The sequence below is a fragment of the Gavia stellata genome, chromosome 17 (assembly GCF_030936135.1).
Source record: "Gavia stellata isolate bGavSte3 chromosome 17, bGavSte3.hap2, whole genome shotgun sequence".
NCBI classification, from domain to species: Eukaryota; Metazoa; Chordata; class Aves; order Gaviiformes; family Gaviidae; genus Gavia; species Gavia stellata.
Genome location: NC_082610.1, coordinates 9,756,256 through 9,896,894, shown reverse-complemented (window position 1 = coordinate 9,896,894; position 140,639 = coordinate 9,756,256). Strand labels below are relative to the sequence as shown.

Genomic DNA, 140,639 nt, shown 5'->3' with positions numbered 1-140,639 from the left:
ATGTCTGACCAAGACATCTTCCCATTATACGTCAGGTACATATCTTTTCATAACCTTCAGCATACTGAAGACAGGATTTCAATTTTGAAATTAATTTGCTTTAGTTATTAATTTCTGAAACAAAAAAATGACTAAAAATAATTCACAACTGCTATTAACTATTGAAAAGGCTAAAGTTTAATAATACAATAGTATCTGCATAGAGTAACTATAGCATCTAAAGCACAGCGGAAATCCAAACATTAAATTCCATAAGCAGTCTGGATTTTATACAGGTCTAAATCAATCAGCCCTAAAGCAAAGTGATTCCTAAGATCACTTTAAACAAAACCACCACCCCCCCAAAAAAAACAAAAATCCAAGTAGCTTGTCAGAAACAGTTACTTACAAACATACATAAAATAACAGTCTACTTAGAAGATAAGCACTGTTGATAGAGACCGTTTGCTACTTTACCCCAGTCTACCCAGTAATAGATAGCACTATCCTAGGGCTGCACCACCTCTTAAAAACAATGCCACTGTTACAAGAAAAATGAATTATTTTTTCCTTCTCACAAATATGAAGTTTCCTGTTTATTATTGTTTCATCATGAGTGACTGGGTGATCAAAGGTCAGATGTGACTGATATGGGATATGATAGGGAAATAAACAGAAAAAGAATCCCTGCTACACCAGTGGAAAAAGGCACCACCCTACCCAAAAGGTTATACAATTTACTTCTGCTGTTGAAGGATATTAAGCCTCCACAGTATGATGTTAGTATCAACATGCATGTTATCTGAGCCACTTCAGAGTTTCCCAAAATGTGTCTTTTCTTATTCCTTAAGAGTTTACAATTGGAAAAATGGCATAAGGATGCCAATTTCACAGGTCAAAGGATATGCAATATGCTACCAATAAAAGACAGAAATACTCAGCAAAGTGTTTATAAAAATATCTATGTTGCATATCAAAGTTTTACTGTTGCTCACTGTGCAGAATGGTAAAACTTAATTACGCCTTCATACTATCTGTTATTCCAGCCTTACACTGATGAAATTATTACATCACAACCTATGCAGCCCATACATCTCACCATTGGCACCATTCCACAAAGATATTTGCAGCTTAATTTCACACCTTTTGCTTAACATTTAAGCTGTCACTTCTAGCCATGTCAAAAAGCCCTCCTACAAATACACGCCCTGAGCCCTGATGCACACGCAGCGAGCCAAGCCTGTTTCGGCGGTTAATGTGGTTTGGGTGGGCACGCAGAGGAACCTGCCCAGAGGGATCGCCAGGCTCAGTCAATGCACTGGAAGGGAGAGCACACCAATACATGCATTTTTGGCAGCTGCCAACCCACAGCTACTACGGCAGGAATAGATGGTGGAGAGGTGGAGAAAGCTGCTTCCTTGGGATTGCGCTAACTTCCTCAAAAGAGCAAAGGTAAATAAACCAGCAAAATAAATCCTGTTGTGCGACCTCCTTAATAGCAATTTCTTTCTGCAGGTTTGGGAAAAGTTTACAGTAATTCAATAGACTGATTCTCACATTTGTTCCAGTTGTAACTTTTCCCAAATTCTATATTGACCTTCCAAAACCAAAATTCTGACCAGGAGGATTAAAACACAGGCCTTCTTACCAGCACCTGAGGTTGTCCACATCCTAGCCTCTATTTACCTGTAATAGTCAACAGCACCATCTCCCATCAAAAAAGCCCTCTTCCCAATGATCTTAGAAAATGATATCTGAAAACTATTATTAAGGTTTTTTTGACAATCAGGAAAAATATTTTGTCCCCATACCACTAGAATTCTGTTTAAATGAAACAGGTTTTCAGTGAGAAAAACTGTGTGAGGAGGTACCATATTGCACAAAGTTTTCTTCTCAACAAAAAAGGTTGAACTTTATGATGAATAACAAAAAAATGTTTGGACACAGTATTAGATCATCTCAATTGCACAGCCATATTTTTGCTCATAGGAAAAGTCAAAGCAGCAATCTTTTTAGTTAGGAACGTTTGTGCACCTTCCTCTCTTCCACACACAGGTTTCCCTTTGGGTGCCAAAGGAAATGCACCAGCAGCAAAGCTTTGCATCAAAGGCAACCTTTTAGCTATAAAATGAGAATATAGGGCTGCAATGAAAACGTGCTTCTCTCCCGCTTTCAACACGTCCTGCCTTCATTGCTCACACAGCCCAAATATAAGCTGGCTGGGATTCGGGAGAGCAGAGTCTGTGCAAATGCTTCACGGCTGTCATCACTGCTGCTTCAGGAACCGATAGACTGGTGTGACTTGTACCAAGTGCCAGCCTCGCCTGGGGGAGAAACCTGTCTCCTTGGCCACGGGGACAGCTCTGCCGGGATGCTTTAATCGCGTTCAGCGAGCAGGGATGGAGGTGAAGAGCAGTACAAGAGACAATAGATCAGCCAGGCTAAAATAACATGCTCCTGTCGTTGGGGAAACAATTCTGCCACCGGCAATTCCAGCTGCATCATCTGCATGTTGTATTCGCAGGGCAGATGTTCAGCCGGATCATTGGGAAATGGGGGAAAGAAGAGCGTGGCAAAGGAGGATTTCATCGCCATGCAGTGCTGCCAGATGATTGCACATAATTATATAGAAACCAGAATGTGCTATAGGGGCTAGTGTCCTTGCTCCCGCTGAATGTACCTGTTACCATTTCTGCTTCAGTTTATCAGATTATTCACAGAATTTAAGTGAATGAATGACATATGGGGGCTTTTTTAAATTTTATTGCTTATTCAGCAACACTTTTCGGATCATTGCTTTTGTGAGCCTGACAGCCTGCTTTAGCACACTGTTTATCTATTTATTTCTAAAAAAACATTTATATAAACTTTTGTAAACAAATTGTGTTTATTTGGGGAAGTTTATATAGACACCACTAGTATCAGCATAATAAGTGATTTAGTGAACAATATAGCAAAAAAATTCAAGGTCATTTGGCAATGTGCAATACCAAAGCTGTCAGTTCTCATGATTTTACCTTAAGTCTGACAAAATTTAAGGGGCTCTTTTTCTTTTTTTTTTGGGGGGGGGGGGCGCAGGGGGAGGGACAGGGACATAAAAAACATGCCTTAAGTGAAACAGACTATTACTATTTCATCTTTCATTCTTTACATGAAAATTCTGAATTCTTGTGGTTGTGTGACAAAAGAAAATTAAAACATTTTAAAATCCCGTGATTTTTAAGTAAATCACATTTTCACAGGAATAACTTTTTTCAAAAAAAAAATTAAACTCTGGTCTGCTTAGACTCTGGGAGTTAAGCAGCAAAGTACAGGAAACGTGGACTCAGCTTAGTTTTTCCACTAGTAGCTACCAGTCAGTGATAGTACAGCTTTCTCATCATAGCCAATAAAATTGCGTTTCCTTAACTACAAGCTACTCCTTTAATAAACCTTTCAGAGTTTAAACTCCTCCTGCAAAAATCAAGTACAAGAGGAGACTGAAGAGAATCCCTGCTAAAATTCATGTAGATTGTTCTACAAAGCAAAAAAAAAAAGTAAATTATCATCTCCAGAACTTTAAAGAAACGATACTGCTTTCAAAAGGTTGAGCTGCGTGCCAAATTACATAATACTATATATTTTGACAAGCTGGTTGGGCAATTGTGAATGTTCCCTTGAGCCAAAAAGCTTTCTGCTCACCAAAGCAAGCCCATCTTCAAGGAAATCTTTTTTGCACATAACTTTTGAGGCTGTAAGCCGTGAGTGGAGAAGACCCTCTGGACGACGCTCTACCAGCGCTAGGATGGCCACTCACTTAATCCACTGCAGCGGCGGCAGCTTTGCCACCCTGCCTGAAACTCCGCTGCCCCGCTGGCGGGGAGACACCCGCGTCGGGGCTTCAGCAGAAGTCTAAGGCACCAAAACGCCAGCGTGCAGGTGCGTATTCCTCTGGTGCTGCAGCTGCAAGAGCCTCCAGCAGAGAGACGGTAACAAGCAGATTGGCAGCCTGAGCATCTCTAGCCACTGGTACTGTTAACTGAGCGCGCGAGTGGTACTCCTTTGAGTGCTGCTCATTTTACAGATGAGCAAGCCTAGGAGCAGGGAGCACATGGATTACTCCACGTTACAGACTAAAACAGTTTCAGAGAAGAAAACTAAATCCAAGACTTGCTGATTATCACAGCATCAGCTCTACCTGACGCGTATAAGTGCTAGAAGCATCAGCTGTGGAAGGGTACATTATGTGGCCGTAGATAAGCAGTGTACAACCCAAATGCCTGACACCATGTCCAGACAACCCTAAAACCGCTTAATTTCAACTTACTTCATCCATTTCAGAGCTTTGAAGTTACAGTTGCTAGATGCAACACACATGCCAGCGCCAAGGACAGGGAGGATGAGCTCTCTGTTTTCCGGTGACTATTTTAGGCCAAGACATGAAGGGCCGACAGGGAGGCTGCACCCTGGGTAGCCCCGTGCTTGCCCCGGAGGACATGGAGGCAGACCCTCTTTGGAGTCTATCCCAGCAAGATAACCAGGAGAAAAGTTAACCCTCTCTAAAGAGAGATACAGTCTCAGAGGTGCTACATATACAGGATCAATACAGAGGTTTCCACAATGTCTTTTGCTACTCTCAAGCTCTTTCCACTGCCTGTGGCCTCTGACTGTAATGAAGGATAAAGAAGTGAAGACCAGGAGAGATGTAGGTCACGCACAGAAGCATCCTGCTTTCTCTATCTGCACAGTGTTCAGTACTGCCCCACTGATAATGCTTTCAAAGTATGAAAGTCACTGCTCTTAAAGTTTTTTTTTTTTTTAAATCAATATCTTACTGATTTTTAGATTTAAAAAATTCCTGGTCACACTGAAGAGAGTATCTGAAAAGACCACTTGACATTTGAAGTGGAATACATAACATACCTTTCTTTAGAAATGCAACAAAACAATAATCAAGTCCAAATTCTATTCTTTCTTCAAGATTTGCACAAAATAACCAGCGTTTATCCATCCTGGTATACAATGCAATTTCTGAATCCGAAAAAAATCAAAGTCTATTACTTGGCCCCAGAATGCACAAAGGTTAAATCAGTGAATGTGTAAGATCTACTACCATGAATAAGCTAATAGACAAATATTGAGGTGAAATGTGGCACATCCTTCTTTGGAGGGGACTCCTCTATGTCAATGAATGAGACTACAAACAAACAAACTACAAACTCTTGCTGAGAACAAGTCCACGTAAAATGGATGTTTTTTTCTTAGATTAGAAAAATTCATTTCCTGAGCAGGCTTGACAGCACTGAAGGTAAGGGACAGCACAGAGAGATGCTTTTTAAGTTTTTGGGGTTTTTTTCCTCTCTCTGTACTTAAAAAAAGGACAGAAACTAGGAAGAAAGCCTTATACACATAATCTTAATTTGTTCTTTCTTATGTACTGACTTTTCAGAAATTACCAATTTAAAGGCAATCCCTTTTAAAAAAAAAACTGATTTCTTCTTTTATTCAATATTGCGCCTTCATTCCTACTTTTTACAAATGTAGGAAGGGCCCTCTCTCAAGAGAAGGGAAATCACTTCCCTATGAAGGAAACTTTCAGCTTCCAGAGAGCTGTCAAAGGGCTTTCTGAGGTCAAGTCAGGATGACGGAGCAGTGACTAAATTCTTCTGAACAGCAAATCAACCTGCAACTTTGCTATGACCTGCAGCGGATATTCAACATGAAGTGTAATATACATTACAATTAAAAATTGTATCTTAATGAACTATGCTTATCAACTAGGTCATTAATTCTTAAGCTCCTTGTCTGTTCTACAGTAGATGAGAACTCGGCTCAGGCTAGAAACTATCATGCAAATGTTTTAAAATTATTTCCATTTTCTATGACTTTCACTGTGCTTTGCACAGGTCATTAGCCTTTAGTTTCAGGATCTTTTCTTTGCTGCATGAAAGTGGCAATAGCTCAAGTTTATAGCAATATGTCACCTCATTTCACTTTTTCACCTCTTGGAAATTGCTGCAAATTCTTGTCTGACAGGACACCATCACTGTCAGTAACCAAAAAAATCAGCCACCCCCATTGACAGAGTACAAGCGGCTAAAAGCACAAAGGGGGAGTCCAGTCCCTGCTGGTAAAAAGGTTAAATAACTGCCCGGTCAAATCTAACTTTTCAGTCGCGAATTAAAATCCAGAAGAAGTGTTATACAAATAGGTTACATCTGCTTCTGAATCTGAAAAATAAACGGTAACATTGGCAGACTGGGGGGTTCCCAAGAATGCTGGAGAAATACCTTAGCTCCCAGCCCAGCTCCAGGCCCCCCCATGAGGGACGCACCCTCGGGACACCACCAGGATGCAGGTGCCTGCGTCTGCTCCTCACCTATTTCTCTGCAGAAGCAATGGACCTCTCTGCCTCATTCGGGAAGCCCCATCCCTCATACGGGGAGCTCGGTCCTATACAGGCTGTACCCCTGCGCTTCTGAAACATTCAGATTCAAGTTTATATTCTACAGTGGTTCGGTATTTAATTTACAGGCATCAAAATACAAGTACAGGCATCAAATGTAGCAAACCCAAAGCTCACAAAGACACAAACGCAGGGATAAAGCGGGTAGACGTACTTACAGACTGTAGCTCTGCCTAAACATGACTGCTGCCTAAACATGAAAAATGTCAGTACTAATCACTGGTGTGGTATTAAAAAGTTCATTCTTTTCCCTAAGACAAAGTTATTGGCATTGTCTGTCTGTCAAGTAATTAGACAACAACGTCTTCCCTGTGAAATCACAGGAGCCTTAAAAAAAAAATCATACAAAAAAGCAGGATCACTGCTATAGGCACAATCATTTTTTAGTAATAGCTGAAGTCACTTTTGATTGTAAAACCACTAAATAGTTAATGGTTACCAAAGTGAGCAGCTGATTCTCAAAAATGAGCCGCACTGCCTGGAACAAAGGGCATTATTAGAAAGAAAAGATGCTGCTGTTTCCAGATGGTACACGAACAGCACTGCAGAAGTTGGTGGACCTCCTTATTTAAATCTCCAAAGTCCCATGGAAAGGTTTGGGGCTCATGATAGAAAATTATTAAAATACTCCCTCTGAAAAATTTCAAATGAGCCAAATAAGATATATTTTCTTCTCCACAGCAGTATGGTTTGCTTGGCTGTCTTCTGTTGTGCTTTAGTTCATGGGACTCATGTGCTCCATCAACATTACAACTTACAGAATGGTAAAAATGGCTCTGGTAGAAAAGCGATTGAAAATGCTTTCCCCTTGCATCCCACAACTGAAATCCGTCTTCTAACTTTTAATTTAACTCAGAACTAAACCCAAAAAAGTGTCTGGCTCTGTGACCCACTTTGGGTACCGCCACGATACTTCTTGTCACTTGATTGCTGCTCTTTTTGCTGAAGTTTCATAAGATTTTGTTCTCTAAAAATTTCTGGAAGCTATTTCCAAAAACAGCCTCTAACCAAACCAGACCCTAATTTCTTTCCAACCTCTCAGTTAATCTTGAGAGACGTGTGTAGTCACTTCTAACAAAAAGAAAAGACGATGCCCTACTCAGGCTTTTCCTTGGTACATACACCACGCAAACATTTTGCATTTATGTAAGCATAACTGAGTATCTGGATTTTAAAGCTCTCAGGCTAACCAGGATTTTAGGAGCATTACTACTACACTGTCAAGCCTGTGCATTATATAGCATTTAACAAGGTTTTCCATTAACCTGCTCTATGTTGGTATTGCTATTGAAATGAGATAATTCAAATGAAATAGATAGGGATAACCGGGGGAAACTGATGAATACAGAGTATTTTTTTTTAAATGACAGAAATATACATGAAGAGAAAAGGCATGAAGGAAGAAGCTGCTAAAACTGCCAGGTCATGCAGCCATTCATTACTCTTCTTATCAATTAACAGTTGCTCAGGTGTCAAATAATACCTGAGACCCTGATGCTACCAAAAAGAAATCCTGACCATCCGAGGCTTTGCTCCAGGTAAGAGCAGAAGCATAATTTGAAAGTTTCTTCCTGCAACCTTCCTGACAGGTGACTTATTGCACAGATCAGGGCAGTGCTTCAGCAAATGCCTTAAGTCAGATTTATGCCACTTCCAGGTACTTTTTCAATACATGTTCTTCCTCACTGTCAAGATTTACTGGCCTGGATGCCAGGAAAAGGGGAACCGTGCGCACAAACATAGCCACAGCGGTGACAACGTCACACTTATGAGACGTAATTTTCGTTCAAAGACTGATGCCCTTCTTTCATCGATCAGGACACCATGACAGTAAACTGGTGACTTCATGGATGAACCACCATTAAGTAGAACTAAAATTGCAAGTACAGTAAAGAGTTAAAGTGCGGATGCTGAGTGTACAAAAAGAAATCAGAAGACGCTCATGACACTTGCACAAGTGGAAAAAAGTCTGTAAATTATTTTTTTCAAATAGCCATTTGGCTCAGATACATCTACCTTGTGATTTTTAAAATTCTCTCAACGAATAGTGCTGCTTTGCCACCTTCTCCTCCAGCGTCTGTCCTTCTCTGCAAGCCCCAGGAGGAACACTAGTGCAACCTGCTCCCCAGCAGCTCTCACGCTGCATCTACTGCAGCTCCGTCTGCTTTCCTGCCCCTTTGTAAAGTTCTAATAGTCACAGGTAGGAGCTTGGACCGTCTGCAGAGCAAAGGCAAGCCAGCACGAACTATTAATACAGAATTAGAGCTTCATTAGCCAATAGTTAGCCAAGGAGAAAGTCTTTTTTGCACAATGCCCAACAGGCTACCTTGAAAGAGCAAAGAAAAGCAGGTGGGGAGAAAAAAGTTAAAAAAAGAAATCAACACAAGTTCTGGTTTCACGATTATCTATGCCCAACACCAGTTCAGACCTGAGCGGCAGCAATGGATCCCCAAGGAACACCCAAAACGCCCCTTGGCACCTGTGTAACAAGACCACGACAAGGTGAACACCACTCTCGAGGCAGTCCTTCAACCTGCCGGAGGCTCCGCCGGCCTCACGAGGAGAGGGACACGCGAGACCCCTGCCTTGGCGTCTGGGCTAAGAGGCAGGTGCTATTTTGAGTTACCTTAAACTGAAGGCAAATGCTTTATTTGCAGCAGAGGGCAGAAATGAGATTGTAAATTCTGGTCACAGTCTAAAGGTTTGTGTTGTTGACTTTCACATTAATTTCTTTTTCATGGTTTCACTAAAACTGATTTGAATCTTAAATAAAGACTAATAATTCATTTCATTCTTCACTGACTGCTGCTTTTTCATTAACAGGTGATACTTAAAATAGTACAAGGAATGTATCTGGAATGCCAATTAAAAATCTGAATTATAACAATTTTCTGCATGAATCAAAGATCTGTCATCTCAGAAATTGTAGTTTCAAAGTGATAAATATGCTTCAGTCACATTCCCTTTCTGCAAACCACCAGGCACTATGTTTCTCATCCAAAAGCTTCTTTTATTGCAGCAATTATTTAAAACTCTGCTTAGGCATATTAAAATGTTGATAATAACAAAAATAAATTTTGACAACAGAACGCGGTATATTACTTGACTTAATAGCATCAATCACAGGATCTCAGTTTGCAACTATCACAGTGAGGCTGCATTGCTATGAAATAAGATGGTTTGCTGGCAGTGCAAAACTTAGCTAAAAAATTAATACCACACCTTTATCCCCTTGATAAAGAAATAACACTATAGCATGGCGGTGGATTAAAAAGGGAGCCTACACTACAGGGTGAGCCAGGATGCGTTTAAGCTCTGTCTCCCTGTGTGTGACTAGTTGTGTTCTATCATGAAAGCACAATTTTCTTATCATCTGAGTAAGGTTTTGCACAGCAGGAGAGGGGAAAAAAAACATGAGTTGATCCAAGCTGTCAATTCAATTTGTTTATGAGAACTATTTCAATCGAAATATGGCCTGCTTTCTTCTTACTCAACTTTTTAATTAATTACATAAATACATTCCAAGCTGTTGTAAGCATAGTAAATCTAATCCCCACTGCCCTGAACCTGCTGTTATCACTTGCATTTTTGTAAAGTAAGCATAAAGCTCGTTTAAACTCATGTCACTTAATACCATCTTGTCACAGGAGAGACTGAAAGTGTATCTTGACTCCTGTTTTAAAGCCCATCCTTTCTACAACAGTTGTATAAATCAGCCTTAAGGCAAATAAGAATAAATACTTGTATTTTGATCCAACAGCATTTTGAACTTGCTTTGCACAGCTGCAAACAACCACAAGAGCAGCAAGGCAGGGATGAGCCAGGGCCGCTGCAACCGCACATGCTTCAGCAGTTCACTGCATCTCACATCCAGCGAGCGAGTGGCAGGACCTGCTCTTGAAGATTTGTGGTATTTTTTTAAAACCCCATTAAAATACCCCAGAAATCATCAACCATTTTTACTTAGTTCATTATTTTTACTTTTTTCTTTTTTTCCTTTTGGTCACCAGCTTTCCCAGGGACTCGAGGCCAATGAGAATCAGAAAGTCTAAATGAGAAATCTGAGGAATCACCTAGCAGTAGATCCAGTCGGGCCAGGTGTAAAAGCAATAGAAAGCAGTACATGGATACCACTATAGGCAAGTTATACATTCTGGATTCCAACAAGAAATACATTAATTTTTATTTATTAAGTTCCTGGCTGTAGCTTTTTTTTTTTCCTGTAAGCTATTGTGTTAATCACCTTTATTCTCTAGGTATCACCATTATATGGAAAGAGATACGTTAAGAGTCAGTAACAAAGTGTACTCTATATATATATAAGTAATCTAGGCAGAAAAAAATCCCCACCTTAAATTTGATACTCAGTAGATCAAAATAGAGTACGTAGAAGAAGTATTGAGTAGATTGGAGACAGCAGTTAAAATGGGAGACGCTGCACCTCTGCTCAGGCCAGGTCAGAAAATCTAATTTACCAAAAACAACATAATGATGCAGCATAATTACTGTAATTGTCAACAAAGCCTTTGAAATCTCTTGGCACTATCACATGAGAAAAGAAATCTTCAGGAACTTTATTTAATTGTAGATGTGCATTAGTCATGCTGTCACACTGCGCCTGGTATCACACCTAGAGGTATGCATTTCAGTTACTCGAGAAATACCATAGCATAGCGAGCTGAGCGTAAACAACATTTGGGAGGCAACAAATATCATTCAGTGGGTTCCCTCAGTGTGGCAAAGGGCTTTAAGGTTAAAAATAAATAAGTATGTTCAGTCTTCCATAAGAGTTCAGGCATTCTGCGCTGATTCAACCTCCGAGCCAACCTGCAGCCAAGCCATGTTTGCTGTGGGGATTTAGAGGAACAGTCACCGGTGATCTAATTACAACTTTCCTCAGACTCCAGCAAAATTAGTCCTTGATGGCCTATGGTTTCTTCAGGAAGATGTGGTCTCTTTAAACAAAGACAAAGATGTGATGGGGTAAGGTTTGCACTGATGCCGAGAATAACATTGCTCCCTACTTACAAGACAGAATGCCAAAAAAAAAAAAGCACAGCATTTAGACAAATATCCGGAAGATAATACCGTTCCTTAGAAGAACAGGCAGAGGAGGAATCAGTGTTCAGCAATCAATGACCTCTGGTAAATGACCTGCTGCTTGGCTACCGGCTAGCTCACAATTCAACAAGCAGGCTTGCCTGCAGACAAGCCGTTTCTTTAAATAAATAAATAAATAAAACCCACCACTGCATTTTTAGGTAGATAATAAAATCTAGAAAGAAACATTATCAATTATATATTGAATTATATAAATATATATATAATTGTTTAGGTAAACTGAAATACAACAACCACTTCAACATCCAGGTGAGTCATAAAGCATCATCAAGAAAGTTTCTATCCAAAATATTGAATATCTACTTTACCAGAGCACCAATTTTTTTTTATTTTTTAATAAGAAATAAGCATTTTAAGTCAGTTACCCAAACTCTACTTCCCTGTGGCATGCTGATTTCCCTACTTTATCTTCTCTGTTGCCTCTAGAAGGGTTTCAGACCCAGCCTCGCGTGCCAAGCATCCTAGTCAAACTGCCATTAACCACAAAGCGCACAGAGGCACCAACTGCAGCGGTGGCTCGGACCCTGCGGGCAGCCCGCCCTTACCAAATCCACTTCTGCTGCGAATCAGTTCCCTACTGGGGCAAATCCCTCTCCACGCTCATCCACGATTACTGGCTCGTGAATCCTTTCCTTAGGAAGGACGTGCTGAGCACAGACACGGAGATCTCTCCTGGCCAGTATTTTCCATGAAGACATTTATCCTCTCCATGGAAAAAAAAAGGTTATACAAAAGCATGACTGAATTCTGTGCTCACTCAGCCTCCCCTCTGTATTTCTAATGCATGTAGGGACCAGCCTGGAAAACAGAGTGACGGTGTCGCGTGACGTGTCAAACTAAAACTGCCCAAAGTCTGCCGAGCCAGCAATATTATTTAGTTAGTTATGGCAACATTTACAAACTCCATGGACTAAATTCCAGACTCAGTCACTGAAACAGGAGCGACCTGATTTCCCGAGCTGCTTATCCTTAGCAATGTCCGCTGATTACGCAGTGGCCTGGGGATGCTCAACACTTGAAAATAAGCAGTTTCTACAAAGGTAGCTAACTGTGGAATTCGTGTCCCAAAAGTAAGACCCCAAATACATGCCTTTCAGCTATTTGCCCTAAAGTATATTTGTTGCTGAACACCTATTAGTTTCTAAGAAAATAAAAATATAAATGCAGGAACCCAGAATTAAGAATATTGCATTACTGTAGAATTTCTTCTCACCATCCCTCTACAAAGAGGTCACTAAACAGTAATTTAAATTTTATGCATGTGCATAACATTAAAGATTAATATGGTAGCTTGGTCTCCAATTTCTGAAATATGTAAATACATTAACACAATATGAAGGATTCTCAGAGATTTATCATAGTTCTAGGGGCTTTGAAAGCAGTTTTTGGTTTTTTCCCCCTCCCACCAGCCTCACAATACCCAGATGAAGAGCTGCAAATCCCAGTTACTACCAAGGGGGCTGAAGCCCTCGGGTGCTTCAGAGGGAGGGAGCAGCCAAACTCCCAAGGAAAATGCCACCACACCACGATTAAAGGCCAGGCAAGAAATATTGAATTACAGAATCTGTGGAAGAGGGCTGAGGTGATGACAGCTGGAAGGCAACGAGGAGCAAAGTGATGGCATGGGAAAGGCAGCACCCCGTGGTGTGAGCAGGGGATGGAGCACGTCAGGCAACGCACGCCCATCATCCAAAGAAAGGGCAAAGTGCCAGGGGGCTTCTGGTGGCATAAAACTAGAAAGCTTTGCTAATTGTTTCAGACTACCTCAACTCACTCAAGTCGATCTTGGTGTCTTGAAACCTGGCTCACTAATTTTGAAAGTGCAGGAATAGAAGTTATGCCTATATACATCACAGATTCTTCAAAAGAGAAGCTCAGTTTGCAAGCTACTCATCAGCTGGAGTGCCTGAAAATAATTTTATAAACATCTACTAAGCACTTGGCATTTACAAGCTGCCAGGCACAGAGCAATCAACATTTTCATGCAGAGTATGGACATTTGCCCTCTGTGATCTGCCCTTTCAAAAATAATAATATTAAAAATAAATTTTAAAAATCAAAATTTACATATTGTGCTATTCTCTTCAAGGTTTAATTTTTTTTTAACCATAAAAAAAAAGTCCTGAGTATATTGCTGCTTTGAGTAGATAACTGAGTATTTTTGAGAAAGGTGAAACAATGCTGAAGTAATACCAGTTTGTGGAAATAAATACACCTGATTGCCAAGCATATGCTGGTCTAAATGGTGCTAGAATTAAAATAAGGGCAGGAAAAACCAGGGTGTGATTCCAAACCAGCTGAAGACAATGGGGAAGAATTTTACTTCAAATAAGTAAAACCTGCCTTTTTAATGGAACTATTTAATCTATTGAAGCATTTTGATACAAAAAAACTCACAAAGAAATATTTCTGAAAATAAAGTGTTTCAAATTTTCATTTTTAAATAAAACATTCTTTTCTTAGACATGCTTAGAGATTGAGTAATCTGAAGGTAAATAATATGAAGATTCAGATAAATATTTTGCTGCATGTCAATCTGAAACACTTGTGAGAGGGCTGATTGACTCAAAACAGAGATGTTGAGGAAGTTAATCTGAAGCAAAATACTTTTTTCTGGTTTGGCTGGAGTGAAAATGAAAGGGCCCATTACTCTTCTAAGGCACTTTGATTAGATTGTTTGCTGTCTTACAAAGTGTTGTATATTTCTCATTAGGTAAAGACAATTAAAATAATAAATTTCTGAGTGCAGAACTGCATTTTGCTGTAAATAGTATTATTGAAAAGGTCGGACACTGGACCGTTGTTGCTGTAGGCTTTCATCTGTAGCATCAGGAATATGGAAGAGAAGTACCAGCCAGGGAATAAAAGGCCATATGCACCAGTCACACCTGCAACCACACTTTCAAAATGTCCTAGGTTAAAAACACTCGGCATTCATTACCAAAGCCTTGTTCTGCCCTTGGCTCAGACCCCAGCACCTTCCCTGTGGTCCAGGCACCGGCACAGCAACATCTCCTGGAAGACTTCCCACTCCTGCCCTCAGCCAAGGGGATGCATGGCTCCCCTGAGAGCCTGGCCCTTAAAGCACTCTCTGTCCTACAACACCTTACGAAGTAGTTCTACTTTTCCAGAACATTCATCTCCCACAGCGAGGGAAGATAAGGGCTTGCAATTGGTGTCTCCAGTCAGCCCGCAGACCCAACACAGAAGAAACCAGACCATGTCCTATGTAAATTTAAACTGCAGTGCCAGATGCTAAACACGGTAGTGAATTTGAAACAGTGGTAAGAAAAAGTACTAAATATCATTAATTAATATCATTATGCAGTTAATAGACCATTAGGTTAACTCCCTATTAAATGTGAAGGTTGTGAGCATAATCTTTTCAAACACAACAAAAAGCATCAGTCCAAGTTAAATGAACGACTAGAGCCGCTACCACTGCTGGGGCCATAATTAAACCGCAGACTCCCAAAGACATGACATACGTACGGCTGCGTAACTACCACGTAACATAGTGCAGGAGGCACAGCTCTGGGACCATCCACTTCAAATCCCCAAGCAGCATTCGGTGCCCGTGGCCAAGCACCCTCCAGCCGCTGCTGCTGACTCCCCAGCCTCCCGGTTAACGAAAACACCAACGGCGAGTGCTCTCCTGCCCCTCCATCGGAGACGGTACTCGCTACCCTTGGCCACGCTCATTAACTGCAACACAAACAAGCCCAGCCTTTGATGCTCTCATGGCGACAGCTTCTAGCAAACAATGTGCAAATCGCCTAATTGCTACCAATGGAGTTTATAAGCAGTTTGTTGACACCTAAATAGACTCACAGAAGGGCAGTTACGTATTTCTGTATATAATCTCTCTGACTTGGATGCTCATTTCGGATACAATTTATTTAAAAAACCACAAATTATTAAAACAGATGTCTTTGCACACCAGAAGTAAAACCAGATCATTCTTAGAAAAGGGTGAGGCTGAGAGAAAACAAGTATTTTCTTCTGACAGTAACGGAACAAAGTCGCTACATTTCCAATGAGACCGAGAACAACCTTTCCCTCACACAGTACTTTTACAAAGTACCCACCCAAAACTAATGTCAGAGTACTAATTCCCAGTGGCTGCTCATTAAAATATCATAGCATTAGAAGACAGGGCATAAAATACACTTTTTCCTAAATTCTTCAAATGCCAGCAGGTGAAGAAATGCCTCTCAGGATCTCACTCAAGAGAAAAAGTTACAGCTAGAAGACAAACAGGACAGCCTTTCTTCTCAAATTGCTGAGCCCATACCAGTTTGCATCGTACTGGCTCTTTAGACTGAATTTGGTGACTGCACCGAGTCCTGAGCTGGATGAAGCGGTCATGGACAAGCCTGCTGACCGTGCAGCAGGGGAAGGGGGACAATTGCCCTGCTTGTCTACTCCTGCACCTATTTTTTCTAATTTAACTAGGTAATTATTTTACCCAGAACCACAAGAAAAAAACAGTATCTTCTTTACATGACAAGGACAAAGTCCTGCACGCTTGCCCAGTCTTCTGAACTCTTCCCGCGAAAGACCCCGAAGAGAGCAGGCACACACGCCTTTTTACACAGCACCGCACTCCTCCAGCAATCAGCTCCATAAATTCTGCCCAGGGTTTAACAAAGTTTATGCTGGTTTTCTGTGGCATGCTCTCATCCATCTGCTCTCCCGTGCGTATTTCCATTAGTGTTAAAGCCAATACTGCGCCATGAGTGAAATCACGGCCGGACGAGTTGCATGGCTCAGGAGAGGAATGTTTTGGTATTCTTTCTCTCTGTCCCTCTCTAAGCAAGCCAGCCTCCTCACAGCAGCAGCTTCACACTGTGATGACCATTTTTCTCCTGCTAGTTCATGCTGCAGAACAAATTTCTCCTCTAGGACAAATACTTTTCCAGCCTGAAATGCTACATATGTTCCCAAAGAACCAACATAAGCCCTTTAGTGAGCTGTCAGATTGGCCAAAACCTATAGGTCCAACACCCCCAGCAGGCATAATCAGCCAGGAGCCTGAAGTGAAAAAAGGGAGGAAAATCAGGTCACAGCAATAAAACCAATACTTACCTTTATTTCAGATCTGGTCTATACAACCTGCTGTCTTCAGTCTAGCAGAAAATTCAGCCTTCACTAAAAACAGGTCATTTCTTTCGGGGGTAGAAGTGGCAAGTGTGGCACTGGGTAACTACACAGAGAGGGGTTTCTTTTCAGACCACCACTGTGATGGTCCCTGAGACCAGGCAGCCATGAGCAGTGCTGCTGTAACCTTGAAACGAGCATTTGCAAACCACAGCACCTGCTTCTCCTGATTAATAACCCTGCCCTCAACTACTCAGTGGCAAACATTTACGAGAAGCAAGCTAATTATGGGAGTGGTGGAAGAGGAGGCAAATCACCCTCAGGGGGCAACTGACCTTCTTGCCTTGATGAAGCTTACTAATAGGTTTAGTAGGTTATTATTAAAAAGATTTTCTATGTGAACGGTTTTCTTTATAATCCACAGTCCCGGGACACATAGAAAACACACTTTTCTGATTAGTTAATAACCACCACACACCTGCTTCTACAGAACAGCCCACAGCAGAGTCCTACAGAATCAGTACACCAAAATGACATGAAAGGGAACTTCAGGAGACAGAAGCCCAATTTCACTCTGATTCCAGACAAAGAAAATTTACAGCTCAAACCTCTAGGCACTTAGAAGGGCAAGTACATTTATATTTATCACCTCCCATGCCCTGTTTACTCACTGAAAGCTAGGTGTTGCTTTTATCGGTCCAAGAGCAAAGTGACAAAATATGTGCTTACCGTATTTTCTTCTAAATGAAAGTACAATTTTTTGTAACTTACTTCAAAAGAATATATAATGCACATACTTCTTGCATGTATCGTTGCTATGAATCCACTGACGACTGCAGATTGATAGGTCCTGAGAAAAACACCTCAAATTCCTCAAAAAAAACCCCAGAAACCATAATGTGGAAGAAGAAAGAGTAAAGAATACAACAAATGAAAAACTCAAAAAATGATTCAAATTTTCTTCTTTCTTTTCAGTTTACCAGGCATAATGCTTGCCAATTCATTAGGCAGAAGTAGGCTTGTTTTCCCATTATCATTAATACACCTGCATGATTCCTTAGCAAATTAAAGGTAATTAAAAAAAATTACCTGCCACTTGTATTGGCAAAACAATATAAGAAAGTAGCAAATACTTAGAAACTATTTTTCTAGAGATAAGCAGTTTCATTTTGGACACACTGATTGACTGTTGTGCATACGCAGGCCTAAGCACATTCCTCTGCGAAGCACAAAGTACATGTTGATAATGTTTTACATTTTTGTTTTTCTTAAAATCTGCAGAAAGTTAAGGACAAACTAATCCACACAACTCTGAGGTGAAGTGGTTATACAAACCAGAACGGTCAGCATCACAAGACCACCCCCTCTGCCTATTGCTTCTACTATCAGTTCATCCATGCGACTCTGCAGCGGGGCACATTTTTTTTACACCACCAGGTAGAGTTTTCACTATACTACTAATTCAAACAAATAATGGGAAATTTGAATCTTTTCTGTCCTTAGACCAAAGACCCAGAGATGCTCAAATGTCATTAGTTCAAAGCGTAGTAGTATCACCCACATTTCAGGCAGACAACCTGAAGCCCTCGGTCATGGCATTAAACACACCTTGGCACAGAGATGGTACATTTAATGCTTAACTGACTAAATGTAAAAAAACGTGTTTTATTCTTTTAAATACTATTTCTTTACCTGTTTGATTAGTAGTCGTATCAATATATAAAAACTTTAGAAATAAGATCTGAGATGGAATGGTGATTTGACTTGCAGGAAAACCATGTGTTCCCTTTTATTCCCTAACTGCTAGTCACATGGAACAGGTGTGACTAGCTACAGAGGAAAGGCTCCCCGTCAGCTACAGAGGAAAGGAGTAAAAGCCATAAAATGTCTATAATGGTAAAATCCTGGAGTTTGCCATGATTCTTCTCCCTCCAAAAGAGCCACAAGAGATGTATGGATCTCAGCAGCTCTTTGCATGCACTCCAGCCCGCTCCTCCAGCCTGACTCTCAGGAGCATGGAGAAACCAGAGCTTCATCTCTCAGTGGTGGCATCTCACATTTCCATTTAATGGTTGGAGAGAGAAGGGAAAAATCGCAAAGGGCTTTCTGAGCAGGAGCGAGAAACTGAACATCTGTGGGGCTAATAAGTGGTCACTGCCCTTCTCCACCAAACACAGAGACCAGGCAGATCCCCCTCCCAAGACCACCAACGCTCCACAACAGCTTGAAGAAGATGACCGGTGCTACTGAGGTGCACACAGGGTTCGTATTTATTTATCATAAAATGAGAAAAGATACAGCATAAGGAGTAAAGGCTGAAAATACGTACCATGCCGGAAATGTGACTCATGCCCACCCCTGGTCTCCTGCCAAACATTTTAAATACTCCTTCTCCCCTCACATAGCTGACCGACTCTCATTAATTCTTTTCAGACAGCTGCTTCTACAGGGCACAGCCCCAAATGTGAAAAATGCTGTGCTTTCTCAGCCGTGCTACGCTGTCACCTTACAGACACTGCAAGGTCACAGCATAGCAAATACATCTGCCATGCTGTAGCTACAGTTTAACATAGCGCAACATGAGGCTTCGGGGCGGGGTGATTTCAAGGGGATTTTATTTTAAAAACAAAGCTGATTTCACTCGCTCACCCCCTCCAACCCATGCCCTCCTGCGCACCGGCTCGAGCGCGCGCAGGCACGCTGCCCCGCGGTCGGGCACCGAGGACCACAGCTGCAGCCCCGCCGCCCGGACCAGGCCTCCCCGCAGCACCGCTGGAGAAAAGCTCCGTCACACCCCGGCTGCCTTCCCAGGCTTGCGGCCCGCTGCTGGGTTTGGGCGTGCTTTCTGTACCACACCGAGCTGACACGGGGCTGGTTCCTGCCTCCCCATGGGCTCCAGCCTTGCTCCTCCTCTTCCTGCAATTACCTCTCGATGAAGAGCTCAGTGATTCCCCATTTGCAGTTTGTCCTTCATTTTAGTCTGGGTGCAGACCCCTCCTGATAAGGACGTCCTGAGATGTGTTTCGATCCTACACCCCTTTTCTGCCGTCTCTTCTATTCCTCCTGCGCGCAGACACCCCGCTCACTCTCTGTGCTCACCACTCTCACCATTCCCACCAATCCTCTCTGCAACGGAGTACCATGGAAATGTGTTCTCCGCGTTTTACAGTTTTGACTGTGACATCCATTACACAAAAGTCCATAACACGTTGTGCTTGAGGTCGCTTAATACTTTTTCCAACATAAATCCTAAAAAGCAAGGAAATGCCAAACAAATGGAAGCTTTCTTGTAGGTCTCTCACCTACAACAGTGATTTCTCTATCATTGTAAAGAACTTCTTTTTACGCCCCACATGACATGAACACGCACGTTATACAATAGACCATCTTTGCTAATAGTATGACATACTTTACTAATTACCCAGTCAGCAAGATCAGCATGAACAAGGACTGATAGCGTAACTCAAGCAAACAACTTGTTGGAGAAGGATGAAGTGATAATAGTCTTATAAATGGATTGCCAATTAGGTCAAAACAAAATGGACTTTACAGATTTTCCTCAATTATCACTCACTTAAAGGCCTGACAGACTTACAGGCCATACAAAGGCAGGTTTACTGTGAAAAGATGCTGCCTTGGAGAATGGCCTTAGAGTATTCCTGGAGAGAATAACCAGCCGTCGCGAAGAGGCTGCCATCCTGCCTCCCAAGACTCTGCAACACAACAACAGAGAGCTTAACAGCGTTCTCCTCACTGAGAGAAAAAGGATCTTGAATCTCATCTGGGAGCTTCCAGAAAATTATAAATTAAGAAAACAGATACTTTGATTAAAGTAAAATTAATGGCAATATAAAGTAAAAGTGTTAGTAAGTCCAATTAGCTTCTCTCAAAGATACAGCTGATGTTATCTGACAATGATTTTAATATACACGAAGCCCAAAGGAAAGCAAACCAGCCATTCAGTGGCAAAACTGAATGGCTCCCAGTCAAGCACTAAACTTTTAATCCCAGCTTTACTATACATATTATAAAGCAATAAATTTAGTTTAAACATCCAAAAATATTTTTCTCTGATAAACATGATGAAAATATACTGTGATCTTCATACAAACCAAAAAACTGAATAGTGATATTTAAGGTAGGTGTGAAATTGAATGAAACTTCAATATCCTAATAGAAACGGTTCCATAATTAGTATCTAAGTGTTCTTTTATTTTTTACATATCCTGTAATGATATTTCACAAAGAAAAACAAGAAGCAGTGAATTCAATAATTATGTTGTGTGCAAAATGAAGCAGAGGTTAATCTAATAAAGTATTCATCTATATGTAATACAAAGCTGATAATTTAATAAACTGATATTTGCAAATATAAACTACCATTACAAAATCCTGTTATTTACTGATGCATTATCTGCCTTATTTTACAAAGACACCTGCCTCAGGGAAGCTGAGGCACAGCTGGTAGGGTGACTTCTCAAGGGTCTCACAGCAAGCCAGAGGACACGTGCAACACCAAAGTCAGAAGCCGTCACTCAGAGTCCTGGAATTGAGAAGCTCAACACCATGTTCTCCCTTTCTATTATTTTTACTGACATAACATAAAGATTTTGCACAACAGTGCTGAATATCCCATTTAATCAAAAAGCTGAAACCTGATGGTATAAATGTTACTCAAATTGGAAAGTCAAGTATTCCAAAATTAGAAAACGTTCCTCTACAACAGCCTTTGATTGTACACAGACATGCCACCCTTTCCTCCGAATCTTTGCCTTATTCAGCAGAGGGACTGGATAGCAATCAGGAATTAAGATGTCTGTTCACTTTCTGTTTAATCATCCTCTTCATACCGTATATTTCCCATATTTGCTGCATGCACCAGATTTTAGTCATGAGTTCTTGTTTCATGTTTATCACTCACTGTCTCAGCCACTCCCCAAATAAAAAACAGAGGAGTTTCAGCATCAGGAATCTGAGGTACAGGAAAATTAACACCAAACTTTGTGAACTCCTCACTGCTTTTGGATATAAACTTGAAATCCTAAGAACCTGATTTTTCCAAGTATATTGCACTTGGGATGTCGGAGTGCAAAACAGATACTAATTACTTCATTTTCCATACTGTCTTTTGAGGGAAGCAAGTATATCCTCACAGACAGAAAAACATAAGTAGAAAGATAACTGACGTATCTGTAAGCACATGGTATCAGGAAACTAAAAGGACTCAAACTCTGTACTAGTCATACATTTTTCACGTCCTTACAAAGCAATCTACCTCTTTCTCTCGCTTCTCTGGTAACGTCCCCAAAGACACTTTAATTCATACTTCTCTAACTATGCTCTGAGCACCTGTATTCATGCATTTAGCTTTGAAAGCTGCTGCTTTTCTTTCAGATTTGAAAGATGATGAAAGGCTTGTGCACCTAAAAATGCAGTTTTGCCAACTCTGCAAGTTGTTGCTAATAAAACAACTCATCTCCTCCTATAAGCGTTGTCCTGTTTATATCCCTAGACCATCCCAGTTACAGCAGTGCTGTTAACAAGGTGAGCTGAAAAAGTACTAAGCTCCTTACACAGAAAAAATATGAATCTTGAATTCACTTCTCTGCTGATGATCTTCTCTGTGAGGTGATCTTTCCTCATCCACCCCCATCAGAGATTTTGTATATGTGGTATGCACCAAAGCATAAGCAGAACATGTACAAACACTAAACCTTAATAAGCCAAAGACACAGGGAGGGGTTTACATTTATCCAGATCTATATAGAAAGCAAAGCCATAGACTTTTCACACTGGGTCTGTAAATTACAAAACATCAAAGTCCTATTGCAAATAATCCTAGGATTTGCATTCTTTTAAAAAAGTCTTAAAATTGTCAAGATGGAGAGCAATATGCTCTATAGCTATTTCCAGTGGAGTTGGTGCTAGATGGGAAGATGTAATCATTTCTGCTGAATTAGGAAAAAATAAGATATTGATTGCAAGGGGTTAAAAATAGCTGAATCAAGTCATTAAAACATCATTAGGATTTGTATTTTCCTTTGTTCCTGTTGAATGTAACAAATATCTCATTTAGCAGAAATATTCATGGTTGAGAGATGATTTCTCTGCAGAAGAAAATAAGACAAATGGCATATTTTTAACAAATGCTTTTAATTTACAGTGCTGGTTTTGAAGTGCCTCCGATTATCTGTATTTCTGGCTTGCCCCTAGTTACAGGGAGATCAGTGCTTTTCTAGAGGAGGTTGACTTGGTAAGTATGCATGCTCCATTTTTTATGCCATTCAGCATGAAATCAGGAGGCATGATTGTTATCCTTCTCTTCAAAAGACTTGCTCATGTCCAAGCAATACTTTAATTTAAATAATGCTACAAAGTGTTTGTCAATTAGTTTGCTTATAATGAATGCCAACAGCATATTTGGTACCACTAAATGAAATGTAGTTACGTCTGAGTCACGCACTGAAACCAAGAGAGTCAGGAGCGGGGTCAATGTTGCTCTGAAATATGTATTAATCATTTCCACTATGTCAAATTGGTCAGATGTTTATCTGTTATAAATCAATGTAAATCCACTGATGTAACAGTCATATCACACCAAGGAAAGGTCTGTCCACTTCAATATTGTTTCATAATCACTTAAGTACATATTCTTAATGGAAGCAAGTGCATGATGTTCTCTTGCAATTGTTTAGCATTTTAATGATTTTGTTGTTTGTGATCAGCTTCCTTGGAAAGTATTATTTTTAAGAGACAATTTGTGATTTCTCTTTGGAATACATTTAAATGCTTGGGAAAAGAATAGCGATCCCTTTGGAGTAAATGCTGACTGTAGTACTTGAGCAGCACCAGCGTCATGCCCAGTGTGGTCATGGTCCCTTTCCACTCACAGAACAGAAAAGAAAAGAAGTCTTCCACAAAAAGCAGGCAGAGGCTGTGCCCAGCCGAAAGGAGCTTTCGTGAGCCAGAGCAGGGGGAAGGTGGGTAGGACAGGCAGGCCAGAAGGGGATGGGTAGGGCGTAGGTGGTGTGCGCCAGCAGGAAAAGCGTGAGAAAAGAACTGACGCGGTGGGATCATAAAAGTGAAAATTATGCATCCACACATTTTATACAAATTGCTTCCAAGTACAAGTTGAAGTAATGCTTTGCATATGCAATGTGATAGTAGAGCCCTCAAACCGATCTTACTGGGTGGACGACGATGAAATACGAAGAAATTTTTAGACTTAAATTGGCAAGCTGAAAAAGGACTGTAGTGCTCTCTGACATCGGACGCTAGATTTATTATTAACTGAAAGGATCAACTGAATGCAAGATGAAAAAGCAGCTGACAGAGCACGTGAGAAAGGCTAGGATATTTTTTTAAGACTATCTCAGAGGGAAGTAGATGTTTTCACCAAATGTATAGACAAAATAATACAAAATATACATAACTATTAAATATTCATTATAGAAATATATCACCAACAGGCTAAATCAGAATGTGAAGAGACAGCATTTTCTCTAAAAATGAGGCTGTAAGATGAAGGGTTTCAGGGCAGCAGCTTGGGTTGCATTTTGACAGTTGGAGCAAGCAGATATTCACCTGAATGTTACCAGCTAAAAACGCATGTGCTGCAATTATATTTCATTTAGAAAGGTGTTTTTTAAATGGGTGTCTTACAAACTCACTTACCTGCATCAAAGTCACAGAATGCTTCAGTACTGCAACAGCCTCTGCAAATATATAACCTTGCCACATTGTCATATCAGCTCCTCAAACCCGAGACTCATAAATCAAAATTCTGAAATCTTTTCTGCAAATTACAAATAGTCTTTAATTAAGGACGTAGTAGTTAAATCAGAGATCAAAGATACTTGCCTTTTGTGCATCCTGTATATTCAGCACCCAAGGGAGTGTGTGAGGGATTTCTGCAACTCTGAAATGGATTCAGGAATCCAGGGCTCAGCTTTTGACAGTAATTCATTGTGTGAGCCTCTGCAAGGTGTTTAATCTCTGTGCTTTTCTGCCCCGCTTGCAGCATGTGTAAAAAGTGATCATTTGAGAGGCAGTGGTCTCATCTGAATTAACATAATGTTTACAGATGTTCAGTGAAATTCTTGAATAAAAGGATGACAAGTAGAATCGGAAATGCTATCACTATTTCCCTTCCTAAGAAAACAGTAAGGGGGATAACATACATCCTTGTAGAAGAGCGTTACCTGAATAAGTAGAAGAGGGAGGTATTTCAGACATGAGAAGAGTGGGGTTTTATTAGGATGCTGAGCCTGCCAGCTAGGCTAACTGCCTTGTGAATTACAGACCTTTCCAACAAGGGCTGTGATAGTGCAACACACCAAATGAGAAAGAGGTAAAAGAAAATCCTAAATCTGTAGAATAATTAGGTTTCCATGTTACTGTAGAAAACACTGATGTGTAAAAATTCACCAGCACGAAACTCAGATCATGATTCAGTTATTCTGGAGGGTTTCTATTTACCAGAACAGCCCAGATGATCAGTTAGTATAGCAAACACGTCCGTGCAGTTCCCTGGAAAACAGCTCACGGTAATAAATAAGACACAAGATAAACATATCTTGCAGGAAATTCATTCGCATCAAACATGGTTTTAGAGCTGCTATTATAAATTCATTGCAAACAGTCAAAGCTTCCATCAGCCAAAAAGAATCTGCCCAAAGCATATGGAGTTTGCAGGAGGCTATAGGAGGTCTACCATAATGGGATTAACAATCTGGGTCTTTTCTCTGGGATTTGTTGCTCAGAACATTTGTATCGTCAAAAAAATGTAAATTGGGTCTTTGAAGTGGTCTTCCTATAATGAATCTCACTGTTTTTTAACCAAAGGGTATAGAAACTGCAACACAAAAAAAATTAAAAATCAGTGTTTAGGTGGACCCTACTGTGACTGAGGCAATGGTATTCATTGCTCCGGATAAAAGAAAGTAATGATTTGTTATTGGAAAGCATGGAAGGACTCGTTTTACAGCATGCAGGATCTAAGCAAAACCGCGATGATTTTTTTTATGGCCTTAAATAATTACATATTGACTAACTAAAGAAATGAACAGGTTTTAGATTTCATTTTCAAAGCAGCTCTGAAATGGGTATTCTTTAGATTTGCTGTAATGTAATTGTTTCTGAATGAGAATTGCTGTTGCTACTGACAAGAGATGGAGTCAAGTTCACTGTCAAGAAGATGCAGATCTTCATGTTTCCCTCCAGTCCGATGGCTAAGAAAATATTCTTATCGAGTAAGCTGTTCTGCGAAAAGAGCTCTGAAGCTTCTCCCCTTCCAGCACAAGCAACCCTTACAGATGGCAATTAAAAAAAATCAGTTATGAGTCTGGACCCCATCAACCATAAGCTCAGTTGTGCAGCGGGATTCACCCGTTTGAACAGAGAAGGAACCCTAATTTATCCATACTTTCAACCATTCAGTCACAATGCACATAAGACGTTATTTCAAAGTGGTAAGAAAGGAAGTGAAGCCAATGGTTCCTTTCAAGTCTCTCGTAACTTAAATCTTGTACAAAAATAGTCCACGGATTAATGGACCTTTTACAATATCACTGAACTTTTTTTGGCTGCCTTTCTATTCATGAGGTCTCACTATTGGGAAATATTGTCTGAAAATCACTGATTGTATGTACATCACAAAACAATACTAAGTATGGTAATTGATAGATTAAATTTGTATTTACCTATTCTGTGGAGGAAAAAAATCTACAGAAGTAAAAGGCATTAAAGACAAAAAGGTGTGCTAACATAGGCTTACTACTTCCCAAGAGCACAGATCACCAATGAGGGCAGCTGGTGAGTGGGAGGTTACCTAACAGGCAACAGCAAGCGAGTTGGTAGATGGGAAGGGAGAACTAGAGCTACATCAGCAACTCTACAGTGAAAAGATTAGGTATTGGTTACATTTTATCAGTATTTCCTAAAGGCCTTGTAACTCCTTTTCTGTCCTCAGGCTAGTACATCATCATCATCCTGTCCGAAAACCTGCGTTCTGGGGTGCACCGGCATGTATCCACAGTGGGATGGAGAAACCTGGGTTAGTCATACCACAGAAAATGCATCTGTAAGATAAAAGTAAGTTGTGAAAGGACTCATGAGTTAGGAGCAATAAATAAAATGGTCGTTCTGGTACCTAACACTGATTCATTCTTCTAAACCTCTCTACATTATCAAAATTACTATTACGGCAACAAATGCAGAAGCAGCATTAGGTAATACCCTCTCAGGCACTACAGTAAGGTACCTTTCTCATCACAAGTTGGTGGCAGGAGAAGCTCTGAGGTTTTTTTGTCCAGAGCAGTGTATTTGTTGGGCTATCCAAACAGAAATGTATCAGCAACTCCATGTTTTTCTTTACAGCCCAGCTTTCTTACACCAGTTCCTTGTGCTCCCTTACCATTACATTCAAATATATATATTTTTTTTTTTTTCCCCACACACACCATCTTTATTCTTCTCCTGTTGTGCAGTGTTTGCAGGACTGATTTCATGGGCTGTGCCTGCCACAGTCAGATGTGCTTTCCAGAAGACTTCTGGGTTAGCCTCCAGAAGGCACACTGCTTCTCTCCCTTCACAAGGTATGAGAATGGCTAGTCTAGGAGACAGTTCTTCAGATGGCAAATGAGTTTTAGTAAAGCTAATTCCCAAAAAAAAGCAGTAGATAGGACACAGTAATATTTTTTTCTACCTAGACAAAGCTTAGGACTCAGAAAGTGCTTTGAATGGACGTGCTCAGTGTTTCCACTGACTCGGACACCCTTAGCATGATCGCACTGGAAACAAATACAAATACGGTTAAAATAAAATACAGAATGAGGACAAGAAATTTAATAGCTAAGCTATTCTGTAGTACAATGAGTATTTCAATAGAAGCAAAAAGCCTATGCTAAGACTATTGCAGACTATTCTTATAACCTGGTTTAATGGGATTACTAAACACAGTTCAGCTTAACTGTGAAGGTCCAGGTTGTATACATTTTTTCTGCCCCATTTCCAGCACTGGATTTTATAAATTTCACATAAAGCACTCGCAACCCAGAATTTCTTAGGAGTTTCTTGCTCTTCCACAACAGCACCATCATTTATGTGCCATATTGTTCCATTTCTCACTTAAATGCATCAGATTTTCTTGCTATTTATTTTATTTATAACAGAATCTGAAAATATTTGACAGAGTGTAAATGTAGCTATACTAACTGGGAAGGATTCTCCGTAGTTGTTATGAGTGGCGTCAAATGATCAAATTAGGATTTCCTTTGTCAATAAGCATTTTCCAGTAGTATTTGCTACATCCCCTATGATGCTCTGACAGTAACTGACACTGAATCAGACTATAGGGTACAGGACATTTCACAAAACCAAAGTGAGAATCAATTACCACTTCTTGCATACGCTGGAGAAGGAAGTTTGAGGTTCTGTACTGATTCACTCCCAGTAGATGCCAACTCATATTCACAACTGCGGTTAAAAAAGGTTTTCCACCACTAGGGAAGCACAGTCAAGTACTGTCAAGGATTTCTCGAGCTCTAAGCAAGCTATAAAATGTATGCCCCTTATCTCCACCCTCACACTAAACAGTCAGCAAATATTGTGGAAAAGTAAATTACCTGGCTAAAATGTAATTTTGGGTTGAGTGAAACAGTTAACAAGTTCAATCAGAGAACATTTTGTTAAGTGTATTGAAAGTTTCCATGTTTCTCCCCACAAGCGCGTTAGTTGAATTTTCCTGCTGCTAGCAGTTCATCTAAGAAGCGCTGTTTTGGAACGAGTAAATAACAAGTGACAGGCGTGACTCAGCCAACTCTGACTCAAACTGAAGCATTACAGTAGCTATTGACAGATTGAGGGGGAAATGGGAGAAAGTAGACTTACGGTGACGGTCCCCACTTAGAGTCCTAGGGATATTTATGCAGTCAGCAGATGGACTGATACAGTCAGGTCTAATTCACAGTAGGACTATAGAAGCAAAGGAGTATGTTTGTAAGAGACAGGGAATGACAAGGCTATGTCAAGATTTTTGCGCTGTGCTTGACTGCTGTATAATCAGTCCTGGCCAGTGATAATACCATCAGCTGTCACAGGGAAATAGCCGTATTTTATTTCTGCTGTGAAATTCGAACCTTTCAGATGTAGGCAATGAAAAACCCTGATGAATCTTAAGTATGAATGGACTCCACAGTATTATGATGTCCTTTCAAAAGAAGTCTAGATGGCGAAATTCTTGGTGGAGCTTGAAAAAGACATCCCTGGTTAGGCTCTAGGATCACACATGCATGGTCAGCATCATCTCATGTTTTCTCTGTTCGCTACTGGAGTTCTTCTGATAATTCATGTAATTTTGTTCCTGTATACCAACTGATCCAATATTTCAGTTGATTTAAGAATTACAACCTATGTATTTTATCTTCTCAAAGACCACTTGCCTCTTGAGGAAAGCCAAAACTGGAAGCAAGGTAGCAGAGGGAGATTACTTCAGTGGCCCTGGAGCAGGGAGGCGGTCAGGGTGCAAAGCCCTTGATATCACTGGACATCCTAAGGACAAGAGCAGGAGAGAAAGAGATATGGAAGCCATGAAAAATGACAATAAAAGTGTAGACCTTCAAACCAGTCCAGTGTGTTGTATCGATAAAGAACAGATTTTGACGAAGGAGGCCACTGCTCTGCAGCGGAGCAGAGCTAAGCTACCAGAGCAGGAGTAAGAGTTTGTGGCAGTGACAAACCATGTAAGATATCACTCAGTACTGCCACTGGAAATAGTGGCTTCAGAAAACTGCAATACAACAAAAAACTCAAAACCAAAAATACACAGATGCTTTACCTCCTGAGAAGATTACTCACATTAGCAACACAATTCTGCCTTGTTTTTACAACCAAAACTTTGGACGTCTTTCAGAGCAGGAGCCTGGAAGCAGCTGTCAGCTGAATCGTGCGAGCAGCATCACAAAATACCTGAGCTGTGCAGTGCCAATTTACCGCAAAGCATTTTGCTGCAGGCAGCAATAACGTCTACCTTCCTCCCTCCCCTCTCAGTTTTGTTGATAGCAGCTTTTATGCGCTACTGGACCACTCCATGTAATGACCCATGTTGAAATCATTAGGAAACAGTTCAGGTTTTTCTACATTAATGACTGACACAATAAACTGTGTGTTATTTAACTGCTCCACTGTCAGAGCTTATAAATATAACTTTCCAGATTTGCCTTTATTTTTCACCACCTTTATTTAGCCAAATCACAAGGGGATACTTCCAGTGTGAATTAGAAATCTACTTAATTATTCCGTGGAATAATCCTGAGATGCATATGGATGGTGAAACTGAAGCTACAAGGCCAAATTTTACCTCCGTGTACCCGCATAGGCTGCAAGGTGACTTGATGTAAACCACCAGGAGTGGTGTTGGAGGGCTGAATTTTAATGCATCCACTTACTGGTTTTGGAGTTGTTCTACAAAACGCTACCTTTCTTTGGGCTAATCACATATAACAGCTGAGTCCATAATCATATAATCACGTATGTCCGGTCTCAGACCTCTGTTTCACTCTAGCAGTCCTAATAACATACCTCCAACCTGCTCCACATTCGAAATACCCGTCAGGGAACCCTGGATTTCAAGCTCAGATCCTGTACTCTTCCCTTTGTCCCCACGCATGAAGAAGCGTGTTGGAAGAAGGATGGGGTCAAGCGCTCACAGGGACAGCACTAATGACAACCACCAGTGCTATCCTTTCCAAAACAAAACACACAGAAGAAAGAGCCAACAGCCTCCCGGGCTGTGTTAGGCGGCACATTGCCAGCAGGACGAGGGAGGTGACCCTTCCCCTCTGCGGTACCTTGTTCGGGGGTGAAGAAGATGGAGCCAGGCCCTTCTCAGTGGTGCCCAGTGACAGGACGAGAGGCAATGGGCACAAACTGAAATACAGGAAATTCCATTTAAACATAAGAAAAAACCTTTTTTACTGACAGAATGGTCAAACAGCTTACCCAGAGAGGCTTTGGAGTCTTCGTCAGTAAAGCTAGCTGTCCAACCTGGTGCACTAATACTTCAAGTATTTCCACTGTATTTCATTACTAGAAGTGCAGGTGCCAACTTGTACACTGAGGAGGAAGGCAGTTGGCCTCAAGGAGTCATGCAAACGGAATAAACCTTCGCAAAAATGCATGTTCTCTATTTGGCCACAGGCTGCTGTCCCTGTCCATGCCTTCCAGCAAAAGTCACCACAGGAATGGCATGCTACAAAACTGCTGGCTAGAGAGTGGGCTGACTCGATGGAGATTGTGGTTATTATTGTTATTCGACAGGTGAAGAGAAGCAAATGCCCTTCTGAAGTTATTGACATGCAAAGGTTTGCCTATCTCACGTATGTCCCCTCACAAAGTTGGCCAGACCCTGGAACCCTGCACAGAGACCGCCTGAGCCAGGCTTGCGATGCCTGGTTAAACACGCCACGACGTCCACCCGCCCGTAGCTGTGCCTCCATCCGTACCACCGACATGACTCGCCTCATTGCAGGGAAGGGGCATGGGCAGCTTAGCCTCAAAAGCGTCCTTTCAGATTGCAGAAGTGGAGGGGACCCTGAGGTATAGAGTTTCGGCTAGAAAATAACGCTGGTTAAGACGAACAGGTTTTCTTGCTGCTACACACTCATCGCAGGTAGTGAAGGAAGGCCAGGTTGGCAGGACGTAACGGCTGCCAGGTTAGCTGGGGGACCGGCTTCATCGTGCTGGTTTGTTTGCAGCCTCCTTGTTCAGGGATTTCAAACCCCGCACTGAGATTAAGCACCATGCAAGCAGCTCTTAAATTCTCTTCTCCGATCTAGGACTTGAAAATTTCCTTCTGGGAACGAATCAAACTATAAACAGACATGTTAAAAATAATTTTGCTAATAATTTTACAAACTGCTAAGGAGGGATTCTTGTCTTTGCAGCAATTCAGTGATTTTAAGTTTTGTATACTGTGTCATTTTATTTTGTGGGTGACCTCCAATACCGCAAAGGCTTTTAGGTGTATTGTTATAAATCTAAGTCTGAAATGAGCTGACCTGCTTAATGAGGATGTCTATAGAGTTTAATGGAACAATTTAGTGTTTCTTTTTTTTCCCTGTAAAAGGACCCTGATTTCTCACAGCTACAACAGAGACATCTAAAAACAAATTGCAATTTATAATGCTGTTAAAAAAAAAAAATTCTGCACAATTTGGCCACATCTACAAAGGCTATTTCCCACAGTTTCATTCCTTTAGTGGAAACCTTGCTTTATTTTTTCCCTGACATCTTCCTGGATAGAAGTCACGTCTGTCACAGCTGAGAACAGCTCCCGGTACCCCTCGGGGTGTTTATGGCTGAGACCATCGCTGATTGCATGATCAAGTTTCTCCTTCCTGAAGGGGTTTTGTAAATCCCTGCCTCAGATTCTGTGCGAGGTTGCAGCATGGAGTTATAGTGCAGGTTTGTTATCCTTGGCAATGGGAATGAAATAGGAAAGAGTACAGCTCGTTTTCTTTTCAGTGCCTTTTAAAAAAAGAAGTGTTAAAAGGTCATTATTAGCATGGTGAAGGGCTCCTCTGAAGTCACACACAGACACAGTATTAACTGTGCCACTGCACATATAGGAATTATGACGCAGGGGACACTCTGCTCTACCTGTTGCTCAATAACCAGAATATTGACGCTCTGCCAGATCATGTCTATGAGACCTGTGAGCAGTGGGTCACCTTCCATGCATGGGTCTCGCACATTGGAGCATGGTACGCTGCGATCCTGCTCTGTACGATGGAGTGCCTTGCAGGAGTAGGCTGGTAAGGGGAACAGGCAGTCCTTGGCTCTGCACGGACAAGACCTGGAAACTGCAGATCAATGTAATGACTCCATAGATTATCTTTAGAAAATAAATGAGTTATTATTTAAGTACTGGTATTCATTCTTTGGCTCCCTTGAGAGAGGGGATTGTTGTTCAGGATAATAAGGTCATGGACCAGATCTGTCCTGACAGACATAGAGTTGTTATGAAGGCATTTGGGTCTGAGAGTAACCACAGGTCCCTGCAGATCCTATAGACCAGACCCTGGCACTTTATTCCCTTACTATGGTTCCAGTTGTGTACCTGTGGAGTAGCTGGAAGAGGAACACCTTACAGAAAGTCATACAGAATGGATGAGGCCGGCAGGCACCTCCCGGAGGTCACCGAGTCCAGCACCCCCCATTAAAGCAGCGTCAACCAGAGCACGTTGCTCAGGGCCATGTCCAGTCAGGTTTCAAACATCTCCAAGGATGGAGATTCCATAGCTTCCGTGGGCAAAGTTGGAGTGTTTGACCACCCTTACAGTAAAAAAGGTTTTTCTGCCAGAGAGAATGATCCTTTGGCACAATGAATAAGCTGAGGTTATAAACTGTTCTTTTATGGTAAGATATGACGAAATTCAACAGATAATGATCTGTTTTTTATTGAACTCTTAAATGACCCTGTAGGAATCCACAGAGTGCTCTCTGCTAATTCGTAGAGGTCTTTAAAAGAAGTTTAACTTCTGTAAAACCCACCAATTCCACCTTTCTAAAACTCTACAGGACTATTCTCCTGGGGTTCGTTATCCCAGAAATCCAGGTCAAAAGCGGTGTTCATCTATCGCTCACTCCAAATCTCAAAACTAACTGGAATAGGTACTACATAATGTCTGCAAATTGCACGCTTCTCCACAGCATATTCTGGAGTTGAACAGATACCCTGATCAGCGTTAGTGTTACCGCTGCAAGCACCGCAGGTGATATTCCGATTTTTGTTTGAATAACGAACCAAAACAATCTAATCTGAGCATAGCAAACTGCCACTATAGAACTGTTCACTGCAACTAGACATTTTCCAAATAGACATAAAGCTAAATACTTACTTAATTTTTGTTGCATATTAATAGACTTACAAAAATGGTTGATGCAAGCTTTTGATGCACCGGGAAGCTCTATCAGTCAGGGGCAGCCAAAATCACAGCTGCATTTGTGGTGCTAACTCTAGTCACTCGTGCCACAAAAACCACAGGAGGAGCATTTTCCAGGCAGGGAAGGACACTGTTTCTGTTCCTCTGTTTATTGCACCAGTGGCTGAGTCATCACAGTCTCCACAAATACTATGTAATTGGAGTTGTTCATTTTAACAATACTAAAATGCTCCGCTGAAATAGCTGTAAATATTTATTACCATTTCAAGATTGAAATACTTTTGCCACACTGCATCCTGCCAGGTAGCCTCCTTGGAATGAAAATTTCCCTCTAAAAGGAGAGCTAACACTGTGAAGCCCTTTTGATAAAGCATCATTAATTGTAACCAATTGAGGACTTAAAATGAAAGAAAGGTGGGAAATACCCCACAGTTGACATACCGGACTGGGACTCAGGACATCTGAGTTCAACCCCCAGATCTCATCTACAGCTTTGATCTTGACACAATCAATGGGACAGACAGTGCCATATCAGATGCATCACTGGTGGCGACTCCTGTAGCTGAGGTTGCCGAATTCTTTCCATAACGCCCGATTTTCACTTCCTTGTATGTTTGATAAAGTGGAATATTCGAGAGGAGGTTTATATACATGGGTGATTCTTAAATCTAATTTGGAGATGTAGGGATGTGGCGTTTCAATAAAACATTAAGTCTTTTAAGAAAACAAAATTAGGGAGCAAATGTGCTATTCTGTGCTCTCAGAAATTACTGCATATTGTAATGCAGAAATACTGCATTACAAGCATACAGATGCTTTGGAGCAGGGGTGTGAAATACAGAAATGGAGCTATCTTACTGTCACAAACGTGTCATTTACCATCCCTGTGACTATCCAGCCAAATCTACTCATTACAAGACTCAAAAATGGCAGTTGGCTCATTCTAAAGACCTGTTAGAATTTGGCAGTGTTGTCAAAACTCCCTCTTCTCCACAAGTACTCAAAATTAGGCCTTAGATTTCTCGAACTAGACGCTCAGAAAAGAGAAGCCCCAAATTTTCTTTAAATTATTTGCATTAGCATCTCAAACAAACTCTCTTGTGTTCACTCTTTACGTTCAAAAGCACAAAGCCTGTCTCAGCTGCCTTGTCCCGAGAGACCTTTCCTTTTCTACAGTTCATTGTCCACAGCAGAAATCATCTTCCAAATCCTAAACCTGAGACAATAGTCTTGCAGATAACAACCTTTGCTTCACAAACCTGGTTCATACCTAGTGCTGGATCCATTCTTTACTGAAATAGATAAAAATCTTCAAAGGCTTAAAAAATAAATAAGAATAGAGACGATGAAATTAAAGATTATTCCGTAACATATAAGCATTCAAAAGACAACCTTAGCCTACCTATTTCTGGACTTCTGCATCCTCTTTGCAGCCTCATTGCTATTTCAGTGCCATTACTCTGGTTATACGCTAATAAAACAACAGCAACAACAGGTTCTCAAATCTAACTCTTGTGCATTAAGGTAACAGCATTTGTTCTTTCCAAATATATGACCATAAAGGGGCAGGTGACTCATACAAGGGTAAAAATTAATAGTACAGATGTAATGCATTAATACATCACTTTACATTTTACAACCCTGCTGGTCAGGCCACTATAAATTTCATAGGAAATACACATAATAAAAAAATAAACCTATTTTAAACTACTAACTATAGAATGATCCTTATTTACTTCCACACATAACACATCAAATAAAACACTAATTTCACATTAAATAAAATAGTAATTTTTAGGAGGCAAGAAATTAAAACCTTTAAGAGAGATCTGGTTAAATTATTTTACACCACAATTTGAAATGCTGTCTGGTAATACCATGCAAGCAAGAAAAAAATGAGTTATCCAAGCAACTATTAAAAATTCCTCACTTTGGCTATAATTAGTGCAATTTACTGCGAGCTGCAAATTGTACCGGTTACATTTGCAACTTAAAATCCAGTCACCTCACCACTCAATTATCAACATATATAGTTCAATAATAGTTCACCTGTTTAATTTCTATAACGGGGAATTCTGCTTAATATGTAAAGACAACAATAGTTAGTAAATCGTGTAGTGCTAGGATGAAACTGGAGTGCTGTCACCAGAAATCCAATAAGAACAGTAACACAGAGGCATCTCCTGTCTTGATCAGCAATATTTAGCAGTTTCAGTAAAATAACAGGAAATTAATTAAACACCATTACAGCATACTTATTTCATCTGTGGCACCCAAGGCATAGCACGTTTGGTACAAAGCCCAAACGCTGAAATAGAATAATCTGATCCTGCTTGTGATGCAGGATCGCTCCACGCTGGGCACGCTTCAGCTGGTGAGAAGTCGCGCGGAAGGCACTTCACGTGCCTCACCCCCCTGCTCGCTCCAGCCACCGAGCCCGTCCGCGCTGCCGCGGGAAACGAGCTGCCTGGCAGGTTCAAGGAAGCCGGGCAAACCCAGGTATCAGATGTTAAGACAAAAAATTACCAGGTGTGTATGAAGTTCAGATTTCCTAATGCAATAAACCATTAAAAATAGTGACACTACCAACATACACCTGGAGGCATTAGTGTAAACAACTTGTATCATAAATGACACTAATAACACAGTGAGTACACGGAAGGTGAGAGAAATCAACACTGCAAGGGAATTAGTAAGAGATTTCATAGCTGTATTTAGAAATGAACTCATTAAAGATGCAAAAAAATTAATGATTAGTGCTACACTACATATGATTTTTCATTTTGATATGGATATGAGCTATTACACTGCACTTACAGTCCAAATATCTGCCATAGCAATTTGATATCATTGTTTTTTCTGTTAATTTCATTGAATTACCTTCAGTGCCATACGTAATGAAATGCTGACTCCATTTCACTGCTGACTGACAGACACTGCTCAATGTATCTTGTTCACTACCAAGATTTAAACTATGCTTATAGAGTTTAAAAGCTCTGAAAGCCCAAATCCAGCAGAATTGCATATGTTTCCCGAGAATGAGTAGGAGCCTACCTTCATCTCATGTTTTACAGTATCTATTCAGAATTCAGGAGCCTCCCAAGAATTAGGAATGCTGGAAAAATAGAGTTTACGGAATAAATCAGAAGAGGTTTGATTAAAAAAATATTAGCTTGGCAGATCAGAAGGCGTTTTTAGAGAACTTTCCTGTACTAGCTCTCCTTTATGTTTGCACAATGATAATTGGAGAACACAAAGCCACTGAGTTTAGTTACCACGATCTCAATCATGTGATGCTATTTCAACATTTATGGAAAAGATTAATTAAAAAATGTCCCATGCAGTTCCCTAAAATAAATTGGCTGTACTTCCAGCTACAAAAAGTGGAAGACAGACATCTTCTCACTTGCAAATGCTGTCATCACCAAAGAAACCATCACTGGGGAAAGGGAGCAAAAATCAGTTTCGTGGTGCCAGAAGTAAGATGTTCAGATTTTATTTCTGAACACCTGATTTAGGAAATATGTTAGCTGGATGGCACAAAATACCCATAGAGTCATTTGGGAATCTGAGCTGAAGAGAAGAGGAAAACTACTCCAGATGAAACCCAGAGCAGGGAGAAGGCTTTGCACCATCAGCAGCAGACTGAACAGGGCACAGAAGCATTATTAGCGGTTGGGGAAGGACTACCTTTTAGTCTGGTATTTGTACAGCAATTAGTGGTAAGAAGCCCAGGTTTAGAGAGATATGTAATAAATAAGTACAAATAAATGAATATAGTCAGTAGTGATTCTCTATTCACTATCATGATTGCTTCCACAAATGATAATTCACGATTTCAAAAATGTCCCTTCGCTCACCTTTTTTCAGGCTGAAGAATTTTAATACCTTTCTTCCTCGTGAAGCCAAGTCCGTCACCCAAGGATGATGACGGTGAGAGAGTTCAGCAGACGGGATAAACAGAAGTGTTCGTCTATCTATCTCCTCTAACAAACGTGTTGCTGTCCCCATGTTCCTGTCACATTAATTCCATTACTGAGCACCAAGGAAAGAGGTATTAGGAGGCACAGGGAACTACCGGGTAAATGCACACATCCCTTCTATGGCAATGCACTGGTTAAAGCACACATGCAAAGCGCGCGTGACACCTTTGGTATGAAATACTGCAGCGTCTGCAGTACGCTGCTACTTATTCCATACACAGGAGCACCCCACCCTTGGAGCAACACCAGCTCTGGCTGCGTGTCCGTGTGTGTGTGCAACGCGTGCTGCAGCCGGTGTGCAGGGAGCCAGCCGCTGCAGCTGGAACGCTTCCTTCACTCTTTCAAGTTTTGCAAAATATTTTTGTTAAAGGGCAAACCAGTGTGATTATTTCCAGGTATTCTGCCCAGTTGTCACTGGGCAGATGCCTAATGCGGTTGTGCATGGAGGAAATAAAGGGTAGTTTGGAAAGAAGACAAAGTCTGGAAAAGTAAAGGAGCAGTGTGAGGTTAAATAACCCGATAACATGAAGAAATCCTACAGACAGTTCAATTTAATATCCTGAATCGGTGTCTTGCAGAGGTGTAACCCTTTTGGCATCCGCTGGCCAACCTGGGAGAACAGCCTTGCTTCCCATTGCCGGGTGAAAGGCAAACGTGCATCCATGCACAGCGATCAAGGAGGAAGCACTGCTCCATGCACAGCTGCTGCGCAGTCACCCGCAGTTACAGTAGCAATCTCGGTATAACCGACCTGTGTGAAGCAGTGTGGGTGGCTCTGAAGTCAAATGCAAATCATGAGTGAATACAAATTTGAGGAAATAAAGACAGGGAAAGAGCTAGTTTCCATTTCTTTCATATATTCAGAAATTGCAGTGATTGTTAATCCATTAACATATAAATCACAGAGCCGGGCACCTTATATCAGATCAAATATTCACGAAAACAACAACTTTACAGCTATCACCTTCAGAAAAACAGACGCTGGCCTTACAGAAACACAGGGAAAAAAGGAGGGACAGAGAGAAATACGTACAATTGCATACAAGCAATACATTTACATACAAACAAATACGTGCATTTACTTAATATGTCAGCCCATCATAGCTACCAAAACATTCATTGCCATATGAAAGAGCAAGAAATGCGTATGGGCACATGCATAGGGCAAAGATTCTTCTCACCTACAAAAGGGCATTTGTGTGCCATCTCGAGAGCCGTAGGTCAGAGTCAGAGAAGTAAGCAGCAGTCTTTGCTCACAGGCAGTACTGAATAACCCAAGCATATTGTATCAACACGGCTTAACTACTGCAAAATGAATGTCGTTTTGTGCCAACTATTTTTGATTCTTTAGTATTAGCAACATGAAGGGCTGGTGCTTTTGGTATTTAACACTAAAGGCAGATATAGATACTTCGAGCTGAACAAGAACTACTTAAAGAATAACCTGCAATACATAACCTTGCAAACAAGATCAGAGAAGCCAGTGCCTGCATGGATGACAAAAGAAACACAAAACTAATACAGCGCTGGGAACAATTCATCACGAGTGCCTCATGGGCAGATTTACAAATGATGCGTGTAAGTGCCTCATAAGACTTGCAGGAGCTGCCAGCTATGAGAGCTGCCTAACACCTTCTCACGTGAGAAGCCACCAGCCCCTTGAAAAGGCAGGAAAATTTCTGTGCCTAATTTACTCCAGTGATCTTGCAGGCTCCCATCTGCAACTGTAGGCACCTAAATGACTTTGTAACTCTCAGCAGTCGGTGCTCTGGTACCTACTGTCTCGCTGCAAATTACTGAGCACTGCTGTCTGAAGTACCTATGGTACTTTTAAAACTGAGCCTTAGAGATCCTCAGATACTTTTGAGTATCTTTTTCTTTGGCAAAAGACCAAAAAGGACAAATGTGAGAAGAAACAAGGTCTTGTAAAGCCTCAGTTTATTGCCCATGAAAGCCTGGATGTAAATCTTAGTGGCAATATTATGCCCACTAACGAGTAGCATTACTCCAATATCTAAAACATCTAATATCAGGACATAGGGAGTAACACTACGGGTTGCCGCATCAGTTTGTCATGTCAAGAGAATTACAGGGACATTTCAGCAAATTCAAAAAAGGAGTGAGTTCTCACTGGCATCCTCCCTCTTCTCTTTTGTAGCCATGGGCGCACCTTCACAAGCCCTGGCCCAGCTGCCAGGCGGTGATGAGCAGGTCTTAATCTCATTCCAGGAGACAGCACCTGGGATGAGCGAGGGACAGAAGCTTCCAAGAGCCTGACTTGCTATTTACTTTTAAAGGAATTTCTACAAGCTCCAACTGCAACGTATTGCTCTGTTTGCCCCAAAGTTTATGTTCATTTCATCTTGTTTTATTATAAAATCTTAAATCATACTTGTTTTCAGAAAGATGTTGAGTGTTTGACAGTTGATATCTTGACTGCAAGATATCTTGGAAGACAATATAATTTTGCATCTTCTCTAGAAATGTGCACTGAGGGTTTTTTTTGTGGGTTTTTCTCTCTTTTTAATAGAACGTCAATAGCATTGTGGAAAACTGCTGAAAAGTTCCAATTACTGCCACAGGGATAAATACAGGACCTAGAGCTGCAAGTGAGTACTCAGCAGGACAATGCACATGGAATAAAAGAGGACTGTTGCATGTGTATACATGTTTCTATAAACAAGACCACGTGCTGACAGGATTTTTGTTTCAAATAAGAAAAGCCTTGAGATATAGGCCAGACCTTTTAAGAGCTAATTTGTATTTCTTGGTACCTTCTGTTGACTGAATGAATCAACAACTGTGCCGCTGGTTCCATGGAAGCGATGGCAGCTGTGTGTCATCACTTTCTGTCCCTGAGCCCCGAAGCGGCCCCCCACCCTCAGAAGCCCCATCCCCTCTTCTCGGCTCTCCCGTGCTGCCAGCTCCCACCGCCCGTGCCTCCGAGCCCCACAGCGTAGCCCAGAAACCCCAACCTTTCCCATGTGTTGGGACGTGGCTCCCCACCTGCCCCCCCAGACAGCTGGATCCAACCCACACTTCTGCTGGTTGGGAGCATCGGGAAATGGCCGATAACAGCAGAGCGTTTGTTATCGGCTCCCTTCCATCTTTGCAGTCACAGGTTTCTATGAAAGCAGGAGGAACCAGAGGCAGCAGACATCTCTATCTCTGACAGACCTGACAGAAACTGGCCAAAGGATGAAAAAGTTACCGGGGAGGGTTGTATGTTTGTCGGTGTTTCAAACGAACTGAGAAAAGAAAGGAAGGGAAAATCTATTGCTTTCGTTTTGCTTCCCTAGGAAAGCAAGAAAAATATTACCACGTGTTAGCTAGTGTTTCTTGCATGTTACCTTTCAAATTGTATTGAAAATGGATGCATTTACAAAATGCCATAGAAGTCAGTAATATTTTTGTTAAAGATTTCTGCCAGCACCATCACTTAGTGAACTGACTAAGGGAAGCTAAGCGTGTGTCAGAGGGCTTTAGGCAGGTTCTGCAATACATCCCCGGTGGTTTGGGTACACCAAACTTTGGGGTCAGCGCTCCCACCCCTTTTCAATGGGTTTTATGCCAACAGCTAAGCAGTAGAATCCAAATGTAACTCAAGAACAAAACGCTACATTTGTTTTGATCACATTAAAGTCAGAAGGAGCTATTAAAAGAAGTTGTAGCAGATGACTGGGTTCCGAAGAACCACAGGCAATACATTCACATGGCAGTTCTGTTTTATAACTTAAGTCCTACTTATTCTTTCTTTGTCTATTCTAATTACTCCCTCATATGGAATTAATGTAGAAATAAAATTAAACGCTCAGGAAAGTGTACAAATCAGCTGGCCTGAAAAAACAACTACCAAACACAATTAGGTAAATATGTCCATTTAGAAATGTGTAACGTGTCTCTGCCTGAGTGAATGTGCAAACACAAAGCCGAAACGGAGACTCGTGGTGCCAAGAAAGGAGCAGCCTCTCTGGGTCTTACAGAGGTGTTTGATATTACCGTGCTGGTGGCCGGGTCTCGGTGGCCCGCTGCCTTCAGAGAGCAGGACTGCTTGCGTGGCGCTGAGGAGAAATACATATATTGCTTCTTTTCTGCAAGACCTCCCAAAAAAGTGCTACTACACCGAGATGGCTAACACTGTAAACTTGTAGTGGGGATACAGCACTGGGACTACGCAGATTGTCTAAACTGAGTCGACCAAAATTAATATAGAGTGGAGATGAAAAATTGATGGTTTACACTGAGGTTAACTCAAAAAAAAGCAGCTGCGGGTAGAGAAATAAGTCACAGTAAAATGGATAGGTGCCTTCTCTCTCCTCTGGATTGACAGTGAGAGAACTATCCCATGGTAACTGTTTCACAGTAAATACACAAAGAAAAGAAATGGTTTTCAATACAGCAAGATCTATGAGTGTATTACTAACTCAGCATTGGTGACGCTCCTACAGTTAATGAAAATTTGGAAGGAAAATGTACAATAACATGGATTTTAAAAGCCTGAGTTCATTGAATGTAAATACTGGTGTCAATGCAGCGAACACAAATGCTGGTTAAAGTAAATTAATTCTTTAAAGCTGATGATATGAATAAGTGTACATAATATTATCTCTTAGAGTCTCTATAATCAGGAGCCAGGCAACAAAGCCCAAGCAGACAACAGCAGCAGTGTAACTAATACCTTTCAGACCCTCGCACACTCCAGTAAAGACCATAAAGTATTTGACATGTGCCGAAACAGTACTTGAGGAACAGTGAGCAGGCAGAAAGTACTTACTGTACAGAAGCCCCACAAAACTAAATGCATAGCACGTGCGGCACAATTTCCAACATGGAAACAGCACAGAAGAGTTGAAAAACTCCAGACGAATCAACAAATCGCTGCGCCACAGACACTGCCTATTTCTGGGTTGCAGACGGGCTCTGGGCGCTGCCCGTACGCCCTCCGGCACATGGGCGCTGAGCCCAGCGGGCAGGGGACACGCTCAGCGCGGACTGGAGGCGGGGAACCCTCCCGCGGAGAGTGTCTGCATCTGCTGGTGCTTCACCTGGGACCTGCTGGTGCTTTAGCTGGGAGTCGCTCGTTGGCCCCAGCTCTCGCCTCGGAGGGTTGCTCCTGCAGCAGGGAGGCTGACCTACACTCTGTGTTAGTACCACACAAAGGCAATCGGAGAATGGAGGTGAGAACTGCAGGTTTAAACATGAGGTCCAGTGTAAAAAAAGAGATGCCACCCTCCAAATTCTGCTTACGTTAATCTCTTTTATTCCAAGATATTGGAAGAATATTTACTATTTCTTCAAGAAGCTGAAGAACCCCCTGGTTTCCCAGCTGAGAGAATACAAACTCCCTACTAGTGCCGGGACAAAACATAGTGTTTAAGTCACTTCACTGCCTCTTTTTCTTAAATATTACTATGTTTTCTCTAGTAAAGACCGCTTAACCAGTGAGCCTAAAAATACTCCTAAGAACAATTTTTACCACACAATGGGATACGTACACATTAGTGAGTACTTAAAAATAATCCCTATTATACCCTACTGACAAAAACATGCACCAGAAACCTCATCTAAATGGCACTCTATCAACACTGTCAGTATATATTTTAAGAACAAAAAATAAACTCGTGCGTAAAACTCCATTTAATCTAAGTTTTCCAAATCACATTGTCACCTCAGTTATAAGAATCCACTTGTATTAAATGGAAAGCAAATAAAGTACATTCTTTGCTCCAAAGTGAGATTATGTTTCCCTTTTAGACATGGAAATTATCAAAGGTGCAGTGGTAATGTTCGTAAAAAATAGTTTCCCTAAGGAGACTGTAGCATCAGCTAAAATGGCAATCCTTCAATTGTTTACAAGAATAAATGCAAATGTTATCACTGAGAGGAGTACTGATATAACAAAAGGGTTATAAGTGTTACTCTGATGGGAATAAGTCTAACTTCATACAGGAATAGAGTAATAAAAGAGCATTACTTTTCATTATATAATTGCTATCAGTTTTTTTTTAACTTTTCATACGATTAAATTGCATTGAAGAGAAAGAATTACATTCTTCTGATATTAAAAAGACTGTAAAAGAGTGCTCTGTAATTAATAAATCTTTGTTTGCAGAAGTACACATTCAGTGCTTAAAAGGCAAACCCATGATATTTCTACCAAGATATGCTGGAACACAGAGATACACGCACAGATACCGAAAAGGTGGAATTTGTTGCTGGCAGCAGCTTTCACACACACTACTTATCATTTTAAGAACCTGCTAGTTTACTAGTGGATGAAGTGAGGTAAGAAGTATTCATTTTTGAAGTTAATTACTCCCAAACTATTTTCCTATGAAAGCAAAGGAACCAAGAGAGACCACAGAGAGACCAATCTTTTTATAAAAAGAGAAGCATGAATCGATATACTTGATTGTCTTCACTCTCAACCAAAGCGTATTTGGATTTAAAAACAAAAAAAGCATGAGTGAGAAGACTTAAAACACAGATATCGCTGTATTTTTCTCTTTCTTCTAGAAAGAGAAGTCAGCAATATCAAAACAGCAATTACATGCCACTCTGAACTGAAATTCACAGTATTCCTGAAAATGTCATATCCCTACAGAGCAGAGGCACAGATGTCTCAGCACCACATCAGTTTAACTAACACAGGTAACTTTGTTGTCTGTGTCTGGCTAACAATTGTATCTACTGAAACAACCTACCATTTATTTAAGGGGGAAAACCAATTTTAAGAAGGCATAGATAACTCAAATATCACACTACAGTTATTTAGCTTCCAGATTATTCCTTACTGTGTTTTATTTGCGTTGTCCTAGTCACTGAAGGGCTCAACAGATTAGCAGTACAACTTGATGGGCACCTTAAAATGGCAACTTCAATGTGTTCAAGCATGCGCTTTAGGAGAGCATCAGTGTCATCCTATGTATGTAATGCCCTCTGTAACAGTTTCGCCTTTTTCCTTGGTCATTATTGTAGTACAAACAAGAAAAATTCCCCCTTCCGAAAACACCTCTGCCAGGTGTATCTCTATAAATGTAGTGGTATTTCGCAGAAGAAAGAGCCCATACTTCAGACCCAGCTCACAGGTCAGAGACTCAGTCCACACCCACTGAGGTCTCTGGGATTCCTCCTATTGCTTCCCATGCGATCAGGACCAGGCCAGCTCGGAAAGCTGAGATACCCGTGGCTAGACCTAATTAGTCATGGAAATACCCAAATAGTTTAAACAATTCAACATCAGTACAGTGAATTTAGGCTGGCTACAATGATGTTAAGAATTTTTCTGCGTGTGCACAAGTAGATAGCATTGATTTCAGCAATAATTGCCTAGAAAGACAATTTTAGAATCAAATAAGCAGTTCAATAATTGCAGAAATTATACAGAGAGATTTCTTTGATTGGACAGTTGTAATAATAGCTACAGAAATCTATCCTACATATACTCTGCATAATACGCTACATTATTGTAGCCTACAGTTAATATTGTTGAAAACAAATTGCATTCCAAGAATATGTTCCTGTAAGATTATCTCTTTGGGGTGATTTTAATTATCTGCATTACACTGAAAATATTGGGTATTTTAAAATATCTGATAAACTTTGAATATTCCATACTTTATTATCTCAGTCCTGTTCCCATTATCTATTACTTTTAATTCATCACTGATTTTTCAAATGAGCTGTTGGCTTTTCAACAAAATACACAGCGCCCAGCCAGTTCATCTAACAGGGCTCAGTGTTCTACAGCGTGTTGGAGGACTGTAGTCTAATTTCAGATAAGCATTATATGTGCTTCCCTTTGAGCATTCGAAGAGTTTCATTAGTTGCAGTGGCTGGCTTGGGGCCTTTTAGAGGACAAAGAGGAGATTAATATTAAAACGCCATTCCAGTCTCCCACCTAGGACACTGAGACCCACGCTGCAAAAAGAAGGAAGCCAAAGTCGTCACGAAAGGAAAACAAACCAACTGAAATACTCCCCACATGAAAACCAGAAGTAGAGTTTCCATGGGCCCCACCTGGGCCAGGATTTTCACCAGTGTATTTCCAGCTCCCAAAGAAATTATAGCAAGAAGAACAAGTCGAGCTCTACCTAGTACAACCCTAATACCCCAACTCTTTAAATGCATTCGAGGAATAAAGGCTTAACAGTGTTCACCTAGCATCCCATTACCTCTGCCTGAAATACCTACAAATCAAAGAACACCAGACAGTTTGCAACTGGAAAGACTATTCAACCCTGTATGCTTTCTCCTCTTCTCCTTACCTAACCCCTGATCCCCTCCTCTCTTAAACTCATTCCTATGCCCAACTCTCAGCACTCGGCTTGATAAATTGGTCTCAAGTTTCAGCTGCACTGGCACTGCCGGGAAGGCAGCACAGCCCTGGGCGCTGGTTGTGTACAGAGACACCAGGGACACACGGACACACCTTGACTTGCAGGTGTCCCCAGGGTTGTCCATGAAACAGAAGTAAGGCATGAAGCCCTCAGGACAAATGTCCCCTACACCCAAGTAGTGTTTGGTTTTCCAGGAGCTTATTTTCCATGCATCTTCTTGTAGTTTATATTCTTCTAGTGCTAATTATTCAAATTTTGGATATTCTGTTTGTCCATACAAGACCTTAGGAAATGCCATCCTGAACCAAACAGGATCCATTCAGTCTCCATCAGTCAGTGCAGCCAGGCACTACCAGAGATTGCACCAGACCTACATTTTGGGGGTTCTTAAAGTACCCATTTTTGCAGCAGCGAGTCCTACAGCTAAAGGGAGTGTGAAGCAGCATTGACTGGTTTTGAAACAGACTTCTTCTTTTTCTCAGCTGCTGGTTGTCCCCTTATTCCTAGAGCTAGGAGACAAAGCAAACCAAGAACAGTATTTATCTTTGTTCTATAATATTGTGACATTTAAACAGGGTGAATGGGAACTGTCAAATAGAGATTTTGATATTGATGATGATGATGGACTGGATTAGCAGAGAAAGAATTTGATTAATGATGAACAAAAAGAGGATGGAATAATTAATGCCCAAGAACAAATTTTTATGGACAATGAATCACTTTAATTTTATATTTCTATCAGACTACAAATTTGATCTAATGTTCTTAGACTTCAATGAGGCATTTGACTTGATATCTCACATTTTGATTAATAAAATATAAAATTAATATGGTGCATATGCAATAGATTTTAAATTATTAAATTGAGCAATGCTTCTAATAGACTCTCATGGGGACTGATTCTGAGCCTTGCACTTAACATTTTTATCAGTAACCTGGAGGAAGTCAAAACTATCTCTGATAAAAGTACTCAGATGACGACTGGGAAGGTGATGAACAATAAAGCAGGCAGGCAGATGCAGCCAAGTATCAGACCGCACATCTGGAAATAAAGACTATAGACCAATTTCATGGGATAAGAGGGTCTACGGAGGGGAACAATGATGAAGGGTTATGTCTACCGAGCAGACTGCAGCTTCCACAAGTAGGAGAAGCATTGTAGCTTCAGGGGTTGTTAATCTTGCTTCTCTCCATTATACCAAAGCCTGCAGAGTAGACTTACTCTAAAAAAAAAAAAAAAGTCTTGGAAGCAGAGGTGAATAACCAGATCAATGGGAACTCCTACAGGAGTAACTTTAATTCAATTCTTAAATATGGGGAGATCAGCACTACAACAAAAAATTATATTACATAGGATTTGGACTTTCAGAGTTGGTGAGCATCAAGAAATTCAGACAAACCTAGCTGAGAATACTGAACTGCTAGAACAATCAAGCCCGTATTGGTGTTAAAAACATTTGGCCAAGATGTTTTACTATGAGATCAGAGAAGCATTTTTAAAATTACAGTATCATGGAAGGCCAGACCAGAATATGCTAAATAAAACCAAAACCATCAGTTTTAAGGAATTCTTAAAACTACCCCTAAAAATTTCAGCTTAAAGACCTTGCATCAAAGACATACTACAATGATAGAAAAGTGTAACAATGCATTCCTTTTCTTAACTAGCCATGACCCCCTACAAAAATCCAATTTTTCGTCACTGATACATTCATCTGCCAAAGCTACTCATCAGATTAAAAGAAAACTGCAAAAAAAAAGAACTAAGCAAGTCTGTAATGGTTTCTTTTAAATCAGCTTTTCAGAACTTCAGTGACGAACAACATCACATAATCTAAGTCATTTTTATTATCTTCAAAACAAAGAACAACTATTTGGTAACAAACTGTTCCCAAGGATAATCTTTCATTTCTCAACTCTTTTCCTACCATTTTTACATTGGTTGCCAACATACTTTGCTGGCCTCTGTTATTTCATTGTTTAAGAAATACCACGGAAAACTAACACATCTTTGTTTCCCATTCCTTTGGGATCTGTTTTTTGACATTTTAATTTCCCTGCCTTTAAATGTTTAGCCTTTCTTTTGACTTACTAACACTTAAAAAATCTGTCTCTTAGCATTGTGAGTTACACGTATTTATGTAACTATCTTCTTGTGTTATCCTAGCTAGTAACTATACAAGGTTTAATTTACAAAATCCATACCTCTCAAACACAGGGCAACAATTTATTTAAAGACTTTTTACTTATTTTCAGCTAAAGACACTGCAGCAAGATCATTGTATCACTAAACAGTAGAGTGATGCAGGATAGTTCTGCTGCTTTTTTATTACCTGGTATACAGATGGATTTTAATTTATATTGGCTTGCTTCAGGAATTTTTTATCACCACCCATCTGCATGAGCACTTAGGAAAACACACAATCAGTAGGTATATTGTGTACAAAGACTTTCCTAGAGAGCAACCAAAATCACTACATTCAAAATAGAGGCTTTTTAGTCATAATAAGGAAAACACATACACATGAAGGCAATTCAGGAGACATTTCAAAAGAAGAGCTACTGCTGCTTCCCCAGCTGATGCATCAAACCTGATGATAATACCTGAAAATTGGAGAATATGCCCAGAACACTTGAGTTCTGTGTTTACAGTCTTGCATAGTTTTTCTTCTAATTTCTCCCATGTATTCTTCCTATTCAAAGTCAGTAGGAATCAACTGGGGTATTTCCCTTAAAAGACACACGCTGCTATATTGCTAACAGGTGATAAAATGATAGACAAGGTATTGTAGATAGTTTCAAATCTACAGCAATGTGTGGTGGATAAAATGTGGAAACAGGCACTGACTTCTAAGTCTGGATTTTTATTTTTTCCATCTTGAAATGTTCTTTCTTTTTTCCTTCCTTCCTCCTGCTCCCAGAAACTGGAAAATAATTTTCCCTGATTTAACCTCAAGATCAGCTACAAATATTATGTGTGTTACATTTTGCTATACACTCTGTATATACCTCATACCTGCAAAAGTGATTGTTATTTAAATATTAATAACATAATCATTTCTTTTCACTCAAAAGGGGCCCATAGTACTTACATCTTCAGACTCTCCATTTTCTGCAAAAACTCCTCTTTTTAAAAGGGAGTAGTCAAACTGAGTCAGTTACAGATGCTGTTGAGAGGCCCTTAAAAGCATCATCTCTGTTCAAAGATGCACTTCAGTCACCTATCGGCATCGTTTATCTCTATTTCAGACTTTAAGAACTTTACTGGTTTTTCTTCTTGTGACAACAATTATGAGATGCAGATGTTCCCTTTACATCCTTCTGTATGTATGTAGGACCGCCACTAAAACGTCAGTTCAAAGCCTGGACTTTGCTCTTATTCGTGTCTTTTTCAATTCCGGATCTTTTGTCATAGACCTTTTCAAATCTGAAACTATTGAAAGTCACGTTTAAGGAAAGAGAAGGGAAGACCCTGGTGGCTTTTTCAAAACATTATTTCATTACTGTCTTGATAAATTCTGAGGATTAATTTACAGAATCTAAAAATCTTTGCCATGGATCCCTCTTTTTTGTGTATTTGGGTTTTAGACAGGACAGGAAGAGAATAAGCAAGGTATTACTAAGCAATTCATGGGTGTGAGGGTTTAGGCTTCACTAACATTTGAAAGAGAGAAAGTTCACAGCAGTTGCCCATCTTCTGCTCAACTCCTCTGGGAGCTGCCAACCCAGCCTCAAACCGTGAACGAAGACGACAGCACGAGAGCGATCACAGGCAAGACCATTAACTATAAAAATAAGGCAAAGTCCTCCCTATCTTATATGTATGTGATCCAGCAACAACTACAGAAGTCTCGAACGCTCTGGTGACAAGGGCCACAAAATGAAGCCGTTTGTCTGAACGGTGGATAAAGGATAATTTAGCCGAGCGCCAGCCCAGCGACAGCAGGACCCCACAGTCTCAGCGGAGGCGGCAGAGAAAGGAGATGTATCACCCAGGCTACAGTGGTGGAAGTTCCTCATCCCCGGTCCTGTCTACAGCTGTGCTCTCACCTTCCCGAAGGCAGTCTCTGCACAAGCACCACTCTCACTCGGGCAGGTACAGATCTATCTGCCATGCTCTGTCCCAATCTGTTTTACCTGGATTTTTTTTCTGGTTTTTTTTTTTTTTTTTCCTTTCGGTAGGAAAACTCCTGCACACCTTCAACTCAATTTTTCAAACTCAATTTTTCAACTCCATTTTTTAAAACTCATTTCTAGAAGACATGTTGTTTTTTTCTTCACAAACCTGACCCTTAATATTCGAGAGGCAATCTCAGGCACAAAGACCAGCTGTGCCAAGACTACTACAACTACTTCAGCAGCAAACTGCTCTGTGTGAGGTGTACAGAAATTGTTTTTCCTGTATCCTGTACTTCCTCTAACTAAATACCTCATTGGGAATGTTTTTCTGTGGGGCGTTTTAGCTGAGAAATGCCCTATGCCCAAAGCCCACCAGTGCCATCCCACCTTGCTGGTAGGAAGGCAGTGTCTTACCCATGGGCCTCAGGATTAGCAGTAGAATGCAGGTAAGTTCAGCAAGTGCAGTAGTTCCTTCCTTGAATTCGGCAGAAGGGACTTAAAACAGTAAATAACCACTGAAATACTGATTTTCTTTTAATGAAATGTTGACATGTTTGGACACTGAAGCCTAAATTCATATGCAAATATCATCAGCATTTACTTCAGCAGAAACAACCATTCCCACATGACTAAGAAAATGCCATAAACAGAAAATTACTCACAGTCCCCTTCCTCTTGTTCATCAACCTGACCTTAAGCAAGTGTAAAAGATTGCAGAAAATAGTGCAGTGAACGTTAGAAGGATGCAACATATCCAATACACTACTGTATGACTGAATATGACTGAAAATAAGATTTAAAAGCTCTTCTCTAACCATAGTTCTCAAACAGCCAGTCAGCATTCCTTACAGGCAAAACATGGACACCCTTCAACCTCATCTGAGATGCCAGTTGCTTATCTTAATCTACAGAGAACAGTTTCATCAAAGTTGTTTCAGTATATATGAATTTAAAGTATCCTGTATCTATATGAATACTAAACCCAGATTATTTATTATCAGCTAATGTGGGGAATAGCTCAGATCCAGGAATGTAGTAGAAGAAGATAACTCGTGACTGGTGGATCTATACCAAGCGTACCCATCAAATCTTCAAATCCTCCCAAAGAAGCATCTTTTTGCATGCTCCTGGTGGCCTAATCTTTCAGCCCATGCTAGATTCCTGTTTTGCTTTGAATAAAATGAGTCAGAATTTGAACTCTTCACTATTCTTTCACAGGGTATCTGAGATATCTGCACGTATTTTGTTCTGTTGAGATAATCAGACAGAACATTAAAAGAGCAATGTGACCAACCTGAAACTATTGATTTCCTAAAATGCTGGATAGGTAATTCTGGAGAGCAACCACAGGAGATGTAGAGTGCCTTTTGCTACGTCCTCACCAATTTCCTCAACGTGGACCTGGATCCAGGGAAGGACTCACACCCCAATATGCTCACAGCCCTCGCCTCTGCGGCAGCTCCTTTGGCAATGGGAACACCAACCCGTAGGCTTCCAGATGTGCCAATTCTGGTGCTTTTTGTGGAGTTTCAGGAGCTGAGAGGCATTGAGTCAGTGCTCAGGTAGCTGCCATCCATCGAGAGCCCCGGTCCGTAGGAGGTGGGGCTGGCAATTTAACAGCTGGCACAGAGCACTCTCCGAGTTGTTCAGTAAAAGCTCCAGCTGCGAGAAGCAGCCACCGCGCTGGAGGTGTCGTTATTGTTTTTGAAATCATTGTTAATTAAGGTGAGATCTCACTGTGCTAGTGTTGAGCAAACGCAGGAAGGAATGTACCTTTCCCTGGCAAGTTTATCATTTAAACAGGCTACTCAAACAAGCATAAAGGATGGTGGAAAATGTAAAAGGTGTATTTTAACATTTCTTAAAACTTCATTTCCCCAGGCCCCCCACTGCAGCCCCTCTGATCAGTTGCTTAAGCTCATGGGCAACGTAACTGTGAGCAAGGTGTCTTTTCCTCCCTTTTACTCAAACAATAGTGCCATGTGTATTTCCCGGCTGAGAGGTGGTCCACCAAGACCAGATCAGCTTCCAACAGCTGCCTTTCAAAGTTACACCCATTTCAGAAACTGCCTCTCTCTTCTTCCTCCAAGGACAATGGTTGCCCATGTTTCATGCCCCTGGGTCATGCGGGAGTTTTACCTGGCTGCAACATGGTAGGAGTCAACCCAAAGCAGCACATTCCCTCATTCGTTTTCTGGCTCATTACTTTTTCCTTTCTTGACAGATATATTCAGTTTGACTGAATTTTTGCATTCGTTATTCTATAGTCCATCAGAAATCACAGTTATGTACTTCTGATTATGGTGGACAATGTAATTTTATTTTCAACCTGAACTCAAGCAGTGGTCCTGGGGATGACACACTGTGGAAATTAATGATTAACTCTGCATGTCGCTGAGCAGTTTTGTGTGTATCCAGCTAAAGAAGCATAAAATACTTCTAAGATTAAAAAGAAAGCTTCTCATCTGCTGTTTGAAACCTAATCACTCTGTACACGATGGTGAAAGTGTCCCGAGGCACTGGCCAACACTGAGGTCTGGTTCTGAGCCCCCAACACAGAGATAACCTGTGCTTTCTGCTCCCAGCACCTGGTAGCCCAGCGCCTCATCCTGTCAGGACCTCTTTTTAGGGACATACTTTCCCTTTGTGTTGAAATTTTATTGCGGTCAAAGGAAATATTGTTACCACAGCTCTTTAAAATCATCTCAGGGATCAGGAAACTTTTGAGTTGTCTTCCGAAGCACTAGCACCAGAGTAGAACTTCTGTCTTTGCCCTCCATGCCCCAAGTTCCCTGCTTCATCTTCACACACAGCAATGCCGCGTGTTACATATAAACCAAACAGAAGAACCAAGCATTCATCTGTGAGTGCATGTGTATGTACAGACATTATTTCCCCACAGGTGCAAATATTCCCCAGTAGAGAAAGCTGTAGTAAAAACTGCGCATGACAAATGGTCTTCCCAGGGTCTAATACATCACGTAACGCCACTTGGACTTCATGGCAGCAAACCTGCTCTATGAAGCATATACATTACAGTAATAATCACAGAATTTGGTAAAAACATGTCTGCTTAACATTTCTGCTTAACAGAAATCCAGAATTACATGTAAACTGCTCTATGTAAACATATAGCAGTTAACCTTCTTAGACAAAACTAATGTTCTTGATTGAAAATCTGGCTCTGGTACGTGTTTCACCCCTGACTTCAACAGGAGACAGCATTTCATGTGCTCTATCTCACTGGAAGACAGAGCTTTTTAGGCTGATCGACACCCAATTTATGCACCTTAGCAATCGCAACTACTGATAAACCCTGCATGGGACTAATAAAGTTTTACTTGCAATCTCAGCTGTAATGCTCAAAGCCTTTAACTACAACAGATTACGTTAAGTACCTTCACGTAACTACCTGATTGTCCAAAATTCCGAGGTAATGCCTATCAGTGACAGTATTTTCCACTGTGTGTGCTATGCATACTACCAGTACGTACTTCGGCTTGGCACTATTGTAGCTTCTCACCTCTTTTTTTTCCAAGCTGTAGGCTATGAGTTACCTATAAATACATTTTTAACTCTGTTGGATTTCCTCACTTAAAAGTGAGATAATGGCTGTGTCATAAAGACATACAGACCACAAAGGAAGAAACAGAATATTAATACTTTTCATTCTGCTCTTGAATCAAGTGTGAGGAGGTGTCTTGTTGCATTGCCAGAAATACCTCAGCTTTTAAAATTCAGCTGTGCGAGGCTGGCTACCTCCGGGTGAAAATACATTTCATAATTTAGATGTGGCAGGAGAGTTCATGTGAAATCCAGACTGAATTGACAAGCACTGGTCAAAAATTAGCCATTCCTCTGATCACAGGTCAATTAATCTTATAGAGATAAACCAAACTGCAGTATTTACATGTTCAGAGCAAGTAATGAATTACAAGGCACTGTTCCACCAACCTACAACCTGCAAACGAGAAACCTGATTATATTATGGCTGTAAAACTGACATCAATTATATATGATTGCTGTACATTCACGTTAACAGCTTTAAAATGTGGATCCACATCCCTACTCTTTTCTTAAATCCACGGGATTAATCCAGCAATGTATCAGTTTTAGCTGCTTTCTATTATTTTAGCATAGCCTTAGAGTGATATTTGGCTTCTGTATCTGGCACATACAATAACTACTAGCAACAGTAATCATTTCTGCATTGAGGTCACTGAGTATATCGTCTGCTGTAAGAAGTCGGGAGAGCGCAGAATACTGCCTGACTCAAAAAGTCAAGGGAAACAGGGAGAATATAACCCAGAAATCGTTGGAGCTCTCAGCCGCATTTGAGATGTAGCGCTCAGCAGAGCTTGCCCTCTCCTAACCCCTCCTTACCTTCCCCTCCTCCCCGCCACGCACGTACGGAATCACTAGAGATGATCCTTCGGTGTAACAAAAGCCTCTGCCCGTCCCTCTTTGCAAGGAACCAGAGCTAATCCAGCCAGCCTGTCCCATAGGAAAAGCTGCTGTTCGTGCCTTAGCCAGGAAGACCAGGGAGATGATTGCGGCGCAGGCTGCCTGCGGGGAAAGGCAGACAGCCCGAGCATCCCCTTTTCAGAGACGAGCCTCTGTTGGAAGAGCGGGTGAGAAAGGATGGGGAGGACAATGAGGAAAAGCCTGGATTTTTTCCCCGCCTGCGGTAGCTCAGGGCGCAGGGCAGATGTCACGTTTTCGGCCTCTCGCCTTTGAAAGCGCGGCTTAGGCAGGCGGGAGCCCCTCTGCCACCGCAGCAGGTGAGGCGGCTCTGCAGCCGGCGGCAACTTCCGCGCAGGGAAGCCCGAGCCCCCCCGCAGAGCCGCCCTTTCCACGCCAGCGGCGCTTCCTCCGCGGGCCGGGCGGTGACACCGGCGCTCCGTGGCAGCGGCGCTCCCCGCCGCCGCGCCGCCCGCCCCCGCGCCCGCGCCCCCGCGCCGCGCTGCTTACCCGGCTCGGCCCGGGCGCTCGGCAGGAGGGCGGCCATCACCCCCAGCAGCACGACGGCCCCGGCCAGGCCCGCTCCGCCGCCCGACGGCGGGGCGCTGCGCGGGGGCGCGGGGCCGGGCGCTCCGCCGGGCCCCGCGGGGCGAGCCCCGCTGCGCCCGCCGCCCGCCGCCCGCGGCCACATCCCCGCGCCTCGCACGGCCCCGCCGCGGCTCAGCGGGCAGCGCTGCCCATCGCCCCGCCGCGCCGGGCTCTAGAGCAGCGGCTGTGCAGGGAGGCGGCGGCGGCGGCGGAGGAGGAGGAGCGGGCGGCACCGCATGCTGCCGGCGGCTCTGCCCGGGCGCCCGCCGCGGCCGGAGGACGCGGTGCCGGTGCGCCTCAGCGGCGGCGGCGGCGGCGGCAGCGCGGCCCCTCCGGCTCCGGCGCGGAGAGCGCCGCGGAAGGGCGCTTCATCGACAAAGGGCTCACGTCGCCGCCAGTCCCGGCCCCGCTCCCCGCCCTCCGCGCGCGGGGAGGCGGGGAGCGGAGGCGGCGCTGCCGGGGCCCGCGGGGACCCCCTCCGCCGCCCCGCGGGGCGCCCGGCCCCCCGCACCCGCCCGCTCCGCCCCGGCGGCGGAGCCGGGGCCGCTCCCGCGCGGCCGGCGGGGTACGCGGGGAGAGGCCGCGGGCGCGCGGGGAGGGCGCTGTCCAGCGCGGGCCGCTCCCCGCACCAGCGGCCGCAGCAGCCGCGGGAGGCGGGAGCTGGGGGAAAGCCTCCCCCTCTACGCCTGCCGGGGCACGCTGCAGGCGGGGTCAGCGCTTGGCCCCGATTCCCTCCCGAATCGTTTGAAGCGGTTGTGCCCAGCGCTACCTTGTAGGGGTAAACGAAGCTGCGCCCACTCAGCGGTCCTGGGGCCCGGCGAGGCTGAAAGTCCTTCCCTGCTCCCCTCGGGAGCCGCTTATTGCCAGCCGCTGTACCTGTGCGTCTCCGGGCCAGGACATCTCCAGAGATGGTCCTCATTATCCGAGGTGCCAGCGAGCACCTCTTCTTGGGAAGCAGCCCAAGCCCTGCCCCAGCCCAGTGCACCACAGCAGCATTTCTGCAAGAGCAGAAAACAGCTCCGAGAATAAAGAAGCTGGAGCATACCGCAGGGGTTGAGCAAAGGGGCAGCTACGTCCTCAGCCATCCAGCGTGCAAACACAGGAAAGGTCTTCTCTTGTCACCCCTCTTCTGCACTCACTCACTTGGTCACTCCCTCCCCACCCATGACCACGCTTAGAACTCCAGGCTGAAAAGGGAGCTTCAAAGGACAGAGTTTTGCCTCTGCGACGCTGAAAGGTGCACCAGGAGACCAAACGGTACATAAAATATGTTATGGAGACCAGGGAAGGTGAGCCCCAGCAAGAGGCAGAAGCTGCCTCAGTCGCACTCTTGGCAACTCATTTAGTGTTTTCCATAATGAGTATTTTCAGCAGAGGTAATGTGAATTCTTTATTCTAATATCATTTGTTTCCTGGCACTGCTTCCCCGAGTTCTTTTTGTTCCCAGATCATGTCTGTGGGCAACAGTGGCGGTGGGGAGGAGGAGCAAAGCGAAGGTGGGCTCGCGCAGAACGTGCTGCAGGACCCCAAGAGCTGATTCTGAAAGGGCGCAGCGTCACTTAGGCGTGGGAAAGCTGCCCCGGCCTCCCCGCAATTCCAGCAGAAAGGAAGAAGTCGTTTTTCTGATAAATTCTTGAAAGTCAGGTTTGAGGTAGAGCAAGCCCCAGCACAAGCTAGCCACAGCTTTACATCCTGCTACCCAGCTACTCACAGCATCCCCAAAGTCCTGATGACCCATAATTACATACTTATCTGAGCAGTTTAGTACACTCCAAATGTCACCAGTACAATCACTCGGCCACTAATACATCCCATTTGTGCCGTTTTTCTCACTTTTTCCTCAAATCACTAATTCATTCTATGCAAAATTAGCTGCCGCATGATGACTACTAATGACTATCTACAGAGAAAAGATGGCAGTTGTATGATTATTGTAGTAAAATGGATAGCTTACTCACCACTCCGGTTTATTTAGGGCCGACGTAATTAGTGCAGGGCCCTCTGGTGGTACCTTTCATTATCTTTAGGGAGTCCTGTGTAAAACCCATTTCATCCTTTTCATATTTTTCTAGGTTTTGTCATAACACAATCTTTGCAATAGATCCATCATTAACTTAATTTTGACAGTGCTTTTTCCTGATCTAGCTCTCAACCATTACAGTCATCTCAATTTTCCACTATACGGTATATATGTGTGTGTATGTATTTTGTATATAATACATTTATTTTTTTTCCTAGAAAATTTAGTTATTATTTCAAAGGATTTTTTAAATGCATGTTTTCCAGAATGATGACTGGATAGGATCTCTTACAGCTAGTGAAAAAAATCACTAAAGTTTACCTAAGTAATTGTGGTTAGCTACTTCCTAAACTTACCTTTCCCAACTCTATTTGTCTTCATTGTCCAGAAAGATAATTTCAATCACTGCGGAGTACCTGCGCATCCATAATTGGTGCCGAGATTTGCTTTCCTGCATACACGTTCTCCTGGAGTGTGCCCATGCTCTGTATACTTGATATCAGGCACTTTTATTTTTTGCAGGCAGCACATTGCGTGTTACTCATGTATTCCCTTCTGTGATCACGGTTGTGGGACAGGGAGGTGGAGCATACATACTTGTAACCTGGTTTCCTCTCAGCTGTGAAATCCTTAATGCTAGAAAGTAGTCCAGATTCTAGAAGAGATGTCTTACCATGGGTAAAGAATAAAGATGCTCCATGCCAGTGAAGATCTACTCTAGCTGGCTGAGATGTATCGAGTATTTCTCCATAGGACCTGTACGTATCTTGCCAGGGAAGAGTACTACTCTACCATGCTATGTAACGATACACCGTCTACAGAGAGACGAAAATTCGTGTTTCTGTGGATTTTCCAACCTCTGCCCCAGAGCAATAGGCTGACATCATCTGTATGACCTCGGTTGGAATGATGAGTAAAACCTAGATCTAAAATTGCTTGCTTGCAGTAGACCTACCACAACCATTCTGAGTCTCGCTTGTCTTTATGAAGGAACCCATAGATGAGAATCTCATTCATAGATGAGAAGAGACTGGTGGCCATGCAGCGACCTCTCCATGAAGTAGGCAGCAGGCCCAGGTCTCTATCTTTGCAACAGAACAGTTAGCATTTTCCATTTTGATGAACAGGCCAAATTTATGAACATCTCACTCCACGGATACAACCACAGAATGGAGTCCAGTCTCCAGGCACCTCTACCAACAGGGTGTAAATGGTCCCAACCTGCTACTTCAGGATTTAAGGAGAAGAATCCATTCAAATGTGTATTTCAGCCTCTCAGCATGAAGCTTCACTGTTCTAGCAAGGAATAGTCAGTGCTGTTCCCCAAGACAGGGGCACACAGAATTACCTGAATCTACTTAGAGCACGTATCCAACTCTCTTCAGAGACAAAATGCACCTTCTCACAGGTGAAAGGTAGGAAAATATAATTAACATCAATCACCATCAAATCTTATCCATGATTTAATATGCCTTCCTGCCCAGCACGATCTCATTGGTGTCAGACTGACCATTTCACTCATGGTGTCATTCCATGTGGGAAGAGAGGCAGGAAGGGCTACGGCATTTCTCTGGCATTCCCCAGAGCTCTGCACCACACAAGACATGCATGCCGAACATTATAGGCTTGTAAGGAAGCTACAGCTCTTTAAGCGGAGAGCAGTAATATTTCACAGCCCTTCTGAAACTTTGACTCCTGCTGCCTCCATTCATTACAGCTGAAGTCACCGTATCTGCGAGACGCAGTGATTAATGAGAATCTACCATGATCGTCAGGACTGTACTGCTTTGCGAGTGACACCAAACAGTAGCTTCTCTGTGCCTCCCAGAGCCTGATCATCTCTCCAGCTGAAAACCTAAGCTAATTCATTGAGAAAACATAGCATCACCCTTGAACCAGTTTGTCCCACTACCGATCTGTAGCGTGTGACAGCTCCATTGACTCTGAAAGCTTTTCCTTGAATGAATGTGCTATCGCAACTGCAGTATAAGTTTGTCCTTTGCACTTAGTGACAGGGAAAATACCAAATTGTAAAACAGTATTAGTCATTCTAAAGACAGCCGAGAGGAAAATTACTTACTCTGTCCCAGTCCTATCCTTCCACAAGATGGGAAAGAGCATGGGGACAGCTGGACATTATTACTAATAGAAAGCAAGAACAGAGAGGACTTCAGAGATGGTGTATTCCCTCTGAAAGGCTCAGGCAGCCTTTCCTTGTTTGCTAGATGTTTCCAAAATCAAGAGTGTAAAATACACCAAGGCAGTGGCCCTATTTTCTATGGGAAATGGTGGTTATAGATACCAACACCAATGCACATCTAAAGGTCAACAACACACAAGTCTAACTGTAAAGAATGAAAATGAAGCAGCTTTCATAGCAACAGAGGTGTCCAGAGAATTTGGACAGATAGCCTGTAGCCTAAGGTGTCGTGCTGCAGGACAAGCTTTGCAGACAGCATGACCAACTTGCATTGAAGAGCAAGCAAAAAAGATCACTACAGCAGCACCTCGTATTCAGCAAAATAACGCTGTCAATTCTGAAATAGTTTGGTATCAAAGATACACTGCAGTGTCATTTCAGTCTTTTGCATTTCATTTATGACAGCACCTTAAATGCGACGTTAAGCACAGAAACCATGCTACTTCATAAATATGCATACCCAATAGCCTGCTTTGCGACAGCTTCCAAACCACTACATTTCAGTAAGGACTCTGACCCCATGGCAAAATGAGCACATTTGGCTGGCAACAGCACCGGCAACTGTGCCTTCCACGGACGTCTGGTCCATACCAGGCTGGCCATCTGGAGCCACTGACTGCGTGGGGCCACCTGCGGCAGCGGGAGCACTTTCCTGCTGGCCAAGCAGCAGTTGCCACAGGCTTGGTACCAACTTCGGCAGCAGCGATGTATCTTCTGTACCTGGGCCAGATAACCTTTTTCTAAGGTTGTAAATCTGGGATATCCAGAACGAAAAACCTTCAAGGTTTGGCTACACTAAAGGCAGATTCTCAAGATCCTCCTAAGCAAACCTTGAAAGTTAATAAAATTTAAGATTTCAGAAAGAAGAGCAGCTTAGTCAAATGATTATACCAGAATTTTAGAGCCCTCCCTGTGAATTTTCATCACCTTTACCTTAATCCAGCCTTGATGTAACACAGCAAAAAATGAAAGCCACCGCAAGTCATCTGCTGCAATATATATTTTAATTCAAAGTGAATCTCGACAGTAATACACCATAAATTCTTATTTTGACACTCACCAAAATAGTCACCTGGAAAACCCGCTTTTTGTGACAAAGTACAGAAGGCTTGGTCACATTTAAATCACTGAGAACTAGAAAGAAATACTATCGCAAACTGTAAGAGACATTACATCCATAAAAAATTTTCCCAGTCCTCATATTGTAATATTGCACAGTGCAATTGCTACATGGCGAACTAGTGTAGCATAGAAATCCAAAGCAAAAAAAAAGCCACAAGTCTACAAATTGTTAAACAGTAACAGTTCAAACTTATTAATCAAGTCTCTATCACTGGGTATTTCTAGAACAAGTCTTCCTACAGCTTGCAGTGTGATTTAACTTTTACTTAACACAAACCAAGTTAATTAGCAGTAAAAACAGAAAATTTAAAAATTAAAACCAAAAAAGTTAATACAGTAGCATATTTGACCAATAAAACACCCTGAAGTTAAAAACTGAACACAAGAAATTCATATAAAATCTTGCAAATTAAAGTAATATGCAGATATGCAATTCTGTAGTCATGCAGTGTTTTATTTAAAAAAGGCATTAAAACGGTAACGTATATAAACGCTTCTCAGAGGATGACTTTTTTCACAGAAAAGGCCCTCGCCCTGAAAGCTTTTTTTTCTGCTGATGGGCCCCGGACACTTGCAGTGACAAGAGTCCGTTCTCTCAGAGTGTATTGCAGGATGGGGGAAAAGTCACCCGGAACATACTGAATTTAAGCAGTGGCAGGATTCCAAATATTTCGTTCTTTGAAATGCAGACGTTTCTAAAATGACAACGCATAGAAAGAGCAGCAGATCTAATTTGGGGCGCATTACAGCAACTTTTTCCTGCATACAATAGGATACTGTTGTGATATACAGACAACTGTGTCAATTTAACAAGCACGTTAGCTTAAAACCTTAAGCACAGTAAAAAGAAAGTACAGTAAATACATTAGACCAATGACGATCCCCATGGCCCCAGAAAAAAATGCACTATTTTTTGTTATCACAATACAAAATTCATTTACTCCATTTGCATTGGTGATTCTTGGTGTGTCCATTGCCTGCAATGGAGTAAGCACCAAAAAAAGGTCGCTTCCCAACACAAGGGAGTGAACAGAAAACTATCTGCTGGACCATATAGCACAAGTTTGAAGTGGTAAAGTAGATATCCAATTTGAGCATTTTCTTGACTCCCTATATTTAGGCTTTATGTATGTGTTGATAAGATTTCAAATTCATCAGGATACTCCTAGTTTCTAATGTATACTTTATATACACACACTTGTACAAAATGCATAGAGTTGATTACTAAAAACACTGAAACTTTAGGGAAAGTTAGGTTTCTTAATTTTCAGTGTGATTAAAAATGTACTGCTGGTATTTTTATTATTTTTTAATGATCTAATACTGTTGTATTTTATTTATTACTTAAAAAATAAATCAAATGTAGGCACATTTATTTCATTCAGACATTCATTAAATAAAACACTGCTTGTGTTAGTGGAGTAAAGAAAAAGATTACCAGTTATTAGCTTATTGACAGAGTTAAACTCAAATGCTTTGCACTCTTATTCCAGTCAACATTGCAAGGATTGTATTCCAGATTTTGTTTTAAAAAAAAGTTAAGTCAAGCCTGCAAGATGCAGCTTCTTAAGTGTCTACACAATGCCAATATGAAAACATAAAAAAATTAAGTTACATCAATACATCCACTTATATGCAGTGATGAGCTCAAAGTTAATGAAGATAAAATACTGATGCAAATAACACACCCCAAAAAAACATATGCAATCATCTTCCATCATTTACAGTATAGTAGTTACGACACTTCAAACATGAAAACAAAATTTAAAAAAAAAAAAAACAAACAACCAAACCCAAAACCCGGCTTCTATTTCATGTAATTAGACTTGTACAGAAATTAGAAGGCTAAGAAAGAACTAGTTAATCACCTAATTTCACAGCTATCTGAAGTGGCAATCATTATATAGCAGCTTATCTATGATACATTCAAGATAAATGATACAATTTATTACTTGCCCGTAAGCTAAAACACAGCCTCAGCTTAATACCTTCTGTAAATCCCATCTCTACACTACAGTATACTTGAGGTCTATGAAAAAGTAGCTACCTTTTATAGGAAATGGATGATTAAGTCTTTGGTGCTGCAAAAGCAACTTCATTTGAACAAAACAGAAAACGAAAAAGACACACTTCCTAAGGAAAAAAAATAATGCAAAAAGCATGTAATTTACGTCCCTGACGGAATGTATTAAATAAGCAAACACCCACAACAGGCTAAAACAAATACTATAATGTAAAAAGACTAAAATCTCTCCCATGCATAAATGAAAGATTGCACACAAAGAACTCACATCTTTTCAAGCTTCAATAGTAAATATTTTGCTACTAGTTATTAAATACTGCATGGTTTGCTCAAGCTAAGATGAAACCACATCATGGATCAACGAGCACTTGGCTTTTTCTTCCATTAGCTAGTCAGTCATGCCTACCGCACCTCTAAACATTTTATTATATCCAATTAGACAAACACTTTTAAAATAAACTACTTAGGTTGTATTGCAGTTCCATTTACCAGTATGAAATACCGTGTTGTGTGTCACTACTCAATAGCTACTGAATCAACTTTTCTTAAGCACTACTAAAGTCTTGTCTTGAAGCTAGATCATTCTGGGGGAAAAAAAGACAGCAAAATTCGGCTACAGCAAAACATGCTGCCTTCTTGATAAGGAAAACACACCCGATACTAAAATCATACCACACAAAACCCAAAATGAGCATTACGCTATCAAAAAATCAGCAGATCTGAATTTTTAAGTGCTGCAGTCCTCAACATTTATATATAAGTAATAACATTAACAACCTCAAATATTTAAGGCACTATGTGTGGGAACAGTTTACAATGCAGCTGAGATTATTAGGACAACAACATTTAAGAGCAATGTTTAGGCTTTTCTTTTTTTGCCCATGCAAAAGACACATGCAATGTGAAGAACAACAGCTCAACTTTTAGATAAGTGACTCAACATTTAAACACCAAGATACGCAATACAAACAAGTTACTTCTACACTGTACTGCTGACATATGTGCATCTGTTGCTCTAGTTCTGTACACTGAATGGCTTCCCAAATGTAGACGTGTCTTGCACTAGTTAGAAGGCAATTTTATAAAAAATAGCAGGAGCAAAACCAGATTTCTGCTCCCATAAGTCACCTGTCTAAAGTTACTATATAAGAAGGTAACATGACCAAAGACAAGTTATACCAAATGTGCAAAACACATTAAAAGTGAGTTTTTTTAAAGCTCAGAGTTGTTTAAATTGCACCCAAGTCTACATGACTCAAAAAAATAATTTTCCTGTTGTGCCATGGCTAATATTTAATAAATACCATGTTTCTTCTTAAATCAAACTTCTGTATCATTGAGCTTCCTCAATATACTGTGTTTGAGTTCTCACATAAATGGATACTGGCTGAGTTTTGTTGGACTCAATGGAAATCCTGTGTAAGCAGGTGATGCTGCGATGTACGAATGCGGTGGGAAAATTGGTTTGTATTGAGTCTGATGAATGGTTGGGGAAGGTAAGAGACGGGGATTTATGCCAACTGGAAGTTGGTGTATTATACCACTGGGATGAGATATATTGTACGTTGGATGTTGTAACAAGGGTCTTGAGGTACATGGCGAGGCAAGGAGGTGGGCAACAGGTGCAGCAGTACTAAGGGGTGCCGACGACGGGTACGGAAGGATAGCAGGCTGTCCTCCAAGGTGGGTACTTCCAGAGAGATGCGCGTGCACGGTAGTGTGATTTGGACTTCCTTGTGGAAGGGAGAAAGCATGACTGGCAACACTGGCTGGGACGTAAGCCTGCTGCCTCCGATGAGCATAGTTTCCATTCCATTCCTGTGGCCCAGATCCAAAGTGCTGAACCTGTCCACACACAGAAATGGGCAGGTCTTAATATTTCTAAGTATAAAGAGAGTTTGAAAAATTGAATAATGCACTAAAACTAGTCAACTTAAAATCAAGAGAACTATAGAGACAGGAATAATTAAATGCTTAAACAAAAAAAAATTAGCTATTCAGATACTAGCACAAACAGGAAATCTGACAATAAGAGATGGTAAACAGAACACAAGTTATTTTAATGCTCTTGCAAAAAAAAAAAGATAAAATGCCATGCTGGGCTGTTTTAACAGAAATACCATGTATCACATGAGCAAGGTGCTTATTCCACTCTACTCAGCACTGGCTTGGCATCAATTGGAAGTGCTGCATTCAGATTGGGCACCATAATGAGGCACAAAGAGGACAAATAGGAGAGAAATTTTAGAGGAGAGCAGAAAAAATAATAAACGGATTGAAAGTATCTGAGACAACTAGGCAAACAGAAGTCTAGGGCTATGATCACAGGAAGATGTGGCAATCATTAACAGTTATAAAGAGAAAGACTAAAAATCAATTACTCCCATTAAATGATGCAGACTTCAAACTACATAGGGCATCTACCAAAGAAGGAAGGATCAGCATGAATTTTTGTAATGAAAGTAACGTTCTACACTTCCTGCCAAGAGGCCGAGGAGCTGCAGTCATTGAAGAGATTAAAAATTAATACTATGCTGATCATATTGAGGTTTGCTTAGAATTAATTAAACCAATCCTTCTGCATAATCATGCAGAAGGGGACATTGTGTCACCCACCCAAATGTTTCTTTCAATCTAAACTCTTCAAGTTATTATTTCTAAATCCTCTTATCTACATATAGCATGCTTGCATTTAGTATTTAACTCACAATTTAATATTCACAGTTACTCTGCAAGACTCAGACAAACAGGTACTGCTCTTATATTAAATGTACCTCCAGTATCTAACAAAAACCTCGATGCAGCTACAGCTCAAAATTAATTCATTAAAAGGGGCTTAAACTTAATGTCATGTGTCAACTTCAGTTCTCAGCCACAGTAGACACATTTACGACTTTGTTGGGTAATGATAAAAGTAGCTTTTAAATTAACTTTAGGTATCTTCCAACATTGGATTGAACTACAATCACAACCTCTTCCCGCCCCAGCTTCACTACCTGGCAGCAAAAGTAAGAAACAGTTGGGTTTGCCAAGCTCTATCTCATCTCTAGATACTCAAACTACAAGCATTTTCATGCACACTACTAACAGAACAAGACTGAAATAGAGCCCCAGTTTTTAACTGCACACTATGAGCATTTTCGCATTTGGATGTAGGAAAAAAAAAAAAATATGTTAACATATTTTTCATTTTGTCTCGTGCTTTGATTTGTGTAGGCGTTGATAATTTTCCCTGTATGGCTTTTCTATTATTTTTAAAGATAAAGTCAGCTGCTTTAAAGAAAATTACCAAAAGTGAAAGATACTTATGACTTGCCCAGTAAGTTGAAATCCATTTTCAAGATTTGAACACTTCTGCAATCAAGCTGTGGAAAACCTGCAGCTGACATTTACAGCAACTGAAATTGTGAACATTCAGCATGTTTGGAACCTCAAGACAGAAAAAATACTTCTTAGATGTGAGTAAGTACACATACCTGACTGAAGTTTATATGTTGCTGATGGAATGCTGATGTCAGTTTTTGCTGACGGTTTCCTACAACAGAAGACTGGTTTATCCTTCCCAGGACAGACCGACCCTTTTTCAGTGGCTGGCATGTAGCATCTTCCAAAATATAAATGAAAAATGTTATGTTTTTGTTGTCACTGTTCTCTTCTAACAAAAGTTAGACAAAGTTTCATTTGCTTCAGCATACAGGGAGAAATAATAAAATAATAGACTAATTGAAGTCTTAAAAACCAACACAATTTAGAAGTGTTTATTACAGATTAGCAGATATATGAGTAGGTCAAAATCTTCGTATGTATGGATATTGAATAAATATTCAAATTTCTATTCTTATCTACTGGTATAGAAAGAAAAAAACACCTGAACAAACTTACCTGCATTCACCATCTGTTCATCAAGATGTAACCTGTTTTCAAGTCTCATTGGTGGTACCACTACCGTGCAAACAGCTGATTTGGTTTCAGGATTAACCGATGCTCTTGCTTCCTTATTTTTATTGGTATTAGCTACAAAGCCATTTTCCACAAATGGGCTGTCATGTCCTGAAGAGTCTGAAGTTGGGGAACCATCCACCGTATCACACCCACTTTCCTGTTCGTCATCTGACATACTATCAAAAAATAGAAGTATTGCATCGAAACAAATACATTTGCATAATATAGGTGCATTTTATTAAATTACCACAAAATTTAATGGAAGTGAAACTACTTAAAGGTGGATAAAAATGTTACATTTTAATTATACAAGCACAGACATTCACATGGCAGTTCAATGTTCAGACTCATTCTACCCATAAGTTGCGAGGCTCAGAGAAAGGAGATAACTTCTACATAAAGACTTAGATGTGTAACCCAACTTGCACCCACTTTGTAATTTATTTTTTAAATAATCTTGTACTTATAAACCGCTTGAAATTTAGATTTTTAGGTCAAATAAAAGGTTGAAGAAAATAATTTTGTTTCTTCCTGAATCACAACAAAGGTCTCCTGATGGTTATTACACTAGCAAAAGAGAACGTACTGATCTAATTTTCTTCTAGAAATCAGCCACATCCCAGAGTCTGCGAAAAGCTGTCCCTGGGGCCCGTGAGAGTCAGCACAGGATAGAGAGCACTGAGGAAGCAATCTGCACAGTGGCACGCAGCTCCCTCTCATCTGCATATCAACCACCAGCAGCTACACTAGACCTTATCTACTGAAAAATTAGGTCTCTCTGAAGGTCCTCCGGAGAGCACTGCCTATGCGTCACTGATAGATTCTTTTTCACAGATTTAGATTAAGGAGACAAATGCAACCCTCTATTTACACGGCAGTTATTTTGGCACTTATGGTCTGTGAAATCCATGCTAGTCAAGTGGCACAAACTCACTCATTCAACCACTGCTTTTACCAAAGCAGCTGGAAGGGGAAAGAGGTGGAGAAACCAACTCACAATAATAGCCTTTGCTAACATTTATTGAAGCTCCGTGCTTGTATCAGAAAAAGAAAGGGCTAAGAAGATGGTAAATGCCAGCTGCCAGAAGCAAGACCACAGTCCAATCAGTGGAACCTGAACAAAATACCTTTTAGGCAGCAAGTAGTAAGCAACCTGGGAAAGGAAACTAATTTACAATGAGGTATATTGCCAGAAAATATATTAATCTCATTTATGTATTATTTATTACACAAGCAAAAGGTATATATCACAGACCCATCACTAACTACAACAAAATAGAAATTCAACTAGTTTCAGCTGGGACTGTGGCAGGCATGGACTACATAAGATAGCAAGAGACATCCTTCACTTAACGGACCCAAAATCACAGAATCACTACAGTTGGAAAAGACCAGTAAGATCATCAAGTCCAACCATCAACCCAACACCACCATGTCCATTAAACCATGTCCCACAATGCCACGTCCACACGTTCCCTGAACGCCTCCAGTGCCATGTCCCACAATGCCACGTCCACACGTTCCCTGAACGCCTCCAGTGATGGTGACTCCACCACCTCCCTGGGCAGCCTGGTCCAGTGTTTCACCACTCTCTCAGGAAAGACATTTTTCCTAATATCCAGCCTGAACCTCCCCTGGCGCAACTTGAGGCCATTTCCTTTAGTCCTGTCACTAGTCACTTGGGAGAAGAGACCAACACCCACCTCTCTGCAACCCCCTTTCAGGTAATTGTAGAGAGTGATGAGGTCTCCCCTCAGCCTCCTCTTCTCCAGACTGAACAACCCCAGCTCCCTCAGCCGCTCCTCATCAGACTTGTGCTCCAGACCCCTCACCAGCTTCGTCATCCTTCTCTGGACACGCTCCAGCACCTCAATGTCCTTCTTGTAGTGAGGGGCCCAAAACCGAACACAGTATTCGAGGTGCGGCCTCACCAGCAGCGAGTACAGGGGCATGATCACCTCCCTACTCCTGCTGCCCACACCATTTCTGATAGAGGCCAGGATGCCATTGGCCTTCTTGGCCACCTGGGCACACTGCTGGCTCATATTCAGCTGGCTGTCAACCAACACCCCCAGGTCCTTTTCTGCCGGGCAGCTTTCCAGCCACTCATCCCCAAGCCTGTAGCGTTGCATGGGGTTGTTGTGACCAAAGTGCAGGACCCGACACTTGGCCTTGTTGAACCTCATACAATTGCCCTCAGCCCATCAATCCAGCCTGTCCTGATCCCTCTGCAGAGCCTTCCTACCCTCAAGCAGATCAACACTCCCACCCAACTTGGAGTCGTCTGCAAACTTACTGAGGGTGCACTCGATCCCCTCATCCAGATCATCGATAAATGTTATTAAACAAGTCCGGCCTCAAAACAGAGCCCTGGGGGACGCTGCTTGTGACCGGCTGCCAGCGGTCTGGATTTCGCTCCGTTCACCACGACTCTCTGGGCTCGGCCGTCCAGCCAGTTTTTTTATCCAGTGAAGAGTGCACCTGTCTAAGCCATGAGCCGCCATTTTCTTGAGGAGAATACTGTGGGAGACAGTGCCAAAGGTTTTGCTAAAATTCACGTAGACAACATCCACAGCCTTCCCCTCATCCCCTAGGTGGGTCACCTGGTCATAGAAGGAGATCAGGTTGGTCAAGCAGGACCTGCCTTTCCTGAACCCGTGCCGGCTGGGCCTGATCCCTTGGTTGTCCTGCATGTGCCCTGTGAGCGCCCTCAAAATGAACAGTATGAGGCAATGAATAAGGAAGTGTAGATGCTAGCAAAGTTCCTGGTTAGACAGGATAGGCATGAGAATTAAGAATGTCTATAAACTAGAAAAACATGAAAACACCAGTTTATATTAAAAATTGGTGGAATACAAGCTTAACTTAAATCATGCAAGTAACAGCCCTGAATTCACTAACCCCATAACATATGGTTAAGTCCCTTTGGTGATTTTATAGCTAATGTAACAGGTCCTTATAGCATGGTGATTAAATTAAGACAATAAATAAAACCATTTATAAAATTTAATTTTTTTTTTTTTTTTAAAGTACTTTGACACTATGAGGGCCAGCACAAAAACCTGAAGTCGTAGTCAACAGAGCTAGGTAACTCTGAATAGTTTTTTTAAGTAACAAATAGTGATACTGTGACAACCACTGAGCAATTAATTATATTTCTATATTCTTAACATTTGATTCAAGTTACTAATTATATGACTTAATATAAGTCGGATGCTAATGAAACCAGAATCTGACACACTCCTCTGCTATTGACACAAAGTTGAATTACAGAAGGGAAGTGAATTACAGGTCAGTTCCTTGCAATTCAAAGAAAACACTGTAAAATCAAGCAGGTCTTTATAAAAACTTGTCTGAAGTTTTCAATGTTTTGTTATTAAAGGATATCATAAGGAGGACTGACAATGTTAACTATCAACCAGTAAGACTGCCTGACACCTCCTAGTATACAACATGTCTTGTTACCTAAATCTTTGCTAGCATTTAACCATTAGAAGAATGGAGATTCTTCAAATGCTTCTAGTTACTCTCTTGTTTCACAGTCAGAAATGACAAGTGCTTGAAAACAAGACCATGGAAATATAACTGGTTTAGTCCATCTATATAACTCTGGCAACTTTTTATTTTAAGATCTCCAAAGTCCAGAAACGGCAGAAATTTGTCTGGGATTATCTTCTCTATCAAGTCATGCTGAAAAAACGAAAAATCTATCCATGTGTTGGATCTAAGAAATGTGTCTGCAGAATGAGTTAGATCAGTTTAGTAACCTAACAGAAAACTAATCCACCCAAAATCTCACATGACTGGATTAAGTGTAACACAAAGCTGTATCTTGAGTAAACTTAAAACCTTCCTCTAGTCCTAGAACTCACCAGAGTATACATGTCACCTCCTTAGAATACGCCTTCCCAGTGCTGGACAGTAGAGAGAATAACAACCCACTACACCTTTTAGTGTATTCAGTGTCCAGTACTGCAGATATTTGTTCACTGAATCCAAAGATTTCAGGCCTTACAGAATACCAATTGGATGTCCAAGCTGTTCATGCACAAGTCTTTTTTTAGACCCCCACCCTTTTTTTTTTTTTAGGGGAGAGGGTTGTGTTTATGTAAACAGAATCATGTCCAAAATTTAAAATAAATAAAACTGCCTCTACAGACTAGCAGTTCCATTTCCTTGTCAATACATGCTGTGACAGAATCTTTAATTCCTTTAAACAAACGTTTTTTTCATTAAGACTCCAATCTTATTCATTTTGCACAATGAAACTGCTCCGAGTTTGAATCACTCTTTTTTACATACCAAACTATTCTACAGAAAATAAGTAGTGAACTGTAGAATAAAATTAAAAGAATTGGTCATGTTTATAGCAGCCACAGGTTGCTTGAAAAAAAATTAATTGTAACCCTAGGTCACAGAATTTCTATGGGATATTGAGTAAATCACATTAAATCAAACTTTTCGTCAATACCAGTAACCAAACTCATATCTAGGAATCTGATTGGTAGAAGTGCCAAGTATTCATAGCCACAACTAAAGTTTCAACACATTAGCACCTGAAGGGCAGGGACCGAAATAAGAGGGAAAGCCCCAACAAGAACATCTCAAGTCAGTGGGAACTTCTGACTGCGTCACAGGTCCACGTCTTAGGAGTATCACACAGATAGGTGCTTTAGTGTTAAGCTATCAGGTACTGTAGCAAAAATGCCATTCGTTTTCAGAGTTACGTTGAATGTTTTCCTAAGAATGAATTTTGAATAATGTGCAAAAAAGAAGCCTTAAGTAGACATCAAGCAGTGAAGATAAAAATATTTAAAAACTGCTCATATGAACACTGTTCACATAAGTGAAGCTTACATTTGGTAGAAGAAAAAAGGCATCAATGTCATTAAAGATTACAATACAGATACACAATGGGAGAACAAGAGGGTGCAAAAATTAAAGATGTTCTAGTAGCTTCAAATCTGTCACATCCTACTTTGGCTTGCTTAATTTTGCAACCTTAGAAAATTTTTGTTCTAAAGGAAGTTGCATGCGACATGTTTATATTTTCTGTGTAAGCACCACTCATTCAGTATTCTGAAAACTTCCAGCGTAGGAAGACAGATCTGTTAAGAACGATGAAAGAACAGTCTATGCTGTGCAACTGTAGGCCAATAAATTAATTTTTAAATACATCATTTAGCCTCACCAGATGGCAACATAATAAAATTTCTGCTTTTTTTTATTATAAACCACATCTGCTGTGTACCAGGATCTTCACTGAAAGGAGCACAGATTTTTACCTGTTGGATCTCTTGCAAGGAGATGGACTGGACTGTCCCGAGGAGCTAGTACTCAGAGTGCTATCAGGACTGCTGAGAGAACACACGCGGTCAATGTTCAGGGTGTTCTGGCAGGCTTCACAGTCAAGGCTACCCTTACACCTACCACACAAAAAGAAAGTGAGCAAACATACCATCTCTCATTCATTCTTTCCATACACCACTGACTTAGGTGTTATTATGGAATAAAAAGGGGTCAAATATTAGAAAAGGCCCCTTAAATGTAAATCAACATTGCTTCTTTTACATCCAAAACAGATTTTAAATCTTTTCAGAGTTCTAATGGAAATTCTAGACTAAACATGCATTTTTTGAAACCTACTAATTAAATACATTTTTTACTGAATCAATACTAAAACAAGTAGATAAAAGAGTTTACTACAACGGTTCAGAACCTTGAAACATTTGACTAAGTTTAGATTTAAAATACAAGTTCCTCCAGTTCAGAATCATTACAAGCAAAAACAAAGTCGAACAAACATTAAACTTTTAAGCCCTCTTTTTAAATGATACATGCTTTTTTGATAGCTTTGTGAAATAAAACTCCTTTGGGGGACCACACTCAGCATCTGCTTTTATACCCAAATGCACACCTTTTCGTACTGTTAGAGAAGTATTTTTTACCTATATGTATGTACCATTATCTACTGGATGCTGCTGCTAGAATGATAACATTGATTATACAAAGCCAGAAGACTAATACTCAACAAATAAATAGGATATGACCATATTAAGAAAAAAAGTATGCTGGACCTAAAAGTATTCTGTTTTGACCCAGTCCGTTACAAAAGAATAATAAATTATTTGCTTCCTGTTGCCAATGCCTAACGTACATAGAGTAACGAGGTGGACTTTTGAAAGTATTTTTCACTTTCAAATAATATACTGCTACAGTTAACTTCTTAGTGACATTTGATTACAGGTGCAATGTTTGCCTTTTTCTAACTCAGATTCATTAAATACAGTAGCTATGCTAAGACAGCTGTATTTAACTAACACCTTAATGAAAGTAAATATTGATTCTTACTCTCTCGGTGAATGTGTTCGTCCTATGTCATCTTCATCTGTGTCACTGCTGATGGTGATCACGCTGACTGCTGGGCTGGGGGAACCGGCAATGAAGATAGCCTGGCGCTGTTTGGTTGAAAGAGATGAATCAGGGTCCAGCCTGACCGATGCTTCACAACAGTTACTTTCCTGTCCTTCTGAGTTATGATTGTCCTGTGCTTCTATACAACTTATTCTCTTTACAGCCTTCAGGTTAAGTATCTTTGGAGATATAAAGGCTGAATTTTGAATATTGGTATTTTGTAACACGTTGCTCCTGCGAAGAAAACACACCATTTGACATTTAGTGAATCTCTGCCAACAGACCTGAAAACTGTACTATTTTTAACAAAAACGAAGCAAGCAATGTAGGCTAAAACACCAATTTTCTAAACTAACACAAAGAAAAATATAAACTGGGAAACACAGTCGTAAATACTCAGCATATATGATTTCAGACATTAAAAAAGAAAAAAATCCAGAAACATGCTAATAAGAAGCTATGTTGCCGCATCCAACCTAAGTAATATTGAAGACTGAAATTTGCAACAACACTCAATACAATACAATACATTGAAAATCCCATTTTCTTATAAACAAAAAAAGAAACTAAAATCCCATTTGGGTGAAAAACAACCAAACAAAACCTGGCCAGATTTCCTGCAAAGATTCTCCCTGCAAACAAAAAGCTGGCAGCCTCTGGATGAAATCCTTGCTTAAAACAAGACTGCTGAAATTGCCCTTTGTAACCCATGCTTTCCCCTTTACTGAGCGTCCCACCCCCTTGCAAATACTTTGTATGGCAGCGGGGCATATTTTTGTCAAGAAGCAGCTGAAGTATTTTTGGCCATCAGTGAAAGACAGACTATTCTTAAGATGACCGTAAGGCATACTGCAACCCTGTTGTACAGTATCTCTTTATTTTTAGTTTTCTAAAGCTGATATATCCTCATGCACATAAGCTTAGGAATATCTTATTAGAGCTACCTCAATATATTCTTATACCTTCCCAAAGGCTATAAAGACAACTTTGCTATCATGACAGGCACATACTAATCAACAGGAACTAAAACCTCTTAACTGCTGTAAGTATTTTTCCATCTAGTCTGTATTACCAAAATAAGACTGAAAACTTAGGGCAGAAAGAACAAATTTTCTCAAAAGACCATTTAAGTACAATCGTCGCTAACAAATATGCCACTTTTACAAGCTATTCCCCTGCCCACTGAACAGCAACTACAGGTACACTATCTCTGAATGTTAGAAATATTCTACCAACCTGTTCTGACACAGTTTGTTCCTCTTGGTAGCTGCAGGCTGAGGCCAGACAACGTGTGCAATGCCCACACTAAGTGGCTGAGGGGCAGACAAGGTTATCTGATGTGTTAAAAGAGGCTGCGGTATCATTGAATTGTAATGAGTGCCCTGGGTAATCATCTTCCTGAGGAAAAATAAAGGAAGTTTTAAACTGCAAGTCATTTGCATTGCATCCGTAGATCTCGTTAAACCCAAGCCATTAAGGTATCACACAAAAACATGTGGACTTACCCCCAGTCTCCAAGCCTCTGTGGGCCAGCCACAGGATCAGAGGCCAGAGATGTAGCAGGAGCTGCCACTGGCGCTACTTGCTGCCATGCAGGAACCAGTACTTGCTGGGTCTGATTCGACCATGTCTGTTGTGAAGCAGGGAAGATTTCATGATGCAAAGAACGACTGAATTTATATTAGGTGCTTGTATTTCAGCACAAAACAGAAGAGGGACTGCAACGGAACTCTACAGGGCAAAAATATTTACCAACTAATAATAAAACAGTAAGATTTTTACTTTGAAGTAAGCCAACCTGAGAAAGAATTCCTGCTCGAATCTGTAGTGGCTGAATTGCATGGGCTTGGGTCACCAACGGAACTGCATTATCCACCCTCAGGGAGAAACTGGTGGGTTTACTATGGTTTGTAGGAATTCCTGTCAGGGAGAAAAAACACATACCCAAGCTTTAAGCAAAACACCAGTCTTGCATATATTTTCTGAGCAGAATGCAAACATAAAGGATAATTTCACAACATTTTACTATTTTTTCTTGATGTGTTTACAATCTAATTCCATAATTTAGACTTTAAAACCAAATAAATCAACATCTATAAGATTTTTGTGCCATTACGTATCTGCACAAATATTTGATGCTGTAATTTCCAGAAAGAACTGCCAATAGCTACTATTTGGAAACAGACTACTAGAAAGCAGAACGACTTTGGCAGAAAGTTCTGCAAAGCTAAGCATTTTACCCTTTATCACAAATTACATTAAAAGTATTTGAAAGGAAGCAGACAAAAGTAACAGAACTGAATTTCAAAGCTTCTCACAGCTGACTCCTGCACATCTCACGCTCTCTATTTCCAGCTAGCTGAAACCCATTCCTGTTGGCTCTTACGGCTCGCAACGCCACATGTATAATGCCCCTATTTGTTACCAAGTCTTTTGTGGGAAACAACATAAAATTTTCTGTGTATGCCATCGAATATTTGCAGTAGAATTCATAATCCTATTCCTCCCTTTATCAAAATAATGCAAACCATAGCAGTGTTGGAATATTACCACAAGAAAATAATAGGAAAAAGATGCATCTCATGCTCTGTATAGATTTCACTATTGTCACAGGAAGCTAACAGACGTATAGGAATGCTGCAATGTTTACTACTACTAATATTTTTTTATATTATACTGTTAAACCGAAATGAAAGAAGAATTTCTTTTCAACAGATATTGCAACAGAACAGCTATGCTAGAAGAAAATACTGGCTAGGCAAATATACTAATTTCATCTTCTAACTGCACTTTGTGTCTTGTGCTTTAGTCAAAGACTAAGCAATGCATAATCAGAGATAACTACTAAAGAACTACTAAACTAAAGATTAAAAGCATTTTGTGTTTTTTTTTAAATCTTTACAATAAAGGATGAAAGAAAATAATCTGATGTAATTCTCTCGTGTCACAACACAATACTAAGTTATAGCAGTGCAGTCCAAAGCTTTTAATTTTGAAATGCTGTTGACTAATTTTTTCCACACAGCCATCTAGAACAGCAACATCTTAACTCTGCCAGAAGTAGCAAGCTTTAGCACTTCAGATATTCAACAGAGCAGCCAAGCAGGGAAACCTTGAAGCAGTGCCAGATACCATTAATATCCTTTTCCCTCCGTGTCAGCAACTCAACTTGTCACCTATGTGATGAAAACAATATATTCCCTTCATTCAAGCTGTAGCAGAATTTAAATTTGGAAATTTATCATCATACTAAGAATACAGTATACAGATCACAGATAAAAGTATTTGCCTGTACCGTTTCCTTTCCTATAATAACTTTATTCATCTGAGTATAATGAAAACAGTAGGGTTTTTATATTATGGAATACATCATTGTGTAAAACATATATGCAATTTAAATAAGAAATTACTTAGCCATACTGAGCGATCAGAAGGAAACCTACATGAAGCTGTGCATTTAGCTCATACAGCCTCTAACACCCTGCACAGTGAATATTCAGAGCTTTCATGAGTTTCTGGAACTCAACATAGATGCAGCAGCCACAAATAACATCACTGATAAACTCTGCCTTATCTGTCTTTAGATAAAGGGATAAAGACTTCCTGGGCTCTAAGTTTAGGTTAAAAGTCGTTTGGAGGGTTTTTTTGAGTGACTCTAGTGTGATTTCTAGAACTTCAAACAGCAGAGGGAGAACTAAGGAGCAGTTTGAAAGTGAAAAAAACCTACTTCCTATAAACTCCATCATTTCAAGATCTGATCTTAAAATAAAACTGAACCATCACCAAGTCAGATAAATTGCATCTTTGGGAATGAAGACTATAATCAAGCTAACTTAATAAGAAACCAATATAAACTGCCTTTCCCTCTCCATAAATGACTATTACTAGGATAAGAAATGCTGTTTTTCATCAGCTCCTCTCTGATCAGCCCATTATAAACAGAAAAAACAAGTTTTGCTTGATATGTTATGAGATCTAAATGAGGTTTTAAAGATTCCTCCAAAAAATAAGATCTACTTTTGCATGACACAAATGCATTTGTTTAGGGAAACAGAGGTCAGCTGCATTATCATATCTCCTTCTAGAGATGCGTATCCTTATTCAGTCGTTTGCTACACTGCGGAAACACTTCTGTGCTAGCATTTCCACCTCGCAGTCTTCCAAATGTTTCTGATAAATGAACCCTCAGCCAATTACTTCTTTTCATAAATACAAAATTGTATGCTTAACACAATTTTATCCGTTGTAATACAGAAGAGTTCAGCCAAGTTGCCCTTTCGTCCTCACAGCACAATGCAACAGCCATCAGAAAGCTGCGGCAGTTCTATCTAGCATTATAACCATAGGATAGTAAATGTGCCACTGTTTACGTAGGGCAGCTATGTCCTTAAATGAAGCCCCAAGTTTCCAGATGTTTTATTAAACATTCACTTGGAAGTCCAATAGAAAACCCCAACTTTATTATCCAGACAGATTTATCACAAGAACTGTTACATTTTTCTTATCCTTATCCCTAGGATACCCTAGGGATTTAGGGGGGGGGGGAACCCACCAAAAAAACCCTGAACAAATGAAAAAACCCAAGAAAACCACAACTGAACCAACAAACAAAAAAAATCCAACACACACAACCACCAAAAAAGAAACAAAAAATCTACACCACCAAAAAACCCACCATAACACTGATATTCCCCTCATCTTTCTTGTTTCCTCTCAAATTTTATTTCAGAATACCCTCCCCTTTCTTGCTTCAGCTTCCCCATTATGTCCCTCTATTTTATCAAAGAGAGAGATATATATGTATACATATGTATGCATTTGTGTGGTATATGAAGATGGGCTCTGGATTTTCTGCAGATGCTGATTTGCTATTTCTTTCAGAAAGGTGCAATGTATCCGGATCTAACTCACATGCTATTTTTTTATGACATAATTAAGTTCTTTTAAATATATAGCTTAAGCGAATATCACAGAAAACTCAAATACTGTTAATGGACAGACAGTAACGCTCGTATTTCAGGAATTGTAACAATTACACTTAAACATACCTTGAATAGTCGGAGGACATATAATCAATGCCTGTTGGAAAACATCACCGCAACCAAACTGAGCAGTTCCTGCCTGCAGTGGTATCCCTTGGTGCAAAACTGAATGGGCAGATGCAGTTAATGCCTATGGGAACAGATTCAACACAGGCAACATTATAACCGTGACTCCAAATCTCTCACACACTTGTCCCACTCCCACCAACTTATATCATAATCAACTAAAATAACTTATAAAAATTAAACTTTCAAATACGTTTCACGGGCAGCAGTCCTGATTGGCCACCGGAGGGCACTGTAACACAGCACTGCTTTGCTATGGCAATCCCAGCTTGGAACTTAATTTGGAAACGCACTGAATTCTAAACGGTTGGCTTGTTTGTTTGTTTAAGAAAACATTAGGAAAAAATGAGAGTAAAAGACAGAAGATTTTCTCACTTACTAGATGTACTTTTTCAATTATGAAATTAATTAGAGAAACTGCATTAACAGAATTTGTAATTAAAAAAAAGGTTTTTACCTGACTTCTTACTGGACCAATTTTGGTAAAGCTCGCAGTCAGATTAGCTGCAGTGCCTGAGGCAACTGGTCTCATAAGTGATGTTTTATTGCAATTATTTAAGTCATACAAATTTGATCTGCATTTGCAAACATCCATGATATGAAAACAGGACTTCACTCTATCAAAACCAGAAAATAAGTTGCTTTAATTAAATTTCATGTTGTTAAATGTATAAAAACAATTCCCCAGAACAAGGAAAAAAAAAAAGAGTTCAAAGCCCACAGTTCCACAGAATGGCATCATACACAGATGTTCATGTTAAATCTTTGTAATGCGCATTTTAAAATAAAGAAAAATACTGCTATTTCCTGCTCCTTGTATCTAACACCATTTTCTAATAACTGCGTACAAGGAGGAAGGACAGTTAACCAAATGGATGGAAAGCTCTTTTTTTCAGTGAAATGCTTGCACCTTAGGAAATCCACAGTGAAATACACAATTCCAGAACTGCAAGAAAACTTTCAAAATATTCCATATTAATCAATGCATAAAAGAAGGTATCTGAGACATTCATCTCAAGAGGAAATGCCTACCCTAGTTCTCAGTGTGTAACAGGAACTAAGGCTCTTCATACTTCCAAAAATCAAGCCCAAGTTTCTACAGTGTTGGAGTTTTATCAACCAGGCATATAAATGATAACTCACAATTCTATTGCTCTAAATGTTACTTTTCAGAAAAAAACACAGTTATTCAAACAGTTTCCTTGACCAGGTAGATGTGTCTAATATTGCAAGCACTTGAAAGAATTCTCTAAGACGTAATAACAATGACAAAAGATTTTCCTCTCCGACAGCAGATGAAACAACACCATGATACACATGAATCACTACAACGGAGATTTAAAAAAATAATTTTTGTGTGTTACATACTGGTTGCTATGAGGAAAATCAAGGAGGTGCTTCATGGTAACAAAAGAATGGTTCAGGGTCTCAGCTGGAGTGATTCTTAGATCAGCGTCGATCAGCAACATTTTCTTCAACAGACTGACAAATTCCCTCCTATCTGCCTTCTCTGCCAACAGGTCACTTCCTTCCAAATCCATCACCATGTTCACCTGGCATTGAACGAAACAGTCAGATAAAAGACATGCATATTGGTTTAACTCTTTCTGTTATTGCTTTCTACTATAAAATACTAATATTCAATTTTATCATGTGGAGCATGGTGAATTTGCTAGCTTATCCCAGTACAGTTGGCTTGGAATTGGTGACCTTTTTTCTGCACACACATTACTCCACTTGCACCTTCCCCAGCTAAAAAACCCTGAAGGCTTTATTCCGTTCTGGGACTTGCAATTTAAAAAGTAAGATTTGGGATAAAGATCTTTATATGGTCTAACTTAAACTACAGGAGTAGTCTTCAAAAAAGAATTTCAAACGTTTAAGCCAATCTTGTGAAAAGATTCGATTCTCTTTTCAGGAGGTGGAAGAGAATGAAAAATTTCCTTTTTTTATTGACTAGAGAGTTATAAAGCTAAAGAAAAGTGTGGAAACAGGTTTTTTTAAAAAAGAAAAAATATATGGAGAATTATATTGTTAAGATAGCAGAATTATACTGGAAATTATATAGTTAAGATAGCAGGATCCAGATGCATTTTTTTTTTACCCAGAATGTCAGATAAGGTAGAAGAGAAAGTATACATTATAAGTAAAATTAAAGGTTTCCCCCCAACACAAGGACAAGTACCATTGTTTAACGCAAGCAACGACCAAGGAAGATCTTTATAAAAAGCCCGAAGGACTGACATAGCTAGACACTTTTCTCAGAGCAACATACACAGAGAATAATGGATATGACTGATATACAATAAATAATATTCTAAAAGGTGTTTATTTCAAACTACTAAAATGTTTTAAAATCGCACATTCCTTTTACAAAGGAAGAATGCTTTAATACTTACATGCACTATATCATCCAAACTGTTGAAAATATACTTTCTGGCCTCTTTAGACTTCATACCTGTCTCTGCCTCGTGCTCTTCCAATGTCTCAAAAAAAGAAAAGGAAAGCTGAGTTTAGAAGTTGACAGTGAAGGACACTTATAGCTACAAAAGTAACCTTACATATTTATTGGCCTAATAAACCTGTTTTTCAAAAAAATAATTAATATTTCAATTGTATATTTGTACGCTGCTTTGCTGACTACTTTCATTTTCTAAATCGAAATCCAAAACCTACTGAATTTCACGTCTGAGTGATCACAGTACTGGATTACAAGAGATGGTTTGTAAATCACACAGGAAGTGCTGAAAGCCTAGCAAAACATTGTTTAATGAAACTCTCTCCTGTGCTTATGTTTTTATATATCACAGGTTTTCTATTACTCATATTTTACACATTTCCTCAAACTCAGACTTTTAACTCCAAGCAGCAGCAACATCATATTATCGTCAAAAAAAACCAAAACCCAAACAAACAAAACCAAAAAAACCAACCAGGTTCTGTTCAATTTCTCTTTGCTTTCTCTTTTGTTACTTTTATACTTCTGTTCCTTTGCATACACAACAGTTGGTATAAGTATTTTAAATACTGCAGTATGAAACAAACAATTAAATCCCAGAGAATGAATGCGATCACCTATCAGTGATTTATGAGCTGGAATACCACCTTCTGTTACAATTTTCCTCCTTCAACACAGACAGCACCAAGAGGCAAGTTTTGTTTTAACAGTCCATGTTGCAGGAGGCAAGGCAGGACCGCAGGGAAAAATTTTTTTAGCAAACTACAGAAAAGTTTTCAAAATTAACTTTGACAAAAACTGCGACCAATGACCAATGGTCCGTACCAAAACTCCTTTCTTCCCCCAAAACAGCATTTAGTTGGATGCAAGAGAATTAGCCTCTGCAAGGTACCAGCTTCGGAAAATGGGGAGGGCTGTTTGCATCAAGAACTCATTTAGGTTCTCCAACATGGAAAAGCCAGATGTAAACTGTCACCTAATGATCAACCGCCCAAAAAACTGGAATAATCAGGATGGTGTAATCGGAGAATCTTTACATAACCCGACCCGGCAGCATTACGGCAGGGCAGCACCGGCCCCAGCCACTCGGCCCAACACCTCGGGGGATTTACTAAGTTACTGTGGAGAGTTATGCAACTTGTGCTTTGAGCTCCTCAGCTGTTTGTTACTGCAGAATCTTTATGCCAACTGTAACCGTCTCCTGACTCCTCCATAAATTTGGTGAAGCAGCACCATGAAGTAGTACAATTTAAAAAAAAAAATAAATATTTGCATAGGAAGTTAAACCTCTGCTTATGGCCAGTGTGCAATAATGTTGCTTAGAGAGAAGAAAGGTGTGCAGACCATAAAAGTACATGTTTTTAATTTCATCTGCTTTCATTGTATTGCAGCTTCTAGCCAACAGAGACTGTTTTAGCATGAGATCTGAAGGAAATGATCTGTACACAGTCAAGTTGTTTCTTAATCCCCCTTCTCCTTGGAACTTCTGGTCCTGAAGCCAGTTTTGAACAATTTTTGACAGAGCAGTTTGGGCATCAGAGACAAATTCTTTAAAGTGAAGTGAAAAGCATTGACCGAGCAAGAGAAAAAAAACCAAAACTTTATTTAGTACCTCTGGAGATACAAGGGTTCATTTGAATTCAATGCTCTCTCTCCACCTGGCACCGGTGCACTGGCCGCCCAGCCACCACACAGGCGGGCAGCTGCACCAGACCTGCCCCTGGGCCAGCCGGCGGGGAGGAAACGTGGGCATGAGCTCGGAGCACCGGTTTTAAGTAATGGGAAAAATGGCAGGGATACAGAGCTCGGACTGATAAAAATCACAGGGTATGTGGAAGGGAGCCAACAATATCATAGTAAATCTTGGCCTCTCTGGCTTCTCTGCTCACAAAATAATACACTGTTTTCTACTATATTATACTGTTTACCTTTAATCTCCAACTAGAATATGGTGCATCCGTTTCTCTACAGAAAAATCTTGCAGTTTTCGTACCCATGCTTAACAACTGCTCTCCTGGCAAACCTTGAGTCTGTGAAATGTAACGAATCTGAGGAAGGAAAAACAAAGAAAAACATGGGAAATAATTTACCTCTGATTTCCAAAATCTGATCCACACAGTTAGAAACTTGTCATTTCATTTAAAAAACGGCAAAATGAACCACCCTCTTAGCACCCTAGTTCGACAACTACACCTTACATAGGGGAGAAACCTAACACTGAGCGCTTGATACTGCTTTCTCCATCTCTCAGAGAAAGCCATACATAAACAAACTTCTGAAGTGACCTATATAAGCAAGCTTTTAAAGTTCGGTCACAGAAATGAGGAGCTGGGGAGAGTGGCTGTCATTACTTCCTCAACCCATGCAAATACTAAATGTGGTATTTTCATTCTAAACAGGAAAATTAGTAGGAGTGCTTTGCTTGCATACGTAAGTTTGATGATTTTTTTTTTTTATGATATACTCTCACTATACAATGCTATAAAAATCCTTCCCATTTGCTGTTTCCAGTGTATCAGTCTTTTACGTGTCTGACACAATTGCATTTCAAACCAATGTTTCACTTGGAAAGGGAGTGCGCATACAACCTCTAGGCATCCAGCAAATGATACTGTTCTCATCTCAGAAAATCTGCTACTGAATGTGATGGGAATGGACTAGTTTGATTCACGAAATGCTCAGATGTTCTTTTCCACTGAAATGATTAACACGCATTTATTTTAGAAGATCATTTACTATACATTTTTCATTACCTTTCTTATCGTTGATGATAGAAAGTATTACCTAAAATAGTTACGATTCAAAGCTTCAACAGAATTCTGTTGAAACAACATGTTATGATGTGGTTTTAATTACTGTGCATGCAATGCTAACTCACTGCACAACGGGGGGGGGGGGGTTATCCCAGAAGTAATACTACTTTAAAAATTAAAAAAACCCACCACCTTCAGAAAGACAAAGTGGAAGAATAATTGGCAATAATTGAAAACTAAGTTTGTTACAGGTCAGGGTGGAGGGAGTACAGATTCCAACAGTCAGGGCTGAAGGTCCAAGGGGAGCGAGGGCTGAAGGGTGTTGGGCAGGGTCCCACACCACACACCTCCACAGAGGGGCTGCTGGTGTGGGCCAGCCCCTGGAAAAGGTGGAGTAGCTGGAGAATAAGAAAGAATGGAAGAAAGGAAAAAATCAAAAGGAGGGAGCGGTGAAATACACCAAACCAGAAACTGGGAGATAAGATGAATTCAGTGGAAGACAGAGGACTTGAGAGCTAGGAGCACCTGAGAAGAGAAAAACTGATGGGCAGTAGAGAGGAAAGGTACGCACAAGGTTTCTGCTGGTAAATGATAGACCAAAGCGGGAGGAACTAAGCACAATGCTGCCAAGTTTTGGTATTTGGTATCCTCCGTAATTCCCTCCATAATCCCACTCCGACCAGGAATCTTTCTAGATCATTTGGTTGTTTTCTAAGCATATTATAAAGCCTTAGAAATTAGGGGGGGAAAGACAATGCATTTATTCAAAAATTTAGCAGTTAAGCACCTGTGCCCGTTTTTAATGAGTATTAAAGCTCATGAAGACATGGCTATTTTCCACTGAGAAGTACAGCTGTTACTGGATATAATCACAAATGAATATAATAACTAAGAGCTTCCTTTCAAGGGCTAGTGTGTTGGTTGCCACATGCCAGGGGGACAGGGGGAAATGCAGCATAAAGCCCTTGCCTGTTCCTTTACTTGGTGACACACACCACATAGCTGGAAGAAAGGAATTTCCTTGGGAGCCATTTCCTATGACTGCTGTGCTTGTGTACATGGAGGAAAACCCTGAATCAAATTTCTCTGAAGCAAGCTTCGCAGACCTGCTTGAGCACAATGCCAAGGTAATTCCTGCTGGTACGGAAGAGGTTACAGCTCCTCTTCCACCACAACTTCTCCAACATGAAGATCAGACAAGTTGCAAGACAAATTATTAACTGATGCTTCCAGCAAACTTGAATGATATGTCTGTCTTTAACTAGATGTCTTTGAAACTCAGTATTCATTTGTGAAGCAAGCAGAAAATCTTATGGGGATCAGGATTAACCCCTAATCCATGTAGTCCTTTGCATGAAGTACAGCATCTTGGAAGGTGGCTGTCACTGGTGACAATGCTGTTTACTTGCATTGTCCGGCAGTATCTAGAGGTCGAGCCATGTTTTTCCTGGGCCTACAACAGCAAGAAACAAATGACAGGAATACACTGTCATAAGGACCTGGCTGTCCGAAACTGAGAAAAGACGAGCCAATGAGCACTAAGAAGGTAGGTATTCTGTGCACTGTGCTAAACTGCCTTCATCTGCCTGGGTTTCATACACGACAAGATGGCTGTGGTGCAGCGGGGGAAAGAAGGTCTTTTCTTTGCAAATGAGACTCCGTATTATTCTGAAAAAACATCCTCATAATTATGAGATTGAGCTTTACACTGTTACTGCTCTCCGTATGGAAGTCAGAGGCTCACAGCTATGTAAGCCTGTTGGCACACATTAACAGTCTGGGCTGCTGCCGTCATGATAAATCACAAGTTAATTTGAGGAAAGAATCAGGACATGGGCAGCATTCTCCACCATTCAAATCCCTACTGCATCCTAAGTGACTGAAGATGTGGTCCAAAGCCATGTTCCACATCCAGAAGCAGCATCTGCCTATATGTGAGATCATGATCAGAAGATGATGAACTGGGCTTACAAGTCCTTCTTCACCCACAGCAGCATCCCTTTTAACAGCTACTTAACAGCAGTACAGGGTCAAAAGTGAAAGTAATTCTGGAAATTACATGTTTTGGCACTTTTTTTGAAAGTCCAGATCTGCTCCTGCAGTTTCTTCCAAAATAAGAGGTAAATAAATTTGCTAAGTTCTTGGAAATTTTTGAGACAGTATTACAGATTCTTTCCAAAAACAAATGCCTTCACTTTTTCCTTAAAGAACATAATGAATTCTACGCTTGTTAGTTGTTATGTTCTTCATTTTAACAGCAATACCTTGCACAAAAGTCTTCTAAATGCACCAAGGCCTCAACCCATGTTCCACTCGTAGCTTACTTCCCACCCATGAAACACTGAATTTTGTGTAAATGAAGGAAAATGAAATATGAAATGTTACCAAAATCAACACAAAAATCAATATATCCCCTGACAGTGGTTTTACCAAAAGGATTTTTAGAAAAGAAGGTCTGATCTGTAAGCACAGGGAGCCAAAAGCCCAATATATGAAGACCAGGTTTTGAATAACCTAAACAACATGCTGGAGGAACTGCCCCTGAACTGAACGCTGAATTAAAGATGTAGGAGTTAGTAACAAGCCAGTGCTGTTACATCTGGGATTTTCAGGAGATTTCTTCACTTTCAAAGTTCAAAACCAGGCAGCGATAGTCACAATGCTGATTACATTCCTTCCAAATTTCTACACTGTGCTAGAAAATTAAAGACTTCTCTCTCTTAAGTGTTTTCAATAGAAAAGGTTCTACATCGTTTATTAGAAACAACTGGTTTTTTTCAGCTCACTAATGCCAATGGTGTCAGTAGTTGAAAACTCCAACAAAGCAAAGGCATGGCTTCAACAGCTTCAAGCTTTACCATTGCATATATACAGTATTATTGCAACAGTTGATTCTCATTCCTCGTGAAGTGTAGCGTCTCAAATCTTTGAGCTATGCTGGATTTCCAGAAAGCGTCAGGAAGTATTCAGAAGGCAACTAATACTGACATCGGAACAGATGTTCCAGAGTCAACCCTGTTCACAGCAAGTGAAAGAGAGATTACAATGCAATGATAGTGGCCACAAACATTGGCTTTCATCAGAAAAAGCAGCTTCAATACTAACATTTATTTTGCAAGATAGAAAAAAAAAAAACCAACAAATTGAACTTTAATTCAGAAAAGCAGCACAATATACAGTTTGGTCTAGAAACAGGATTTATGTTTCTAGGACCATCAGTAAGACTAAATTAAAAGCATCGAACAGACTTGAAGAAATACTACTTAATAGGGGATGATATTAAGATTTGAAATCCTGGCTTTAATGATCTGAAATTCTTAAGTTGCAGAAAGTGTGCATATGCTTGTGAAATTTATTCTACTACCTGGTCATATTCCAGTGCTCCTGGGTACAGTGGCCATCCAAGAAACAGCTCTGCAATCACACACCCTAAAGACCACATGTCTATGGCTTCACAAAACGGCAATCCCAGTATGATCTCTGGTGCTCTGCAAATTAAACATGGTTACTGAATTTTTTTCTTAGGGAAAAAAGATAATTCAACAATCCAACATAACAAAAAACCCCCAAAATCTGTTATTTGAAAACAGAAGCTAATTATATCAATAAAATCATAACATCAGAAATCGCATTTTTCTTTACCTAGATAAACCGTGGTAAAATTTTGAAGCTCTGAGATTTTTTTTCCTATAAATATCAGTTTGCTACATACATCAAAGTAATTGATATGCCTGAAAAACAGAATGTCACTGATTCAACATTTTTGCCTTTCCTCCAGTATGCCCCAAATGATTCGTCCACTCAATGTCATATGCCTGTAACCACATTCTAAACACAATACAGTCATCTATCTCAAAAACAAACAAAAAGTTCCATCTGAAAATACACTTGCACACTTCCCAACTGGACAGTACACTTAAAGCTATTTAAAATACCAATTTAATTACATAACTGCAAATCCCTTAATGCACTCAAATCAGTTCAGTGTGATCAATTTTTAAATCACTTAAATGAAACTACTGCACTTGCTGAAGAGATACGGTCTGATTTTTCACCTAAAAACCCCCTGAATTATTTAACTAACAGCATTTGAATTTATTTCTGTACTCAAGAACCAGAAAAATTGGTATTGACACAGCTGCTAAAGGAGCTTTTAACATTTCTGTTCACGTGGAACAAAACTCAAGTATTTCACAGATATCCATTTTAATTGCATTTATTCTTTTTAAACCTTCCCTCCCAGTTCATTCAAGCTATTAACAAAAGGAAGAAGAATTAAAATATATCTGCATGCCAATATAGAAAGAGGACTGGAGACATAAAGTATTATTTAAAGCATCACACTATAAAGTGATTTAATTTTAAAACAGACAATCTGCTATTAGTTTAATGTGCCACAGAACAATAGGAAGGTGGTTAAAACTAACAGAGTAATTCCCACTGCAGCTGGGCAGAGGAGTAGCATTCAACTGACCAGGTAACATGCCAGTAGGGAAAATCGTGATTTCTCACCTATGTAAAAGCTTAAAAATCTTACACTTCAGCACATGCTGGTGTATCATATTGACACTCCACATACAAAACAGAATCCCTGACCATAGTAAATTCCTACATATCTCATTTATCTTCTCCTCTGACATTAGCTTTATCAAAATATTCTTTAATTCACCAAAATGTACTGGGTTGGGAAAAAATTCCTATTTTCATGCTACACTGGGACAGAGAAACTATTTTGTAGTATACAGCAGACCAAGAGCTGAAGCATCTCCATCCCTTTTCACAATCAGTAGTTGGCAGAAGCTGTACGTAGACACACTCCAAGGATGCACGTTCACCACTGGCGAGGGAATCCCAATGCTCTGCCCCATCCCTGACCAGTGAAACCACACAGGCTTCTGCTACGGGGAAAAATCTGAGACTTTCCAGAGATAAGAAAGTCTACAGGACAGGATATTCTGTTAAATATTTATGCACTTTCCATTCATGCCAGCGCTTCAGTTCTTCCCATCCTTGTCACAAACCATTTCGGATGCGATTATACGAAGGATAAATCTTGCCACACTGGCAGTGAAACTGGAGAGGCTGTTTTCCACTGCCCTCAAAGATTTGATTACAATAAACTTCTAGGGATCAAACATAACATATTTTTGTAATGCAGGATCACGACACTGCAGTAAGTATTAGCTAGTTTCGTTATCCAAGAAATAAATTTGATCTATCTAGATGCCGCAGGACTAGAAATAGCCATAAGAAACGTCTGCCTTCAGCCTGGCTGGGTGCCAGCCTGCGTATGGTTGTTAGAGATCTCTGTTAAAATACGCTTCCTTTTGTTGTATTATGTTACAGCCCTGAATAGTTAATGAATATACACACAGCCTATGGATGTGGGGCTTTAACAAATGCTTCTGCTAAAATAAGCTCTTTAAAACCTCTTACATTTACTGAACAGTTAATACGTGCACCATATAAAAATAGCCACAGTCAGTCAGTCTGTCGCTCGTCTCTTTTGAGGGATAGGACTGCAAATAGAAGGAGGACAAGGGTAGATATGATGACAAAAAAAAAAAAAAGGTTTACTGTATTTCACAATATAGTAATGTGTTAGCTTTTCAAGGGTACCAAGTAGTTCTGTGATACCAATAAAAGTGCTAACAAGTCTAAGGAAAAGGGACGTATCTAAGGAGAGGCAGGACCGATGCTCCTCACTTCCCAAAACCTGACCTACCATCCAAAAAGGAGGAGGAAATAAATGTGCTCCCAAACAGGGCTACCCACATCTCACTACCGTACAGTGAACAAAAATCACTTTCAGGCTAGCTTGAAGTGAGGAAGATAAAGAGCTGCTGCTCCACAGAAATTTCAAATTGGCTGTTTTTCAGGTTCAACGTCTCCTACCATGGCCTCATGCTGGTCCCTAAAACCGAGCAAGTCTCCCACAGCAGACAAACTTAAGAAGAACTTGTACTGGGTTTGATTAGGTTTAGATTGGTTTTAACCAGCTCAAATGTTTTAACCAGCTCAAATATTTTTGATAAAGGAAAACAGTTTGTTAATGGTATGCTCAAAAGCACAATTTTTTTTCCTCCCTCTTCTTTTAAACATCCAGTTAAAATCTATTTGAACAACTGGGGAGCAAATGGTTAAAGAGAAGGGAATCATTCTTCAATTTTTCTTTTTTTGAGATTATCCACAGCTCTTTTTTCATGCAAGAAATATTTTTACATAAATTCCCTTTCCTAACTGCAACCAAAGACATTAAATTAAGTGGTAGGAAATCCAGATGTCCCAACACAGTCACTTTAACATCAGATTACTGAAAGAAGACTGTAACTTAGTACTTCTCTCTCTCAAAACAAGACCACACACACTATTGCTTGGTATCTACTGCAGATGACAAGATGCTCAGTATACCAAAAGCTACTGTAGTCCCCAATCTAGTAAACAGCATCTCTTTTCACATACCGAGACATCAACAAGGAGAACACCAGAATTTTCTAAACTTAAGGATACCAAATCTTACTTAAATGTACTTAAATGAAATTAAAAGCAAGATTTTACAGAAAGTGCATGTATTTCTCCTTCTTATCAATGTTAATTGCTTATCAATGTTAATTAAACATTAATTAAAGACTTTAACAGAAAACTTCATTTATAATTTGAAATGCAATGTTACTACACTGGAAAGAGTCACTTTATTAAGCAATAATTCCTAGACTAACACATCTGAAATCCTTCTTTCTCACTTGACACAGCACAGCTCAATTCAACTCTCTTGAAGCAGACTTTTCAATTGGAAATATTTATAAAGATGAAAGATGCAAATGAATATTTGTTTCACCTGCTTGTTTGGATAGTCACATTTCTATTTATTACATCACAGACCATGAATATACATAGTATTCTATAGGGTTTTGTAAGCTTATGAGGAAAGAAACTACACAATTTGTTCTGTTAACTTGCTTAAAGACCAGAACATTTCATAAAATCATTTAGCTTCAGCATGTTAGCCAGCTTAGAAAGAAGCAACAAAATAAGCACATTTGAAGAAAAGTGAAATAATTCCTCGAGGGAGGGTTAAAAAAAAACAACCAAACAAGCAAAAACTACACATAAATCAAAATCTTAGCAGAGTAACAGAAAAATTCTTCCAACCTTTACACTGGGGGAGCAAAGACCAATGAGCAAGAATTAGCCATAATAAAAAAGTAAGTCATGACAAAAACTGTAAGAAATCAAGCCATTTCAAATGATCACTACCTAGAAGTCCCCAGACAGAAATCCAATTTAGAACAAAAGTTCAATGAAAAAGATAAAAACCAACAGTTAATGTAACATAGTAACAACTGAAGAACAGCATAAAACAATAAAACCAGCAGCTTCCTGGAACTGCTAACTTTATGAAAAATTCTGTTGAATGCACAAATAATTTCTCAAATATGTTTCCACTGAAGGTCCTCTAACAATTATACGTACACCCCTCACATATCAAGGAAATTAGATTAAAGACTGAGCAATTTTTATTTCTATTTCTCTTCTGGCAGTATGAAAGGGTCAATGTATCTACTGTCTACCACATGCCATTGTTTTATTTATTGACCACCAGGTTGCCACTCTCCAGATGAGAGAAGACTGTATAAATAGCCTTCCTACCCTCATGCCTCCCACTCCTTTCAACACATCCACGTAATTTCTCTCCAAGACCAAAACCTTTAGCCACCACCTTAGTTGGTTGGTATACCGACTTCCATGCCAGAAGCTGAAGGTAACGGTGCCATATGAGGAACATGGAGCTACTTTCTCTCCCCAAGTGCTATTGCCTACCCCAAAGATGCTGGACATCAGTAATGCTGGTATATCCTTGGCAGCGTTACCTCTTCATTACAGGTTTTGCAGTAATATTCCTTCCAAACAGGCATATTAGCCTTATCAAGCCATTTTGACTTTGCAATTTAAAACACACTGAATGAAAATTTTAATACTATCTCTCCATAATTTTTGGCTTCTCTGTATTTATATAGTTGAACACAAATGCAGACAGTGCTTCTAATATGAGCACACAACACAAAATTTATACTCTTCCCATATAAACCAAACATTACTACCCCTCATTACCAATGTTCATTGTGACAATGCCAAATACCTCATCTGCTCAGGATACAGCACACGGTCATCATTGTAACGGGTACCTATGCAAAGAAGTCATCAAAAGGGTAGGTTGTTTATCTTTTTTATTAATGACTTTTTCAAAGCCATCCTATGAATCAAAAGAACTCATGTAAATTAATCCAATTTGCAAGAGTTATAGTCAAAATGGATTACAAACCTGAGAATAACACTTTCACCCCCCACTAACATTACTAGCGTAACACAAACATATACTTTATGAAAGAAGTAATTAGATATGGGTTGTGAGATGTATAGTTCTTCACCTAAAGAAAGGAGGTCTAAGAGAAAGATCAGATGCAGTAAAGTTGTTAACGAGAGATGGCAATGAGCATTCTAATGAGTATTCTCACGTACAATTCATTTTCTTCAACTACCAGTCTTCATCATCAATGCAGAGGAGTGCAAACCTTTCTAAGAGATCTGCAAGAACATAGGAAAGACTCTAGGCTAGAGGGATCCAAATCAAGGTGGCAATACTCAGAAAAAACCCACAGGCAAGTACACTTCAATAATCTGAAGGATGCAAGGGGAATGAACCATGTAATGACAAAATCTGTGGATGATGAAGGATGTCAAGAACAGCTGGTTCTCTAGTGCATTTGTGCTGGACTTCAGAAGGAATTTCAAACATGCAATTAGAGCAACACAATGACAGGCAGTAGAGCATACATGGTGTATAATAAACCATAGTGAAAATTAATGTACATTATTCGTTCATTAATTAATTACCCATAAGAATTAATAGGTTATAAATTAACCAACTTTCCAATGAAAAAATCTAGATAAACTTACAGGTTACTCGCGAAAAATATCTTACACTTGGGAGCAAAAATAATCAGGATATCAGTATTTATTTTTAAAGGAGAAAAGACATACTGAAAATTATTATGTCTTACATAAAACTAGTGATATTCCCTCACCTTGAATAGTGTGTGCTCACTTTTGAATTCTGTGTTCAGTTTTGGTCACCCCCATCTGAAAAAGGATACATCAAATAGAAAAGACGCAGAGAAGGACAATATAAATTAAAGACTTTAAGAGACTTAGGTACAAGAAGAAACCCTAGTTAGAATTATAAAGCTTCAGGAAAGAATGAATGACCACTAACAGTACTCAAATTATATGTAAAATAATGGAAGAGAAGCAGCCAGGTGTTTCTAATGCCCTGCCTTGCTACAGAAGACCAAGGAATCCCCCACACCCTTTGAGATTAAAGACTGATGTAAATTTAAAAGGTTTTTTCTTTAAAGCCAGAATACTATTAGCCTTTGAATCACAGGCCACTGTTGAGTTAAAAAAATATTAAGAGTATTTAAGAACGGATCAACAGAAAAAACATCCACAATGGCTCTAGGTTAAACAGCAAGGTTCGTATCGATGGACAATAAAACAGCCATCAGCTGTGTAGAGCTGTAAGAAACGCATTAGAAGACACTGAAGTGCAACCTTCTGCTATGGTAAATTTTCTCCAGTGGCTAAATACCAGAAGACATAGACCATGGACATATGTATCTCATTTCCTACATATTAAAATCACTATTGTTGCACAAAGGTAAGAGCTACTCAAGCAAATCCCTTGATCCAAACTAAAATGTCTCTACAATCTTCTTCGTGGTCAGAATATTTTTTATTTGTAATGACTTTTCGTCAGAATAAGAATTATGTCAATAAAATTTATGGAAGTCTTTAAAAAAGTCATGTTACAAATAAGATGCTCACTTGAGTAATTTTTTTCTTTTTTAAGACCACTTTCATAGTTGAATTGTCTCTTGCTTTTAAGTCCATTGAGATGTTTGAATACAGATTGGTAGTGTCATGTGTTAATGTACATTAGGTCTTTGAAATGCAAGTACGGTACACTATGCCAGACAACGAGCCTTCCTCCCTATCCTTTGAAAGGATTGTTGCTGTAAATCTATAATGCAAAGCTGCATTATAGATTTGCATTCACAATCCTGGGTTTTCTTGTACAGTTTTCTAGTGTTCTTTTAACTCTACTATGATCAGGCTTTAGGAAGTACATAACTAGCAAATTCTGATTTTTTTTGTTTTTGGGGGTTTTTTGGGTTTTTTTAAACTCTTAAGAAGGTAAGAGGATTTAAACTGAAAGCAAACATGTAAGCGCTCAGAAACAGACTCTGGAAACATTAGTTAAGCTGGACAGGGTATCTGTGTCTTTGAGGTGGCAGGAAAGAACCAAAAATAGCACTTTGCAATTTAGGACTATGTCACCATATATCACAACACACAGGAAGAATAAATATGTTCAAGAAGATATGAGAAGTTATCCCCTTCATTCATAATTTCATTCCTCCTTTGAAGAAGTTTGGTGCACTACCAGACCCTCACATGGCCAAGTGATAGTGAAGACAGGAGGAAATTAGTTGCTGTATCTCCTGTAAACTTCTAAGGCCACAGTATTGCTGTGGTGGTGTCCACAGCACTGCGCAAAAGGAATTCTCATTTCCTGATAGAAAAAAAATTCATTTTAGCATAATAAAACTTTTTCATAGAACTATACAATGTTCAATGGCTAGAAAAGACCTACTCAACATCACAGCCTTCCAGTGATATATATAATGTACAAGACTGACATGCAGCTGCCAGTTTAACTTTGAACCCTGATCTGACCTTGAGAAGGAGACAGGATTTAAAAACCTTATATAGAGAGTAGCCCAAATATATAACTACTTACAAAAAGAAACAATCACTACAAAAAGAGAGAATTCAAACATAGGACTCGCAACTGAAGGGAGAGAGGAAAAAAGACAACAGGAAACCAAACCAGACAAATAACAAATAAATCTTAGGTAATTTCATCAAATAAAACAAAATTACAAGCAAACTATCCTAGCACTCTTTTCTGATACTGAAAAATAATTTTGTTTTGAAAGAGCCATCACAAATTTTAACTTAATACACCTTCTCTTACCACTTACGAGAAGTAGTGAAGATAAAAAAGGAAAAACTAAATATTTATTTTTTTTCCAGCTGAGATTAATAAAATAAGAAATGATTTCAACAGATTCTTTTCTACTTATTCACTATCTCCAGTGAAATGAGATGCTGATTTTATTAAAACCAGAAGATGTTTATGCTTCTGTCTTTTCATGATTTTGTTTTTCCTCAGAAAGACTGCAACTTACCAAGTGATTTATGTACTTGATATGGTAAGCAGTTTTTGAATTACATGAAAATTAAGCAAAGTAGATACTGATGTAGCAATATAATGAAGAAAACTGTGTACAGAGAAACTCCTCAGATGCTTTATTGGCAAATAAAGTCTGCAATTTAATATATTTTATTTATGTTTTGGATAGCAAAGTGTCAATATTCAAAGCATCAAATGAGGTTACTTACCGATAACTGAATTTGGACAATATCCTTTGTGTACTTGCACTGGTATGCTTTACTCTTAATTGTGAAACCACCTTGCAGTGCTTTATCCTTGAAAGAGTCAGAGGTTGCAAGAGATGGTCGCACAGACGTTGCCTCTGTCCTCACCTGCAGCAGGGAACGTGCTCTGCCTAAACACCGCGCTCCGCTCGTACTGACAACCTCAAAGTGCTGAATAAGGCGCACAGTTCGGGCGGCACACCGAAGTCAAAGTCCCATCTCAAACAGGCAAGTTTCCTCATCTCCTGCCTTCCTACGGAGTACACAGTTGCGTCTGCAGCCTCCCAAATCCTGCCCAGGAGTACAGGGTATTACAGGCTGTACAGGTGTGTATGGATGTTTATACACACAGATGTCTAAATTCTTATTTCACACATCTCTTACTAGAAAGACCTAGACACCCTTTCTTCCGCAGTTTTGCAAACAGTCATACTAACTTCCTGAGCTGCAATAATGGCCTATGCATCTAATTTAATGAGATGGTCTCTATCATATAGTTTGTTGCTCCTGACATGCATCCCTATATGTTACAACCACCTTCGGGGTTTTTTTCCCCCTCTCTTCTTTCTTTTTACTGGGGCAGGACAGGAGGAGGGATGGGAAGGGAAAAGAAGAAACACCCAGAAAATGAAAACATCCAAAATCTTGTGCCAAAACAAAAACCCAAGCTGAGCTGGTGAATTGCCCAGATTATTTTTGACGAAAACCTAGCTTGAAATTATCTTACTTGGAACAGAGATAGAAGTTAGGGCAAGCACAAGTAACTGTGGAAGGCCACGCAGGGGGGCAGGTAGCAACCATAAACTGGCCTCTACCCGAGGAGAGGATCAAACACTAGCAATGATTTCCAGCTCAGAACAAGCAGAAGAGAAAAATGAGAACACCACATTGTGGGAGATTTCAAGGCCTCACAAATCAGAGATGCCAGATCTTAATTCCTCCCACCCTTTGCTTTCTTATTGTTGATTTTGTGGGAATATCAATTTCTAAGTCTGTAAGGGTCTCCATGGACTTGCAGTGCCCAAACACACCAGCTGAAGAACAGGTAGGGAGTTTCTACAAAAGAGTAATAAGCACGACTGTATTTGCTTGTAGCATCCTCGTCAAGAATAGCAAGACCTTGTAAGTCAGTTTTGTATGAAGGCTGCTTGCGCTTTCACCCCTGATGACGACACTCCTACATCTGGACTGAGGGTACAAAGTCATGGTGGTCCTAAAGAAGCAAGCAGCCTGTTCCCACTGTAAAAACCCTACCAAGGGACTCTCACCAGACATAAGGCAATGGAAAAAGGTATGAGTTTCTGATATGACTGATTAGCATAAGGGTCTCTCTTATTTATTTATTTTTAAATGGATTCTCACTTTGGCATAGTTCAGGTAAAATACCAAAGAACACAAGGGTATAGCTGTTATGTCAAGAATCATAATACGTTACTATATATTAGCTAGCTAATTAAAAAAAAAAAAAAAAAAGAAAAAAGAAAACCCCACAAGACCAAAGGAAAATCTACCCTGAAGACACAAAGGAAAATTTCTTTCATTCTTTCACACTTGCAAAAGAGTTTGCCCTCCAACACAGGGCAACAACACGCCTGCCTGCTGCAGGTCTGCAGCTCAGCCCCAAGAGCCTGATAAACCGTGAAACTATTTGAAATAATTTTCTAGCACATATCTGTTGCACAACAGTTCTTCAGGTAGGCATACTGCAGTGGAAATGAACACACCATATAGACACCTGATAAGGTAAGAAAATCTGCTCACATCCTCATCCATTGTGAAAAGATTGTTTTTATTTTTTTTACTGGTGATGTGCGCCCATCTGGATGATGCAAAGTGATACTCTGATAAAGTTTTGCAACTCAGATTGATAAATTTTGACTTAAAATTACATTAAGTTATAGAAAGCTCACCAAAAAAGAATGCAAATATTCCTGAACAGGCAGAGTGATGTCATTCATCTCTCTCAGACCTCCAGATCATTCTGTATTCATACGAACTAGTATGTTTATCTTATTTACCTTCTTAATAATGTTCTACATAGTATTGGACTAAGGCTTTCACAGTCTATTATCCTGACTTGTAGACTGAAGGTTTTTGCCCATGACACAATCCTGCCCTCAAAGAAAAAAAATCTGTCAGAAGGAAAAAATAAAAAAATAATTGCAATTTTAGAAAATTATCAGTATTTTCATTACAGACAATTTATGTAGTGATACTGGATTATAAAAACATTGTCAAATCAAAAATCAAACACTGACAATATGACATAAGGATAAATAGAGACAGTAAGCTTGAACAAGTTGTTTTATTTTAAAAGAGAAACAAGCAAAAGACTTGGAGGAAAAATTGACATTTAAAAATAATTATATCAGATTAACAGTGACATTTGATCACTTTAAATTTAAATATTCAAAGCCATGGTGGCTTTGAATTAAAAAAAAAAAGTAGTCTCTAGCAAAAAGTCAAGTACTGATACCACAGCTCCACATAGGCAATTCATGTCCTGTTCACTAAATAAATGGAACACCAGAATCCATTTCACTCTGCATATTCCCCTACATAACATATTACCTAGTCACTTAATAGCTATGTCAGCTGCTACATGAAGAAACAAAAAAAACCAAACACACAAACCTCCACAAAAACAAACAGAAACTTTACAAGAAAGTTATGACAGAAAACCTACAGAGCAGCAACTGGGGCAGGTAGATTAACATACGTGAAATTAAATCTGCCTTCTCAACGTTACACTAGTAGAGACTTTTTGGTGAATAAAAATATTTTTAAACACTTCTAGGTTCTAAATCTACTGCTAGATTCATACCCAACAGATATATGTCTGGCACAATGTTTTATTGGGACCTTTTGTTTCCATACAGCAATGCAGAAAAATACACCCAACATACAGTATGCACCGGTGTTCAACAACCTCAGTTTTAATTTGTATACTGCTGTAGTAATTTATGATGCACTGGCAAGTGAACTGACTGGCTGACCTGGTGATTTTTTCCCATACAAATTTCTATGATTAGACCCCTGGTGTAAATATGACACCACCAGAACAAGTCACATCCTTACCCATGGTGTAGTGATCCCACTATCATTATCATGGAGAAATACTGAAGAGCCTAAGCTTTGGGGCACTATGGAAAATCATCTGTCAATGTTCTGACAAAACTAAGAAATTACATTAGAAAATTTAAAAGGTTATTTTTTTCCTCCCTGCTGAATTAAACCTATGGACTGCTAGGGAGGAAAATTACACAAGTCTATTTTGGTAGGCTAGACTGTAAGACTTCAGCCTTCCAGTGTGTCACATCACCTGCTTGCCACTGCACTGCAGTCTGCTGAGAGAATCCATATGCAACAGTCCCTTCATGTGTTTCACCCCAGCCTTGAACCCCACCAGTACCAGTCTGCTGGTTTTTCCCTTTTTTGTTTTTGTTTTGTTAGATACTTTTTCCTCTCTGCTTTTTTTTTTTTTCCTATTTTTCCTTCCCTGGTATCCCATTTTAATTTATTTGTCCTTTCCTGTTGAAAGGAGAGCCTGTCTATTCTTAGAAGAGTTTCAGATCCTAAAATAAACTGCTTAACTATGTATCTATTACATCCAGATTGATGTCATATCAGACCCTGACAACATGCTGCAACAGGAATGCGACTACAGCAACGAACCCCAGCATTTCTGCAAGGTCTACTTTGCAAGGATTTTTAAAGTAACATTACATACAAAAATGCAACACACTCTACCCAAACATTAAAACATAGGGTAGGGTTTTTTCCCATGTATTCTTCTCACTACATAAAAGTTGATATCATTTTTTAGGGAGTTCTTGCCTGATATCTAATACTAAAAACCAGACCCTCTACCACCACACTAAAGAGGAAGAAATCAGATTACACTGGAAATTCTTTTTAATCAAGCAGAACATTATAATTCTACTGTCAGAGCAAATAAAAGTTAAAAACAGGCAGTGCAGTTTAAAGAAAAAAGATAATAATGGGATCTAGATAATAATTGGATAATAACGGGAGCCTTTCATCCGAGTAAACCCTTTGAGTCCAGTCCAGGACACTAATAATTGTGAGCAGCTCATTATTTATGGCTAAAAACTTCATTCTGTTCCCATTATAGACAGACACTTATGTTAGGAAAAGGCACACTTGTTGACAATATTAACAGAAGCAACAAGGATCAAATAGACAGGGAACTTTCCCCTCATTTACAGAAGTGCTACTGCTCAAATAGGGCTGTAGCACACCGATTGCTCAGTGCCTTGAGCTGGTGTTGTATAATAATTTTTGTCTCCAAGAGAAAAAGGAAAGGTAAGCTATCTTCACTGCCCGCTCTTCTCAATGTACAGAGAAAATATTACACAGAATTTCACAAGACTCTGCAAGATACTCTGCTGGCAAAGTGTGCGGAGCAATAAACATCTCCTGAACTTTAAAAAAATAACAGCAGTAGTCATTTCAAGAACGCAACCATCCGTTCATTTGAACTATTAAAAAGTGCATTCATATAATACCAATAAAGATTATGAAGCACTCTCAAATACGTCCTAAACTGAGAGTTGACATATATACCGCATAAAATCCATAATCCATCTAAGTACCGTATTATGTCAGTGAGATAGTCTAGTTTCAACTTTCAAATGACTTGCACCAAAATGCAAAACCAAAACATGTCAACTAAAAATTCATTCAAAATGTCAATGATTAACAAAAATTGCAAAAATAAAACCATTGGGAAGTCCAACTATTTTGCATGTGATATAACCTTCAGCCAAACCCTGAACACTGCCCTAAAGGCTAATGTATTATGAGACTCTACACAGCAGGAGTATTTTACTGGGAGCTCCTGCTCTTTGAAAAGATGGAAGCTGAAGTTCAGTTAACAGATCTCCTCTAAAAAGGTATTTGTGATTTCCTGGGAGATGTGGAGAATTCACACTTGTTTTGTTTCCAGCATATATGAATTTTCCAAGGAAAAAAAAAATCCTCAAATCAAAGTATTACCTTTTTCTTAGACCCAGGAACTATTTTTACATTACGTTGTCATACCACAACTTGCTCGGAGAAACTTTCAAAGGCCAGCCCTGTGTTATATCATCGCTTTTTAGCGAGGCTCCCAACATAGGCCTTGCTGCGCCTTCACTAACAGAGTTAATACTTCCTTTTGAGTCAAGTACATTAAGTTCGCTGGGTGTTTTACATGGTGTTTTTCACTTTTAGGAAGAAATCAAACTAAAAATGTAAGTTTAACCTGTGTATGTTAAAACTGGGAGGGGGAAAAAAATAAATCTCTTCTTGAAACAAAATCCCACCTCCCAAAAGCAGCCCACTACTGCTCCCTTTCAGCAATTTCCCGAGTTTGCTACCTGCAACCTAAACAGTCCCTACACACACACGCTCCTACTGGGGGGGGTGGGGGAGGAATATTTGTGTTTTTCTTCTCTATTCATGAAGTTCCTGTAGGTTTTTTTCATCACTGACATCGGCCAAAGATTATAGGTGAAATCAGACAAGATCATTATCATCAGTTCAGTGGGATTTTTGTATAACATGAATTTCCCCAAAGTCAGTTTGTCTGAATATTTTCCTTGTGAAATCTTGATTTTAAGATTGACAGCAGTAGAGTCAACTTTTTATTGACTAGACATGAATAAGAAATTATATTGTCTATGCATAGGGTAGCATAAACTATCACAAGCAGAGCAATATATTTAAAGAAATCCTTGGCAGTAATCCCACTGCCAAGACAGACCTATAAATTTGTTTAGAATTGCCCAGGAAGAACTGCTGTCAATCAACCTTGAAAAGGCTCTACAAACAACATATACATTAATGATGCTGCTGGGACATGTGCAGCAAAATTATCCATTATCAAACAATTGCCGAGATGCTGGAATACTTGAAGCTTATACAGAAATAACCTCTTGAGAATAAGTAGTTGGAAACAAGAACAGCATCAGATGTACATCAAAATCAAAATAGGAGAGACTTAGAGGCTAGTAACATAACCTTATGAGGAAAAGAGTCCATTAGAGCATAATGATAAATAAGAATATTTTCATTAGTCATTTGAGAACTAGACTAGATGACAGTGACAAACTTCTTTTTATTATTATTTTCTGGCTCTGACACTGCAAATGCCTTCAAGCAAATCAGATTGTACTATGATTCAAGATTACAGATTTTTTTTAAAAACATAAATAACTAAAAATAACCAGCTGGGAAAGACATAAAACCCAGCAGACATCCAAGAAATCCCAAAAGCTGCATTTCTTTGGAAGAAATTTTAATCTGCAGATTAAAACCACTATACTCTACAAAAAGTATGTCAATGACTTATCAAGTCTTGGTATGGTACTGCGAGTACCTAAAGACAAAAAGCTGCTTTGCTGAAGTACCAAGGAAAGAGGTCTTTATTTACACTTAAGAGACCTCAAGCAACTGTCTTCCGAAATAAAAGGCTAGATGGTCCTGTTCCAAAACAGAGATCATTACATTCTGCTACCATTTTATATTCTCCAAGGATGGTCAATGTAATATCACAGTGTTCGCTTTAATTTTTATTAAGCATCATGTAGCAATAAAGTGTATTACATTTACTAAGTTTTCTCCCAAAGGTGGTTACAATTCCATAGAGTAAGAAGTGATCATATACATTTTTGAAAGTTATAACCGTAACAGTGGAGCATATTTATGGACCTGCTGTAGGTAAACCTGATGTAAATAGGTTCACATGATTTAGAAAACTACCGATGTGAAGGTTTCTCAAAGATGCCAGAGCTGTTTCTAAATCTTTTTTATTATTTTAAACATGACAAAAATAGACTCACTATCAATTGCATATCCCCAATTTCAGTTTAAGTTCATATGCAGTTCATATGACCTGTGGCAGATGACCAGTTGCCACTCACTTGCTTCCATTATCTTTCCAATGTTCAAAGAAGCGTGGTGAGCTATCAGGAACACTAACCAACCAACCTAATAAGCATCATCAGATTTTATCTGCCAAGATCAGGGGGGAGAGGGTGCTCAACTTCGGTTGATTAGTTTCATCAGGGGAAAAAGGAAAAAAAAAAAGAAAAAACCACTAAACTCAGTCTCAAACATCTGAAACAAAAAGATTGTGCTCAAATGTCTTACATCTGGAAGATTTAAGGACTCTATAGCAGCATCTTTTAATAAAGAATGGCATGGCAATCTTAACAAGGCATGCTGTTACCAGCTCTACCAACTTCAAGAGAGCTGCCGAAAATAGGCTTTGTTCTACAGAATAAGCACATACCTCAATGTGTTGTGTATTTCTTATCCCCCACTGGTGCCAGTATACCCACTGAAATGAGAGACAAGTGAAATCATAGAGTTTCTTTGTTTCACTATTCAGCATAGGAAAAAAAAAGCATGTTAAAAATCTATGAATTGAGAGATTGAAGTTACAATAGGAGTTAACTGAAGTAAGTCATGCATTTAACCAGCTATCTTCTTCCTTCTACTTGGTTGGAACCACTGCTTAACTGTCGAACCACTGCCCGTACCCCCAGGGGGGAAGAAGAGGATGGGAGCTGAACTGTGTCCAGGGGAACTCTATGGGAAAACTGACCCCTGGGGACACCTACTTATCAGGCAGGTAAAGTACAGAGCACTGGCTTCATAAACTTCTCCAAATCATCAGTGTGTCTCAACACAAGCTTGCTATGATTTAAAAAGCGGTGTATAAATGCAAGCGTAATTACAATTGTCATAACGTGGTATTTTCTAAATAGTAAACAGAACAGGCAAAAACTAGCTGACAAAGTCAGTGCTTACATGTATCAACACAGCTTTATGTAAGAATGTTCTGAAATAAATACTACCCAAAGCCACTGCATGTGCTATCACTTCAATAAGGAGTTATTGCTGTGTCATAACCGTACCAAAGAAAATAAATCACAAAAATATCGAGGCAATGTTTACAAGTTGCATGATTATTTTAAAGGTAATTATTTAGCTAGAACACATGACTCCTATTTCCCTATGAAAGGCTCTCTACTTAACTGGATTAACGCACTATTGATAGCTAAATTCCACTGCCGGAGGCTACTGTCAAGTCATCATTTCCAGAACAAACCTATAAGCTATTTTCTTTATCCTGTGTGCGACTATTACAACAAGCTCATCAGGAATTTGCTCCCAAAGTGCTCAAAAAAAAAAAAAATCTGCTGCAAAGAACATTCAAGAGATGCATGACACAGGATTACCTGTTCTAATGAAATTAGACCATACATCAGTCACAGGTTAGAAGGCTAAAAACATTTTGCAGCCAACCAAGAAATTAACAGCTAATTTTTCAGTATTGTTTTTTTAGTTTAAAGACAGTTCGATTTTGACGCTGTGAAAATTGACTATCGCCAGGAACACAACTCCCAGACGCTTTCTAGGGCAAGCAAACCCAGCTCTGCATTCTCAGCAAACACTTCTCATGAAAATGTTTATGTTTTTCCTATCAAAAGCAACACTCACACATATATACACTCACTTTCTCCACCCACTTCTTAACACAGACATGATACATAGATTTATTAATACACAGAGAAGTTAGTTAGGAGAGAACAGAAGTAATCTACCTCAAAATAACATTTCTTGCAAAACATGCATTCAGGGTAATGCTACTGGAAAACACGCCCTGTCCTGCACTGCTTACCTTTGCTGAGCCCTCCCTCACCCTTCCATTGCTGCCGGATGGTAACACAGAGGTAGAGCAAGGAAGAGGAATTCCTAACCCTTCCATTTTCATGCAGTCACCAAGAGCCATTTCACTACAAGCATAGCCCTCATTTTTTGTTACCTCATTCCCATTTGTAGCATCTAACTAAAATCGGAAAGAAGCAAACTTAAAGTGGAGTCACAGTCTGTTCCTACTGTGCTTCACACAAAACAGAATTGATTTTAAAGTTAAGTTTAGTAACAGGAACAACAACAAAAAAACCCAACTGGTTCCAAAGTGGGGAATTTTGAAATCTAACTTCCTTCCTCCTCTCCCAGCAACACTCTTTGTTTCCCTATGTTAATAATGCCGGGTGGGAGACAGAGCACAGGCCTTCCTAATGAACGGCCCCAAAATGTCCTTATGAAGGGTCAAAGGGGAATAACTGAAAAGGTTAAAGTACACAAGGAACAAAATCCAAAGAAAACATTTTCGTTAGGGACAGGACAGGATGATGTGCTCACTGCAGACAAAGAACTCGGAAAACAAGTTACAGTTCCCTCATTCTGTACCAGCAAAAAGTACTACCCTACTGTACTCAACAGAGCTGCTTGGAAAGTTTCATGAGACCATCTTCCGACACGATTTACCCTATTTTCCTGGGCTCTTGCCTGGCTCAGCAACATCAGCAGCCAACGATCACTTTTCAAAGCACTGGTCACTCATGCAATAAAATTGTCTGTTGCACCACACAGCAGCTCCTCATTAGGACCTCTTTATACAACAAATACAAAATCTGCTTCATAAAACGTAAGTGTACTGTGGAGTGCCATGCCAGAATTGTATGTCTTTCAAAAAAAAAAAGGGCAACAAAAAACTACCTCTAATGTGCTACCAGACACAAAAAGTCCAACCTAAGGAAGCTAATGAGCTCAGACTGCCAGCAGCTAGGAGAATATACTAGGAACTATCAACCTACATGTACCTTCTTTGCTGCTTTGTCTTTGCTTAGGCTTTTGCTATCGGTCACCATCAGAGATTGCATACTGACTGGATCTTTGATCATTCAGGGCTGTTCTTATATTCTTCAGAAGGTTATTAGAGGCTCACATGTGTATTCTGCAGCCCTTTGCCTCATCCTACCTTTTACTGAATGGGTTATGTTTGATATAGGAGAAATAATGAGATTAAGCAAAGGAAGAATCCCCCTTTACAAAGGAAAGAATATCGTACTGACATCTAGGTCTACTTGAAATACATGTGTTGTTTCACAGGAAACTGTGTCTAATAGTGATTTCTATTTTTTGTAAAATGTATCAAAAACATTACCCTTAAGCATGCATTTGTCAGTTGTGCAAATTCTACAAGTTAGGTTTCAAAGCATGACAAAGCTTTCACATTTTTGTTTAGGCAAGTCACACATGAGCCCCATGAAGAAAAAAAGGCTATGGCTAACAAAAAAAAAATTGGAAATTTAGTTCGACTATAAACGAAAAGAACAAAAATTAAAAGATTTTCTTTAAAATCCAGTTTAAATTAAAAGTTGCTTTTCACAAAGAATAAAAAGAGACTGTGTTTAACCACATTATAGATTAATACCCAGGGAAATGGGTATCAATCCCTTTCAGCTACCAGTTCTTCAGTAACATGTAACAGACCATTCAATGCCAGGAAAAAAAACATCTGTAAATAGAATAACTGATGTACAACAGATTTAAGAAGAAGAAATACACATATATATATATATATTTTGACTTGCAAAACAAAATATTCTTAATTGCACATAGTCCCTTTTCAACGACTCCCTTTGCATTCCTACCTCTTTTGCACACTAAAAATTCTACCATGCCACGTTGCCTTGAGCCAGCAAGGAGCGTGGGAAGGGTCCAATTGCGTAAGATGTTATTAAGGCAGCAAAGCTGGCTACTTAACTGAAGATACTTAAATACTCAAAATAATTACAGAGATTAGCCAGGGACTCTCCCACTGGAGAGCTGCCTACCTGTAGTGTAATATAGAGTTGTTCCAACACACCCTCCCCATGTGCATTCTGCGTTAGGTATCCGTGCCCCGAGGGCTGACAGTGAGAGACGCTGAGCCTTACGTGTTTACCATGCTTACCATGAGGCAGAATAGGACTTACCACTATTCCCAGTACACCCACCCGCTTTCAAGTGATGGAAGGATTCCCCAACCATGGAACTAATTACAGTATATCAATAAGGTAAATATGTCCCCCAAAAAAAGTTAATTTACAGGCATAAAGTATTTTTCCTTTGGAGCAGAACAGCAGCAATTTGAACTCCTAATTTGAACACCTAGCAGTACCGATATTGCTAAAGAGGCATCTGCTCCAGATGCCGCAGTTAAAGGACAGTGCCTAGTGGAAATATGTGAAGAATACCGTGTGGTAGCCCTTCAGATGTCAAGCACCGGAGTGTGTTTTAGAACAATCTGGGCTAATTTTAATTTTTCCAGTACTTTCTCACAGGCTCAGACCTACAGAAGTTTGGCAAAAAATACTATATACTAGTTAAAGTAAGACATTCTAAAATACTTGTTTCTACAAGGGATGGTAAAAAAACAACCACCACACAACAGAAGAAAAATAAAATACAGCAATGCACTGCTCCGAGAAGACAGTCCTATAAGTACAGTTATCTTGACGTGATTCTGAGCGTGTGCATTCCCCAATACATTTTTGGGTGGGGATGTCTTTTGCTTTCGGTGGTTTTGGGCTTTTTGTTTGTTTGTTTTGGCTGGGGGGGTGGGGGTGGGGGGGTATTTTTGTTTGTTGGAGGAGTTATGGGTGTTTTGCCTTGTTTTTTTTAAATAAAGTTCCCTGTCCTATCTGCGCAGTTTTCTGATCTTCTTGCAGTGGCAGTGCCAGTCATGAGAAGCGAGCATTGAGCAACGAGCTGGAGAGAGAATTAAGAACACAGGCTCTTAGCAAACATCAGGAAATTATTTCCATTTTAGAAGTCAGGAAGCTTTTTACACATTTCTCCACAGGTCTTTGTGCCAGATTCTGCTGAAAAAGAGAATCTGCTGTCACGCCACACAAATACGAACAAGCTTATCAACAACCACTGGACTTAATTATACTTTGTTGTTGCTGTTTTTCCAGATTTGTACTACTTCCCTCCCCAGACAAGAATGAACAACCCTAGATCTCTGTTTTGCTTTCTGTAATATGCAAGGGCAACCAGCATATTATTTAGTTAGTCCAGAGCTACACACTGACTAGCCAGATGGCTACTGCAAAACAGCAACCATAACAACCAACTTCTTCCTTTTCACCTTGCAGGAATCACTAGTTTGAATCTTCCCTCTGCTCTGCAGCTGCTGTTCATACTGCTAGTATTGGCACCTTCAGGACTTTCATCCGCTGTCAGATTTGGTTTGAAGTACTTGAAAGTTTCCATGGTATGGGGACAAATGCACACCTACACACATTTTAAGAAGTCAACCAAAAAAGCTCAGAAGTCAGCTCGGAAGTTTTTAAAAAAATCCCCACTAGATTAGATCCACCAAGCAACCACCTTATTTCTTATCGCAGGAGCTTCCTGCACTACCCATTTCAGAACCGTGACTGCAGGCAACCAAACGTCCCCTCCAACAAGCTGGTCACCGTCCATCTTCAAAACGGGTGCTTTCGCTTGTCATCATAGCTCACCACTGGAAAGTTACAGATGCAACATACACAGAGAAACTTCAGAGATTTATCTGTAACCATTCTTTAAAGATTATTGAAAAAGTCAAAGAAAACATTCAAAGGATCTTTAAGAGGAACTACACTGATACAGTCTTGTGCAGAAGAAAAGTTATAACTTAAGAACTGAAGAATGAATCCACTCATATAACTGCCACTAAGCTGCCATTAAACTACAAAATACTTGTACTTTTTGGTTTGCTAATACAAACTAGCCTGCTTACTGCCTTTCATTTTTGCTTTCACTTCAAACTCTTTAAGTCAGTTGCTTGGCAAAACGTTAGGTCTGTCTCACAAAAGAGAGAGTTCTTTCTTAGGGCACAGCCCCAGAAAAAAACCTAAGATAAGGGAAAAATGTTTGAAAATATCTTCATAAACTTCTGAAGCAAAGCTGAAATCAAAGCACAGCAGCCAAGGGGAAACAAGTTTTTGCATCTGATTTTACACACACTTAAGACACACAAGCGATGCAATTCACGAACAACAAAGACTGAGGGCATGCATGCGTGTAATAGATGGCGGGTGGATGTATAAATAAAACACAACCACCCCACCATATATAGCAGCTTTCATCTTATTTAAGCAACTAGAAATTGACACACCAGCTTTCTAAAAGGACACATTTTGTTAGGTAGTCCATGGCTCCCCAAACAGCGTGCATCAGCCCCACTGATGCAGAGCGGCACTGGAAGCAACCAGGGGGTCCAGCCCCACACCAGGCACCTGCTCCAGCACTGGCAGGCGGGTTTCTGGTTCCTCCTCCTCCCACTCTAGCACCGCACCGGTTCCCATTCGCTTCTGTGCCAAGCACAGGGACTCAACGATTCAGGAGCCACCCTGAAGATGCCTGACGAGCTCTCCCCTGGCACATGTTTGAGCATGCCACCGGCAGACTGCCGTGCCTATTTCCCGAACCACAGGAACACTGCTCCTTCACAGCACTCACCCCTGCAGCATCAGCCTGGCACCCACCATCAGAAACCCATGGAAATCCAAAGCGAGCACCATGTACAACCCAGGAAATTGCAGGTCTCCTGGGTCGGGAGGGGGAGCAGCACTAATTGCTAAGTAATTAACTTTAGCAGAAGTTTAATTCTGTCAGTAAGGGAGAGGAAGGGCTGAGGTTACTGTTCTGCATTTGGTATTCCTTATTCATGTAACACTGTCTTCTGTGAAATGGTTAAAATTGATAGAGGTTATTTATCTTGGGGGAATATGACCTATATACACTTGCTAATGAAATTATTTAATGGGTATTACACTGGCATTATTTCACACAAGTCTGCAAGAGTCAGCCAGTGGTCTTGCATAAACTCAACCCTCTGTGCACACAGAATGAAAATGCTGAAGTGTTAAAAATAGCTACAAAACAGGAAACCGCGCATGGGCATGACTTCCATCCAATCTAGTAAATATCAGACTAAGTTTTGGGGCTTCTCTTTTAATTTTATACCAGATACCTCTACATTAGAATAGGGTGGGGGGTGGGGGGAAGTTATTTGATATCATTTGTACACAGGCTAATAATGATGCTGCAGATAGAAATATACAGGAAAAGGTGTTTCTCATATGTAAATGCTTAATAATCATAGCCAACGTAACCTCAGAACAACCAGAGATGAAGCAAAATAAAATTAGTGCTGATTAGGTTTAGGCAATCCTGAAGTTGTTTTTTTCATGAAGGCAACTGCATGGCTACAAACTGACTAACCCAAATGGCACATGGCACCACTCCATGAGCAACCATTCCTGTGGGACAGTAATTCAGAGGGCAGGGTAGAGTGCTCGGGCACTAACAACACACGCTAATTCCTGATTATCCTTCTATGTAATACCCTACAGTGTTGCAGTTTTTCCCCTTGTTAAATACCTGTCAGTTTCCTAACTTTTTTGGTAGGTTTTTAACAGCTAAACAACCGATGCCTATATTAAACACTATGTTAAATAGGAAAATTACACAGAGCAAGGCAACACTAGGGACATAAGTGGTGTTGGTCATGAAAAAACAGGTCTCTCTCAACGCAGTGAGAACAGAGAGTCATACAGTTCATCTACTGCTAAGGCAGAGACACCAGCAAAGAAACAGCAAGAAACAAACTTCAGTATCAGTTAAGCACTTGACTTCTGTTAGTGCCTCTCTACGGAAATTACTCAGCATAATCAGCCAGACATCAACTTTAACTACAGAGCTTTCCCAGCTACTTTGCCTGTACAGGAAAGCTTTTGATTTAAGAATACTTTCTTAGTGGAAGTTGTTGAAATAATTCAAGGCTAGATGAAAACCAAAGCACAGTCAGAAGCTGTACCATATAGTCTACAAATTATATCCTTCTGTTCTGCTTTCTAGAGCTCTTGTTACCAAAAATGCTGAGGCCCTCTGCTCCACTTCTAGCTACTCTTCCAGAGAGGCAAGTGTCCAAAACTGTCCACACCTCCACACAACATTGTGCCCACTGTGACTGTCTCATGATGGGAACAGCAAGTACATCAGTGCACAGACACCATCCTGCAATCCCTTGTGCTACTGCCAGAAACAGAGGAGCAGCTGGAGGTCTCGCCAGCCCTGCTGTCACCCACTGGGAGCAGCCAACACAGAATTCATTCATCAGATAGTTCTCTAGAGAAGCCAAAACCCTATGGTATAGCCTTCGGATTTACTGTAAGACAAAGTCCAAACCCCATGAACTACAGCCACTTTACTGAACTCAGAAACTTGGCCACGTAGGAGATGCAGAGGTTTTAAGTGCACCTCAGAAACCATGCGGCGGGGCGGGGAGTGGGGGGACGTGGGCAGGTGTGCGGAAATGCTGATGAAAACTTCAAGATGTTAAAAATGCTCTTAATAAAATACACATACACAAATAGCATACTTTTATATAGAGAAAGACACACTAAATCTTCAGCTAAAACAGTACTGGATGGCAAGAAGTGAAAGATTAATTACCAAGAGTGACAAAATTAACAGCTCAAATATTTAAACATTACTGGGGTTCAAAAAAAGGCACTCAGCACAACATCCAGTGCTATTAGTGCAAATAACACTTCTGACATCAGACCTTTTTGGCAAGTATCATTAAGTGCTACCACTAATTTGTGACCTACAGCATACCCTAATAACTCAAACGGATTTTAAAAATTATGATGTTTTTCAGTTGATAAAACTACAGTAATATGCAGTTTAAAAGCTTCACATAGTGTTACATTTATATAAAAGCCTTGTACATAAGCAATGTAATGCATACAGTTTTTCAAAGAAGTTACGAAATGCACATATCCAAAAGTTATCAGGGAAGTAAGTTTTACTGAGAGAACGTAATAAAATAATGAAAAAAACCTGTTCCCATTCAATTCCTAGAATCAGTTTGGGACAATTAAAAGACATTTTAAATTCACATCAATTTTGAACCTGCAACATCAGAAAAAATTTCAGTTGTGTTCTACATGTTTTCATATACACACACACACTGAATGCTGATATTGTTGCTAAAAGAACAGCTCTTTTTCCAAGATTACCTATAGGTACTACACTTGAAACAATACAGTATAGTCTCATGAAAGATTTCATCATGAAATATCTGGTGTTTTTAAATATTTTGAACACTTAGTATTAAATGATTGACTATAAGGGTGAGAACCTATCGTTCTCAAAAATATGCAATAAGGCATTCAAAATACTGATAAAAATTTCAGCTACGGTGCAACTCTGAATTAAGGGAACCATGTAAAGAGACAGTATTTTGCGAGAGATTGCTGCACTGTCCTGGGACAACAGAAACATCCTTGGATATTTACAGAGGGGAAAATGGCAACATTTACAATAGTCCTTAGAGCGCAGAACAAAATTCCACAAACGTTTGATTTTTAGTACCAAAAAAAGTTCCTGTGCAAGCAAACTTCACTGGCTACATCTCAGTTGCATACAAACAGCACAACTGGCAAACTGCTGTGTTTTACTGCTTTAAATATGGTAGGGCCAGCACAGCATATACCACAAAGGTAAGAGTGAGAAATCCTCAATCCCATGGAGCATTTGACAGGGGTTTAACAGAGAAATGAGAACAGGTTTGACTTGCCTGCTCTGAAGATGCACTGTGACTATCTTTTTTTTCCCCTCAACGAGTAACGGCTTCATAGCCAGGCTTGTACACTGCTGCAATACAGATAATGTAGTGCATTTTGCAGAATATGTAATAATTTACATTTGATATAAAATTCCACATACCATGCATTTCCAAATAAGCTATTTTAATAATTTATCCTTGAAGTACATATTGTGCACTGAGAAAGACATTCTGGTCATAATTCTGAATTTATCTTTATGCTAGCAAACAAAGCTTAGACTCTTGGAAGCACAAGGAAATTAAGTGAACCCGAACATATTCTGAATTTACTATCATTTAAGTGGGCCTTCACTAAGAAGCGTGGATGCAGTTATTTTTCCATTACTTAGTAGGCTAATGGTCAGATTTTGGTGTTAAGATACGGGAGCTGAAGTCCGCCTGGAGTCATACCATGCCCTACGACAAGCTGGACAACACCACAAAGACTGAAGACAATGCTTCCCACCATCTGTCTTCTCTGGAGGCTTAGTACTATCACCTTATGCTTCTGCCCACTTCCAACAACAAGCAAGTGGGACACAAGGCCATACCACTGCCCCCTCTCCCACATACCACGTGCCTACGCCTGAAGGGAGATTCAGAGTTTTATTAAATGCTTCATAGGGATAAAAACAATTTTACTTTTCGACTCACCAGCACAACCTTGCCTGCATAAAGACTCACCTAATCACACACAAGTACTACTGGTTTAAATTACATTATGCCTGCCCTTTAATCAACTGTGGCTGTCCAGTTACCAACAAACCAAAATTTTTAAGCACCATGATACTTCACATCTTCTTAAGGTAACATCATAGTTTCAAAATGCAACTGCTTGAAAATCTTATCTGTGAAATGCTTTTGGCTTGCTTCCCCCAGCCTCCTAATCCAATTTCACTTGTTAGAAGGTATTTTATTAACAGTCCAAACAAAAATCCCTCCAAACTATTGGAGGAATAAAGGACGTTCAGACACATAGTATAAAATTTGACAATACGGACATTTCAGGCAACTTATTTTCATATGAATTTTAGTTTTACTTTATTACATCCCAAATACTTATTTTTATGTCAGACACCTCTACCACTTTCCAATTAATGCTAGAATCCACAAAAGGTTTTTTTTAATCCCTGTTTTGTTTTTTAATCACAATAGCATTTTATTGCTAGTTTTGGTCAGAACCCGCACGAGTGTTAAATGTTCCAAACTTGCCCACATTATCTACTTATACTTGTTCAACCTGCTTGATTTTCAGATCAACTGAGGCAGTTTGCCTTCTGCAGCTAATAGGATGAGCCCCCAGCTGTGGTACATCCTCTCCCTTTCACAGGCTGTATCAGCAGAGTAGCGGCTCAGCCAGTCTTTGTGTACTCAATCGCGCAGCAGACTTCTTCCCCCATGCGTCTGCTTCACCCTCTTCACTCGTGTTGGATGCCGTGAGCTGATGCAGAAGGTAGCCTTCACCCACAAACCAGCTCTCCTTCGAAGACAAGGACGCCAGATGGAAGAGACAGGGGCTGATGTACAGGCTTCCCTTTCAATCACACTGATATAGATCTAGTACTACCTGCTCTTACAACAGAAATACACAGCCATATTTTCAAAACAGGAACAGTGGGAGCAGTTAGACACACTATTTACAAATACAGCATTGCAGCTATCACTGATATTTTCTGCAATTAAGATATCTGATATATCCGCACTCACGTACACACAGATGTATGATGAACAAATCTTTGTGAAATAAATATCAGTGCAGCGAAAAAAAGGATCACATTTCAGTAGATCTATTTTAATGTGTGAAAAACAAAAGCTGCTTCCCAAAACTTTAGCCATGCATGGAAAAACTTAGGTCTATCGTTTAACCTCAAAAAAATGAAATACAGCAAGAACCAACAACTCTTTCTCCTTCAAGATTATGAATGAATTTCCCTTCCATTCAAGGCAGCCTAAAGACCAAGAGAACCATCATCTGAACTCTGATCATCACTATTAACTTGAAATCTGGGCTGACTTTATTAGAATCTCCAGCAGGTACAGGGTACCTCTGAATGCTTCATGTGTTATCCCAGCTTATGTTACTCAGAAGATCTCTAGGTCAGAAAAACAACCAACTCGAAGGCTGGCCTCTATTTCATCCACTCCCATCTCTGGATCTTCAGAGAGGATAAAAAAAAAGAAAAAAAGTTCTAAATTTACAGTAACCCTGTCATTCTTTTCCACAGCATGCAAAAAAAAAAAACCAACCCACAAAAACAAAAACCACACCATTACCAAAAAATCTACTCTTATTTTCTGCTTCGATGAACAAATAATAAGGTATTAGAGACCATGTTATGCTGACTAGAAAATAACAAGAGAATTGAAACTACATTTATTATCAAATAGCTATATAAATATGAAGTTATGATGAGACAAGATTGCCACTCCTGGAGGGTCCTTATGGTTTTGGTTAGGTCCTAGTAATCATGAAATAGAAGTTTAAAACAGGAAGTCAATTAAACAGTTAATGAACACTATGCAGAAAGTGCAAACAAAATCTTACCAAATCAATAAAGCAATTTGTTCACAGACACAAGCCACAAAGCTTATCTTGACGTTAAGTTTGTTTGCTCAGGTAAGAAAATAAACCAGCAGTCACAGCCCTGCAACTTTAAAGGGGGAAAAAATTTGTCAAGTGTCCCAATTCACTTGTAAAAGCAATTCCTTACATTATCAGGACTCTTTTCTTATATATACTACTGACAGTAACCATGCTTACAAGTATAGCAGCTGACTTTGACCATGCTGACCTTGAGCAAGCAAATGACCTTAGCAGCATGTACTTCTGGCTTATTTCATTGCAACAGCGAAACAGCCTCACCATCTATAGTAGTCTAGAGTCTCTGGCCACCACCCCTGACTATTTTAAGATATCCCAATACACTTCAGTGATGCACAGTTCAAAGTGATAGAATAACATCTGCTAGCATGTTGAAGTGCAAGTTGTTTACAGAGGCATTTTTAGCTTGTTCTCGTACTGTGCTTCCCTAACTGACAGAAAACTCAATTTATTAACAGAGCTTTGCTTCTCATTTAAACATCTAAAACCCAGAGTTTAAAAAAAAAAAATTTTCTTGAGCAAGGATTTTGGGCATTGTGAAAGGAGAAAAACCAAGACATCCCACTCTAGATAAAGCTTATTTAGAAACTTCAAGTATGTGACAGCAATGGGTGGACTTGAAAAAGCAGTTGCTTCCCAAGATGTCAGTTTTGCACGACTTCTCCCCCTTGGTCGTCCCTATAAAGAAAATCTGTATTAAAGATAGGTGTTTATTTGTATATAGTCTTTTAACTGATATTTCAAACACATGTAAGTTGTATGTTGATCTGATGTAGGAGAAGATAATCAACAAGTCACTCAGATGCAACAGATGTGTTACCGAGTCATAATAACCCACCCTGCTGACAATCCTAACCTACAGAAAGAAAACATTCCATTTAACAAAAACACTCTAGGGGACTACTGTCAGCCTGTGTTCTCTGGAGTCCCTTGAGAGACAAGGACTACATCTAATCAAGTTAGAAAGGCCAGTGAGAAAACAAGCCTCTCCAGGAATTTACAGCCACGAGGATTTTTCTAATTTAGAAGGAATGTGTATAAGAAAGAGGGAGAACAACAGATCAAATAAATTTCATAAATTTGAGGGGGAAAACCAGAATAAGCTGTTGGTGGTTTATTCTGAAACTAAGTATGAAGCTGAAAAAGCCATAAATAAAAAGCGGTCCTACTGCAACTGCCTCAGAGCACACCCTCGCCACAGCCCAGCTCATGGGCAGTAATTAAGCCACAGAACTCAACTAGTTTATTCTTTTTCCAAAACTCTTTAAAGCAGAAGAGATTGCATTGGATCAAATCACTCTTTCGAGCTGCAGCAGAACTGACTGGGCAAGTGAAAGCAATGTCAGGACCACAGGACACAATGATTATCACTTCCTCCATCCTCTTTGATCCTTCATGGGAGAGGAGGGTAAGAAGAGGAGAGGGGGAAAAGCCTGCTCTCATCCAACAGGAATACATCCAACAGCAATTTTTCCATCCCTCTGAGCTCCGCTGCAACACTAGTGACATTTGGCATTTTGTCTGGAACAACTCTGTTGATTAGCAACTATCCTTAGTTGGAAGGCTGGAGGGAGGATATCACTGTCCGATTCAGGAATGAGTTGACTCCACTGAGCGTATCTACTCACATCATTTGCTTTTCCTTATGGGCACATTGCTGAATAACTAGGATCGTATTTTACTGCTGTCACCAGCGGAGCAGAAAAACATTTCCAAGCTACGAGCGTCCCTTAATAACCAGACACCTTCCATTCTGCCAGCATCACTCAAGTTGTCCATCAGCCTATCGCAGATTCAGCTGGTGATCCGTTTTATACGGAGATCAATTATATTGCTTCCCATTCATTTCATTTTCCCAATGAATTTGACTATGCTAAACAGCAGTTTGCGTACAGACCACTGGATGCCGAGAGGAGCATCCTTTCATCAGGAAACTGAGTGCTTGTTCTCAAAACGTATTTTCGGCAAGATTTCCAGCTGTACTCTAACAGCAGTATAATCTGACAGAGTATGATGAAGCAGATGTTTTCTCTGGAGACAGGAGGCGAAAGACAGGAAATGTAACTGTTGGGGAAGCTACACAGGCAACTGGAGCAGCGACTGTTCAACTCCCTTCAGAGGCTGCGTATAAGGAGCACACAATGAAGTGCTCATTCTTAGACCTGCAATGGCTACTGTCGAGTCCATGATATTAGAAGGATTTTATGAATGACAAATTTTGTAAGGCTTACCGAAGTCTCGTTTTCAAAATCCTGTCTTTTAGGAAGACAACCCCAAATTAAACCAACATGAAGGCGATTCCCCTTGAAAAACAATTAAGCAATAACTCCTCCCAGCCAACAGCAAACCTAAAAATCACAAAGCTCTGCACACAAACACTGCTATACCCCTCCCTTAGTGATCTACGGTCAATGTGCAATGACAACACGGCGATGTGTTTTATGAGTTCAGTTGGTGTTATAGCCAAGCGGGAAAAGTATCAGAGAAGGAAGAGGCTTCCTCATCACCAAGCCCTGCCACATAGACGTTACCGTTAGATGGAACTGTGTGTCCTTTAAATACAATTTTACTCTGTCTGAACAACGGCTGAATGGTATGGAGGACAGCGATGTGCAGAAGGCAGCGCTAACTGTCATGTGGATATTAGCTAACGAGTAAAACAGAACTCCTTAACCACTAGTGTTGCACACAGCCATTTCCAAAAGGGGAAATTATACATAAGTTTCAACAGAAGTTTCTCTGGAAAAAAAAAAAAAAACTCATGGAGGGGGTTCCAGAAGAAAGAAGAGTTCTGCTGCGAAACCAGGCTCAAAGAGTTATCTCTGAACACAAAACGCCGAGCAGGCCATTGCTTCTCACGGCAACAGAAAGGAAGGTAACTCTGCTCCCTGAAGCAGATGAGCAGGACTACCTTGACCATTTCAGATCACTCAACTCTTCTTGTAGGTTACTGCTCCTTGGAGCCTGCCATTTCGAAGCCCCTCTTCTCACACCCACTTCCCTAAATACATATAACCTCAGGAAGAGAGGCAAAGCAAAAGAAAATGACTTGTAGAGGGAAACACCACGCCCTGGGAAAACTTTCTGCCTCACCAGATGAGTGCAAAAACACCAGACTTAAAAAATAAAAGAAATGTGTTGATTTCCCTCCTCCACAGCCAGCACCATGTGATAAGGGGAAAAGAAGCTTTTGATTTTGGATGCAACACTTCCCTTTTCATGATTTGTGGCACAGCTGACGAAAAGGACAGCAACATACTTATACCATTTCCATATATGACAAAAGCTTGATCACCTCCCCTGTATGTAAGGATTTTTTTCTTTTCAAAATGTATGCACTGCCTACTTATTTACCTACTTAGATCACTCATAAAAGGTCAACAGTCTTTAACATGTGAGGCCAGCAGCAAAGAAAAGGCTTTGAATACCAGATCTCTCTAGCCCACAGCTATTAAAATCCAGACCGGCATAAAAACAGCATATAAGAACAGACACTGTCTTTTAGGGAAAGAGTATTCAGAATAACATTTCATCTTTAAAACAAACAAAAAATAATAATCTGTGACTTAAGAGAGTGTACTGTCGTTAGTATTTATTCATATCCATACTCTAATTTCTAGCAATACATAACAGCCAGGCATTTCCAAAAGGTAATTAAATATCAAGAAGTATTTTTATACTTGTTTTAACCATTTTCTTACTTTCTCTTTGCTTGACAAAGCTGAAAACAGAAAAACATCAAATCATTATCACTCCATCTGGTTGTCTCCATTTTTCTGCTTCTCTACACCCTTTTAAAATTCAAAAGTACTGTAATGTCTCCAGTATTCATCATTATGTCACCTCTTCTTCTGCTATAGACTAAGGTAAGTAAAGTCAGTCAGCTGATTATCCATTCACCTGGCTGTATCACGTTCCCTGCCTTAAGTCCTAATCCTCTTATTACTTTTTTTCCAATTCATTACTCACTTCCTGTTACAGATGTAAAATACTGATGCTACCATTCAAAATAAACACTGCAACATTGGACTGTGGCACTCTCCATTCTCACAATAATTAGCTCGTGACAGTGCCATGAACATGGAAAAAACACCGTGAGAAGATACTAAAAAAAAAAACAAAACAAAAACCAACCTTCCTCTTTATTCACTTTTGCAGAACTTCTTTATGGGTTTCTCCTGAGCATTCAACATACACCTCCACAGACACTGGTGGGCATATGGTTTTCATAGAGAAAGTGCAAGTGCTAGTCTTGAAAATGACCATGGCGTAAGTTAACAACACTGCCAAATATAACAGTTCCTCCCTTCTCCCCAGGCCACCTCCCTCCCTCTTCACGCTGGCACGGGCACTCTGGGCAGATGCGGGGTGAGCAGAATGAGGGACAGACACAGGGTTATCATCACCCCCGGAGCAGGACGGCACCAGCACGACAGGGTTGAGAAGCAGCATCCCGATGCTGCGGGGATGCAGCCCTGCTTCCTCGCAGCCCTCTCATCCTATGCTATCATTGCAGGGCATTTCATTCCATCCTTTTCTAATATCTCTGATCATAAAATAGTCATTTAAAAACAAAATGCTTCCGCTTAATAACTTTTTCTTTAAATTCTTGGGCCTGGCTGAGTGCTTTTGCACATCAGAAGAGGCTAGGATCACATCACATTGACATTAATGGGATATTTCCCACTAAATATAGGGATATTTCCTAGATAAACATAGTGCGCTATGCCTGTCACTTGGTGAATCAAAATCCCATGCACTGTCATTTCTGAACAGACAAGGATCCCCACTGGCAAGAATTACAGGTAAAGCTCATGACAACACACATAAAGCTTGCACAGAAACAATTTTCAAAGACTGTATACAAGAATACAGATGGGATCATGCTAATAAAAGAGGTGCTGTAGGGAACAAGCACTTTTTTTTTTCAAAACATTTCCAATTTGAACTCTAATTGGATTAATTTAGCTTGAAGCTTTAAATAAAAATCTATTTAAATGAATGTTTTTTTGCTAAATAACGTAAACAATCACATAGCACCACTCAGCTTAAGAGAAGAAAAAAGAAAAAAAAAAGAGAGATATTTCAATGTCCCAACTGCTGCTTGATTTTCTTTAAAGGGTTTGTTTCAACATGTCATAGTCAAACAAGTCAAACCTGCACTATCACTCCCACCCTTTTTTAATATAAAAAACATTTAAGTACTGTTATATTTTATGAAGTACCTCCTTATTTGATTGACGAGAAGCACAATCTCTTGCAAAATAAATTCCATCTCAACACAATATATTCGGTGAAGGCCCTTCTCATTCCTCTTTAAGGTTTTTCTCTTCAAATTTCCCTGGCATCATCTATTTTGAGACCTTTTGGATCAAATCCCTATTTTCTGATATTATTTACACTAGTCAGGTGCTTCCAAAGCAATAAAAAGAAAGTTTGAGAAACTGCATGCCAAGTGACACAAAGTTAATTTGACTCATACAACCAGTAGAGAGCTATGCATCCACAATGAAATCCAGCATGCTAAAAACCTTTTCAAAAGTAAACTTTTTACTTAAGATAATTTTGAAGTATAGTATCATATTTTGTTTCAAAATTAAGTCAGTTTCCAAATTATCTCAACCAATATTTAACTTAAACATAACACCAAAGCTATTCAAGTAGATAGACCCTAACCTTTTTTCTTTTTGTATGTCCTTTTTACTTTCAAAAAAAATCCTGACTTAAATGCTACTTCATAGAAGCATTATAAAACTATACAAAATAAAAGAATATGATCTTCTACTGAACAGCCTGAATATTTACAAGGCACTTAAGTGCAACTTAGTAACTAGGGAATTTTAGGTGCACATTACAGGCGTCCATATGAATATCATTCAACATCATTGAGCCAAGACAAGCATATTCACCCACGAGTTTTATTCAGGAAGGGGGGAAATATTTTTGAATGTACATCCACAACGAACCCCACTTACTCACACTTCAGTGCATGTTATGTGCACAAGGTGCCAAGGAGCTGCACATTGATCTTGCCAGCATAGAGACCTGCTCAACCTAGTATGCATGTCAAAATTCTACATAAAGTATAGGTGCAAAGGAACATCAACGCAAGTAAAACAAAGCTAGAGCTAAAATTTCTATGTAGGCAACTGAATAAGCACAACAATGCTATGTCTAGTGAGCCATCTGAAACAGAAAAAACAATTTGAAACTAGTTAGTCAAGAAGAAAGTATGACCATAGGTCCACCGATCCTGGCTGTCTACGGCCCCTCCCATTGTCAGTTCTTGGGGAGGGAGGAGGGAGAAATGGCAATAGCTCACAATAATCTGCAATTGCTTCAATAAATAAAAAGCCAAAATACGTAAGGAATTATTCTCAGACCACACATCTTGAGTACCTGCTGAATTATGAATTTGCACAGAACAGCTAACATTAAGACATTTGCATTTGTCTAGAACCTCACAGAATTCATGCTGCCTTTTCAAGACCTGTACATTTTTGTCCTGAGGGGCCTGAAAATACTGTATCTTGAGTGGTGTACAGCTATTACACCAAAATGAAGTCTCAAGTTACTTAATTTCTTATTTCCTCTTGTGCACATTTTTGTGTAATGTGGGTATGCATCAATCCACATGGTTTCCCAATTTAGTTTTCTGTTGATGAACTTTGTGTAGTTTTTTAAACCTTCATCTGCAGTTTGTAATTAAGCAATGGGGAAATGCAGGTGAATTATAATATTTTATATGAGCACTGTACACGAAAAGTCCTTGTTTACAAGCTACAGTCAAATAAGTTACATTCTTCCATCATGAACTCCAATCACTAATTTCATCAAGCCTAGAACTGCACTGCACAAGTTTTCACTTCCAAAATGAATAGCTGTAAGTATTTAAAATTTTCTTCAAATTACTCATTGTCCTAGTTTACTAGCTTTTTACTGAATTTGCAGAGACAGGCAATACCCAGGACATACTACTGCCAATGATGCAAAGCAAAAATGAAAAAGGTCTTCAATCAAGCAAAGTTCAGCTTATAAAGGAAACAAAAGGATCTCAGATACTAAATACTAATAGCTTTTACATGTCACACAGATTGGATAATTATACGAAGAAAGGATTAAAAAACAAAAGTCAGAAATATACCTCCCTTTTGAGGCCAATATAGAATGCAACCATGTACCAAAAATCACTTTAAATGCCTGCCTGGTATCACCTTAAACATTTAAGTATCCTATCACTCACTAACTCCAAAAGTTCACTGAAGTCCACAGCTGCTGAAGGCACTCAATCAGAATTGAGTTTATAAGAACTAGGCAAAATATTTACAAGTGCTGGAGAAAAACAGAGGCATTTACATAATCTTTGGCGAGAGGATATAAAAATACGGCACTTCTAGTACACTGTCCAGCTGCTTACAGGAAAAAAACATCATGTTAGGAAGACAGGAAAGGCATCCTAATCAAGCAAATAAACTAATTTTCTTTTCTATTTTCCTTTTAAAAAGCCTCATCAAAGGTCTGAAAATAACAGTAAGTGATGACTTCAGAGTGCAACACAAAACATACTACTAGAAAAAAATAACACTATAAAAACATTCAAAGCAAATATTCACATTTAAAATGGTAACCAACCACTTAATCTTAGTATTGCCTTCATTCTTAGATGGTCGTTATGTTTTCCAAATCATTCTTATTAGTAATCTGGAGGAGTCATTATTTAAGCTGTTAACTTTAATACACACTAAAACCTTGTTCCATTAAAAGTTAAAAACAAAGTAAAAGACACCTACCTGTAATACCGAGATTGTAAATAGGTTGAACAAATAGTCTTTGATACATGGCTGGCAGACCCAAAATCTATTACTTTAACTCGGTAAGGCTGCCGAACAGGATCCACCAACATAATGTTCTCTGGTTTGAGGTCAGCATGGATTAAACCCAGACTTTTTAGTTTTTTCAGTGCAGTGGCCACCTGTTGCAGAATAGGCCGTATTACTTTCAGTTGCAGAGGGCTGAACTTGTTTTGTTTCAGGAAGTCATATAAATTCTGTTCCAACATCTCAAAAACCAGACAAGTATGGTTACGATGCTGAAAGCATTCGTAGGCTCTCACAAAGTTAAATTCATCAGCATTTTCAGTACTTAGTCTTGCTAATATGCTCACTTCTATTTGTCCTTGGCGTGCATACGAAGGATGATTCTTCAAGATTTTGATTGCCACAGTCTCATTTGTCCCCCTTTTCCAGCACTTCACTACTTGTCCAAAGGTCCCTCGTCCAAGGAAATCAAGAACCTCGTAAGTGTTTTTCACAGAGCACAATACCTCATGCTGTACTAACTGGTAATCTCCATCACCGCTTGTACCACTTTGTTTTGAAGTTGCAGCCGTTGTCACAACCGTCACTGGGTTTCCCACATTGGTTTGCAACATTGCAGGCAGGATGGACAGTTCATCAACAATCTGCATCGTGCTGTTTTGATTCTCCAGCTCTTCGCTTTTACGCTTCAGTCCACATCGCTGGGGTCCTTCCAGGGTATCTGATCGGCTTCCTTGCGTCCCAGTCCGAGGTGCCTCTAACTGAGCTTGCTGCGCCCGCGCTGCTAATGCTTTTGTAGCACCTGCAATATTTTTTAAAGCAACAGCATTTGACTGCAACAAAAAGTTCTGTCCTCGAGGTCTGTCAAATGGGTTTTTAGTCTGAAAGTACGTACTAACCCTGTGGGGAGAAATTCCAAAGTTTTTACCATTCACATAGATTTGTGGGTAGGTTCTTTCGTGGTACACGCAACTGCTTGGTTCTAGTTTGAGTTTCTTCACACTACAAAAGGCACTTGACTGGGTTTGATAAACATATGGTGGATATACCAAGACTTGTGAGGCCATACCTACGGAGGAAGAGAAAAAGAAAAAGCGAGTGAGAATCCTGCATTTACATTTCCAAGCTTTGCAGCAGCTTCCTCTTCAGAGAAAATCAGGACACAAATATATTTTCCAAATGAGCTAGCCTGAAGTTATTTTGTATTTAGTTCCTTATGGCCAATAGCAAGGTCATCATGCCTTACCACCAGTGCACGCTCTTCAGCACACAAGGACTGTGGCAGCAGCAGGTTACAGCAGGAAGTGTTTTTGCTGGTTGCACAGGGCAGGACTGAGATAGCCTGCAGCAGGCCACCACTAGTAATTTTTCAAGTGGGGGAAGTACCTTTGTGCTATTAAAAACTCAGCTTTCATTTTAAAAACCCCAGCATTTCTACATACAGAAGTACTGTACTGTTTTGTAATGTAAGTTCAATAACTAATTCAAATATTTATCAATGATGATGTAAAATAACTTAAAAGCTCTTAATTGTGAGCCGATACTACCTGTTACACAAGGTATCCGACCTACTTATCGTAAGCACCATCAGGCTTCTGAGACGGACAAATTACACGACTGTCACAATTTCACCATGAGGACAGTGAAAGCAATTGGGCTGTGTGATGGGGCCCAAAATACTTTAGGGGCAAGTGTATGTTCACGAAAACAATTGCAGCTTTATGGCGAAATTAAGATGTACAGTAATCTCATCCATTCATGAAAGGCAAGTGATTTCTCAAAGTTATATACCGTCCCATTGCAGAAGTCTGCACATCAGTGACACATTTGTAGGGGGCAGAGGCACCAGGTTTCCCCCCCTCCCACCTTCAATTCAGATTTGGAAATGAAATATTAGCCTCATAATTTCAGATATGCCAAATTAATGAGTTGGGCCATAGAAAACCTGCACTGTAAGGTAACCTGTTAAATTAACTGAGTATAATATTCTACAGACCTATAAAATATGTCCCTGATCAAGGTCATTTCTGAGAAGTGGGCTGATAATTGTAGGTAGAGAACTTACAAAGACAGGCTTCTCACAGAAAATTTATTTTCAAGTGAATGTAAAAGGAAGAAGAATATATTGTTATATATATTTTTTCTATATTCTGTATGTATTTTTCATATATTTTTCAACATTTTTTTCTGCCAACACAATTACTTCCTTGCTAAGAAAGAAGTGAAAGTTAAAATAAAATACTATGGTTAATTTTAACTTTTGAATTCCCAGTAAGGCTGAGATCAAAATTTCAACCTGAACGACTATACTTTCCTTGAGGTCATCACATTTTCAAAAGGCTAAGCCTGTACAGCTTCTAGGAATCGAGAATTTCCAGTTACCTCGGAAATCGGTAACGAAGAATTCTGCGCAAGAGGAGGCCGTTTGCCAGCCCGGGAAGCCCCCGAGCACAGCAGGCCCGTTCTGCATAGCCTGTGTGACGGCACAGGATTAGTCCCACTGCCTCCCCGAATCCACCCTGACTCAGAACACCAGCTCTGCAGAAAGCAGAGCCACAAGGCTGCCCAGGGTCATGCTCCACACCACACCTCCCTTTCCCAGACACAAAGCAAAGCATGCCAGCACAGCGTCAGAGGGAGAACAATGGCAGCGGTACCTGGCCCATATGTAGGACGAGGAACCTCAATTCCACCTTAAAATGCATACACCCCATCTCTCGGACACTGTACCTTCTGGCTGTGTAACAACTACAAGATTTCAGGGAAGTTATGGCTTATACCAGTCCGATCAGCTCTCGGAGACGAATTCAATACCAATAATACTTTAATTAAATCACTTTTTCATACCAAGTACACGAAGATTCTGGCAATAGGTATTTAAATTGCAGATGAGTCACATAAAACTTGAGCCAGACATTGCAATGACTCTGATCAAACGAAAACTACCCAAACGCACAGTATAATTATTCTGAAGCTGTGATTTTGGTTTATGGAAACTAGCATTTAAACATCTTAACAGCGATTAAAATAATCATACCATCACCTCATTTTAGCATCCTATAATGGTTTTTGCCCCAGCAGTAGAAGAAAACTTCTAAGCCCTTTCCTTTCCAAAGCTGTTTGCCCAGAGCCAGATGACGCAGAAACCTGGAGACTGGCGGCAGCCAGGCTCTCTCATCGCCAAACTTTATGAGACTGCCACTGTTCTCCTGCTCCACGCCAAGGATTTAAGACTAACTCTCAACCTCAAAACACAGGCAAAAATTCTCCAAGTTCTTGAATTCTCTCCTAAATAACATACCCTGTTACAAAGTGCCTGGTGCACCGCATAAGCATATTATTGACTATGGGACTTACCCTCTTTGCTACAATAATTATATTTTAAAAGGAATTATTTCACAGAATCACAGAATGATAGGGGTTGGAAGGGACCTCTGGAGATCATCTAGTCCAACCCCCCTGCCAGAGCAGGTTCACCTGGAGCAGATTGCACAGGAATGTGTCCAGGCGAGTTTTGAGTATCTCCAGAGAAGGAGACTCCACAACCTCTGTGGGCAGCTTGTTCCAGTGCTCTGCCACCCTCAAAGTAAAGAAGTTCCTCCTCATGTTTAGATGGAACTTCCTATGACCAAGTTTGTGCCCGTTACCTCTTGTCCTGTCACTGGGCACCGCTGAAAAAAAGACTGGCCCCATCCTCCTGGCACCCACCCCCTAAGTATTTATAAGCATTAATAAGATCCCCCCTCAGTCTTCTCTTCTCCAGACTAAAAAGACCCAAGTCCCTCAGCCTTTCCTCATGAGAAAGATCTTCCAGTCCCCTAATCATCCTGATTTATCCTGATCACATTACTTAGAGCACCAAAATCAACCCTCACCGACCACCCCGGAGCACGCATATGTCGAAGCCTACTTGGAGCTTCCAGTGCCACCTGCACAGCTCAGGCCAAGCCAAACGTTCCATCAGCAGCCTACCATTCTTCCAGTTCTTCTGGGACGACTCAAATATCAGATTTGCCACATTTACTCCAAAGACACTAAAGTCTCGAAATATTTTTTTTTTCTTAAACATCTTTTCAAGGTTCCTGTTAAAAAAACTCCACTTGCTTTTTCACCAGAATCCCCACTTACACCTTTTTCACACACATATGAGAGAAGTAAAACATTAAACGTCAAGAAAACTTTTACACTTCAAAAGCAATGAAACTGCCCCTCTTTTCAAGGTAACACTACTGGTTACCCCACAAAGTTTGCAGACAGGGGAGTTCAGATGCCCAGCGGCACCTCCGCAACTCAGAGTCTTATGTAGATAGCAAATCTAAATGCTGAGCAGCCCCAGGAGCACGGCTACACCGCTAAGCTCCCGGGCAAAACCAGGTCTGGCGCAAGCAGCCAAAGCTGCACTGCCTGACGGGAAGGAGCCTGGACACCCGACCCATGGGCGAGAGGCCTGCCAAGCTGCAGCAACCCCAGCGGGTCCATTCGCCTTGGATCTGCTGCAACCAAACAACGAACGTCTTGCCTGGTTTAACTTCTGGAGAAAGTATTTGCCCATGTAAACGTGTCGCTGAAGCTGACAGCATGAAATCAAGACAACCACTTTGAAAAAAACAGTGACAAACCTACACTGCAATTAAGGAGGTTTTCTGAAGACAGGACAACAACCCAGTGAGAGGGAGCACAGGGCAGGGAGACAGTCCTCTAGCATGGCCAGAGGACACTCAAATCCCTACCTGAGCCTGTTGGGACCACTGGCATTCAACAACATATAAGTTTTCTATAGCTCATGCTGTTCATACCAGTCCAGAAGGACTGGAAGCACACAGTCCCAGCTTTCTCTTTAACATTAATTTCAGTTGGATGAGAGAAACTAAGCTATCTTTATCATCTTTGGGGGTTTTTGTACTTCTTACAAGCTTAGCTCCACAACCCTGAACTCCGACCACAGTAACAGTTCTGTTCTCAGATAAGAAGTGTTTATTGAGTTATTATGAGAACATTTTGAGCAACTCCAAGAAAAAAAAATTAAGCACTAAATAAAGCAGATGACATACCCTGGAAGAACAACCTTTGATGCGATCATGGCAGACTGAACTAAAAAAGTCAAATTTTACTCCAGAAAAGTAAAAATGGTCTTAGAGTTCTTGCACGAGCATCTAATTTCTTAGCTTCCCCTAAATACTTCTCCCTTACCCCCATAATTTTCGTTTGGGATTTTGTTAGTCTTTTTTTAAACATATACTCCGAGATGCAATCTCATTTGGAAAAGCTACAGTATCTTCATATAACCAATGAATAAAACACTTTTACAGGTCTTCCCATGAAACAGGGACATTAAAAATCCTGCAGCATCCTACACCTGAGACTGCTTAAAGACCTCTGCCATGCACTTATATGCAGTGCCCAGAAGATGTTTCAGACAGAAGCACACTCTTCACTATCCATCAACATATATGCAACAAAATACATCAGAAGAGCATGTAACTCCCCAGTACAACTAGCTGCTGGAGGTCTTAGCTTTCAGAAGCCAAGTTTATTAATAGAACTGATTTCCCCACACACGCAGAGAGCAGAGCTGCACAACAAACCTCAAAGAGAAAGAGAAAATACCATGACACCCTCTACTATAACAGCGCTGCCATGTTGTGGGGGCTTTTTTGTTGGTTTGGAGGTTCTCTCATGGTTGGGGTGTTTTGGGGCGCGTTTGGGGAGGGATGTGTGTGGTTTTTGGCTTTGTTTTTTGGGGTTTTTGTTTGTTTGGGTTTTTTTTTTTTTTTACTATTTTGGGCAATTCAAGTTACGTGTAATCCTATGGATAGCTACATCGGAAAGAGTAAAGAGTTACTGTGTTGCAGGGTGGGTTTTTTTTAAGCAGGTCTTCTGGTTAAAGAAAATACAATGCACACTGTACCACAGAGTGGATCTTTCCCCCCCTTGTCACAAGTCATTTCACTGAACTTATACATCTTTCTGCACATTTCTTATCAAGACTACTCCTTCTTCCTCGCACAAACTGAAGCTTGTTAATGTAGATATAGTTTGACAAGTCCAGCAGCACAGTAAGAGAGGTATGTGTAAAGCAAAGCAGCTGGTGCTAAAGGAAAGGAAAAAGCCTCATTCTTTGTGCATTTCAGGGAGGTTACTTGAGCCTGAACATTCGCAAGCAGCTGACACACATCTTCCCATTAAATTTCATTTAAAACAAAATCCGAATGTGTTTTAAGCCCACTCCAGGATGCAAACCAAAGCAGAGAACACAAATCCATCAGAAGATGGACTGAAGAGCACAATCCCCAGGTGAAGTACCAGAGGCAGCCTCCGGCTACTTGCGTAGCTTCAGACTCAATTTTCAGTTTTAGTCTCAGAAAAGTCTGTCCGTTCCCCCTACACGCATTTTTAAAGTCTCTTCTCCTTCGCCAAGTGCAAGATGACCACCATAACTTCACTGCAGTGACCGCTCCCGGGCAGTGGCACAGACACGCTGAACTTGGCTTCGGAGTTCTCCAGCTTGCTTTGCTCTGATACCGAAGTTGCTCCACCCTGCCTCACGTGCCAGGTGCTGCTAGCAAATACTGCAGGGGCTGTGGAAAAGAAAGCTTGTCTCGAGACACTTACCAACTATTATTACCTCTACATAGAGTCCCTTCGAAGGAAATGAGTCTTCTTGGCTCTCAGTTTGAAGAAGAGAGCTGGGAAGTCTGCACTTGACTTACTAAACATTAAATTACACAAAATGTGTGAATTTTGATCAGCATTAAGACTGTGAATTCTGTGCTTCTGAAGAAAGTTCGAACAAAGTAATGTAGTAAACACATTTTAAATAATGAATTCAAATAAATGAATAAACACGTTTTCACAAAGTAATGACAATAAACAGGAGGCGCTTCACAGTTTGCCTCCCCCCCGAGCCAAGCTTCTCTCTACAGAAACTGAATAGAGAACCACGCAGATGTTGCTCAGTGAAATGGAGCACCTCTGGTACCGTCTTGCTAGTGTTCACCTAACTGTAACAATGCTTAGATTCTTAAAATTATGTCTCCAGCCTTCTCAAGCAGTCCAAGGTAGATTCATAAACATGACCAATTTGGCAGACTAACAACCTCGGGAAGCACAGGCTGTTCCAGGCCTGACCACCATTAATAATTAACTATAAATTGACATTTCCTCATGATAGTGTAAGGGGGGGGGGGGGGGGGGGGTGTAGCAGAGTAACTAGTTAGTAAGACCACTGCAGCGGAGCTGAAGAGAAATTGCCAAACTACACCCGTAACTCTTTTGCAAAATAAACAGCCCCTTTTAAATGCCCCAAGAAATGCAATCACTATGTTGCTGCTGTTGTAGTAAAATCCCCAGCAGGCAAAGCCTAGCCAGTGGCAGCCACCTAATACCGTAGTTACAATTTAACTCAAGAAAACTTGTTTTCCAACTTCTTTCAAGCCTCTATCAGTGAGAACTGGTTCCAACACACTTGCACACCTTCTCACAGCACAGCTGGACGTCAAGGGAGGCTTTCTAAAAGCTCAGTAACTTCCAGCAAATGCACAATTTGAGCAGTAGCACTTATTAAGTGTTTTATTTACATTATGCATCACTTTGAAAACTCCGTAAGGATACTAACTGTCATTTTCCCCAGGTTAAAAAAAATTGTTCTCTTTGTATTAGGTGCCATCCAACTTTTCAAGTTATTTAGCAAATACAAAGCTGAATGAGTTGCCTTCTCTTTCCCCCCAGAAGAAACCTTATTACTGGTAATAGCAGCACCTCTATGTTATTGTTTATTTTGGCTATGTGGCCGAACAAGCTGCACTGATGTGAGCGCTTTCATACCCGTGAACTGTTCACCCTGAGGAATTCCCTTACTCCAGCTGTATGATTCATAACAAAACACTGGCAATTGAGGTATCTTGCAATTTATAAAGGAAAACACACCTACAGAAAGTGCAAAGAGTTAAGAGATACAAGCCCAGGGAATCCCACCCCCCAGCCACCTTGAAACCAGCTCTGCCAACAGATCTCTGACCCACGGAAGGGAAGGCACGGAGCAAAGGAGAAAGCACTGAGGTGTTTCAAGTAACGCGCGACGTATGAATTGTCTCCTTGCATAAGCACAGAGGCAATACTGGACACGAACTGCACAGGCACACACACACTCCACCACAGAGACCGGCGAGATGCAGAGGCAGCTCTGATGCTAGCTCACCAGAGAAGCCAACATCCACTTCTAGGGGTAGCAACCAGACACCCCGAAGTTCAATGACAAAAGCAATGATTATGTTATTTGATTAAAACACCTAAGATATTTCAAAGCTCAGGAATTTTGGCCCATCACACACCAACAAAATTAAGCTGAGATGATGGTAGCCTCTGCCTGACAGTGAAATCTCAGTCCTGCACAGATCAGTGGCAAAGGCTGAGGCTGGAAGGCCAGAGGTTGGTTCCAAGCTCAGAGAGAGTCTTAGTGAGAAGCAAACAATAAAATGATCCGATTTGCAGTTGTAAAATGCAGTTTCTACCTAATTAAGAAACATGTTACAAGGCTGACTTTAGATCTGTGCAACATTTGAAGTATTTTTAATCTGATGCTACCAATGTTGCATTGATACCAGAAATTGAAAATATAAGTTCATTTAAGTGCGATGCAAAGTAGTCTCAATTGCACCATTGTCTCAATACTTGGAAGAAGAACTATCGCCATACACTGAACACAAACATACTTTACATAAAATATCAGAGTGAACTCATGACTCAGTGCTGTCATTTGTACCAGTAGCAGTACTGAAGAACACAATCGCTATATTCATATTTTCCACAAATATCAAAAGCTAAATCTTGTGATGCCAATATGACTGCAATCATAGTTAAAGAGACAAATGGAACAATACTTCAAGCATTTATTTTTCTGCTGGGCAAGAAGCTGTTATGCAACAGAAAAGAAAGCACAAGCAGCACAGTATCGGCCACCAGCCCCAAAAGAGAGCATGCACTTCAAATCAGAATGTGCCACCATCAACACAAACGGCGCATTTCAACAAGCCAGGGCTTTGCCAGCCTAATCTCTTCTTTTAAAAGACTAATTCTTTTTGACCCTCAAAACAGCAGGCACACTGAAATAAAAATCCCTAACAGTGGTGTTTAGGAGAGCCCACACTTTCGGGTTCTGCACAATGGTACAGTGCCGAAGGATGTACTCAAACTGCTGCTACTGTCTTGTCGCTCTTCAAGGCAGTAAGAGGGAACAAGGTGAGGAGAGAGGTAACACATAAAGCCATGCTTCTTCCATTGCTGTTGGTATTTCCAAAAGATTTTGCCATCTTATGTAAAGTAGAAATAAAATTTGATAGAGGGGTTTAGCTCAAACTGCCTGTTGGTAAATCACCTGTTCAAATGCCACTTTTTTTTTTGGGGGGGGGGGGGGAACAACCCACAAAAAACCAACCAACCCTTCCTAAACGAATATAACAAATATGTATGTCATTTTTCCTTCTTATTCCCAGCCATTTTATTTTGATTTCATTGCTTAATTTTGTGTTCTTAGTCTGCTGGGCTTTCTTAGAATTAGAAGTGGACCAACCCAGCTAAGAAATTTATTTAGGAGTTCCACTTTAGAAAAGCTCTAGACGGTATCAAATGGAGGGCCTGTAAGAATATAAATCTAGATGGCTATTTTCCTCATTGCTACTTCAGCTTTGTTCCTTCACCTCCTAAAACTTAGTATGGAAAACAGAATGGCTGGTATGCCAGAACATCTGCATGCCCATGAAGGGATCCCACTTACACAAAGTTGATTCTTCATCAACTCCTCTAAACTATTCAAGGGGGAGGCAGTTTATTCAAAATTATCTTTCATCCTTTTATTATAAAAGATTTTCAGCTGGACAGAGCACACATCAGTACAGCGACACAAAACTACTGTTGTCCCCACAGGACTCGCACATTAAGTTTGCAACAGCGCACACACAAATAACCCATCAAGCCCGACATGTGATGTAAAAGTATGCAAATCAGGGTCTACTGTACCAAGAGAGCACGGTTCAGATGTATCAAACTGTTTCCTACACATTGAGAATTACCCAGCAGTAAGTAACATTTGAGTTAGAAGTTTCCCCAAACACATGAAAAATCATAATCGCTTTTCCAATAGGACCAACAAAATCTTAGTTATCAAGCAGTTATTGAGTTGCCAAGACAGCATGCCTAGATCATATTCAAATTCCTTCTGCAACAGAAATGTTACACTTAATATGAATTCTTAGCCTTTTTTTTCCCAATCTGACTTAATTGTACTAAAATAAAGATGTCTAATCCAACACACTTCTCTTGATTTATCTTTGAATGCTACAGTCTTCAGTTCATTCACTTCGGCTATTCATTCACTTCAGTAGCAACTTTCAAACATATACTTACCAAGGTATATACACACATACCCCCCCAGCAGGTGTATGTTTGAAAGTTTATGTATATACACACACACAGAATGAGAACTCTTCAAAGTCCTTTTTTTTTTTTAGAATACAAATTCCTTACTTAAACTGTTTTAAATAATATTTTGCTTTTATATAACAAGTGTTTTTCTTTCATTGTAAGCAACATCATGAAGATAGCATTGGCTGCTTACTCAAAATAGCTGTATAAATTAAACATGGCATATGTAGAACAATAAAGAAAGAGGGTAGGGAAAATAGGTGTTCACAACTTCTTCCTGCTTTCTAAAGACATGGAGGAAGTGGCGTTTCCTACAGGCAAAACTTGGTGCATTAGAAATGCATACTCTCTCACAGAAAGCTCAGCCTTTTGCCTCCTAACAAATCAATAACTGTAATAATCTATATTATAATGTTTCCCAAAGCCATTTCTCCCTCTCCCCTACACAGAGGAACTTACTGATTTAACTATACAGAAAGATGTGCAAAGGCAAGATTACATGCAGCATATGACCCCGCTAGCTAGAGCGTAATACTGATAAATATGTCAGGTTTTCCTCTGTTGTGTTTCCTTCCATGTTTAATAATCCTTCTATTTGTATAATAAATAAACTTAACATTCACTCTTGTTTTAATCTTCAAAACAAAAGTTTAGACATTTCTTCAACTGAGTTTTAAAAACACTTTTAGACTCAAAGAGCACTTGTCGCAAAGAGCTCACAAAATATTTCTTGAGAAAAACTCCCACGATGTTCTCTTGCAGGGCTCAGAGCTGCCACAGTCAAAGGAAGAAGTTATCCCATAGCATCGTTTCAAAAGCCATAAAGAAAAGGTATAAAAAAACCCTTCAGAATCTCATGAAAGCAATCCATTCCTATTAGGCTGAATACCAATTTATTTCTTGAATCACAAAATAAGTTGATATTAATAGATAAGGAAAGAGGAGACAAAGACCTTTTTTCTTCTCTTAGGAACAAAGCCTGTTACTTCCAAAGGGTTTCACAAGTAAGACCCCAAACACCAGAATTCCCATATGTAAACAGATTCAAGTGCTGAAAAATAAGGATCTTGTGAGGACCTCCTCTACCCCTATAAATAGTTTAAGTCTTCAAAAACAAGCTGTGGAAAAAATTTCTCAACTAGAACAGACAGATTTTAGACAAGCAAGCAATTCTAATCATTAAAAAAAAAAAAAGAAAACAGAATAATTGAAAGGAAAAGGGTAGGAAGTAGCAGATGACCAAAGTTTCTAGGAAAACACAGGAAGGAAGAGGTTTACAAGGCAGTGATGCACATTAACAGGTTTTCAGTCAAAGAGGCAGAAAGACATCTTAGAACAAATAAAAAGCCTTCTGGAAACTGTGCAAGTTCCACCAATTGTTGCGTACCAATACAGGCAAAGCCAGCACCATATGGAAGAGGAGAGAAAAATGAGTACATTTTACTCAAACTAGTGAAACAAGGTAAAGGTTAACACACCATTTTTTGTAAACACTGACAAAGGACCAAAACAAAGTAGTAAACAACACAGACTGGGGAAACATGAGAGCAGAAATGTGTTTTCATATCTGCATAAGAAAAAGTAAATTACTTTTCAAAAGTAAATTACTAAGGTTTCAGATAAAACTGTGCATATAGGTAATTTTTATGAATACCTAATGCTAGTGATTACTCTTGTCTTCCGGAGAGAGCTTAAATCCCCAGTTAAAAAAAAAGTTTTTTGTTTCCCTTATAATAAACTTTGTATCGATTATCAGGATTGAAGTTTGTTTTCTCTCTGTGCTTTTGCATTTATACGACAAACCTTCTCATTCAGCCCTTGAGCCTATGACAGCTCCTTTCTGCAGGTAGGCACTTGTTTCAGTTGATACCAGCAGGATCAGAGAAAAGTTCAGACGTCAGTTCACATCCAAAGAGCCTAGGGAGCCAGCCTGGAGGGATCTGGTCACACTAATAAAAGCAGCAAATCTTTGCAATGAAGACACTCCAGCCCCACACAAAGTACAGCTGCACCAGTTATCGCAATCCCAGCTGAAGTTGTTCTACTGGCAGTTTTCCTGCCCAGGGACCAATTTTGCTATCTCACTTTATCATGCTTCAAGACAAGGTGAGCACAAAGCGAGGAGACGCACTTCCATCTCATGGTTCACCTTCTATCCAAGAGTCAAGTAATACTAGAGTAAAACTCCTAAAATAACCCAAAGTGAGTTTTCTCAGGTACTGGACGCCTCTTGCCCCAAGGCAAGGCAACAGCCAAGCTTCAGCGTTGTGATAAAAATCTTGTCTCACCCAGCAATTTAAATTCTCACCCATCTCATGCCTTGGAAGTTAAGCATCCCAGTCACATAAAAACAGCTGCAGGACAATGCAGTGTAGTAACCTAGAGGAGCACAGCCTCCAGTACAGAGAAGGGTAAGAAATGCTCAGGTCCGTGGATTACAGAGGGCGGTTTCCGACAGACATGGAAAGTGGCTGTGAGCGCTTCCCACCTGCAGCCACACCCTCCTCTCAACGAGGTACAGGTATTAGGACCTGAGTTTTCTTGTCCCTAAATTTTTCACTACTTATTCTGAACAGGTAGTTACTGTGGTGCCGTACATATTCAGCAAGTGATGTTTATACAAATATGAACGGATTTTCATTTGACAATAGCTGACTTTTTTACATGAAAAGCATTACTCATATTTAATTTGTAATATGTTTGTGGTTCTTCCATTTTCAAGCAAAATTCCTAAGCTAGACATTAACCCCATTTTGTCAGAAAGTTACCCACTCTCAAAATTTAAGTGGAACATTACAACGCTGTATGAAAAAAAAAAGTGACATAATGTGAAAAAATACTACAAAACTGTACAAAGATTAACCCCAAACTGCATCTAAAAAACAAGACTCACACCAATTCTTGCCATCTTTCCCAACATTCACTACATTGAAATAAAACAACTGAAGCATTAAGGGGGGGAGGGGGGGAAGAAAAAAGAGGACCTACCCTATGCTATCAAATAAAGTCACAAACTAAAACCCACTTTCACAATTACGTGTTGTTCCACTGCTCATCTGTCACTCAAAAGTTAGTGCCTCTGAAGAGAAGCAGAGCTTCAGTTTCTCTAGAAATCTGTAAAAGAGATAGAGACTCTAAATTAAAATGATCTATAGGGGGGGGCGGGGAAGCCAGGAACAGGTAACAGGATTTTCCAGGCTTTATGCTTCATTATAGGTTGTTTCAGGTCAGATAGAGGGTGTTGACTGCCTGTAGAAGTCAGAAAAGGTAACCCATTGCTAATACATTTTATAGCATTAGCTATTGAAAGTTTCTTTAAATATAGTTAACGTTATTTAAGGTATACTGCACGCTCATCAGTCGTCTGTAGCAAGGATGAGCACTGAGCGTGTTCATTTCTTCATATCTGATTTCACACATAACCCGACGAGAGTTCTGAAATACAGTTTCAGATACCTAGAGATCTATCTCATACTTCACCCAAAGAATGACCTTTTCTTCCAAGACCTCAACTGAAAGTAATACATATTTTCCACTCCATCTCCGATTTTCAGTCAAGAGATCTAAGTAAGTAAAAATAATATTTCAGTGACTTAGGAACAGACACATTAACTTAGTAAAAGATCCCCAGCATTGAGCTCAACTCTTACTTCCCTTATTTTCAAAAGCAAGAAAATTTAATAGTTAGACCCGCTAAAAATAAGTATTTCACCAGCTCTGAGTTTACCCATCTACAGGAGCTTCATAGTTTCAGTGGAGAAATGCTAAGGATGTTTTCTTCATCAGAGTAATCCTATGCCAAGACTTCTGAAATTCTCCTGTAGCTGCACTGTAACATCAGAGAACTGAAGAAACTCAAAAAACACAAAAAGGTACAAACGAGCTTTTTGAAGGTATGAAAGGTGGATACTATTTCACAAAATTCAACAGCGAACGCGTAACCAAGGAGTGCTGGTATCACCACAAGGACATCCTACTTCCACGTTTCTTCTTCCCTCAATCAAGTATCACCAGTTGATTCTCAGGCCTGCTCTACCCAATTCATACTCCTGTTAGTCAATGCAGCAGTTTACCTCAGCTGTAATGCTTCTGCATATGGAATGAAATAATTATATATTCAGCAAAGCTAAGGCTTGTCTAAAAAAAAATAAAAAAAGCACAGGTGTTCTCTGCTTTTTTCCACAAAGTTCTGTACAGAAAGTGATACTGCCTACCGTAACTATTCTGTACGTGCACAGCAGTCATATGCCACAGTACTTACAGACCTCACATTGCAACAGCGAAATTTAGCTCAACTAAAAGAGGTTCTCCTTCTGTATTTAACATTCCTCTGAAATACATGTTCGGCCTCAAATGACAGCGCTGTGCCCGTTACCAATGCTTTTCTTCCCCCCCACACGCACACATAAGAAAGCCAACTACAAAATTCCTGCTTCAAAATGCACCGTTTTGTCAACAGGATCTTTGTTGCTATAATCAGCATACTGGTAGAATGGAAAATACAAGAAAGATAATATATACTGTTAAAAAGAAAACTATTCTAAAAACAGGAAGACTGGAATCATTTAAAATCATACAGAGAGGTACATCCCTAAAAACATGCTTGGGGAAGCACGGCCTGATATTCCTACACGTTTAGGTTGGGATTTTCATGAGAATTAAGTAGATTTAATTCTGTTCTACCCATGAGCTGGTAAGCTAACACTCTGCCTCTAGAAGTGCTGCTCAGCCTCCCATCCCCTTTAATGGACGCAATCAATCCAACAGATGCTTTTTGAAAAAATCACCTCCAAAACAATGTTTGTTTTGAAGCAACTCCTGTAAATTGAAGCACACAACAAGAAAAGCAGCACACACAAATTGTAGTGTTTCTATCAGTTGCGTCAACTTCTGTAAGATGAGTTGAAAGCTCACTCTTCCTCCCCACACCCTGTCTTTGTCTCTGGCATCTCGTTATGCAGGAGCCGGTCTCATTTCCCTGCTTCTGTAGCTAGTTGTTCGAAAGATAGGAGGGAGGAAACATGCAAACACAAGAAACCTCAAACAAAGAAAAATCACAGGCACCGGCAGAGACCCCAGGTCAGGAGCAGCTTCCCGAGCAATTTTTAATGAAACTTTATTCCAGCTGATGTAATCTCTCCGATCACAAAGTGTCCTCAAACTCGGGAAGCTACACACCACCACAGCAACCCGAATTAGAGCACCTAGCCAAACATATCTGTGAAAAAATTATTTACAAGCACAACCAATGCCACACCCTGAGCAAGCAGAACTCGCACTACAACAAAAAGTCCCTGGTAATAAGCGCATTAAATGAAAACTCTATCTAATTCCTGTTTTACATGATTATAAACATCACCTCACCATGCGCTACCATAAATGGTTCGCGGCAGCATAGATAAAGCAGTCACCACTGTTACATCAGTATCAGTTTTCTCCCCATAAGTCCATGTTAACACTTTGCTCTATTTATTTGAGATCTCACCCTGCCACTTCGTAATACAGTCTTGACCTATTTTCCAGATGCTTAATTAATCTCTTTGCTGGCTGCCGTGCGTATTAGACAGTTACTGTGTGAATTTTAAACTTAACTTATAGAAACCTTTAGCAAATTAACTCTGTTACAGAATTGTTATGTTAGAAAGTAAGTCCTCAGACTCCAGCCAAGCTTTTCTACTTTGTGTGAAATCAATCAGAGCATAAACTTTTTGCAAATGATGTAGTGGGAGGTAATACCGGGGGGAACAAATAATCAAAGAAATATGCACTGTTATCAACAACTACAGCTTTACTTAACACAATTGCCTCTTATGTTAATAACATGTTTTCCCAGAATTTAAAGATACTAAAGTAACTGAAATAAACAAGGTTATAGGCAAGCAGGAAAATGCAAAACCATCAGAGCAACACATAATTTCTGGGAAGGCATGCCTAGGAGTCTCAAAACAACTTACCAAGTTAACAAAAAAGGAAACCATCACAGTTTTTGGCACTGACATTTTAAGTCAGACGCAACAGTTAGTAACAAAAGTATGGCCTCAAAAGAAAGATATTTATACGTATGCGAGCACACAGTACTGACAATTGAGGACTTCGTGTAAATTTAAAAAAAAAGGAAAATCAACTCTTTTCCACAGCATTAAACACATGCAAACGCATCTGCCAGTTTTATAATTGATACCACGATGAAACAAGAACCAGAACAAACCCAGCACAATCCCTTCTGCAATCATTACGTTAAAGCCACCAGCAATACCCCCCCTGTTTTTACAGAGCTAGTTCTTGGGAACTGACCAAATTTTAAAGCGCCAACTTCCTTTCCAGTGGTTTTTATTTATACCGGCCCCTCAGCACCATTTGCTCCTCTCGCCCCAGCACCAACTACCCCCACAGCGCAGGGGAGGGGGTCCCGCGGGGCTCTTCTCGGGGGTCAGGGCGAGGGACGGCGGTCGGGTCCCGCCGGGGCTACGAGGAGCCACCGAGGCGGAGGCTGCCGAGAACGGGACCCGTAACGGGAAGAGCCGCCGCCGCGCCCGGGCGCCACCCGCGGGACCCCCCGCGCGGCGCGGGGGAAGCGGCCGCCGTCGGCCGGGCGGCCCGAGCGCACCATACAAGGAGGCGGCCGCGGCGCGCCCGGGAGGGGAGCGGGCACCGCCGGAGCCCGCCCGGCCCCGCCGCCGGTAACAGGCGAGGCGGGCGGCCACGCCTCCCCCCGCCGGGCGGCGGCGGCCTCGCCCGGCAGCCGGGGCCGCGCCGGCAGGCTCGGGCGCTTCCCCGCGCCGGGGAAGGGGAAACTTCGGGGACGCGGGGGAGCCGGCGCCGTCGAGGGCGACGGGAAGGAGAAGCGGCGCCGCCCGCTCCCCGCCGCCGCCGGGCTCCGGCAAGGGCAGCGGCGCACCGCGCCTCCGTGGCGGGCAGCAGCCGCCGCCGCGGGACAGGGGGGTAAGGTCAGCCCCGGCCCCTCGCCCCGGAGCCCCCCCCGCGGGAAAGCGGCGAAAGCCGCCGGCGGGCAGAGGCAGCGCCCCTCTCCGCCCGCCGGGGACGGCCCCGCTCCTCTCCCGGCCGCTCACCTTCACGGATCGGGCCGCGCTGGCGTCCGAGCTGGAGCTGCCGCCGCCGCCCTGGGCATGTTCCGGAGCGCCACGGGGAAGCGCCGCTCCGGCCGGGCTCAGCCCCTCACCCCCGCCGCTCCTGCCGCCGCCGCCTCGGCCGCTGCCATCTTGTCCTGGCGGCTGGGAGGGAAGAGCCCCAGCTCAGCCCGCTCGGCAGCCCGGGCCTCCGCCTCATCTTCCCGGGGAGGGACCCAGCCCGCCCCCGGCCGCCGCCTCCTCCGCCTCCGCCTCCTCCCGCCTCCGCCGCTGCCCTGCCCGCGGCGGCCTAGCGGCGCCCGCCGCCGCCCATCACCCCGGAGCGGCGGGACGAGGCGCCGCCGAGCGCTGCGGAGGGGGCCTGCGGGGCGCGCCGCACCGAGGCCCCGCGCCGGCGTGCCCCGGCCCCGCGCCCAGCCAGCGGGGCCCAGTCTGCGGGGCCCTCCCGCCGCCCGCCCGCTCCGCCGCCCGGTCCTGCGCCTCGGCGGTGGCGACAGCGCCCCCGCCCGGCCCCGCCGTGCGGCGCCCGCCGCAGCCGGGAGCCGCCCCGCGCCGCCGCCCTCCGCTGCCTCCTCCGGCGCTGCGCGGGCTCCGCTCTGCCGAGCGCGGCGAGCCCGCAGCCGCCCCGAGCCGGCTCGCAGCCCCTCAGCGCGTAAACGAAACTCCCCCGCCGGTCACAGCTCCCCTGGCTCGGACGAAGCCGGGCGCCGGCGCTGTAAGTGACGCCCGGCGCTTACCCTGCCCTATCGCACCCATGAGGCGAGGCAGGTGTGGCGGCCCCCGCCTCCCCCAGCAGCAGCTTAGCGGCGGAGCCGAGGCGGGGCCCTCCGCCTCTTCGCCGCCCCCCGGGAAGCCGTGTGAGGGCAACTTGAGATGCTTCTACCGCTAACTCTCCTCTGCCCGCCCCGGCCTGTCGCTACCGGGAGGAAGGCGACCTCGTGCCTTCGGAGAGCTCCCCGAGGAGCACCTGCAAAACCCCTCATAGTCCTCCAGTGACGGCAATCCTAATCATCGAACACCAAACGGTGGGCTCTTCTTCCCCATCTCGTTAGCTGCCAACTCCCATAACGTTCACAGACTTGTAACATGCACGATGAGCAGCCTGGCGTCAGGGAAAAGATCTGACGTTCAAGACCTGCAGCTTAGAAGATGACAATGTGAGAATGAACATGTGAACTCCAAATCCATTTAAATGAGTGCTCCTGCTTTAGAAGACAAAGAGACTCCCCTACCCAGCCCTGAAAAATAACTGTGAAGCACCAACCTTCTAGAGCCGGTCTGCCATCTTTCCCTGCCGAGCAGGCCCTGCCAGGTTAGCCAGATACCATCAAACACACCACTTGCTACCCAAGTAACAGGACGGAGCAAATGTTAATGACCACTTCGCACCCCACGTTACAGTGCAGCTTTTTGCCTTGCTCAACTCTTGACAAAATAACAGGATACACCCTCAGTAACAACATGCCCCTAATATTATACATCACTTAAGTGTTAGTGGTTGGTTGCAGGACTGGTCAGCTTCTGCA

General features: G+C 40.6%; 1 protein-coding gene across 1 annotated transcript; it reads right to left on the bottom strand.

The window, feature by feature from the left end:
- Positions 1-60,283: 60,283 nt before the first annotated feature.
- HIPK3 (homeodomain interacting protein kinase 3) lies at positions 60,284-139,154 on the bottom strand. Its single transcript, XM_059825715.1, has 16 exons — positions 139,096-139,154; positions 121,580-122,675; positions 86,483-86,606; positions 82,294-82,413; positions 80,307-80,393; positions 79,276-79,460; positions 78,365-78,524; positions 77,848-77,971; positions 74,598-74,719; positions 74,305-74,429; positions 74,036-74,197; positions 72,737-73,033; positions 71,671-71,811; positions 66,326-66,561; positions 65,920-66,047; positions 60,284-64,288 (listed from the first exon to the last, which is right to left on the bottom strand). The coding sequence occupies exons 2-16, from the start codon at positions 122,671-122,673 to the stop codon at positions 63,812-63,814; spliced, it is 3,582 nt and encodes a 1,193-aa protein (XP_059681698.1). The 5' UTR covers positions 122,674-122,675; positions 139,096-139,154; the 3' UTR covers positions 60,284-63,811.
- Positions 139,155-140,639: the final 1,485 nt, after the last annotated feature.

What these genes read in the sequence shown, in the direction of transcription:
- HIPK3 (XM_059825715.1), bottom strand. Translation starts at nt 122,673, where the DNA reads ATGGCCTCACAAGTCTTGGTATATCCACCATATGTTTATCAAACCCAG. An exon ending in CGAACACATTCACCGAGAGA is followed by an intron (nt 71,812 to 72,736) that starts GTAAGAATCAAT and finishes TTTGTGTGGTAG; the next exon opens with GTGTAAGGGTAGCCTTGACT. An exon ending in AACATATAAACTTCAGTCAG is followed by an intron (nt 64,289 to 65,919) that starts GTATGTGTACTT and finishes GTGTGTGGACAG; the next exon opens with GTTCAGCACTTTGGATCTGG.